The following is a 144,179-nucleotide window of genomic DNA, read 5'->3' on the forward strand; positions in this document are numbered from 1 at the left end:
ATATTCAGTACCACATTCAAATGGACAGTCCACTCTCTGAGTTAGGGAGGGATAAAGAGGGGCCATTGTGAAAAGAGTTTTGGGACAGTTAACAGTAGGGATGCACAATATATTGGTACCATATCAATTATTGGCCAGTATTAGAGCTTGTTTTTATTTTTGAGTGACCAATACATTTAGGATACTTAATTGTGCATGCTCATTTCAGCTATTTATGCTTTTAGATTACATTTGCTGTCATCTAACACTCAAAGTTAAACTTTTAAAAAAGTGTATTAAATGTAATCTTTAGCAAATCTCAAAGTGAATATCCATATTTCATACTGTACAATACAATTCTATATTATTTTGGTTAAATAAGTTAAGTGGTGCCTAAATGTACTTTTAGCATTCAAGTCATTGTAATGGAAAATATAAATATATTTCAGCCCTATACAAGATTTATGTCATGGGGTAAGGTATGTAAAAATCTGAATAACTGACCTAACTAGCATAAAAATCCTTACTGTTGATCCCTACGAGTATAACTAGCTGTCTGAGATTAACTAATGAGTAATTTCCTCTAGAATGCCAGTATGTTTGTGAAATGGAAGCACTGAAACTGAAGTTCTGTTGGTGAATCAGCATACGTACAGTACAATATCAATTCATTTATTCACCTGGCACACAGGCTCGCTGTTCTCCCTGCCAAAGCGGGTCTCACCACTAATGAACGCTCTGATGCCAATAAAGCGCTCTAATTCACTCATCTTTCCACCAGCATTGCTCGGGTGACTCAGTAACATAAAGCATGGACAGAGATGCCCTGGAACTGCTGCATTATCCTGCCATTTGCTTAGTCCTAAATTAGATTTGCTTTGTCTGACTTTATTTGCATGTTTTCAAAAGAACACAAGAATAATGCTGAGATACGAGTTACATTTTTGTAAGTGTGCTTTTATATGATTGACACAATACTAAAAAAATGAAGTCGTCTTTATACGTCAGTATTTTTGAATAATATAACGTTCCTTCTTGAGGAAAAAAAAAAAACATTCCACGCCTCCTCCTGTTTCTATCCTTTCGTGGTTTATTAAATGAGGAATACAATCAAATACTAATAGGATTGAGGTGCTATCTGAGAATTTCCTCTCCCACCCCTCAGGCCTGAGCTTCCTGGAGTTGAGGTTTGTACAGGAAAGCAGTTACCATATTCACGTGTCTTAGTAATTGAGAACACTGCTTGGCAGCCCATAGTGGCCTTTTAGACAAATGTGTCCAATACTCCCTAATTAGTTGGTGAGACACTGGGCAATCTATACTTAGAATGTGAACCGAATGAAACCCCCAAGAAACAGTAGGCCTCTCTGCCGCAAATTTTGTCTTATTTTACGCTCAACAATGAATGAACAGAGGTTTTGTTCCACTGGATATGCTGTCGCTTCCTTCCTGCAATAATTATCAGGACCTTTTGACAAATAAACTTGACCACAGTGTCCTTCACATTCAGTGCGTACTGTACAGCACTTTCTTTCAGACATTCCTTTGCAATATGAAATGGAGATGAGCTCGCTAGAATCGGCCTGTGGTAAATTCACAGAGGAGTTTCATTGAATCGACTTTTGCTTCCTTGTATTAAATTTGACAATCATCTTCATTCTGAGTGTTTTTACAACCTCGTCTTCCATGGTATTCTAATAATTCACAAAGCAGATAGGATGGATGGGCAAGTAAATACGGTTGTCGGTTTCATTTATAGAAGAGTAGACTTTCCATTAGCTGCAATTTTTATCAATCAGTACCTCGGGTGTGGAGTGGATCAATGGTCTGTTGCTATGGCAACCGGCACAAAGTGATGGGTAATTCCACAAGGTGAGGGGAAGGATCCTGTGAGGTGGCAAAGACAGACAGGATCGATAAGGCCCAAGATAATGAGTGTGAATGCTCAATCCTGCCAGCCTTGAATCCTGTCTCTTTCAGGATAGCTGCTTCAAATTGTGACGGTAGACAAATAAACGCAAATTACCTAACATTTTAGTATATTCTGATATTGATGATCCTTCAGAAATCATTCTAATATGCTGATTTGATCAAGAAACATTATTATTATTATTAGCAATGTTGAAAACAGATGTGAATGTACCGTTCTGTTCACAATTCTTTGATGAATAGAAAGTTCAAAAGAGCAGACTTAGTTTGTACCTCAGTTCTACTGTATTTCAAATGTGTTGAATCCCAATCGCTAGAATTACAAAGATGCATGTTCATGTTTTTGGTTGAAAACATTTTTTTTTGTTGTACTCTTTTACTTTTGGCAAAGAAAATGAGCCACAGATCTCCTGACCTCTCCAGATTAATACTGTTTTCAGTCTAATTACAAGCAACTATGAAAGAAGATTACAACTGGAGGAGGAATGCTAGAAATTCTCCCGTTTGAGGTTAAACCAATGCATTAAGCTTTTGCGGTGTGATACTTTTGGTTTTTTAGCCCAATGGTGAATTCAGTAGAGGTTTGCTACCAAAGATGTCATGCTAGTTTCTATAGCCCTGTGCAGTTTCATTGAAAATTACTGTTACTGTATATCAGACTTAGTTTAAGTTATTACCAAGTTAATGCTGTAAATAAATCAACAGTCACAGAAACTTCCATTTAAAGATTTTAAAGCTTTCACATATAGTCATCCACCACAACTTGGAGCCATGTTGAGTCTTGCCTTTGTCTATCTGGGTCAGACGCCAGAATTGTAACCTTTTTAAATTACAATCAAACTATCTTAAGAAAGTAAGAGGGAGAGTTAAAAAGTCAAGGGACGTGGTTTTCTCCTCCATGACTGAATTCACTAGCTGATGTGTTTGATTTAATTATGATCATTTTATTGTTAAAAATTATTATATACACGCTCTTAGTGTATTTTAAAATAAGCTTAATTGGTGTAAGATTCTCCACTTGCAACATTGGTTCTCAACCTGAAATTTCTGTCATTAATTGCTCACCCTCATGTCGTTCCAAACCCGTAAGACATTCGTTCATCTTTGGAACACAAATTAAGATATTTTTGATGAGCTTTCTGACTTCCCTAATGACAGCAAAGTCATAACCAATTTCAAGGCAAGGCTGAATGTTTGTCTTCCTCATTTTGTGTGTTAAAAGATATCAAAACATCAATAAAAAAATAATTATAAAAAAATATATAAATATTTCAAGGCCCAGAAAGGTAGTAAAGACAGTTAAAATAGTCCATGTGACTACAGTGGTTCAACCTTAATGTTATGAAGCGACAAGAATACTTTTTGAGCACAAAAACAAAACAGTATTGGCCGGCGCTGTACACGTGAGCAGCACAATGCATGCACGTGAAATTGGTTATGACGTTGCTGTGTATTGGGAGGTCAGAAAGCTCTAGGATTTCATCAAAAATATCTTAATTTGTGTTCCGAAGATGAACAAAGGTCTTAGGGGTTTGGAACGACATGAAGGTGAGTAATTAATGACAGAAATTTCATTTTTGGGTATTAAGAGTATTAAAATTAATACATTATTATCAAAATATTAAAATAACATTTATTTTTTTCCCCCACCTTCCTAACTTTTTTGTTATAATGTTCTTATTGAGGAACATTTGTTTGCAACAGCCTTGTCATGATTACAGCAAAAATATCTAATATATCCTATAATTTGGGTTGGTTGTGTTGGGCAACGGGTGATCTTCAGGTCAAGAAGGTTGATAATCTGACTTATGAGGTTATGTAAGGTAGTAATATTTGCATAGTTGAGATGTCTGCCCAGAGATCACTTTTCCTTGGAATAATTTCATGCGGTAGTGAGCTACTTACTGTTTTCCAGTGAGAAGCCAACAAAAACAACAGAAATGCAAAATTTGCAAAATAAATGTAATTATTTTGTGGGTTCAGGAGGAAAACGTAAGGGACTGGGCATGTTTAATGATTTGTCAGTGATGTTTCATTCCAAAAAGCTCCCGATAAACACCTTTACAGTGTGAAATATTTCCTTGATATATTGGATTGTGGTCTAAGTGAGGTGCTGCCGCAGCGGATGCAATCCATGCTAATAATATGGAACGATTGTGAAAAATCATTTAGGATCAAACAATGTAGTTCCTAAAGGGTGTGTCTAATGTTTAGACTGCTGAACAAAATGTGTTACAGAAAGGATGTTTTCACTGTTTGAGAGGGAATCTCAGGTCATCGATGGTTGCGGTTTTCAGAGACGTGACCTCAGGGCAACAAAACATGAATGTAGCAAACGATAAAGAATGCAGTTAAAAGCTTCTGTCTTCTAAGCTACATAAATAAGCCTGCCTCCAAAATGATTGCTGAATTAGTCAGAATCACGATCATGTCCCCTATTTATTGTTTGAAAGTCTTTAAAAGGATGCCAAAGAGAAGTGATAAAGCAATCTGAGCAACATGATTTACAACTGCACATTGTACTAAGTCAACATGAGTTGGATAGAACCTCATTGATGTTTTGTAATATTTGCATGATTTGTCTCAGCCTGTTAGAAAAGGGACTATGCATGACATTAAAACATGTTACAATGGCGAATTGTTAAAGGGAAATGCTTAGTTGGGATCACATTTTGCACAAAGCTACTTAAAACGTGATTAGACAAGAAGGCCTCATTCACAGACGCAGTTATAATTGCAACATTCTCACAATAGCTTGGCTAAAGTAGTGAGCCGTTCTTTAAATACATTGCATTTTGAGCAAACTAGGGCTAATTAGCTCTGCTTGACTTTAAAATGACATTTTCAGCTGATCTTGATGTGACTTTTTGATCTTATCGAAAATATTATGCGATTATATGTCTACTCATTTAGATTTTTGTGGTTTTGACCGTGTGAAAACAGCTCAGGGAGGCTCAACGTTAAAATACGTGCTCTGACATCAGCAGGAATTTGAAGTCATTAAAATGACTTGTGAAAAGGAATGGTGCGAAGCCCATGAACTGAACAACTGACAAAAGAGGATTTTAAGGGAAATGTGTACAAGAATTAGTCCTAATTCTTGCTTACTGATCACTAATAAGATTTATTTCTATTTCATAATCTTTTTGCCAGCCATATTTGCATGGATCAGAGTGCAGGACAAAATACTCTAAACTGGATGACCTCTCACCTCCACAGAGGAATGGATGTTAAGCGCTAACAGCTGAAGACCATCAGGTACACTACTAGTCTCTTATGCTCACCAAGCCTGCATTTATTTATTTATTAAAAAATCAGTATATTTTAAAATTAAATTTATTACTGTGATGGCAAATCTGAATTTTCAACATCCATTACTCCAATCTTCAGTGTCACATGATCCTTCAGAAATCAGTCTAATATGCTGATTTGCTGCTCAAGTAGAGCTTTTCACACTTGAAATAGTTAACCCTGGGTCAAACCCTGGGTAAATGGAATCTTGGGTTATCTTTATTCACATTTTACACTGCTTATACTCTATGGGGTTAAAGGATTAGTTCACTTTCAAAATAAAATGTTCCACCCCCATGTCATCCAAGATGTTCATGTCTTTCTTTCTTTCTTCAGTCGAAAAGAAATTAAGGTTTTTGATGAAAACATTCCAGGATTATTCTCCTTATAGTGGACTTCAATGGCCTCCAGACGGTTGAAGTCAAAATTACAGTTTCAGTGCAGCTTCAAAGCGCTTTAAATGATACCAGACGAGGAATAAGGGTCTTATCTATCGAAACGATCGTTCATTTTGGAAAAAATACAACTGTATATGCTTTATAAACACAAAATATTGCCTTGCACATGCTTCGGCTTTCCGTATTCTTCAAAACGCTTACACCGTATGTCCTACACCTTCCCTATTCAACTTACGGAACAAACATGGCGGCAGTTTCGTTTTTTTCCGTAAGTAGAATAGGGAAGGCGTAGGACAGACAGCGTAAGCTTTTTGAAGAATACGGAAAGCGGAAACACGTGCAAGAGAGATAATATGTGTTTATAAAGCATATACAGTTGTATTTTTTTTTCGAAAATGACCGATCATTTCGCTAGATAAGACCCTTATTCCTCGTCTGGTATCATTTAAAGCCCTTTGAAGCTGCACTGAAACTGTAATTTTGACCTTCAACCGTCTGAAGGCCATTGAAATCCACTATAAGGAGAATAATCCTGGAATGTTTTCATCAAAAACCTTAATTTCTTTTCGACTGAAGAAAGAAAGACATGAACATCTTGGATGACATGAGGGTGAGTAAATTGTAAGAAAAATTTATTTGAAAGAGGACTAATCCTTTAACAGTTAATCCTGGGTATTCATAAAATTCCGTTTCACACTGCACATTCCTAAACCCCGGGTTAAAGACCTTATTTGCATATTTGTTGTGTCCGTGTTACTGACTGGACAAACGCAGCACGTGATCTGTTTAAAGGCTCTAGCGTTGCACGTCCTCATTGCTGACGGTAATATCAAGTTTTTTTTTCTGAATGAACTTCGAACTATAAAGGTGAGAATGACGGTCTCTTCTTCACAATTGTCGCATTTTCCATCGCCTTTTTACATTTTCCTATCATACGCAAAAATTGTGCGGTGTTTCCATGAGTGCCCAAAGCGCGTGAATAAAAGGCACGCGATTTGTTGTTGGTTGCTTAGCATCTAGTAACATTTTAACACCGCATCGTTTCACACTGTACAAGTTTGGCGCCGCAAAAGTTGTGCTAACCCTGCTCCGGAGCAGTGTTTCATAACCCTGGGTAAAAAGCGGTGCTAACCCCGCGTGTGAAACATTCCTTTACCCGGGGTTGAAAGCGGTGTTTAGAACTTTGAAAACCCAGGTTAAGCACAATGTGAAAAGCCCTATTTATTACTATCAATTTTGTAAACAGTTGTGGTGCTTAAAATATCTGTGGAAACTGTGATACATTTTTTTCAGGATTGTTTGACAGAAAAGTTTTTATTGCCACTTTTGATCAATTTAATGAATCTGTTGAATAAAATTATCTTACTGACCCCAAACTTTTGAACGGTTGTGTATATTTAAAAATACAACTGTTTTCATTTTTCATAATTATTTGCTATACTTTTGAAGTACACTTACTATGCTAAGACAACATCCGCTTCTTTCTTCAGATCTGTGTTTACTCTTTTAGGGAGTAAAAAATCTAGTCAAAATCAATAATTCTCTGTTGATAAGTAACTAAAAGTGTATTATATGCTACTTGTGACGTCAAAAGTACTGTCCTATAAAAAAGTTGTCATCTTGAGTGAGTTTAAGAGAGGGGTGTATAATATAGTCTCATGCAGTCTCAAAAGCTGTGGCCCATCGGTGCTAAATGACTGGCAACCTTGCCCAATCCTCACCACTGTCTCTGGGCACCAAAGCTACAGAAGGCCGTAAAATATTAATCAAAACTGTCCGATCAATAACTTCTCAAAGGCTAATAAGTGCTGTCATATTTTTGTGATATGTGGAGCCCTCCATCATTTAGAGCGTGCCGAGATTTATCGAAAATCCATTGTGAGGACGAGAGCATGAGGTAATGCAGCACTTAGTAAATGAAGTAAAAACCAAAGTCTACTATTAAAATTTATGATTTGTATTTAATTCACAGAAGTCGCATCACGTCTGTTCATTTGAACTCTTTCAACCTGGTCTGCTTACCTCCGTACGGTCGCCAGCATCCATCTGATTTGAATTGCGTATGTTTTATTCACTTGCGGTGTATTTCACTCTCGGCCCTGTCATCATGAAACAAACTGTGAATGCAGTTATGTCATTTTCTGTCCATTAGTGTCATATGCCATATCATATGGAACAGAAATGGAGGCTTAACTTTGGCTCAGAGCCTGGCCTCGCTGTCCATTATGAATATCACAAAAGCACTGATGCTAACTTCTTAATATCTTATCAATATTAAATACAGTATAAAATGACATCTTTTTCAAAATCTTAGAATTTGGACCAGTTTTAAGCATTCTAGTTTAATCTGTTGTTTTATTAGTCTTACCAGTTATTGTAGTATTTCACAAGAGATTGATACATCAGTATTGATTTTATTTTACTCTATTCTGAAGAGTCATAGTGAACCTGATTAATATCTCCAGACAGATGTAATATTTAACTTTTTATGGATCTTGATAATTACCCACAATACCCTGCTCCAGTCTCTCAGTCACTCAACTTGATCCATCAGTCATTTGAAGTGCCTCATAACACTCACTCATAGTTCATCTGCACCCGTATCACAGGGGCATTCAGGTGTCAGGCTTTTTTTTGGGTCACCTTGTGGATGGGAACCAATTCGGATCAGTAAAAGTAATTAAAAAAATAACAGCCTATAAAGGATAGCAGTTTTATAGCAAGGGTGGTGTTACCTTCAATAGCAGTGTAAGCTGTGATACTGTTCAAAAGTTTGGGGTCAGTATGATGTTCTGATTGTTTGTGTTTTGAAAGAAAGAGAGAAAATAATACTTTCATTCAGCAAGAACACATCAAATTGATCAAAATTGACAGTAAAGACTTTCCACATCTGTAAGACCTTCGGAACACAAATTAAGATATTTTTGATGAAATCCGAGAGGGTTTATTTATCCCCATAGAAAGCAATGTAATTATCACAATCAAGGTCCAGAAAGGCAGTAAACAAATCATTAAAATACTCAACGTGACTACAGTGGTTCAACCTTAAGGTTATTCTCGTCGCTTCATAACATTACGATTAAACCACTGTAGTCACGTTGACTATTTTAACGATTTCTTTACTGCCTTTCTGGACCTTGAAATTTATGATGTTAAAGGATTAGTCCACTTTTAAATAAACTTTTCCTGATTATTTACTTACCCCCATGTCATCCAAGATGTCCATGTCTGTCTTTCTTCAGTGGAAAAGAAATTAAAGTTTTTGATGAAAACATTCCAGGATTATTCTCCATATAGTGGACTTCAATGGGCACCAAACAGTTGAAGGTCAAAAGTTTCACTGCAGCTTCAAATTGTTCTACACAATCCCAGGTGAGAAATAAGGGTCTTATCTAGAGAAACCATAGCTCATTTTCTGAAAAAAATTGAAAATTATATAAGTTTTAACCATAAATGCTCATCTTGAACTAGCGCTCTTCTTCTATTCCTCTATTAGAATTCTGGCAGTGTAGACATTTCTAAGTGTATTACTGCCCTCCACAGGTCAAAGTTTGAACTAATTGTTATATACTATTGAACTAGCATATTGCATATAAAAATTAGTTCAAAACTTTGACCTGTGGAGGGCAGTAATACACTTAGCAGTGTCTACACTGCCAGAATTCTAAAAGAGAAAAAGAAGAAGAGCGCTAGTTCAAGCATTTATGGCTAAAACTTATATAATTTTTAATTTTTTTCAGAAAATGAGCAATGGTTTCACTAGATAAGACCCTTATTACTCATCTGGGATCATGTAGAACAATTTGAAGCTGCAGTGAAACTAATTATGACCTTCAACTGTTTGGTGCCCATTGAAGTCCACTATAAGGAGAATAATCCTAGAATGTTTTCATCAAAAACCTTAATTTCTTTTCCACTGAAGAAAGACAGACATGGACATCTTGGATGACATGGGGGTGAGTAAATTATCTGGAAAAGTTTATTTAAAAGTGGACTAATCCTTTAAGCAAGTTGTGATCATAATGATTAGAATATGTAGCAGTTGTGTGAAGAAACAGAAAAGCAAATGAAAAATAATTAGCATAGCTGCATGTTGTACATAATTTTCAAGCAAAAAATATATTCATGTGCATTTGATCTGATATAAGATTGTTTAATAAACATTTAAACAATCTTACCAACCCCAGACTTTTGAACGGCAGCGTAAACCTATCAATTTAGTCAGTATAAACCTTTAAATGATTTTATTGAGATATTAATTGCATGTGTTCTTCTAGATTTTGATCTGCATAGTGTTTCTTTACTTTGTGATTTTTATTAGTCTGGCAATGGTAATAAGAACAGACAGAAAAAAAGAATGTAAGGATTAGGTGTCTCTCTCTTAGATCTGCTATCTGTCATCACCAGGTTAACGTCTTTATGAATCAGTCTCCCCAGGCTGTTTTCAGAGCAGAGAGGAGAGCATGTATATTTAAGCTTGTACCGCTCTTTAAAGGAAACTTTTGCCGTGTTAACAAGGTCATTTTCATTACTTTGCATTTTTGGAATATCTGGCCAACAGAAACAACTTTGCAAATAGCAGGTGGCACAATGCGGCAGCCGTTAGGACATCTAAATGCCGTGTGGGTTTTCAATGCATCTGAATTCCCACCACTGGGAATGCTAGCATAGCATTGAGCATGACAGATTAATAAATATCTGACAATATGTTATTTTTTTCTCTGTCATGCCAATAACTATTTGTCATCAATGAAGCAGAAGAAACCAGGTCACAAGAAGTACTAAAGATGATTTATGACTAAGTAACAGTCAGTCCTGTTTTAATGGTTCCTTGGCCTCATGCAAGACAAGAAAGCATTGATCTGGCTTTTACGACAAGTTAACCTCTCAGGAATGAGTGTTAATAGATTTTGAAACAACTATTAATAGCAAATAAAACATTTATGGCCACAGTATTTTACGCAGAGAGCAAAAATCAATAGATCTTTAATGAAATAAGCTTGTGCAACTATTAACGGCAGTTTCAGAGATGGATTATTGTGGATTTGCCTGAGTGATTACTGACTCAAATGTGAAAAAGGTTGCAATGCAGTTTAGAAAAATTAAAGACTTAAAAAAGTTAACAGCATAAGGAACTAAAATTACCCTGGTATACGAGAGTAAGAGGGAGCAAGAGAACTGAGAATAGTCAGTAGCAGATTCTTGTATCTTGTGTTTGCCTCTCTTGTGTCTCTGTCACTAAAATGCCAGTCCTCACGGTTGCTATGCCGCTGTATCAAAGTGGAGGATGGCGCATGGGAAGGATTGTGGGAATGTAAAGCTGCACAGCAAACAGAGGGTCACCCAGCCGGATTCAAACAAACTCGTCTAGCACTGCTATTCAGTCAAAAGTTCAATCAGTCACTATGGAAACCTTCTCTTCTAATGAGTTACAAATGTTTCAGTTGATGTTGATTGAATTGTTTTACCAGCCAAAGATGTTTATTGGAGTCACTGGGGGATTTGAACTGACTGTGATGGATCAGCTTTTTCCATTGTGGTTCGGCTTTTAGCGTATGTAGAATTTGCAGTGTAATTCGTTAAAGTTTTCTTTTCTTTCTTTCTTTCTTTCTTTCTTTCTTTCTTTCTTTCTTTCTTTCTTTCTATACAGAAAGATCCTAGTTTAACAGTCTAACAATGCATTTTGTTAATCAAAATAAGAACAGAATCAAAAGAATAAACATGTTAAATAAATTGATCATATCTGCTGTACTTTTTCAAGTGGTGCATTAAAGTACGCTGTAATTTTTTTAAAGTTGGAATGGGTTTTACAAGAAAATGCTATTTCAGTGCCACAAATGCCACACTGTAACCGATTTCTGTAATTTCAACAGTATTTTACTGTAATATACAGTAAGATACTGTAAAATGTGTATACAGTATGTTATTGTAAACAGCAAAGGATTGTGGGAAAACATATGGTCACTACTGTAATTTTTATCTACTGTAAATCAATTTACAGTAGTGAACTTGTCTCTGAAAAACTGACCAATGGTAAGAGAGATTTTCTTTTCAAGTTTTTTTTTTTTTTTTTTTTTTTTACTGTATGGTGGAAGTGGCGGTAAATGGACAAAAGATGTACCAGTAACTCTCCAAAAAGGTTCGTATATTATTTATATTTTATGTAAAACAAACATTTCCAAATGTTTTAACAGCAAACTAACATGATTCATCATGTCATTTTTCACATCGAAAGGGTTTTGGTGCCTTTTTTTTGACTCTCAGCCTGATCGCCGTCATAATGGTGATAACATTAACTGGTGAGTAAGTTATTAGCCGAAATTGTTTAGTTTTAGTTGGAGTATATTTTACAAGAAAATACTATTTCAGTCTTTCTAAATGCCATGTTTCATTTAGTGTACTACTTGCTTCTTCGTAATAATTTGTGAAATTTAAGTAATTTCTGAGTAAAAAATTTTGTTGTTGTCTTTTTTCCAAGTAAATCCTGTTTTTAGTGTGCTTGAAATATGTATGTTGTTTAAGCTCATATCTTGACAAATAAGGCATGTGAAACCCCATTTAAGGACTTCCAGTTTGTGTTGACTACATCTACATTTTGGGTCCATCTTGGTTCACCTTCAAACCTTTCTGTTATCGAACATTTTGTCAGATTTAGCCCTGTCAAAAACTGTTAAAAAATCACTCTGCTCATTAAAAGCTAGAATTCCTTCTTTGGTGGCTTGTCTGTCACCAATTATATCTCTCTGTTTATCCTTTGACAAGTTAATTCACATGCATGTGGACCAACGGTGAAGGCTTGTGGATCTTTCCCATCACACTTAAAACGCAGCCGACCACCCTCTCCTCTCTCAAGTAGGCTTTTCACAGAGGCTTTAGGAAACTGTTTAAGGTATTTGCCCTTTTTTCATCTATTCAACTGCAGCAGGCAAATCCTGGGAGGCAGAACCTGTTGATATCCCATAAGGGGCTTATATGACTCATCGTAGCCTAGATGCAACATGCTTGTTATTTGAACAGCTGCATCTCCACTCCACACTTTTATCATGCCCATTGTGGTCCTGCCATCCTGTGCTTTTCCTCCTTGTTCGGAAAGCTCTTGACAAATCAACCAAAAATTGGTCATAGAACAGACATCTAGTTTTTTTGGGTGGAGGCACAGAGTTGAATGCGGTTCTCCAGCTTTCAGAGATGGTCCGTATGAGCTGGTGTAGGTGGTCTTCCTTCAGCATTATTCCACTGAAAATCACTTGCCCTGAGCTATTATTAAAGAAAATGGTGTAGTGTTTTTACATAAACATTGCAGATGTGTACATTTGAAAGTTATAATGTTGAAAGACATCAATTTCCCACAAAGAACAGCCTTTTTCCTTCTTTTTCTTTTCTCAGGGGCAGCTTGATGGATGGAGCGCACACATATGCGCACACACGTACCTCCTCACACCTCATCTGGCCGAATGCATTCCTCATGCAATTAGTCCTTCTGAAGTTGCTTATTAGTTGGATCTCTTCTTTGTGGATAAGTCCTTTCACTGAACTGTCACAGCTCCTGGACAAGCCTCTCCAATCCACAGCCATTTACAAATGAATGGGGCACCATGCAAACCAAACAGAGCACATCCTTTTCCTGCTCTTTCACATCTTTGGTGAAAAGGAGGGGGGAAAACTCAATTTGTATTTGCGCAGACCATAAACAAACATCGGTCAGATCAAATGAGGCATTCAGAGCCTGAAGAAAGGTCAGAGAGAAAGGGGAGGGAGAGATAGAGGAGGGATTGAAGGAGGTACAGAATGGAGCACTAGCAGTGCCAATTCACAAGCTCAGGGCTTTTATGAGGGTGTCAGTTCTGTTGTCAGACTGACGATGTGGAGAAACAAGTCAATGTGAGGGAGGAGGACAGCACACCTTCCACAGGTACATGCAATGTGACTATAAACTAACCAACACCTTTAGTGACAGCCGAGGCCACAGCGAAATCACCTTTCCCATGATACCATGAGTGGCGGTGATACTGGAAAGCTTTTTATGACAGAGAGTTTCTTCAAAGAGAAGCCAATAAAAGCCCTTCAGATTACCTGAAGTTCTTGAAACGATCATTAAATGTTCAGAAGATTTGCTATTTCTGTATAAAATTAAGTACACTTTAAAATCCAAGTTTGGGGGAAAAAATTATAAAAAAAATCATGCTTTGGGAAATCATCATTATGAGATAAAAGTCTTAAAGGTGCAGTAGGTGAAATGGGAAATGCTAACATTAGCTTGCTAGCACTGAAAGCATACAATCCCACCCTCCCTGCAAATCGCCGTCCAAAGCCACGCCTCCTCCAAAACCACGAACGCACACAAACACACAGCTGCTCTCGGCAAAGTGTCACAAAAGACGGCGTTAAACTACTTCATGTCTCAAAGCACGTAACATTACAATAATAATTAACGTAAACAATTTGAGAGCTTGTACCTGACTGCTGCAGATTCATTTAGGTGTTGATACTGTTGACATGGAAACGCATAATTCCAAGTCTGACTGAACAGCTCCAGTTAGAACATCACGAGTTGCCATCTCTTAATTACGTTTATGGCATGAACGCAACATAAGCTGTAAAAGGTGGTGGCTGCTGTTTGTTTGCGGTGCTCCGTGACTGACGTCTGTCTACTCATAAACTGCATAGCATGAAATGCGCTGATGGTGTATGATGACTGCACTGCAACAGGTTGCGCGAGGGTATGTAAAAACATAGGTTTACAGGCAGGTAGGACATCGTATTATTTCCGATTATAATAATTGGATGAACATTTTATGGTCCTATGCCTTCCATAGACAATATATAAAAATATATTTAGACCGTTTAACATAGTGATTGCTATCAGGAAATGAGGAGACTTTCAACCAGTATAACAAAAATTGTTTATGTAGAGAATCACCTATTGCACCTTTAATTATGACAAGTTGAAATTGACGTAAAAAGTTTAAATTGAGATAATTATGAGATCTAGTCTAGTCTAAATTATGATTTAAAAAGTCAATTATTACAAAACAAGATTTTTTATCTATCTAGTCTGTCTCGCTGTCATCAAATATTTATATTTTCATATCTATATATTCATATACAACATTGTTCACAATATAGAACATATTAAATTATTAATATATCTAATTTTAAAGATATATTAATCTCTTTATCTATCTCTAGCTTTTTTTTGGTTTGATTTTCATTTTAAATGCAGGATCATTTTATTTTTGGCTTCAAATCAATAGTAATTTCATGGCCGACTAAAAACTACTTTTCCCAAAACTCTCAGCAGTGCGTTGCTTGGATGACATCACTCTGCGTGTTTGTCTAAGTGCTTCGGTTGAAGCAGTCAGTCCAGCAGCCGATGGCTGTCACAGTCTCCTGCCAAACACACTCCATATTCACAATGCAGTTTAATTAATGACATCACTAAAAGGTTTGGTGCAATGAAGTTTGCATAGTTCAATTTCCTAAGTGCCTCTGTATCCCCCTCTAAGCAACTGCAACACAGAGTGAGACAGAGCCATCAATAATGCACCTCCAAAATAGGAGGCCTGCTACAGTGAGCGGCACCAAAGTCCAGAGAGAAGGTTGTCAAAGTTTGGAGATCCCTCCAGGTAACTGTTTGCGCTCTTTGCTGATTTTACAGGCAACGTATATTTTAAGTGTCCCTCTGCTTACAGGTTTACACACAAATAAAACCTTTTTACAGATTCACATTGAAATCACTCCATTGATCACTTGATTTTTGACTCCAAATGACTAATGGAGAACTGTGAGCTGAGTCTTGTAAGCTCTCTGCAAGGAACATGCTTGTAGTGACTTGTCAAGTGAAGATAAAAGGGGATTCCTGTGGAACACCACAAGATCTTGTGTATAGTTGATTAATCCATTTCATTCAGTCACAGCTGCAGCCTTTTCATGAATTCCATCTTATTCTGTGCTCAAAGTTCATACGTTAGTATGTTGACGTATGGCCGCAGTGTAATTAACCGATAAAATACACATAAAGATATGGTTTGTGCACATAAACTGTATTATCCTTGTCCTACCTGGTAAAATGTTGTGTTGAGGCACAAAACAGGAATTTGTCCTCAGCTATTTGTTTGTGTGAACTTGAAAAGATATGTTTTGATGAACATGACTAAATTAACAAAACTGAATCCAAATCCTTCCATTTCCTCTCTGGAATAAAGTCCTCATTAGTCCTTCGCAGAGCAGAGCTTGATTGGGACTCTCAGAGATGTGAGTCCCATAAATGTGAATGTGACTACAGTTAATTTAATGCATGTATCTGAGGCTGTCTATTAACAGCAGGACTTACAGTCTTCTCTTATCATTTCCTCCTTCGGCTCGACTGCTTCAGACTGAGTGAATGAGCACAAAATCATGAATAAGGACATCATTGATAAAGCAAGTTCATGTTAATACAGGCTTAGCATACAATTTGGATTGTCAACACCTTGAATTAAAAGAAAACATTTTTGAACTCTCGTTCAGCAAATACTTTTTTATTCAGCAAGGATGCATTAAATTGATCAAAAGTGACGGTAAAACATTTATAATGTTACAAAATGTTTCTACTTTAAATAAATGCAGTTATTTAAACGTTCTATTCATCAAAGAATTCTGATGTTTGCACATTAATATTAAGCATTACAACTGTTTTAAACATTGATAATTATAAATGTGTCTTAAGCACTAAATTAGCATATTCAAATGATTTCTGAAGGATCATGTGACACTGAAGACTGAAATAATGGCTGCTGAAAATTCAGCTTTGCCATCACGGGAATAAATTACATCTTAAAATATATCTGAATAGAAAACAGTTCTTTTAAATTGTAATAATATTTCACAATATTAATGTTTTTACTGTATTTCTGATCAAATAAATGCTTGGTACTTGGTAAGATACCTCTTTAAACACATTTAACTTATTAACCCCAAACTTTGCATCTGAAACTAAGATTAGAGATTACTGAAAAGTGAAGACAAAGATAGCACTTTATTTTAGTCTTGTTCCCCATGTATGCTATTTGCTTATTATAGTTATTACAATAACTGGGTAATATCTAGGTACAAACCCTGAACCTACCACTAACCATAACCCGTAGTTACCTTATATTAACCAGTACTTTCTTAATACACACATTTACAATAAATGGCAAATAGAATGGAACGAATGTGTAAATAACGAATTATATGAGGTGAATCCAGTTTTAAATCAAGGAGTTATAAGTTATTATTTTGAAAACAGATATGACCAGGTTGTATATACGAGATGCCGAATTGGACATTCAAGACTCACTTATAAATAACAATAAATTCATATTTATTGAAGGGGGAAGAGAAACTGGTCTGTGATTTGTGTAAGAATTTCACGAGTGTAAAACACATTTTAATAGAATGTCCTTTTTCAAATAATATTAGACAACGGTTTTATACAGAGAACACATTAATGGACATTTTTAAAAAAAGTTTCTCCTGGAGTAATTTTAGAATTTCTGTTGAATATTCAATTGAAAGACTCTATGTAATTGGTGTTATTATTAATGTTGTTGTTATTGATATATATGCCTGATTTTGTATAGTGATTGTTTTTAAGACAAAATTGTTAAATTATTGTAAACAATGTATTGAAGTGATACTGCTGATTGCCATGAATATAGCCATTGCTGCTGATATGGCATTAAATCATAAATAAATAAATAAATACTTTCTTAGTACACTGTAAGTTCACCTACTGTAAAATAAAGTGCAAACAAGACGCCATTTAATTTGTTCAGATTGCCACTTGATTTTCATGGGCATTTTTACTTTTATATGGGCTTTTTTTTTTTTTTACTAACAGTATAAAAAAAAAAAAAACATGATCTTTTTGTGTCAACATTTATCATCTTGTAACAATTATGAATCCACAGATGCATAATCCTCTCCAGTGATATTGTACATCAGAATGTGCTGGAAAAGGAGACCAGCCAAGCTTGGGTGTGCAGTGATTTATAACCGTGATTGTCTGCCAAACTGATGTCTGAGGTGTTGTGAAGCCCTCAAGTGGTGAGGTGAGGTAGTGTAGGTGTTAGGTTGCAAATGACTTTAAAGCCAGTGAACCTCACCACTCACCTCTGCCATGCAATAAACACTTGAGATCAAATAGACTTCGCTCCTTTAGAGCCAGTGAATCTACGTCTGATGATATTCTTTCAAATAATCTTTAATGTCAATATTTCACTCATCAATCAACAAATTTGACTTATGACCCTTATCTCTGGAAGGCACTGAGCCTTGTTCACAGCGAAGTCTTTTTTTCACAGGCCTCTGCATCCCTCTGATGAGGCACTTAGCCCACTTCTATTTATAGCAGCAAGAGTGGCACGATCGATTATTCAACCTGACTCTGATTCTGCCTTCTCATGAACTGTTATTCAATAACCATGGATAAAATTAGACATCACCATCCTGAAGGGACAAATGGGACAGAGAGAAAAGGGAGAGAGAGAGAGAGAGAGAGAGAGAGATGGAAGAATGTATGGCTGTGATTTAGCAAGTCAAGGTTTCTTCCTAGGGTTGTCTCAACAGGCTAAACTTCACAAACTTAAAACTTCTTCATCCTGCACAGCAGGGCACCATCATTTACCTCAGTGCCCGAATGTGTAGCTAACATGAAGCATGCACTTCCTTTATTTCACCCCCTCATTGCAGAAACAGCTACAAGAAGGAAAAAACTCAGCAGAGGCAGACATAAAAAAAGGAGTTACGCTTTCCCTGATGCACCCATGTATAATCCAAAACATCAGCATGAAGTAACCTATAAAGTAAATTCTCATTGTCAAAATGACAACTTGTCGCCTAGCCAGTTTGTTTTCCTTTAAGCCATCAATGCAAAATGGCAATAAATTATATTCAAACACTGAATGGGATGATGAACTACCGAAGTATTTTAGGATAGTATTCAAATAGTAGGCCTATCTCTCTGGCACCGGATTAATGCCAAGAGGAACTTCATCATCTGTATTTGAAGTGGCATAGCCACTGACATGCTATCTGCATCTGGACTCTAATTGATGGGTCTGGTCAAGGCACTTGCTGTTGAACTACAACCAGGCTTAACTTAATGAGAAACAGATGAATGTCAGTGACAAGGCTTAAGACCAGCACCTGCTTCTATCAAAGTCATCCCCTGCTACAGACTTCAAATCTATTTTTTTTTTAATCTAGCACAAATAATCTTCAATTTATGTTTTATGTATACATATATGTTTATCTTATTTTTATTATCATCATTATGACTTTGTTGTTATTATTGACACTGTGAAGCAGCCTATAGCCTATCGTTAGCCTATATCTCATCAAAATCTGAAACTATGGACATTTTGCAATAAAATATTTGCATTTTATATTTTAAAATAATTTTGTTTTAGGACATTTTTTATCTTATTGTCTCTTGATGTATATTGTCTCTTAAAGGCACAATATGTAAATTTTGCTGCTAGAGGTCGCTTATTCAAAACAAAGGCGTAGCTTGATGGCGCCTTGATTTTGCGGAATCATGGGAGGTGTTGTCTTCACACCTACAGCCGGTGGAGAAGAATCCGACAAGACTTGGGCAGAAATCATATTCATGGATGAGTTAATGTATTAAAGATTTAATAACATTACTGTAGTAAGAAGCAGGGTGTGGCCAAAAGCCGCTGGAGCGGGACTAAGCCACTGGAGCAATTGCTAACCAGCACGACACACAGCTCGAGAGCAGTGGAGCTTATGCCGCAGACAAGCGTTTCCGCTTCTTCCGGTCATGCATATGTGGAGTAACACCAGTGTTGGGTGTAACGCGTTACTAAGTAATGTGTTACTGTAATTAAATTACTTATCCACTGAAAAGTGTTACTAAGTAATGTGTTACTGTAATTAAATTACTTATCCACCGAAAAGCGTTACTAAGTAATGTGTTACTGTAATTAAATTACTTATCCACCGAAAAGCATTACTAAGTAATGTGTTACTGTAATTAAATTACTTATTCACTGAAAAGCGTTACTAAGTAATGTGTTACTGTAATTAAATTACTTGTCCACCGAAAAGCATTGCTAAGTAATGTGTTACTGTAATTAAATTACTTATTCACTGAAAAGCGTTACTAAGTAATGTGTTACTGTAATTAAATTACTTATCCACCGAAAAGCGTTACTAAGTAATGTGTTACTGTAATTAAATTACTTATTCACTGAAAAGCGTTACTAAGTAATGTGTTACTGTAATTAAATTACTTATCCACCGAAAAGCGTTACTAAGTAATGTGTTACTGTAATTAAATTACTTATCCACTGAAAAGCGTTACTAAGTAATGTGTTACTGTAATTAAATTACTTATCCACTGAAAAGCGTTACTAAGTAATGTGTTACTGTAATTAAATTACTTATTCACTGAAAAGCGTTACTAAGTAATGTGTTACTGTAATTAAATTACTTATCCACTGAAAAGCGTTACTAAGTAATGTGTTACTGTAATTAAATTACTTATCCACTGAAAAGCATTACTAAGTAATGTGTTACTGTAATTAAATTACTTATTCACTGAAAAGCGTTACTAAGTAATGTGTTACTGTAATTAAATTACTTATCCACTGAAAAAGTATAGTAATTAAGGGATTACTGTTCATTTTTAGGTAATTTATATGTATATAACTATATGTCCTAGGGAGAAAAAACTGTGCGCACTCTCAACCAAAGCGCACACACACAGCTGCCTCTCGCGGGTGTGAGATTTTCGCGGTTTATTACACATAAACGTTCAAATACACACACAGTTATGTCAAAATGCCCGTCTTGGCGTATATTCGTGTTGGTAATGTGAATGTGAACAGCATTTTGTCTCCATCCATTAGGTCTTAGGTCTGCTAGCTGTCTGTATTATAAATGATAATCAAACAACAAAATAAAAGCTTTAATAATAAGGATTAATCTATATTTAATTTATACACTATGAAGAGTTGTTTTATATTTGATTATTCAATTTCTGTGGTATTTTTACTTACTACTATTAGAGCTGAAAAAAATAGGCCTATAGCATTGTTTAATTTTTATCTTTAAATATTTTTACAGTGGTATCGACTTTGGTATCGAGTATTGTGCACTTTTGGTGGTATCGGTACCAACTACTAGATCTTTGGTATTTGTCACTAAAAAAAAATTAAAGTATAGTATGTTTTAAAAAACTATAAAAGGCTAAACTATGCCATGTTTGACACGTATTTAAATTTTTTAAAAGAGTTTCCTTTCTATTGTCTATCCGGTCAAGGTTTATAGTAGTCTGGCTATCACCAGACCAAGCTCAATTTAAAATTGAACATTGGTCTGGGGAGTTTGCTATGTATTTCCTACTGCACAAGAGGCGTGATCAACGAGCATTAGTCACGCAATTGGATAGTCCTTCAACCAATCAGATCAACGATCCGGGTGACGTACTTTGCAGAACAATGCGAAAACTCCAGACAGGTTTACCGTGTCTCAATCAGCATCGAGCGATTTTTGCAGGTTGTGCAAAAAACATGAAAGTGATCGGTATTTACACCCACTCGAGCAATTTGTTTGCTAACTAAAGAAGTCATTCAGCATCGTCGAGAGGTTAAAAGGCAACTCTGATACTGTTCTGGTTCAGTGTAAATGAACGCGGAATATAGCCGCCCTAAACTACGTCATTGTCATGACAACCAAAAAGAACTCCAGTCAGCTCAGGCGGCGCGAGATTCAAGAAGCAGGGAGACGAAACATATAGAGCAAATTTAATAAAAATATTGTCTACCATCAAGGGGCATTGAAGTAAAAGAGTCCTGTACTCACATCGTGAAGCAAAGCACCAACATAACAGCAGAGAATCGTCGTGTGTCATCAATCGCCATTTGTAATCTTCCTATGAAGAGACTGTCGGATCAACGCTCTGCTACATTTCCCTCAGATAAGTTAAATGCTTAACACAATCGGCGTCACTGTGATTGTGCATTGTTATTTTGGAGTGACGATCGTGCGAGAGATGGGTTGATCAGAGTTTGAAAGCTGCTTGCCGTCGCTTCTCTATCGTCATCGTGTTATACCCGCCAATAGCGAGCAAGGTGGATAAGCCCGTCTGTGATTGGTTTCCCGCAAAAGTGTAACAGCGCAGCAGAAGTGAATGCACGGGTTTCCAGACTGAGTTGCCGAGCGAAATCAAATCGCCGGCAGATCAGGCTGGGTTTACCCAGACTAGGTTTATAGTGATTTTAAGAAGTAATTAGTAATGAGTTGAATTACATATTGAGTAATTAAATTACTTTTCAGAAAGAGTAATTAGAAAAGTATTTTAAATACAACATTAATGATGTAATTAGTAATTAATTAGTTTTTTTGAAGTAACTTACTCAACACTGAGTAACACAGTGCTGTTTTATCATTATATTAGATACATCTGTGTGTTGAAAGTTGTTAAAATGCAACTCTGTGCATTCGCTCAGCGGCTACTATGAGACACTTGTTACACACTGCAGTAAGCTAAATTGATATTGGTAAAATATGGTACTCATGGAAAACCAAGAAATCGAGATTTGAACATTAAGACTTGCTGTGTTGAGCTATATAACATTACAATGATTAGTTTTCTGTCCATGAATGTAGCCTAAACAGTTGCTCACTTGTCTAATAAAACACATAATATATTAAAAGCGTCTTTGGTGTTTTCATGGTTTCTACAAATTAAAACCAGAAATCGAGGGTAACGTGGGTATGATGTCGTTGAGTGACGCATGGACACGGTCTGTGTCCTGGTTAAAATTTCTTATTTCTCTGGATTTAAACATTCTTGGAAAAATTTGGGAAGTACACACGTCAAGAAAATATATATCACTGTTCTGGTGGTTTTTGGATATTTTAATCCAAAAATCTTACATATTGCGCCTTTAATTGAACTGCAAAGCTCAAAGCAATAAGCCAGTTGAAGGACCCATAACCCGCCAAGGAATCGCTGTATTTATTTTTATTATTATTTTTTTTAAATTAAAGAATTATGTAATCGACTTTTGTCATCAAAAGCATTTTATATCAGCTCTCCATGAGTGCAAGTAGGCTAATTTATGGTTTATGGGTGTGTAGCCACTCTTAGAAAATAAACTCTTTGGTTTGTCGTTTGTGGAAATTGTTTGTTAAATCCACTTTTTTATGTTATAGTAGTTTCAGACATTCAGTAATTTGTAGTGTATTTTCATTATGTGTATTTGTGTGTGTGTTTATTACAGAATGTTGCGGAACAACTCTGATAGAATATGAAATACAGCAACAATAATCACCAGTATTTTTCAGTACAGCGGACGAAAAAGAAAAGGCCATCTTCCGCTATATGATTTACCTATTTGTGTTTCGTTTTCGTCCGAAAAGCGCGAATGCTTTGAATACCTCAAACAGGACGTGACGTCAAATCCTTGCAAAAAAACCCAGAAGATTCGTGTTGTTTCCGGACGCTTCGTTGCTTGTCACATCAGCTCGGTACAGCGTCCCACAGGCTGAGGTTAGTCGACCAAAAACAGAGCAGCTGCCTCTGGCAGTTAAAACACAAGGTAGGTTAAGTGTTCAGTGTGTTTTCCAGGCTTACGTGAGAGCCTTTCTTTATGAGATGAATATGAATATTTACTGCTCGCGAGCTCATAGCATTGTTGCTAGCTGGCTAGCATCTAAAAGATGACAAGGTTGCCAAGTCGAAATATGAATAACAGCAAGGTATATCGTTGTTTAGACGTTTTGTTCTGCTGAAAGTGTGGGTAAAAAAACACAGTAACTTTTTAATTATTCATAAAGAGAGCATTAATAGGATGTGTTAATAGTATTGTCCGTTGTTGGCTAGCTTGTTGACATAGCGTAGCTTTAGAGATAGTTCACTCAAACATAAACAGTCTTTTTATTATTATTTACTCACTTTCATTTTGTTCCGAACCTGGATGATGTTCTTTCTTATGTGAAACATAAAAGAAGATATTTTTCAGAATGACAGCCTCAGTCATTGTTCACTTGCATTGCATCTTTTGTCCATGAAATGAAATTGAATCATTTTTTGTGTTCCACTTAAGAAAGCTAGTCGTACAGTGTTGAAACAATATGAAGGCGAGTAAATTTTTATTTATTTATATACTCAAGGTGAACTATCCCTCTACTACATTTGTTCAATGCATTTTAGTGGCTGTCAATTTGCACCACACCAAAATACATTGCTTATTTTCATAAATGTATATTTTATAATTTTGTTAGCAGCTCTCTGTCTCTTACTTTGCACATGCATCCTTACCAACACCCAAAACAGTTTCCATGTTGCCTCAAGGTGTTTTTCATACACGAATGAGTCCTGAGTTTGATTCTGGGTCATTGAGGGACAAAATAGAGGCATCACATGCTGCTGTCTGGGATTTGAAATGAAAACAGCCTGGTAGTATCAGGCACTGCTGCTGTTGTGAGGAAATGTGACCGGCCTACAGGGTGATTTCAATTAGGCGTACATCAAAATCAGATTGAGTACTACATTGTTATTTGCATAGACTCATGCAGACACCAGATTTTTTCATCAAGTGTATATATTCAGTTATTTATTAATGTTTTTCATATATTACTAAGAGATTAAAAAAAAACAAAATGAATTCAGCATGATAGAGATCTATTGTATTACTGTAACAGGCAGGTTGTCAAATTGCAGTTAACATGCAAAACTTATAATACAACACAATGCAATACAATACTTTAATTGTAGTAAGTGTGTATAACAGTTATTTTTAGGTTTACTTTATACAAATCATTAAAGATTTCACTGCTAAATGTAACATATACCATGCCTTGAAGGTGGACATTCTTATAATTATAGTAAATTGCTAAAAAAGTAAAATTGATAATTCATACAAGGGCTTGACATTAACTTTTTTGCTCACCAGCCACTGTGGCTAGTGGTTTTCCAAAGTGTCTAGCCACTCAGCATTTTCACTGGCCACAGTTTTGACATCAATACCATGGGGGAAAAACTGCCATATAGATATTTTATAATATTATCTCATAATTTGGCAGCAGGTATATTAGGCTGCTGTCACTTTAAGACCTGACGCACGGATCCATTATACTGTTACACATGCATTTTCTTTCTCAACTGTTTGTTTACTTAAAACATAACTGACTGTGTTTACATGAATACTCTCCATGACCAGACATTATTTTGTGTATATTTGACTCTTACGCGCAATAAGCAGTGAAAAAGAACTAATTTAGTACTGAGAGGTGGTTTTATGTGCGCGCACTTTGGGTGTGAGCACAAAATCTGCGGAAATTAGTAAAATTATGTGCAGTACATGCAATCCCATGCCAAAATGCAAGCCCTGTAACCAACAATATTCATCCAGAGCAAATGAAACAAGTGAGTGAGGGGAGGCAGGTGTGTCGACTCGCTGTCAGAAAGATAGAAGAGCGAGAAAATGCAACTGGTATTGTGTATCTATTCTACAGAAAAAGTATTGGATGTGTTTCAGATATTTCAGTATCGATATGTGTACACTTAGTTTATTATTTCAGATGTTTTTTTTTAAAAGAATACAATTGAAAAATGTATATATTATAAATAAATGGGTGTTGTTGTCAAGCTTTGGTTCATACTAAAACTGAGCTGTCAGTCAGATGGCTAAAGGCATGTTGAAGATCATGTTTTTCAGCAAAGTTTTAATCTAGTGCCGTAGAAATGCATCAAATATGATCCAATGGTTAAAGTGCCTGCAGATATGTGCTAATTATTCTTATTTTGTTGTTGTTTGTCCCCCATTTGTTTGCCAGCCATTGTAGTTTGTGGCCATGGATGATGACTATTACCTGGTTCTAGGAGTGCAGAAAAATGCATCTCCAGATGACATCAAAAAAGCGTAAGCTTCATCTTTGGTTTCATTTAGTCCTCTTTACATCCTTAACAATGCATGTTATTCAAAATTAAAGAGTAATTCAGCTGTAGAAAATAGTAGCACTAATTTCTTTTTTCAGTGGAGTTGAATATGATCATTTGCCTGCCTAGGCTCATTTGTCATGCTGTGTTTCCCTTGCAGTTACAGGAAACTAGCTCTGAGGTGGCACCCAGATAAGAACCCAGATAATAAGGAGGAGGCAGAGAAGAAGTTTAAGGAGCTTTCAGAGGCGTATGAAGTCCTGTCTGATGGTAAGTCTTAACGTTCACCAGACTAAAATAGGGTTCAACAGGGCACATGTGAGAGAGGTCCAGGCCAGTCGACGACCATAACTGATGCATCTACTCATAATGTTGACAAACAGTGACATGCAATACAGTGGCCAAAGACAGTTTACAATGTCCACCGTTGATCAAAAGTTAAAAATAACTTAAAAAGCATCCTGTGTGTACACCCCCTTCAAACTTTGCTGGTTTTATGAAACTCAGCATCTTGTTTTTTATATAAATTACATGTTTTTATGAAATGATCCTTTAGGGTGTTATGTTAAAACTGTATAACATTACAGACAGGTGGGCTAAATTGGGATTGCTACCAAAGGGTGCAGAAAACTGGCCTTCCAAGACGGGTTGAAGAGTCCTGGAGTCCATTGATTACTCAAATTAGCTGGATTACATTGTCAATGATTTGACATGATCCGGGATTGTTAGGTTCTTCGAAGCTCATCACGGAAGCTCATTAGATTCGATTTAATAATAATGATTTAAAAATAAATTTGTAAATATTATTATAATGTTGTGTAGTCTATCATAATATAGACACAGACAGTTTTACTCATTGAGAGATTTATTTGTGATGGAATAATTACCTATTATCACCCCTGCTCTTTGTGCTAGCAGTAACAGTATGCTAGGATTTTTTGTTTGTTTTTTAAGCCAAATGTGACAGCTGATTACACAAATTGTCGGAAATCACATGCTAAACATATGTCAAACATTCCCTGTGCCATTATGGACCTCTCAGCCTTATCAGCCTTTCACAGACTCTGCACTTTTAAGACACTCCTTCAAAGGAGAGGTTGTGTTCAGAGGTTAGTGCTGCCACTCTTTATGGCAGACTTATCTCAAATTCTGAAGAATGAATCATGATTCATAATACAGCACCAACTGTGCTGTGTGATTCAGGTCTGGTGCATGAGTAATGTAATTATGAAATTATGGACAACTGCTGTGCAATAAATATGTTTGGTCTCTCACATTTTATGTTGGTATTTTCTTCTTTACTATGAATCAGTGAACAAAACTCAGTTGCTTAACTCCTGGTTTATTCTCCTTCAGCAAACAAGAGGAACTTATACGATCGGTATGGAAAAGAAGGCTTAACACCAGGTGGAGGTAAATTTATTTTACCTTTTAATTTTTTTTACATTTTTTTTTGATGTTGTTTGGTCAAATTCTTAATTTGGATTAAAGAAATGTACATAAATAATATGCCAATATGATGTCAGTGAACTATGTTTAAACCTTTAACATTTTTATCATTTGGACAGGAGGAGGAAGAGGGCACTATAATGGCGACCACTTTGGATTCACATTCCGCAATCCAGAGGATGTCTTCAGGGAATTCTTTGGTGGACAAGATCCATTTGCAGACTTCTTTGGTGAGTTTGTATTTACCTCGCTTTTTTGTGATCATTCAATGGCAGAGCAGTTTTTTAGGCATTTCTTTAAATGCTTTTTTGTTTTACTTTTTTTAGGTGGAGATCCATTTGGCAATGACTTCTTTGGTGCCAGTCGGCGGCACCACCACCACCACCACCAGCACCAGCGGGGCATGAGCAGGAGCCGGACAGGAGGGTCCTTCTTTGGGGGCTTTGGAGGATTCCCACCTTTTGGGGCAGGGTTTTCATCTTTTGATGCAGGTCAGATGATGCAAATATGTCTTCTTCATTTCAAAGTGGAAGTGGAAACACAAACAAAACTGCTGTAAATTAAAACCAAAGCCAGGCTAAAAATTCTGAAGCTTGTATAAAGTCAAACATCAGGGTGTATGATATCTTTCATAGGCTTCATTACTTATATATTTATATCCATGTCCATCAGGACAGCTTTGTATTTTTGGTGCCATTAAACATGTTTCCAAAGTATTTTGTGCAGATGTTTTGCCGACTAACATGAACAGTATGAAAATATATATATATATATATAATTTTTTTTATATGAAAACTGTAGGTTTCACGCCTTTTGGGCATATGGCAGTCGGAGGTGGTTTTACTTCCTTCTCTTCAACTTCATTTGGTGGAGGCGGGGGCGGAGGTGGAGGTGGAGGCGGAGGCGGAGGCATGGGCAGCTTCCGCTCTGTGTCAACCTCCACTAAATTCATCAATGGGAGGAAAATCACTACAAAAAGGTAGGCACCTTTCTAAAGCTGTATTTTATACATTTGAGATATAAAAACAACAACAAACTAATTACATAAGCAACATAGCCTGAAACAACATTTCAAATTATTCGGCAATATACTGCTGCCGTCTGTGTTATTAAAGGTGCTCTTAGCGATCCTGGTTGGAGTAACTTCCTGTTGACATTCGAAGTGTTGTCAAACAAAACAGAGGCTAGCTAGACCCTCCCTCCTCCTCCTCCCCCTCCCCTCTGTGCTTCCTGAAACAGTCATGAACGCACATTTAAAATCATTCTTGTCGGTTATTGGCTGGAGCATGTTTATTATGTTTCGTGGTCCAGGCTGCACCTGGTAGTTTTTGTTGCCGTTTTCGGAGCTTGTGGCGACTACAGAGACCGCGTTTTTTTACAGTGTGTTCAGGGGACAGACAGCTAGTGGATAGTGAGGAGATGTTTGCTGTATGTGACAAAAAATTTTTTGGTCTAAAAACGCGTGACATCACTTAGAGCACCTTTAACCCCTGTGCGACCTTATGGACATTATTGTATTTTTCAGTTTTGTTTTTTTGGATCATTTTGCCTGTGTTAATGCCAACTGCATAAATTTTGGCACAGGTGTGTATTTTTATTGGAATTTTACTATTTCACCCCCATTTCCTTGAAAAAAAAAAACTATTTTGCACTAGGTACACAAAATAGTTCCTCTGAGGATCTGTTGGACAAAAATGTCCTCATTGAAACCCATTAATTTTTAATCCGAGGGCCATTTAACTATAAAATGAAGCAATCTCTGTAGGTTTCTTTTTTTATTGGCTTTCAATCTGTTGGCAAGGCTTCAAAATTTTTATTTCTATTATGTTTTACCAGATGGTGCCATTTTCTCATGTTTGACCTATAAAGCAAATATTCTCTTTATCCTTGTTTTCTGCTTATGCATATTATAGAGCCACTTGGATAAATTATGCAGCTATAATTGTGTGGGTGTGTTGGTATGGATGTCAGAGTGTAGTGAAAATCTCTACTGCAAATCACAAATCCAACCACTGCGTATACCAATTGAGTTTTGCTGGCATTTAATGGGGAAAATTTGGTACTGCGCCCAAACAGAATCTTACTGAACATCAACATCAGACGTCAACCTCAAATTTGGAAAACAACTTGTTTAGATTTATGGCTTTGATAGGAGTTTTAGAGTTCAACATGTTTCATAAAATATATATTTTATATGAAATAATGTTTTTGACATGGACATTTTTGTCCTCTATGGACCTATGTGTAACTTTTTTAATTGACGCACAAGGGTTAATGTTAAAGAACATAAGGAAAAGAGAAAAAAAGCACTCACTGATCTTGACTAAATAACTTTTGTAACTTTATTAAGGATTAATCTATATATTATTTCTAAAGTGAAGACTGTGAAGTGTTATTTCACACATTTGATTTCATTTGATTTCTATTTCTGTATCGTAAGGTACCAAAAGATTCCCGCCCCTAATAGATGTGCTATTTATTTGTTTCTGTAGAATTGTCGAGAATGGACAGGAACGGGTAGAAGTGGAAGAAGATGGACAGTTAAAATCTCTAACCATAAATGGTAAGGAACAGCTCCTGCGATTGGAACACAAGTAAGATAATGGAGCCCTTTCAGCACAAACTTGAGCTCAAACAATGTTAGTACTGTCGTTCAGATGTCTGTACATTGCGTTTTTTTGCTTGTTGTTTTTTTCCTCCTTTTATCATTTTTAGACTGTTATTTCTGAACAATTTTTTTGGTTTATATATTTATAAATGGGTTATATTTCAGTATTTTGAGCAGGATGCGTGTCATTTTAATTTTACTTGGGACCATAATGTGAGATTAGTTTTTGTTTCCGCTAGCACTTTGTGTTGCAGTGTCCTCATGATTGCACATTGCCTTTTGAATAGTGCTTTGGGCTAAAAGGAAAAGAGAATTGTGCTTTGTGCATGACTTGACCAACTGAGTGTGGATTTGGAGTATGTAACTTACTGTTCAAACCTTATGGCAACTTGTCTAATTCGTTTGTTAAACATTTGTAAATGCTGGTAGAGTGCTAGATCCATTGTACTGATATGCAATTTTTATTATTTTTAATTAATGAAAATGTTTTTTTTTCCCTCATTGTTGCATGTAAGAACAAATGTTGTTTATAGTTGTAATGTTATTACTTAATAACCTGATGAGTACCGGAGTTAATAATACAACTGATTTATGACCATTCAAGGAACTTTGTGTACTTTGTAAAATAATTTGAACCTAAATAAATGAGTTTCATCCTTTTTGGGGATGTGGCAGCTCTGCAGTCTATGTAGTTTTGCTTTACCTGAGAGTGATCTTTGATTTTTCTTCCAAATCCAATCATTAAGGGAGCGTGTTGCAGCTTGTTTGCTTAAACTAACAGTTTTCTACTCTTTTCTAATAAAAAAATGTTTAGATTCTTCAGCATTTTCCAGAGTTTAGAGTAAGTAATGTTGTTTACCTCAACTTAGCTATGAGACTTAAATTTAGGATTATTGGTATTTTAAGCAGATCATCATCAAACAAGTATATTCTTACATAAACAATGCAGAGTTGCAGACAGGGTGCAATTTATCAGAACATAGTTCCTTAAGCCATTAATAAATGTTATGTGATAGTACAGAGTAATGTAATGTACATTCCGAGATGAAAACGTATGAAAGAAATGAACTTTCTAACTATTTGAATGTACATTAATATACTGCGCTATAATGCAGCGCTCTTAAAGAATTAGTTCACTTCAGAATTCAGATTTCCTGATAATTTACTCACCCCCATGTCATCCAAGATGTTTATGTCTGTCTTTCTTCAGTCGAAAAGAAATTATGGTTTTTGAGGAAAACATTCCAGTATTTTTCTCCATATAGAGAACTTCAACATCTACCAACAGGTTGGAGGTCCAAATTGCAGTTTCAATGCAGCTTCAAAGGGCTCTACACGATCCCATCCCAGGAATAAGGTCTTATCTAGTGAAACGATTGGTCATTTTCTAAAAAAAAAAAAATAAATAAATAAATAAATTTACTTTGATGTGTCATGCATTACGTAATCATGTTGGAAAGGTCACGCATGATGTAGGCGGAAGTACCGACCCAGTGTTTACAAATCGAATGTGCAAAGACTAAGTCAAACGCCCTTTACAAAAAAAAAAAAACAACGTAAAACAACGATGTCGGACAATTTTGAAGTTGGAGGAGAAAATGAGATGGGAGAAAATGAGATTTTGAAGATTTTTAGAAAATTACCAATTGTTTTGCTAGATAAGACCCTTATTCCTCAGATGGGATTGTGTAAAACCATTTGAAGCTGCATTGAAACTGCAATTTGGACCTTCAAACCATTTGTAACTGTTGAAGTCCACTATATGGAGAAAAATCCTGGAATGTTTTCCTCACAAACCATAATTTCTTTTCGACTGAAGACAGACAGACATAAACATCTTGCAGTAAATTATCAGAATTTTAATTCTGAAGTGAATTTATCCTTTAATGTTATTAATCAAAGATATTAAAAGTGATCAGTGGAAGTGTAATTTCTTTAAAAGAAAAAAAGAAAAAATTATTGTAAAGAGAAGGGTTTGATAACTATTTTGAGAATGTCTCAAACAGTTTTGTTAAATCAGGGATAGTGATCAATTGAGGCTATCTTGAATTCTCTATTATGTAGAAAAACATTTCTTAACTGTTTACTGCCTTTCGCCTGCCAAATAAAGCTGGCTGCAGTGCTACCAGAATGCATGGCTAACAAAACTAACAAGCTTTGTGATTTTGTTTTATGCTCTCTAAATGCATCTCTACCTCGGGATGTCAAAGGTATTATAGGCATAATGTAGAATTATCATCATCAAAACAGTTTGGGGAAAAACTGCCTGGTAATAGAAAGTGTAACTGGTCTGCAAAACATCTTTTTATATTAGAGGCAGATATTATTACACTTATTAAATTAGTTTCTAAACTAAACCGCACCCCTCTCTCTAGGAAGAGCCCAGGAGATAGGCATGCTGGAGGTTCACAGACAGAGGAAGGAGCTCCCTGACTCCTCTTCCTCCTCCTCCTCACAATCTGCAAGGCAGTCAGCTCAGAGAGAGGAGCAAAATAAAACTGCAGGCAAAGGTCAGAAGCCCCTTTCATGTTACGTGTTAGATTCCTGGAGCTCGAGCATGATGCTTGTGATACTTAAAATTATGTATCCCAACAGAGCAAACTGGAGTCAAGAGGAAGAGAATGACGGTGAAGGGAGAGACCAAAAAGGCCAAAGAGTCCTAAATTTGTCGCTGCATCTGAACTCGTATTACTGATAGTCTGACATACTGTAGCTGTGGATATTCTGTGTTGAGGTTGGAAAAACACTCTAGCGTTTTCTTGTTTGTTTTTTATTTTTGTTTTTGTTTTTTTGGATGCAAAGTTACAATTTATAATTTTTTTTAAATTTTCTTTTCTGCCACTAATAATCAAGTTATTACAAACAGTAAGTGATCACTGCTCTGAAGAACTGTGACTGACACCTAAATAAAAGAAAGGATGAATAGTTTTAATGCAAATATGTGCAAGCGAGCGTTTTTATTCGCATGATCCACACAATTTATTAATGAATGAACAACCAATTTACATTGCTTTTTCAGTAATTAAAACAGGTTTTACCTTTGGTTGGATTTATAGTAATAATGACCAAATGTAGACACAATACTAGATTCTTGGTATTTGGTTTTAGCCTTGATTGTTGTACAGAAGCAAGGTCATACTGAGAAATATTAGCCATGTCATCACAGTTTATGAGTAAATACAACAATTCTGTTGAAACATGACGTTCATGACGTTTTTGCAAAACTGCAGAGTCCCTTCTTTCGGGCGGTAACTGCCCTGAGCAGCGGACCCCATTTGCTCCTGGTGAGGAGTTTCTCCTTCAGCTCCTGAAAGACTGGGGGTCCGTCATGTTCTTCAGCCTCTGAGCTGATCTCCATCTTCTGCACTATGAGCTTTAGCAGGCTGTGTTGCTTTTCCATAGTGTCCGATATCTCCTTCAGCCTGTGAAATTACACAGCACATGGAATGACATGAAGGGCTATTGATTTACTCAATGATTTACTCACTCTCAAGCCATCCTAGGTGTATATGACTATCTTCTTTCAGACGAACACAATCGGAGATATATTTAAAAATATCCTGGCTCTTCCAAGCTTTAAAAAGTGCATCCATCCATCATAAAAGTAATTAAGGCCTTCTGAAGTGAAGCGATGGGTTTTTGTACAAAAAATATCCATATTTAAAACTTTATTCACTATAATAGCTTCCAGCAGACGGCCGTACACATTGATTTGTGGCAGAAGAGTAACCTCTGACACAACGCATTATGCAATGACGTACGCGGAAGCACAGAGGATAGAGCAAAACAAAACACCGGTCACGAATTAGAAATCTAAAATGATAATTTTTAAAGAGAAATGTAGGAGAATTTCAATATAAGAGAAGAGGAGCTTGAGTTTGTTGCCCAGCCCTATGTGTTTAAACCGCGAGAGGCGTCAAAGCTTACGTTACTCCTACATCCTCTGTCACAAATCGCGTCAAGGGGTTACTCATTTGGCGCAAATCGACTTGCGTAGTATGGTCGTCCGCCGGAAGCAAGTTCTTTGAATTTCTAAAGTTTTAAATTTTAAAAAATGCATCGCTTCGCTTTAAAAGGCCTTTATTAACCCCCTGGAGCCATATGGATGATTTTTTATAATGGATGGATGAATTTTTTTGGGCTTCAAAATCTGCCCCCCTTTCACAACCATTATAAAGCTTGAAAGAGCAAGGATATTTTTAAATAGATCTCCGATTATGTCTGAAAGAACACCACCTAGGATGGTTTGAGGGTGAGTAAATCATGTGATAATTTTCATTTTTGGGTGAACTAACCCTTTAAGTTTGGGATATCCCTCACTGTTTATTATTTCTCAGATTGGCGTTACCTGTATTTCTGTTTGGTTAGCTCCCGTTCCAGTGGAGTTAACTGCTGGATGGTAGGACTAAGACGGGTCCTGGACTTCCTCACCTCATTGCCTCCGAAAAACCATCTTTTCTGTTCACAAGCACATTAAATTAGCTTTAATAACTGTGGAAAATTGCATTTCCCAAGGTTGAACTATAATATTTTTTTTGTTTGTTTTTTTAACCAAAAAATAATAAGCATTTTACATAGAATGCCTTATGGAGCTGTTCACAAAGCTCTAATTTGTATTAATAATTACTCAATTGCATTGTGTTTGTAAACTAGAGAAACATGTTGGAGTTTGCTGCCATTCCAAGGCATTTATTGGTTTACGATCTAGTGCACAATTATCAGAGTTGCTTTGCCCTTTGAAACATCAATATAATCTTATCAATATCATGTTGGGCTGTCAGACCTTTCCACTGAAACATCTGTTTGGGAATTCTCTGATGGAGACCTGGTCCACCCGCTTCATAAACCAATAGGGAAGCCTCTCCTCCAGATGAGTGTGAAGTTCAATCTGTGGAGCAGATTGACAGTAAGCCATTGTTTGTATGGAGAAATGTTTTATTCTTTTTATTAGGACACAATATTAAGAGTTGTGTGGAATCACCTGCATTGCAATCCTCTTTAAACATGCGTTTGTCTGAACCTCTGCTATGTCACCAACAGCCAAACCGATCTAAACTCAAAATACATTGAGTTTGATTGCAATCTGACATACTGGACTGTTGTTATATATTTAATTCAGACCATGTGTTTTCTTTTGGACTTACCAAGAGGTTCATGAGAAGAATAGGCACGAGTAAGACAAACCAAATAAAGATGGCCAAAGTCAAGTTTGGAAAAGGAAGGTCTCCTTGCAGGTAGGGTTTCAAGAAATTGTCCTGGTAGTTGATTTCTCCAACCATCATGACAAAGGTTTGCAGCAGTGACAGGAACATCCTTCCAAAATGTTGCTGTAAAATAAATTCATATTTTAAATTGAGCTTTAAAGCATTAAAGCTAGTTTTCCTAAATCTGTGTTAGTCATATTAATCATTTTACGTCATATACTCACCTGTTCGATCATCAAGGCGTAGAAGGATAAGGCAAATCCCAATATCAAGTAGAAGAACAACACGATAATGCTCAGCAGTGTCTGTGAGATCTCCCGAAACATTACCACGTATATACCAATCCGTTCAAACCTACAACCATGAGAGATTACAGATGATAAGTCCTTAAAATGTTATGAAATGCTTCTGTTACATAATTCTGTTCTGTGGATGTATTGTCATTCAGTTCAATACCGCTGAAGATAGAGGAGGAGATTCATCCAGGAGGCCAGAGCTGCCAGTGCTCCAGCCTGCCAGTGCCAGGAACTCTTCGAGTTCATCAGCAACGGCACCACGAACACCAGAGAACAGATCGCAGCGGACCAGTCCATGTAGTTAGAAAAATCTCGCAAATAATTCATCCGCTTCCAAAGGCAAGCCACAGTTCAAATGATTAGGCATACTTAAACTTTCAAGATACAAATCTTTTGAAATGGATAGAATGGAGAGATTTAAGTCCAGTTCATTATTCATTTTTATAACTGTCAATAGTATGTATGCACAGTATGACGCTGTGAGATTTTTTGTACAGTATTGTGTTGGTGGTCTTAGAGATTATAATGCATATAATCGAGATCATCTGTGCATGGGAAAATATATAAAAAATTAAGTTGGTTGCAAGCATTTATTGGTTTGATCAGTATTTATCTACATATGAGCCTTCCTGACAGAATCCCTCACAGGCTGCAACTGTTTAGGACCATTTATTTCTGAGTTTATTTGGCTTAATACAGGTAAGGTTGGCAATATTAAGTGCAGCGTAAACAAACCTGTTGAAACATTTGCAGGATCTCTTTCCCAACTGCATACATGTTCATGGCAAGAACCAGGAGCATGCATGTTGTTGTTATATAGGACTGCTGTGTAAAGCAAAGAGAATTTGCTTCAGTTTTTTTTCTTGAAGCATACAGTACTACATATTACACCTACATTTTTTGATGAATTCCCTTAATATACCTTGTACAAGGACGTGCAGACCATGTTGACTGATGTGACATTTCTTGCAGTGACCAATGTGGGCTTCAGGTTCACAATGAGATAAGTTAAAGGAAACACCCCCAGCGCATACACAGTCATATTGAGCAGATGTGCTTTGATCCCATAGGCACTCCTGTAGAAAAAAGGGTTACAAAAGCTCAGGATGTTTGTTGAGACATCAAACATGCCAAATTCAGGTTTTAGCAATAGGTAACTCACCATTTCATCTCCAAATATTTCTTGCAGACTGGATGTTTCAGCAAGCTGACATGATTAAATTTCACCATAGCCTGTAGGGGAGACGGTTTCTGAACATGCCCATTCACAATGAACTAATATATATATATATATATATATATATATATATATATATATATATATATAGTACTGTGCAAAAGTCTTAGGCCACCACCAGCTTTGTTGTTTTAGCAATGCTTTAATTATCATCCACATTTATTTTTCAGTCTCTTTATTATGATACAAACAGAAAATGTAAAAAAAAAAAAATCTGAACAAAATTATTTCTTCAATCAAAAATCAGTATTTAGTGTGACCTCTTGTCACATGTCTCCTGGACTTCCATTTTCTCAAATAAGAAACTCTGAGAAAAAAGTTTTCTTGGCCTTCCAGTCCTTTTCAGTTCCTTTTGCTATTGCTCAAGTGTAAGGGGAGTTTACTATATAATTCCCACTTTAGCCTATAAAAGCTGTTTTTTGTATAAAAAAAAAAAAATCAGTTTTTTAAATATTGCATACACATCTGGTTATGTTCTAATAAAGAGACTGATAACTAATTATATATGGTCATTTTATCATTGCTAAAACAACATCTAATGGTGGCAAAGACCATTATACACAGTACTGTATATATGTATACCTACATTTAGTGCACTGAGAGGTTTGTACGTGTTGTCTTTTTCCATGCCATCTTTTTTAAGATTTTGCAATGGATGCTGAAGCCACCTGAAGTTGTACTCAATCTGGTGAACATACAAGGTGTTAGTTGAAGAGGACTGATGTTACTTTAAACATTCGATACGAACGGAAACTTACATAGTAATTGGTGCTGTTCACATCTTCCTCTGATTCCCTTATGCAAGTGTCTAGAAGATGCTGGGGAAATTGCATTATTTTGCTGGTTAGCATGTTAACCCTTCAATTGAAATGTCAGGCTTAAGCAACAGTAAAAACTCTTACTTTAAAGGACTCTGGAAGAAACTCAATCATGTCCATGACAATGCAGCGTTTTATTGAGTTTGGTTTATACGATGTCATCACTTCTTCACATCTGTATTCAACAAAGATGAGATACTGTAAATGAAGAAACTGGAAAAGACATTTCTAACATTTATAAAAATGGTCAAGCTGACCTGTCACTCTCAATCACGGTGTTGGTGACCTCCTTCCTCCCATTATGTACAGCCTCGTGCAAGAAAGTGGCATCATTCTTATTGAGGATGATCTTGGCCCCTTTGTATAACAGAAGTCTTACAGCTGCCACATGACCTGCTCTGGCAGCCAGATGCAATGCTGTGTTCTAAAGAGATTCAGAGCAACATGATCAATAATATATTCAATGTAAGTGTTCCCAAAATCATGTTTAAAATGTTTTTGAAAGAAGTCAATTATGCACTCCATTCTGATTCATTCTGAAAAACAGTAATATTTTGAAATATTATTACAGTTTAAAGTAATTGTTTTCTATTTGAATATATTTTAAAATGTAATTTATTCCTGTGATGGAAAGCTGAATTTTCAGCAGCCATTACTCTAGTCTTCAGTTTCACATGATCCTTCAGAAATCACAAAAGGATAAACCAAATACTTCAATATTATGAAATATTACAATTTTTGATTCAGCCTCATTCACTGCTACTAAAATAGTTAAAGAAACAAAATATTTTAAAAATGCTAAATTAAGGGATTAGTTCACTTCAGAATTAAAATTGTGCAGATAATCTGATAATTTACTCACCCCCATGTCATCCAAGACATTTATGTCTTTCTTTCTTCAGCTGAAAAGAAATTAAGGTTTTTGAGGAAAACATTCCAGGATTTTTCCCCATATAGTGGACTTCAATGGCCTCCAAAAGGTTTGAAGGTCCAAATGACAGTTTCACTGTAGCTTCAAAGGGCTCTACATGATCCCAGACAAGGAATAAGGGTCTTATCTAGTGAAACAAACAGTTATTTTTTATTTTATACAATATTTTTTTTCAGGATTATTTGATGAATAGAAAGTTCAAAAGAACAGTGTTTATCTGAAATCTAATCTTTTGTAACATTATAAATGTCTTTACTGCCACTTTTGATTGATTTAATGCATCCTTGCTGAATAAAAGTATTCATTTCTTTAATTTCTTTTCAAAAAAATAAAAATAAAAATTCTTACTGACCCTAAACTTTTGAACGGTAGTGTATAATGCTACAGAAGCTTTGTATTTCAGATAAATGCTGTTCTTTTGAACTTTCTATTCATCAAGGAATCCTGAAAAAAAAGTACACAACTGTTTTCAACATTGAAAATAATCATAAATGTTTATTGAGCAGCAAATCAGCATATTAGAATGATTTCTGAAGGATCATGTGACACTGAAGACTGGAGTAACGATGCTGAAAATTCAGCTTTCCATCACAGGAATAAATTACTTTGTCAAATATATTTAAATAGTGCACAGTTATTTTAAATTGTAATAATATTTCACAATATTACTGTTTTTTTACTGTATTTTTAATTAAATAAATGTAGCCTTGGTGAGCAGACGAAACTTCTTTTAAAAACATTAAAAATCTTAGTGGTCCCAAACTTTTGGACTGTACTGTGTATATATATATATATATATATATATATATATATATATATATATATATATATATACTTTTTAACCATAAATGCTTGTCTTGCTCTAGCTCTGCGATGTGCCACGCATTATAAAGACTAAGTCAAACGGCCTTTACAAAAAAATAAGGTAAAACAATGATGTCGGGCAATTTTAAAGTTGGAAGAAAAAAAGTGTGATGGAGTTTTTCGCCCTAACGCGGTATTTCCGCCTACGTCACACGTGACCTTTCTAATGTGATTATGTAATGCGTGGCGCATCGCAGAGCTAGTGCAAGACAAGCATTTGTGGTTAAAAAGTATATAATTTTTAATTTTTTAAAGAAAATGAACAATTGTTTTGCTAGATAAGACCCTTATTCCTCGTCTGGGATCGTGTAAAGCCCTTTGAAGCTGCACTGAAACTGCAATTTGGACCTTCAAACCATTGGTAGCCATTGAAGTCCATTATATGGAGAAAAATCCTGGAATGTTTTCCTCAAAAACCTTAATTTCTTTTCGACTGAAGAAAGAAAGACATAAAAATCTTAGATGACATGGGGGTGAGTAAATTATCAGAAAATTTTAATTCTAAAGTGAACTAATCCTTTAAAGATAATGGTCTCTGACTTTTGGACACCAGTGAACTTTATAAAAAATGAGTAGCTATGACCAAATTGTGTCATAAGTGTTTGAGCAAATTAGACAGACTACCCCATCTCCATCGGTTTTGTTTAGAAGTTTGATGTTAGATGTCAGCAAAGTGTCCATGGTCTGAGTGTATCCTTCAGATGCAGCATGATGCAGACAAGACCATCCTCTATAGTCACTAAACAAAAATATACATGACAATAGTATAGTTTTATGTTGTTCATTAGGATCATGTTGAAACAGTGTAAAGCAGGGCTGTTGTTGAATTCGATTTTACTCTGGACAAAAAGTGAACTGTGCAATCACTTGTACCTGTGAAACAGCGCCCCCTTGCGCAGAAGAAGCTCAACTACTTTAACGTGACCTCCACGAGAGGCCATATGCAGAGGTGTCAGTCCTTTTTCATCCCCCTCATTCAGCAGTCTGGTGTCTGTCACCATCTCCAGAAGCCTGTGGCACGTGTTGATCCTCCCAAATCTCAACAGATACAGAAAACGACGCACATAACTACAAGTATTATACTGTATGTAAATGCAGCTTTCCTTAAATTTGCTCAGAAGATTGGCAAATACTGTTGTCTTATTGCCATTTCTGAATCTCACAATGACAACAGACTTACTCGGCCGCAAAATGAAGCGCAGATTTCTTCTGTTTGGACTTTTGGTCCAGCGAGACCTCTAATCCCAGCATGTTCTTCACAGACTCTGGTATTCCCAGTCTACAGGCGTAATGGAGGGGAGTACAGCCCTCAGTATCCTCATCATTGAGGAGCTCTCTCACACTCTCGTGCTGTGGATAAACCAAAAGAGCCTTTCGGTGAACTTCACACAGTCTTCAAGCTCTTTTTAGTGACACTAACAGTAGAGGGCAGCAGTGACTTTTTGTTTAGGATCCCTATAAGGAAGCTGTGGGAATGAGAACTACAGTGACAGATGGGTACAGTCTCGTAAAGCCCTGTACGTTTTACCTGCAGTACCTCTGTAGGCAGGTTTTTCAGACCCCTGGGCTGCAGGATGGCCAGATGCAGGAAGTTGCATCCAGATGTGTCTTTTTTCTTCAGATCAGCCCCTAAAAAACAAACAGATTCCTCAGTTTGTAAGCATTATTCTTATTTAGACTATTATACTAAATAATATTGTTAGACAGTAGTTCTAAACCAGGGGCCGGGCCCCACTAGGGGACCTCCGATTAAATATTAAACAAAGGAAAGGGCCGTCGAATATTGTTGTCTACTTGGAGTCTAAAGGGGAAGGGTGAGAACCACTGGAATAATATATAGTAATAATAATTTTTAGGGCTGGGTTAAAAATAGCCGACAGATTTCTCTATTTTAATCGATTCTCATTTTGATGAACCGATACTGATTCTTAAATTCTGAGAAACAATATTTTGGTCTATGCTGTTTTCAGCTTATGAATGAAAACTCCCATCCAATTAATCACAATAAGCTTTGTGCTTTGTTACTTTTGATATGAAATAAAGTCTCAGATTTAAAATTCTGTCAAGTTTGTTACAAAATTCAAACAATAAACACTGTTTTGGTGCTCTTTAATATGGTGAATCAGATCACTGTAGTGCCTCAGTTCAAGCAAAGACGAAAACGAAATCATCACTTCCACTGTACTACTAGATACAGCACGAAATAAACATGAATAAACATCAGAAAATATGTTGAAAGATACAGTACAACTTACCGAAATCCGTATCATGTTTCATGTAGTCGCTCAATCAGTGTTTCAACTCAGAATAAAACAGTTTGTAATCTGTTTTATTTTATTTCATTGTAGTTTTACTTAACCTTTTCTTCAATATTTAATGTATGTTTGAATAAAACCCAAATGTTTTTATGACAGCCACTATTTAAATGTTTATATTTCAAAGTAGAAACATAAATATGTCATTTAAAAAGTTATTACTATAATGTTGGTAATATAAAAAACTAAGTAGCCTATATAAATTAGTTAATTTTAAGCTTTAATTTTATGTAATGTACCAACTGGGGTTCCCTGTATAGTTTACAGCATTAGTTGAGAGATACTCTATTGATACATACCCCAGTTAATGAATATTGAATCAAAATCTGAACTAATTCGAACCACATGCTTGTGAGTCGAAATACCGAGCCATTATTGTTGTTATTATTATTATAAATGATAATGAAATACTGTATTATTAATATTCATTTATTAAGGTTACCATGGGAGAGGAGCAGATTGACAGTTCGCCATGCTCCGCAACTTGTTGCCAGAAGGAGTGGAGAATGGCCTTTGCAGTCAACAAAGTCTATGTCAGCACCCTGAAACAATAATGTCTGGGTTTACAGTAACTGTCAGGATATCAAGTATAAGTATAGTTTATTCATTTAACAACTGCACTTGCCATACCTGTGATATAAGGTACTCGGAGAGTTCAAAGTGATCAAAAATCGCTGCTCTGCAAATGAAAAATAAACAAGAGGAGGTCAGTTATGTTAGTTTGTTTAGTCTTGTTTAGACTTGTTTAGTCTGTAAAGATGAAATACTTATGTAGAGGTGTCTGGTTGGCCCCATCAGTGATGTTGATAAGATCACACACTTTATGGTAAGCAGAGAGCATGACTTTAACAACCTCAGTGGCACCTTGACTACATGCAAAGTGGAGAGCAGTGGATTTATCACACTGTAACGAGAAAAAGATATGTTACAAATGGAAATATGCAATTAGAACTGATTCATGACAAGATTATCTTTTACCTGCTGCTGATCAATTTTTGCTCCATATGCAATGCAGAGTTTAATGATGTCGAGATTCCCTCCACGTACAGCCAGGTGGAGTGGACTGCTGCAAGATTTATCCACATAGTTTATATGGCTGTCAATGGACAGACCAACTTCTTCTCCTGTGAAAAATGAGAAATACAAGACACTCGATTTTTAGGCTCAAAGTACTAATATAATGTTTCACGTTCAGTGATACAACATCTCACCTTTCAGAAGAATGACCTCCATGGATTTCTTAGCTCCAGCAAAAGCAGCAGCATGAATTGCAAAATGTCCAAGTTTGTTCTGACGACAGAACTTTGCACCATGTTTGTACTGGAGGAGGGAGGTTACAATGATTATTATTATTAAATTACATTAAAAAACAATGGTGGGTGGGATTTCAAATATAAATCAACTTACCAATATGACCAGAGCCTCATGGTTATCCAAAGAGGCAGCTAAAATAACAGGGGTGTTTCCCATGTCTCCTTCCAGGTTCACATCAGTTTGTTTATGTGAGACAAGTTGCTATGTAAACCCAAAAGAATAATCATGTTATCTACATGGAGAGAATAAGTAATAGGCTATGTTTCTTCCAATGATTAGGAGCATTTGTGTTTGAAGATCCTATGTGCACAATGACCCACTTCTATCACAAAATTTTTGCCCAGGCTGACTGCCATATGTAGCGGTGCCAGCTGGCTGTTATTTAGGATGTTAGGATCTGCTCCCAGAGTCAGCAGCACAGAGCAGCTCCCTGGCTGGTCCTTCTGCACGGCCCAGTGAAGAGGTGTATTCCCTTCCTCATCCCTGGCATTGAGCTCTGCAGTGTCAACATTTTTTTATTTTGTTTTATTTACAGCAACAGATATTTTATTTTTTTATTTTCATTAATTCAAGCTAAATGTCTGAAGGTGGTTCTGTTACCTTGCTGTCCAATGACCTGCACAATAAGTCTGATGATGCGAAAGTATCCCTTGGATGAGGCGTAGTGCAGTGGGCTGGCACCGATCTGGTCGCGTATGTCCAAGTACTTGGAGTGCTTCTCCAGAGCAACAGCGTTTCCTTGCTTAGCCCACTGAAACCAACAGATTTTAAAATTCAGCCATGAGGAACATTAGTCCACCTGCACAAGCTGTCATCTCACAATATCAGACAGGGGAAACTAAACCCAACTCAAATGCATGGCACAGAATTTTCTCTTTCTGAAAAGTTATAAAATATTTTGTTACATTTTATGTACGCGCTATCCAGAAGCTTGTTTCCACCACAAAATAAAAAATAAAAAACGTAATTGCGACTTTTTATCTCACAATTCTGACTTCTTTTCTCAGAATTACGAGATAGCATGTAAACTCGCAATTCCCAGTTATAATTTAAGAATTGCGAGATATAAACTCACACTTGCGAGAAATAAAGTCAGAATTGCAAGTTATGAACTCACAATTGCGAGATATAAACTTTTTTCAGAATTGTGAGATAATGGCAAGTTATAAAGTACAATTATTAGGGGAAAAAGTCAGATTTTTTTCTCACAATTCTGACTTCATAACTCGCAATTATGAATTTATATCACGCAATTCTGACTTTATAACACGCAATTGTGACATTATATCACGCAATTCGGACTTTATAACACGCAATTGTGACATTATATCACGCAATTCGGACTTTATAACACGCAATTGTGACATTATATCACGCAATTCGGACTTTATAACTCGCAATTGTGAATTTATATCACGCAATTCGGACTTTATAACTCGCAATTGTGACATTATATCACGCAATTCGGACTTTATAACACGCAATTGTGACATTATATCACGCAATTCGGACTTTATAACTCGCAATTGTGACATTATATCACGCAATTCGGACTTTATAACACGCAATTGTGACATTATATCACGCAATTCGGACTTTATAACTCGCAATTGTGAATTTATATCACGCAATTCTGACTTTATAACTCGCAATTGTGACATTATATCACGCAATTCTGACTTTATAACATGCAATTGTGACTATATCACGCAACTGCGACTTTATTTTTCAACGCGGAAGTTGTTTTCTGTGAATGTGCGAGTGAAACTGTAAAACAGTTTGCGCTACAAATCAGCGAGTTTATAATTAAAACAATACATTAAAATAATATGGTAAGAAATACCAGTTTGCAATATCGAGCAGCATAAAACGCCATTTTGTACAGCTAAAAATAACTGGAAACGAAGGAGACAGGAAGCCGAAATTACAAGAAATTACAAAAAAAAAAAAAGAAAAAGAAAAAATACAAATGGCCACGCCCACTCTAACCTGAAAAAAAAGGTGGATACCATTTAAAAGTTTGAGGTCAGTAGTTTTTTGTTTGTTTGTTTGTTTGTTTAAAGAAATTAACACTTTTGTTCATTAAGCTGCAAAATAATAATAATAATAAATAAATCCTAAAAAAAAATGCATCACGTTTTCCACAAAAATGTTATGCAGCACAGAACTGTTTTCAACACTTGTAATAATAAGAAATGTTTCTTGAGCTGCATGACTTATTTCTGAGGGATCATGTGACACTGAAGTCTGAAGTAATGGCTGCTGAAAATTCTGGTTTTCCAATACAGAAATAAATTACATTTTAAATTTACATTTTATATTAAAATGGATTACAGACCGTTTAAATTGTAATAATATTTCACAATTTTACTGTATTTTTCATCAAATAATTGCAATAATTTCATAAACATTGTAAACATTTAGTGACCCCAAACATTCTGAATAAATGAGTGAATTTAGATAAGCGGAGTACCTCAAACACATTTGCAGATATCTGGTTGCTCTCGTCCCCATCCATGACACTGTCGAATGACTGCTGTCTAGATTTTGACTCCATTTCGGAGATGTGTGTCATTTCTACACCTTTTTTAATCATCCTCCAAGTGGACCATGAAAAACAAGAGGAAAATTTGTCCTTTATTCTTATGATATTAGCCTTTAAAAAAAAAAAAAGAAAAAAAGAATATTGTCTGATTGCCTGAAGCTTCAAACAAAAGAGTAATTTTATGAAACATATAAGAACATCAGATATAAACAACACAAAAAGAAGATGACACTGAAGAGGCTTTTGATGAGGCCCATTCTTACCCATTTGGATTCTCCTCTATATTGGCTTGTATGTGGATTCTTTGCTATTAGTGAGAGGGTTTTTATAGTGTGGTTATATGTGTCCTGATTATCAGATTACACTATTTCACAGAGAGAGAGAGAGGGATAGAGCCTTTACTATTTTTCTGATGCAACCAGCCGGTTCCTAATGAGACTTACTGGGCACTTAGAAAAGGGCAAATATGTATGTTTATGGATGCTGAGAATCAAGTTCCACTAGATACATTACATTATGATGTTTTATGTATGAGATGATATAATTGTGATTCTGTATAATACATATAATAATTATATTTTATTTACATCAACCTTCTTTTTTTCAGCTAATTCAATAAATGAAGCATTACTTGTGACATTTGTAATATCAATCAAGGATTTAGGAGTTAAAAGGTTACATATTAGCATCAGAGTGGTCCGTTTCAGGTCTAAGATCATTTCCTGTGGGGACTACAGAGGCATAAACCCCCAGATTGTGTTCATGGGCCATTACTGCTCATGTCCTCATGAAAAGCATTATTTATAAGCAGTGGGACTTATTGAAGCATCACACAATATTGTAGTGTCTCCATATAAAATATGCCAAAAACTTGTTTTATTCAAACATTTAATTTGGAGCAGAATTATTTTAGTTATTACCATGTCTAATCTAATTACGAGCCTGTGACATTTAGTAACATGTAGATGTTTGCTTTAAAGGGTTAGTTCACCTAAATATGAAAAGTTTGTCATTAATTACTCACCGTCATGTCGTTCCAAACCCGTTCATCTTCGAAACACAAATGAAAATTTTTGAGCTTTCTGTCCCTCCATAGACAACTACACAATTGCAACTTTGACGCTTCATGTTTTTTCATTTTAAAGCCATATTGTAGGTTTCTGATATCTGTAATGAGTGGAAGATATATTTTAAACATTTAAGCAACAGACAGATTGTAATTTCCTTTTCATGACTGCACATTTCTATGTATCATACATTTTAATTACTTTAGTTGATCAAAAGCAGTCCAAGGAAGGAACAGTGGAGAACCGGCGACAGGGTCATGGGGGGCCAAGGCTCATTGATGCACGTGGGGAGCGAAGGCTGGCCCGTGTGGTCCGATCCAACAGACGAGCTACTGTAGCTCAAATTGCTCAAGAAGTTAATGCTGGTTCTGATAGAAAGGTGTCAGAATACACTGTGTATCGCAGTTTGTTGCGTATGGGGCTGCATAAGACCAGTCAGGGTGCCCATGCTGACCCCTGTCCACCGCCGAAAGTGCACAACAGTGAGCATCAGAACTGGACCACGAAGCAATGGAAGAAGGTGGCCTGATCTGATGAATCATGTTTTCTTTTACATCACATGGCCAGGTGTGTGTGCATCTCTTACCTGGGGAACACATTGGCACCAAGATGCACTATGGGAAGAAGGCAAGCCGGCGGAGACAGTGTGATGCTTTGGGCAATGTTCTGCTGGGAAACGTTGGGTCCTGCCATCCATGTGGATGTTACTTTGACACGTACCACCTACCTAAGCATTGTTGCAGACCGTGTACACCCTTCATGGAAATGGTATTCTCTGGTGGCTGCGGCCTCTTTCAGCAGGATAATGCGTCCTGCCACAAAGCAAAAATGGTTCAGGAATGGTTTGAGGAGCACAACAACGAGTTTGAGGTGTTGACTTGGCCTCCAAATTCCCCAGATCTCAATCCAATCGAGCATCTGTGGGATGTGCAGAACAAACCTTTCCTTCAAAAATATATTAAATTTCCAAGATTGAATGGCATATTTATGTTATATTTCTTGAAACAGAAAACACATGGCCCCGAGTGTTGAAGGTACTATCTCACACACCAGCAGATTTTCAGAATGGTTTAGGAAGTGCCATCGGAAGACAAACCTCTCAATGGGATGTACCACTGCCAGATACTGTAGCTGGTATGGCTGACTTTGGGAAATTGGTTTAAAATAGCAGGACCGGTGGAAAGCACAGAGGCTCTAATCATGGCAGGACAAGAACAAGCACTCAGCTCTAAATCAATAGGGACGATCCTCCTGAGACATTCCAGCACCTAATAGCAGGATGCATGATGCAGACAGGAACAGTGTGCGCTTCTGGCATACTAGGATTTTACATGGAAGCCCCAAGCCATAACCTGAAGCTACAATATCCTGACATAATAATTTATGATGTCTTATAATTTAATGATATTTAAATTTGATTATTAATATTGCTGTCAAGTATATATAACACTGTATATTTATTTATATTCATGCCGACTCATCTTGCTCTAACTAATTAAAGGCTCTTTCTCTCTCTTCAGAGACTAGTTGGTATTGAGTTACTCTGTATAATCTGTGATTGAGTCTCTGCGTTGTGAGAGCTTTGTTTGAATCGTCACCACCTCAGTTGATTCTATTGTTACAAGTACAATAGGTTTATCTCTCCATTTTGTCAGAATCAACACTCAAGACATCATGGTGTCCTTGCATCTATTTTATTCCATTGGTGCATCACTGATGTACAGTGACTGAGACCTCTCAGACCAGACAGACGGTGACCATCTGCCTGAAGGTTTTGTTCCAATGGCATCAGTGGCACTGTGTAGAAAGCATAAACTGTTACCAGTGAGACACAAGACTGACCAAGATAACCTTTTTAGTGACAGTGGCCTGTTCTTTTAGAAAGAAGAAGGAACAAAAAGACATGGTCAACAATCTCATATCACTGTAAAAAAATATATATAATCTATTAAATCTAACCACAAAATGTATCACCCTAATGTCCATGCAATGGAATCACTCAGAGGCTTCTGGAAATGTCCTTTTGCTGTATTTCACTGTAAATTATAAGGTGGCATTTACAGTATTTTTAACGAATAAAGACTTCATTTTAACAATAATTTACTGTAAGAGTACTTGCTTTTTCTTTATAGATTTGAACTGTACATTATATGATAATTCATTATTTTTACTTCCAAAATCATGTATGCATTTTAAAATGGCATGTGATGTTAAACCATTAATAAGTTTTCACTATAGTATGAAAAGTAGGTCTTTACTGTAGCATCTTTTTGTGTGAAATTTACAGAACTGCAAGAAAGTTGTTAACTTGAGAAAAACATTTCACACTTTGAATTATATTATTTAAACAAAAGACTCTCTGCTTCTTTCTGTGCATGACTTCTCAACTTTGTAAGTAACCTTCATTCAGCTGGGAGTGTTTGGTTTGCAGGTCTAAAATCATATCCTCTGTATTTTTAATAAATTTGTCTCTATTAGAAGCTTTAATAGGTTCAGGATCAGAGAGCACAAGAAGGAGGGAGGAGAAAGAGACAGTTTCTCTGTTGACATGGACATCCCAAAGGAACTACTGTGCTACTCAGGTTAAGTTGTCTAGAAGAATGCTGACAGGAAGTCTTGAGTATATTGTAGTGGAGGGAGGGTGAAGGGGTGTGAGAAAGTGCAGAGAAAAAGAAGGATCATATCTCCATCCAGTGGCCAATTAAAATACAGCACTGTCTTATTATTACAAATAATGGCCGTATTATAAGTCTTGTGTTTAACACCTTAAAAAAAATCTGCTGCAAAGCTCTAAAGTTTGTCATGTCATTAGTTTGTCATTAAGTTCTCAAAAGTTTTCAAGTCTGCGTGAAAGTGCCTGGATATCTGAATACTAAAATCTATCTATCTATCTATCTATCTATCTATCTATCTATCTATCTATCTATCTATCTATCTATCTATCTATCTCTTAAAAAAGGGTTAGTTCACCCAAAAATGACATTTTTGTCATTAATTACTCACCCTCATGTCATTCCAAACCCATAAGACCTTCGTTCATCTTCGGAACACAAATTAAAGGTGCCATCAAACGTTTTTTTACAAGATGTAATATAAGTCTAAGGTGTCCCCTGAATGTGTCTGTGAAGTTTCAGCTCAAAATACCCCATAGATCTTTTTAAATTAATTTTTTTGACTGCCTATTTTGGGGCATCATTAAATATGAGCCGATTTATGCTGCGCGGCCCCTTTAATTCTTGTGCTCTCCGCCCACGGAGCTCACGCTTGCCTTAAACAGCATAAACAAAGTTTACACAGCTAATATAACCCTCAAATGGATCTTTACAAAGTGTTCGTCATGCATATTGCATGCATGCTTCGGATCATGTGAGTATAGTATTTATTTGGATGTCTACATTTGATTCTGAATGAATTTGAGGCTGTGCTCCGTGGCTAACGGCTAATGCTACACTGTTAGAGAGATTTATAAAGAATGAAGTTGTGTTTATGAATTATACAGACTGCAAGTGTTTAAAAATGAAAATAATGACGGCTCTTGTCTCTGTGAATACAGTAATAAACGATGGTAACTTTAACCACATTTAACAGTACATTAGCAACATGCTAACGAAACATTTAGAAAGACAATTTACAAATATCACTAAAAATATCATGTAATCATGGATCATGTCAGTTATTATCGCTCCATCTGCCATTTTACGCTATTGTTCTTGCTTGCTTACCTAGTCTGATGATTCAGCTGTGCTGCTCCAGACGTTACTGACTGCCCTTGTCTAATGCTTGAACATGGGCTGGCATATGCAAATATCGGGGGCGTACATATTAATGATCCCGACTGTTACGTAACAGTCGGTGTTATGTTGAGATTCGCCTATTTTTCTGAGGTCTTTTAAACAAATGAGATTTATACAAGAAGGAGGAAACAATGGACTTTGAAATTCACTGTATGTCATTTCCATGTACTGAACTCTTGTTATTTAACTATGCCAAGATAAATTAAATTTTTTATTCTAGGGCACCTTTAATATATTTTTGATGAAATCCAATAGGTTTTTTATCCTCAATAGAAACGCAACGAAATGATCACATTCAAGGTACAGCAAAGTAGTAAAAACAACGTTAAAATATTCAACGTGACTACAGTGGTTTAAATGTAATGTTATGAAGTGACGAGAATACTTTTTGTGTGCAAAAACAAAACAAAATAACAACTTTATTTAACAAATAAGTCTCTCCCCTGTATGCAGTTGACGCAGTGAACACAGTGAACACAGTGAACGCTTCCTTGTTTACATCTGAACGGCGACTCATTGGCTCCAGCATCGCACACATATGCGTCGTGCTGCTCACGTGAAAAGGCGTCAGCCAATACAGCGTCAGCGTTTTGACGTAGAACCTGGAAGTGCTGCAACGAAAATAGCGTAAGAGAATGACAGGGGAGAGACGGATTTGTTGAATAAAGTCGTTATTTTCAAATAAATTCGCACAAAAAAGTATCCTCGTCGCTTCATAACATTACAGCTGAACGACTGTAGCCACGTTGACTATTTTAATGATGTTTATATTACTTTTCTGGACCTTGAATGTGGTTGCTTTCTATTGAGGATAAACAAACTCTTGGATTTCATCAAAAAATATCTTAATTTGTGTTCCGAAAAAGAAGAACGAAGGTCTTACGGGTTTAGAACGTCATGAGGGTGAGTAAATAATGACAGAAATGTAATTTTTAGGTTAACTAACCCAAGCCAAGTATTTAAAGCCTATACGTATATTCAATAGGCTACACAAAGAATGCATGTTATATCCGAGACAATAAGCCCCTCACGATCTAAATCTTTTAATCTTTCAGTTATGTTATCCCTGATTAAGTTCTATAAGAGAATCTTGAACATCATCACGCAAATTATCACGTTCCTTATTATGCTCTATATTAAGCCTTTCGATCATTGTGTTCCATTGTGTCATGTCCCCACCTCATTTGAACTTGCTACGACAGAGAGCTAGAGATCAGTGACACTGACTCCTGTACGGGACGGAGGGATCTGATGCTGCTGCTATCCTTGGTGATGTACAGCTCAATCCAATTAGGCTTCACCTCCGGGCTGTGATGCAGCGCGCGGGGCGAACACTCCTGCTCAGTCGAAGCTCCACTGAGCGCTAAGTGTGACAGTCCTTACACGCGCTGCTTTTCAGTTTAAAACATACTATCATGGCTTCGTGGCGAGAATAATCAACAGTTTCGGGGTTTTCTTCCCCAAACTTCGTATTTCTGCTGAATTCGCGCGAGTTATTTGTGAGGTTGAGTCCACACAGAATGAAGAGGAACGACTGCCCTTTCAGCAGGGGTACCACTGATGCCTCTATCCCTTGAGCAGATGGAGCGGGAAATAAGAGGCTAATTGACTTCTTTTTGGTTGTAGAGGTGAAGGAAGAAGAGGTGAACGGCGGGAAGGTAAGATTTCATTGCTTTTATTCGCTTTAAAAGAACCGGAGCTCGTTTGGATAGTTGTGCGTAAGATTGTTTTCATTGGGCACAGTAAACTCCTCGGACAGGCATACCAGAACACTACAGTTCTGCTGCTCTCAGCGTGTCCCGGCTATTTAGTCTTCACTCTTAGAAATAAAGATTCCTGACAAGGGCTTTGCAGCTTGGTGCAGTTGGTTTTTACATGAATATACAGTCTCAATAGCTTTTTATACAGCAAATGTGGTTCTTGATCAGAAGAACCATTGAAGAACCTTTGTGTTAAATAGTGTTTAATCAGCTGTCCTGAAACAGGTGCACTGGAAAGTACAGACTCTACCTTCCCTGATTAAGGATTAGTCTGATTGTACTTGAACAGCTTGAAATGCGAAGTTTATATGGAGAAAACGCAAGTGCTATATACATGTTTATTTAATTTGTGAGAATTATCTTTATTTTTTAGCTACAGATGTGCCTCACGTTAGTATTTTTGTTTCTTTCTTGACCATGGATCTTGTGAACCGTAGTTGAGTTGATTTTTCCCCTGTAATTTAAGTTTATGGAATGAGCTGGTAATATTAGGGCACACAAACTTAACCTTGTCGGGATAAAACATAAAGCTGCGGATATAGGCTATGTGGGAGGGTGTTAACGCAATGCAAACTACACAGCGGGACATTATAGTTTTGATACATCGCAGTGCTGCAGCATTATGAAATGCTGGCCTATATAGTTTCCTCTCTGGTTGGGAGTTTTAAATAGCCGGCTGTTACGAAGTCTTTTAAGAGCAGGAAATAGAAGCCCGCTAAATAGTCCTACCGGGATTTATCATCAAGACATTCTTAAATACTCAATCGCATTACCGTCTGTCCTCAGAGCCAAAAGTATAGCCTGCTTGACATCCAAATGTTACAATTGTCATTGTCATTATGTTGAATTTAGCCTACATGTTCGAGAGTATTAAAAAATAATTATTGAGTCCATTTTTTGAAATATATTTTTTAAAAAGTCATTTAGTAACTCTGTAAATGTCAATAGGTGTAATAGTAATGTTAAGTGGCATAAAAATAATAGTTATAGGCATATTTTCAAGATAATAAATATCATCAGCACAAATTTTTGAGTATCGAGAAGCTTTCTTAATGTACTCCGAAACATAAAAATGTCAGAATATGCCATTAAAAAAACACCTAATGACCTTGACACACACACACACACACACACACACACACACACACACACACACACACACACACACACACACACACACACACACACACACAGGTTTTCTTGTCACATGACAACAAAATTGACTCCTTGAACATTGATTTAGTGGATAAAACTTTTTCAAACATTTATAATATTTGAAAATAAAATAGTTTCAGTACTTATTATATTACTCTTTTTATGGTCTTAGGAAAGTCACACCACTTAGACATTTTTTTATGTAAACCCCACAAATATTGTAAAACTTTTTATTCAGAAGTTGATAACATGTTCATCATATCAGAGCAGTCATAATAACTTAAAAAATCATGTTGTTGACCATATTGCAACTAATCAAGAGCAGGGCCCTTGTTAAGATTCCTCCTTTCATAATCCTCTCCTTTCTAAAAACAGTGTGCTTTTGGAGACTAGTTTTAGCCTGCAAAGTTTATTGGTTCATTAGTTTTTTGGAGCATAAAATAAGGTCATTATAGTGTTGGAGTTCTGAAAGCACTAAATTCCATAAAATGATTTTTTTGTGTGTGTTTTAATGGTTGTATTATTTAATTAAATATTTATTTTTTATGTATTAATGGTTTTATTTGTATATTTAATCCACTTTTATTTTGCCTATTCATATTCCTGTAAATTATTGAAAATATTATTAGAGTCAATTTTTTTGTTCCATGATAAGACTTCCTGAAATGTCTTTTATTTTCAGGTGCAATCATGGAGGGCCTTGTCTGAAGTGGATTCATCATAATACTTCTAACTGACATCTGAATTAACATAACATTTACACAGCAGCAGTCATGGCTGAGAGGGCAAACTTTGGGGCTCAGAGGGTCTCACGGCCACAGGGCTCACTCCCGCCAGAACCCATCGACATTATCCGGACAAAGGCTAGATCCAGAAGAGTCCGGATCAATGTGGGTGGGCTGGTCCATGAGGTGCTATGGAGAACCCTAGACCGACTGCCGCGAACCCGTCTGGGGAAACTCAGAGACTGCAACACCCATGAAACCTTAATGGAGATCTGCGACGACTACAGTCTAAATGACAATGAGTATTTCTTTGACAGGCACCCCGGTGCCTTTTCCTCCATTTTAAACTTTTACCGGACTGGCAAGCTACACATGATGGAAGAGATGTGCGCTCTGTCTTTTGGCCAGGAGCTTGACTACTGGGGCATTGATGAGATCTATCTGGAGTCTTGCTGCCAGGCAAGGTACCATCAGAAGAAGGAGCAGATGAACGAAGAGCTAAGAAGAGAGGCTGAAACTCTCAGGGAGAAGGAAGGAGATCAGGTGGACACGGGCTGCTGTCCAGACAAAAGGCAGAAGCTCTGGGATTTGCTGGAGAAACCGAGCTCTTCTGTGGCGGCCAAGGTAGGGCAAGCACATGGTCCACACGTGCACACTACCAAATATCAGAGTATAGCCACACGAAATGATCACATTATGATATTTCCACTTAGGATGTTTTTTTCTGGGCATCTGAGAGAACATTAGATCAACAAACTAGCACTTAAAAAACACCAAAGAATGATAATCCAAATATTCAATTTGAAATGAATTATTAATTTGTTTTAGAATGACTAGGGGCCAATTCAAGGGTAAAGTTTGGGCTGAAAAATTCTGAGACTGATGCCAGCGGTGATATGATGAAATATGAAACCCAAAGATGAATTTATAAATATACACACCCCATATGCATTTTCTCGGCTGTCATGATTGACATATTAGCCCAGGCTTTTATGCCACAAAAGAAGAGGCATATTTTTGTGGTATATAGAGGGAAGATTTATGGTACTGAATGTCAGTGTGTGAAACTATTTTGGCTGCATTTTCCATCTGAGATTGTTGCTGTTGCTGATGTGGGGAAGTGCTGCATGGATGACTAATATGTGCACATCTTAAATAAGAATGATTGAGAATGATTCATTAAAACAATAAGCCTGTACAATAAAAAAAAATAGTGCTTTAAATATCTCTCATTGCGGGTTTAAGTACGTTTTGACTAATTATATTTTATTACACATTAGTATATTGTCCCGGTAGAAGGTTGTTGAGAGTATTGAAATGCTTTTTCACAGCTGTTCAGGAGCTTTGTCTCCACTCACTGCCCAGTCCCAATACACAGATCGCCTACTTCCCAGAATACAGACAGGGAAAGCAGTCAGAAGAGCCATTAGTGAAATGCTTTAATGTACAGCATTTTTTTTCTTGCCCTTTGGCTCTTGAGAAAAGATACTTTCCAAGGGGTAAATAAAATGCATTTTAAAGAAATGAAAAAAGGTAATGCATTTAATAAAACTTACTAGAATCCTAAAAACCTGCATTTTGCATCGTAATCAGTGTTGGGGAAAAAGTAATGTGTTACAATATTGTGTTACTCCCTTAAAAGTAACTAATTGCATTACTTAGTTACTTTTTATGGAAAGTAATGGATTACGTTACTTTTGCATTACTTTTTTTCGCTTGAGCTGGCCTTGCTTGTTTAATAACAAAAAAAAGTTCTATTTTTGGCAAAAATAATGGCCCTTTCACACCAAAAGCCTCAGGCTATTCACACCTATACAGTAGAGGGTGCAGCTCAAACAAACCTCTTAGCTGTGCTGCCATTCTGGATTGCAGAAGAATAGGACGCAGGTGAAGAAACTTTCACACACAGCAATAATAAGAAGAAAGAAACACAAATGTGATGTTTAACTAAAGCAAATTTTGCTTATTAGTATGGTTGAATTGTACTATCAAATGTCAGCAGCAAAGACATTGGTTAATAAAGTGAGATTAAATACACAAAGTATATTTGTTATTTAACATATTTAATTTTTGCAGGTTTGCGAATATTCTGAGTTTGCGTTTCATTGTTTTTATTCATTTTGAGGAATACTGAGATGAGTAAATGCATGCTCACATTTAGTCCATCATGTTCACACAGCGCACACAACGCCTCTGCACTTTCACCCGATTTCTCTCAACATGGGCACAGAAGAGGTGTCAGTCAATAAATAGCAAAACAAAGTAAATTGTATTACTTTTTTGAAAAAGTAACTCAGATATTTTGTTGTAAACTTAAAAATAAAGCGTTACTTTACTAGTTACTTGAAAAAAGTAATCTGATTACGTAACTCATGGTACTTGTAATGCGTTACATTCTCAATACATTGATCATACATAAATTGATTATAGATTATATTTTAACTACCTTTTGTGTTTTTTAATGCCACACAAAACCATATGTTACACCTTTATTCCAAACATTTAATGTTAAACATTTGGTGCAGAACTGCTACTGAACTCAGTGTAACTGAAAGTAAAGGCAGATGGAAAGAAACAAAGGGAACATTGGAAAAAGTGAGGAGATAATGGACAGATGGTAATCCTCATAAACATTCCCACTATAGCTGACTCAGTAAACTCTTAAGTATCAATTTACACTGCATTCATGTGTTTGCTAGGGCATATTTGTCAACAACTGTTACCTGACCAGAAAGGACAAGCTACATCATCTTGCTCTGATTCATTGTGTCTGACAGATTTACTTTAGCATAATATGCGGGAGTGAGACTGGACAGGTGGAGTTTCACGTTCTGCTCTTAGAGAGGAAGATGAAGGTTGAGTCACTGCCACTATGATTTGTTGCCAGTCAATCGTTTGAGTGAGTCAGCACAAACACACAACATCCATTCAGCCTATACCTATCGGCTATAATGTCTGCTCTGACAGGCAAGAAGCAGCTTTGTATTGACCGAAATCACCTTCAACTTAGTTCAGTTTATCATATCACCGCTGTGTTCACTGGAGGGAGGTTGAGATGTGAAAAAACTGGCAGGATTGCAACAAGCCTATTTAGATAGTATGGCAGACTTGTCATCACAATGTATAGCAGTATATTAAATACAAAGCAGTTCCCTTCAATAAACCCCAATTTACTGTCTGGTTATAAATGCAACTCTGAATTTTAACATGTTTGGATCTGGGTTTTGGGGAAAACATGAGCTCCGAGATTAATGGCAAATGGTTCAAAACCTTGACCTCCACCTTCACTTCTGTGGGTTCAGTGGTTTGGTTATTGGACACTGCCTTTTGAGCAGGAAATGACTAGTGGGTTACTGAGGAGGTATTTCCCAATGCGTGTTGATAGCATATTGCGGGCAGAATATTGCCAATAATACGATACTTTGATGCATGATCAGTTTCAGTACATTTCCGTTATACAGTGTATATATATATATACAGTCAATACAGACATTTTTTATATATTTTTACTAGTGGGTGCAGGACACTATAGTTCATTTATGTAAGTAAGGATATCAAAATAAAGTAAACTGTGACATATTGTAGCCAAAAATTCTTCATATAGTGGACTACCACTAAAATTGATAAAAATTTGGATCCAAAAATTATTCAGACACTTTGACCTGACCATGTTTTGCTTAAGTGTTATCCGACATAATTAAGATTCATTTTTCGGACACAGTTTAACTCTGAGATCTTGTCATATTTTATTACCATTTTTTTAAACTATAGTGAATAAACTGTATTAATGAATGAAATGTTCAATGTGTCTGAATAAATTTTGGTTTGTCTGTATATATAATTTTTATATTGTATATATAATTTATTTATAAAATAGTTATATATAATTGGGATGGTCTTCCTAGCAGTAGCATGCTTTGCAGAGCCTATTATATTATGGCAAATAAGCTGTTATAAAATCTGTTATAAGTAAGCTGTTACATTTTTATTGTTATTTTTATCATATCATACAAAAGATAATATATTTGCAACTGGACAGTTGCTAGGTGGTTGAAAAGATAAAGCTAACAGTACCTAGTTTAGTGGTCAGCACACTGCTCTCTGTGAGGCAGTGGAGACTTAATCTCCTTTGGTGATTTACCTAGTCTGCTCCTACAAATAGACTGCTGGCATTCTGTCTGGCTTATGGCTACAGTGTGTAATGTGGTCACGTGTTTAGCCAGAGCAGTTAATCAATTAGTGAAGGCAGTTTTCCACCCTACGGAAGTTATTAGGAGCATTAGGGGACGCTGACTTTTCCACATTGTTTCCGCTGCTTCAGAATGCCATTTGAACATTGTTAAAATTCCCTAGGAAGATGAACTTTATCCACTTAAACCAGCTATTTTCTTGTCTTAGAACAAAAACTTTGTGACATCTCTATGGTTTAATGTGCTGGATGAGGAGTGAGGTATCTGGTGTATCTGGGGTTTTCCATTTTGTTTCAGTTTGATATTCTTCTTATTTCAGAGGACTTGAATGGTGTGTGTCCTCTCAAAAGGTCAGAGGACTCTAACCCTTTTCATCATATGATCAGGCTGAGATAATTTAAAGAGCTCTGTCACATCACCTTGGTTTGTGTTGCATGCATAAACATCCTGACCCTTTAGTAAGCAATGCAAAGAAACATAAAAATATAGTATAACTACAATGGATGAAGGTGATTAATACTTCAGGAGATGATTTTGGTTGTATTTGTCTTCCTCTCATGTTCATTTCAGCTGTTAGGATGTCTTCATTTGGTAGTCTAACCATTCTATTTATTCTCAGAATATTAAACAAGATTTCTGCTAATGAAAATACAAAATGAAGTGCCTTATACTTTTGCGAGGGAAATATATATTTAAATGTCTGTTCCTCTACACGTGTCCCACAGAGAAAGTGAATCATCCCGTAGAGCATCTCTCTTCTAAGGGATACTTTTACATAACTATAACTAAAATGCTTAAATAAAAATTCATTCTTTATATCTTAATTATTTCAAATTATTTAAGATATATATAGTATATCTAATTATATATATATATATACAGTCAAACCAAATTTTATTCAGACACCTTGAACATTTCATTCATTAATACAGTTTATTCACTATAGTTTAAAAAAATGGTAATAAAATATGACAAGAGTTATACAGTTATACTGTGTCAAAAAACACTTAAGGTCAAAGTGTCTAAATAATTTTGGGGTTCCAAAGTTTTATCAATTATATTGGTAGTCCATTAGTATGAAGAATTTTTGGGTATAATATGTCACAGTTGACTTAATTTTGCTATCCTCACTTCCAAAAATATAGTAGCGTCCTGCACCCACTAGTAAATATATATCAAAAATATCAAAAATGTCTGAATAATTTTTGTTTGACTGTATATATATATATATATACATATATATATATATATATATATATATATATATATATATATATATATATATATATATATATATATATATATATATATATATATATGAATGTTGGATAGCTCCAAGATTATATAGTGCTGTCAAATGATTAATCGCATCCAAAATAAAAGTTTGTGTTTACATAATAATGTTTAATAAATTATACACGGTTTATGTGTGTGTACATGTGTGTGTACTGTGTATATTTATTATTTATATGTAAATACACACACTTGCATGTATATATTTACATGTATACATGTATAAATATATATATTTACATTTAATATATCATTTGTATTATATATAAATACAATATCTTTTTGTTAAATATATGCATGCATGTGTGTGTATTTATATATAAATAATAAATATACACAGTACACACACATATATTATGTAAACACAGACTTTTATTTTGGATGCCATTAATGGCAATTAATCATTTGACAGCACTAATATATAATACATTCTTTGAGCTATCCAACATTCATCAATATATATATATATATATATATATATATATATATATATATATATATATATATATATATATATATTGATGAATGTTGGATAGCTCAAAGAATGTATTATATATTATACATATTATATGTATTATATATTATACACACATATATATATATATATATATATATATATATATATATATATATATATATATATAATAAATGTGATCTCTATGTAAAATGCAATAAATGTTATTTTTAACATTTTTATCGCATTATTATGAATGTCACATAGCTAGGATTCATACTTGATAATGAGAGACTTCTAATCAGATACCATAATGTGTAAAGAGGTGTTCACTGCAGATTGTTTGGATGAGATCACTGTTCCTCTGAAATGTCAGTGGTGTTAATAATTTATGTTTATTTACAGTAATTGATCATGACATGATACTCTATGCTCTCAGCTATAGAGCGGAAAATCTCTGCACAAAGCACAGGGATGGGAAAGGGGGAGAAGGGGAAAAAGAAAGGAAAAGCTCTTTGTCTGTGGAGGTTCTGTTACTAAATAAAGAGGCTTGGGTTCTGGCTGAGACTCTGGGTGCAAGAAGATACCCGGTGAATTCCCCTCTTAGCCATCATGGAGGTCAACAGACAAAGTAAATGTGAAGATGAGTAAAGGTTACGTCCAGTGGCAGTGCTCTTTTAAGATTCTGTTAGATCCTGTTAACTACAGTGAGATTGCATTAATCATTTTAAAACAATTCACCCTTTATCCACTTCAGTAAAGATGTTATTTCTCAATGTACTTTTAGAGTGCGGTTGGTAAATTGATCTCGTCTTACAATTATTATGGACTGAGCAGAGCTATGTTCATGTGAATAATGTGCTGTGAGTTGACAGAATGTTTAATGTGGTATTTCTACTTTCATCTTAATTTAATTACATTTCAAACATGAAATAATGGTGTTGAAAACAATTATTTTCAAAACAATGGAGACTATTGAAGATACAGGGTTTTCAGAACTTACTGTCTATATATTTATCACTGTGCACAGATTTTGCCAGAAAAAAATCTAGAAAAAAAAAAGCAAAACGTTTTTCCAGTTCAGTTATCAAATCCATGTGAGAGTTCAGACGTAGGTTAAAACTATGAACTTCAAAGATGATATATCCTCAGATGAGAATAGACTTTTCTGAATTGAAAGTAATTGTCATGTTATGTAATTCAGTGCTTTCAAAAAAGGAAGGGCTGAGCTTGTGACCCAGAGGGAGCAAACTACTGTACATCAGCCCAACGTGGGTGTTGAACAGTGGAACAAGTCCTTTAGCCTCTCTGCGACTCAGAGGAGTTTCCATCCCCCACAATGTCACACAATTATGTAGTTAAGCCTGGGAAACCTAAAGGGATTTATCTTTAATCTGAGTAATGAACAAACAAAATAGCTACAGTTCCACCTTTCATTCCACTCCGATGGATAAAATCCCACATAGTGGATGTCTGCTACAAGTTATAGACAAGAACTGATCCTATAATTGAAGGTTCATTGAGGGTTAAAGCCAATTACTAATGTAGCATGACCTAGAGTAACCATTGAGTCCATCAGTAGTGCGTCTAATATTCTTTTAGCATGTATGACCTTGTCACATTTTCATATTCAGGATATTTCATAATCTTGAGGTTAAACGTGAATTTTATTACAATAGTAACATTTTTAACGCTTTTCCTTAATACCTTTTAATCTTAAAAGACTGCATACCAAGGGATGTTCAAATGCAGATACAATTATGAACAAGGCGAGAAGCGTAGTTTTGTGCTGCACACTGATAAGCGCTCGGAAAAGACGATTTAAGACGATTATCTGCTGTGGTGAAACAAAACTCCCTTTGTGGAATTTGGCGATGTGCAAAGTCAAAGGTGCTCAAGGGAAATCTGCCAGTCAGTCTCAGTTTTGAGCTGTGAAAGTATCACTAGCAAAATGTTTTTACATGACATAGCTAAAAATTTACTTTTCTGTGGTGGATCAATATTGAGAATATTCATTAATATCAAAACAGTCAATGGGAATATAAAGACTACAGGCCAGATGTGCTAAACAAGGCAAATTAGCATGAGACCGCAATCCCATAAAAACGCAAATGGTAGTGGAAAGTTATGTGGGTGATCTACTGATTAAAGAACACAGACAAAACCCAAGAGCAAAATGGGTTAAGACATACTTTTTTGTTCTGGCATTAAATAATGGCGCAAATACTAGTAAATTGACTAGTGCAAACCTTAGTAAATCATGTTGCATGATTTATTTAAATTCTCTACTCACTTAAATTTTGCATCTGAAAATGAAACTCCTACAAATTCATAAACAACAAGGTCAGCTGCAAAAATAACTGTCCATACCTTTTCATCGCTGATTTTTCACTGTCTCCTGACAGTAGTTTGCGCTGGCGCAAGCTGTTGATAAATCTGCCCTATAAGTAAAAAGTGGAGTTATTAAAATACTGAACATTATAACAACTATCTGATAGAAATACAGTGATAAATACAGTAATTTTTAAAATTTTCTTTCATTGAAATATTGGTAATGAAGACTTGATGCATTTTAGGGCATGGCAGATTTCCTCCTGTCTCTTCGTGTTATAGTCTATATTGACCTTTGGGTCACTGAACAAGTAATTGGATTCCTTTTCATTGTTATGTGACTCTTGTGTTAGTTTACACACACATACACACACACACACAATGGTTTTTATACTGTACAAACTGTACATTCTATCCCCCTACACTACCCCTGCCCCTAAACCTACCCATCACAGAAAACATTCTGCATTTTTACATTTTTAATAAAACATTGTTTACTATGTTTTTAAAGCTATTTTAAACTTGAGGACTCATGAAATGTCCTCATATTTCATGTTTATGTCGTAATACCAGTGTAATACTACCCATGTCATTATACAAATTTGTGTCTTCATAAATCTCAAAAATACACACACACACACACACACACACACACACACACACACAGATATCTATATACAATTTAGGGTGTAGTACTGAAAGCAGAAAGCCAGTTTTTTGTTTTGTTTTGTTTTTTTATTATTATTATTATTATTTTTTGTAAAAGCAAATCCGATCCTATGCTGTTGTACTAATGATGCTCTTTCTTAGGCAATCTATTGTGCTATTCATATATTGTGACAACAAAATACATGCTATTAGCTTCACCTTCCCAACCCACAAGGGCTAAAACCCTGCCACGGGCAGGAGCACTGCCAGTCTTGTAGGATAAGACTTAGAGTTTTATCCTCTGTGCTCAACCTCACCTTGAACCCAGTTGTGATTTCCATTCCGTGAGATGCTTTTTTGGGGGACAAATGTCGGGCAAACTCTCGTGGATCTGGTATGAGGGCAGATTTGTTAGATTGTGTTAAAAATAGACAGTGGCAGTTGGACAGACTGAATAGCAGGCTGTACACTGTGTTTAAGTAGAGGTTGCCTGCCTACCCCACTTGTGAGGCTGAATATTTCGCATGCGAGTAAGTGGTAGGCTGAGGGCTAGCCTGTAAATCACAAGCAGTCATCAGGGTCACATTATTGACTAATCACTATAATCACGACCCCCTGCTTCCTCCCACCCCCGCGCACGCAAAGACACTGTCAAACACAGAGTAGTCATCTTACTATCTTGTAGCTCAGCTCAGCTGCTTTCATGCGTGTTGGAACCTCCATTAGTTTCGCAAGCACATGGACGCCACATTGCGCATTATAGAGGAACTGGATATAGTGTGTCTCTTACTCAGCAAAAGCTACTTGACAAATGTGGGAGTTAAGCTCCAAATTAACCTGTCCTATAAAAAAACACACAATCAAACAGATCCCATGACATTCCTTTATAAATAACCCTTCAGTATCGATCAAGACATTCTTGGGTTTCCAGACAGAGTTTCTTCTTCCTCTCATGGCTGTAATGATAACAGTGTTCTCCAGAAATAATTTAACCTTCAGTTCCTCTCAGGAAGAGAGGTGTCTTCTGAAGAGCTGGGACTGGCTGAATGGGACGCTTTGTTTAGTTTTATAGTTTGAACAGCATTACATAACAAAATGCACTTCTCAATACTCAATTTGTTTGACAAGAGTAAGCATTTTTATTTAAATGCTTATATCAGAAAAGTTTTTCTCAACCAGTCCAGCAGAGAGAAAACAGGAACAAGGGTCTGTCAAGCAATAGATGCCAGTATTGTTTATGCAGGGATGTTTCTGAAAGAAGAGCTGAGAGCTTGGCCTGTTGTAATTGTTAGTGAGAGAACACATTACTGAGACATTTGAGCATCCAACCAAGGTTTGCAGATAAAAGAAGATGGATTTAACACTCTAATTCCTGAAGCGCAGGGCGTTTGCTGGATAAGTGGTTTGTAGAGTGAAGGAGCTGTCCATGGTGCTGGCCTGAAACATGAGTCAGCTTTACCAAATATTCATTAGAAAAATAGAAAAATTCATATTTTTTTTCCTGGTCTTTGATTCGCATGTGAATCCTCCACTTTTTGTAATACAGGTAAATCCACCTCACCATGGAGATTAAAAGGCAAATCCTCATGTTCGGCCAGATTGCCTTCAGTTTTTCCACATTATTTATTATTTGTGATTATTTTCAGATCCTCAGTTCAGTGCCAAGACAGTAATTCTGAATGAGAAAAATCAACCAGATATTTTTGTACAAGCTCACCATAAAAGCCAGATGTTCCAAGGACCAAAGCAGCACAACCTCACACGAAGAGACCTAAACCAGCCTTACAATGCATTTCACTTGACCCATTTCTCCCTCCCTTTATTAGATTTATTGTTTAAAAACCATACGCTCTGCTCATGTACACTGTGTTTCTGATTTTTAGCGGTCTAAAATTGTAAAGTAAAATTTCAATGGCTCCATAAAATGACATTAAAATATGATGTAAAATTACTCACTAAAGACAAATATACGGAGCCCCGGACATGACATCCAGGAAAAAAATAGTAGGCTAAAACGTGAGCACGATTTACTAATTCGTTCCCTCGATTTACTAAATGTGTGCACGATTTACTATTTCGTTCCATCAATTTATAAATCACATGATCGCTCAAATTAGTAAATCGTGCGCACAATATAAATTTTTTTCTTGCATGTCATGTGCGGGGCTCTGTACAAATATGTATTGTTTTATGTATTTATTTTCATTTATTACACTGCTTTCTGGAATTCTCGATTCTGCTCAGTAGCGCCATCTAGTGGTTAAATATTTCATAATATTTGCCGTTGTCCATAGCAAATCCTCGCAGATTTGCTCTCTTCTTTCATACAAATGCAACGCCATCTTCCATTACCGTTTGCGATTGCTTGAGCATTAATATTATCGTAATATTGTTACAGGTTTCTTCTTGTTGCCAATTATTTTGTACATTGTAATGGATTGATTTTTCTTTCTTAGCAGTAGCTGTATAATAATATACCGGTAAGTTTATGAAATGATAACATATAGCAATATTTCTTGTCCACATATTTATTTATTTGGCAAGTACAAGTAGCGTCGGTTATGCATCGGGTTTATTTAGCAAAAATATTGATTCCAACATCCAATTGTACAATTTTGGCAATCATTTCTGAGCAGTTTTGAGATATTGAACTTCAAAGTTTTTGCATTCCATACTCTTTCCATACTTTCTAAAATGTACTCAACTTACGACAAAAATGTCAGTTAGAACCTTATAATTCCAATGTGAGGATTAGTTGTCAGACAAAAAAAAGTTTCAAAAATGTCAGTGCTTTTAAAATATTACATGTTTTTAGTGCTTTTATTATTTTGCTTTTAGTTTGTTCCAAAAAGTTTATGAATTATTTTGAACTCTACATCTATTTGAAAAAATTGAACATGCTGAAAATCTGTCAAAACAGTGGACTGTATGTAAGTCCACTGTAAAAAATTGTTTAATAACATAACACGGAAATAATGTCATAAACATGGACTAAAAACATAAAATGGAAAAATAAAAAGTCAATGCATATTGTTAATAACAAAAATATGAACAAATAAACTTTTTAAATAAAATTCATACAGGTAATTATGAATATAAATTATTCGTGGTTCACACTTACATTTTAACAATATTTTACGTAGTTTTAATAATGTTTTACTGTAAAAATTCTTTACAGTAAAACGGCATTGTATTGTCTTTTAAATTATAATTTTTGTAAGTAACTTACAATTAACCAAATAAATATTAAAATTAACCAATATTGTATATTTTTTACATTCTTTTTCTGTTAAAATTACTTAATGTCTACATGCTACCGTCAAAAAGAGCTACTTTTAAATCATCAGCTAGTGTCAGAACAGTGTAATGACACTAAAATCCAAGCAACATTCTGACTTTATGGTGACTTTAAGTTTGAAGGACATGAATTCCCAGCCCAATATGTTGCTGTGGTCAGCTCATTAATCAGTTTCACTGAGGTTCTGGGGGGAAAAAACATTTACATCAAGGCACGTCATACAGGTCTCAGTTTAATGCCTCTGCTGACACATGTATTTGTTCTCAACACGAGATACAGGAGCGATAAGTACTGAAGGAGAAAGGCAGGAGGATTAGTTAACTGTCCTCATCTGTGGATCTGTATAAACGTGATTACATGGGCAGTGATCTCAACACAGGGAGATTTCTGGCTTTAGGCCAGGGCTTATGCGTATAGGGAAGCACAGGAAGCACCAAGAGATCCTTCAAGTCACCTAACCCTAATATAACTCTGTCTTAGAGAAAGGGTACTACCTTGCTGATGTCACAAAAACTTTTGTTTATGTTTGTTTCATGGCTTCCTTAATGGACGAAGTGGGTTCTTTGATTCTGTGGCATTTAGAAGTATTGCCATGTTCATTTTTATTTTCAGAATGACATTTTGGAATTGCATTATAACTAAAAAATCAACTGACCTGGATCTCATTTGGATGGAATATAACATTACCTCAATTACCCTCTCTCCAGGGATTAAAATCAGCTCTTTTTTACACTCATCTTCGTGGGTGCACCAACCTCTGACTGGACTTTAGGTCTCTTGGTCACAGCCAGACGCTACTCAACCCTACCTGGCAGGGACAATCCCTGCGTCAAGCGATGGCAATTACAGCCTCTCTAGGGTCTATTCAGAGTCTGCATTACACAATGTAAAACACCTCTACAAACAAGCATATGCTTTTATTTGTGCCTACCCATTGACCCCGACATTTGTTTAGCCTGCCTCACCAGTTGTTTAACATACTCTAGCAACATTCAATACTTGGGTAATCAATGACAACAAAGCACTCTCTTTTACTACACAAATGGCATTGGTGTAACAAGTGTAGAAATAGTTTCAGTGCCATTTTTTGGTTTTACTTGCAGAGTTGACAGATCCATTGATGGTTAACTATTCAGTGCATTATTTAAGCCCTCAACGAGACTTTTGAATTAACCTTCTCATACTGAAAGTGCGTTCATTGTAATGTAATGGTATGATTGCAATCAGAACATTGTGACATATTTCACTCTTGTTTGAGAACTGTATGAACCTTGTGAAAGGTGTTCACATTGTCATCTGTGTGGGAGGACATTTCAGGATAATTGTAATAGGATTGAGTTTCTATCTATAGTAAGGATATAGAAAGGTTAGGAGCTGTTACTCAGTCTTTCCCCTCCCCCCACAAGGGAAGAATCAACCTGTAATCTCTTTAGTCTTCCTTAAACATTGTAATATTAAGCACTCTAGTAAAGGATGATAGAGGGCTGGCAAATTGCGTCATGGTACTGATCGTGTGAAATTAGCTAAATCATCCATTCCTCTGTGGATCATGTATTTTTAAGAGATTTGAACAATTTTAATGACTTTTATATGCGTCAAACACAATTCTGGTGTAATATCGTGAAGAAGTGGATAAAATGTGCTGAATATGTAAAAGTGTGTTATTATATCTCTTTCATAAGGGTATGTGTGGCATCCACAATAGCAGGACACTGTCAAGGTCAGCCGTTTTATTCTCCACCCAGGATCATTATTAATCCCCTCTTAATGCAGTTCCAGTGAAGGAGTAACAGTTCCTCAATTTATTGCTCAGTGTCTTTTGTAGTGTATCATTGTTTGTTATATCTTTGTGGATGAGATTATAATTTATAAGGGCACAATGGCAGTACAATAATTTAAAGGTTCCCCTAATAACCTACAGTTTAATTTCAAAATAGCAAACTCAAAAAGTAAGTCAAAGTAAACGAGTATTGTAACCTGAAGCTGATGGCATCATAAAAAAATCCATTTCGTATCATTTAAGTCTTTTGAAGAGGCCTAAAATTCATACAACAATTTTAAGTCTGGTTTTTGTTTTGTTTTTTCACAATAGATAGAAATAATGAAGTTGCAACGCTATCTCACTACCAATTCGTATGTATTTTAGGAGGTGGCTATTTCGTACAAATTACTTTTCCACATAACTAGTAAAGTAATGGATTACTTTTAAATTTACAACAAAATATCTGAGTTACTTTTTCAAACAAGTAATGCAAGTTACTTTGTTTTCCAAATTTATTGAGTGACACCTCTTCTGTCATGTTGAGAGAAATCGTAAGTAAGGTGCAGAGGCGTTGTGTGCGCTGTGTAAACATGATGTTATTGTAGTTCTAGACTAAAAGTGAGAACGCATTTACTCATCTCACTCAGAATATTACGCAAACCTGCAATAATTAATGCCTACTTGAACAATGTTCACAGGCTGACATTGTCATACACGTGTGAAAAGTTTTGCATTCATTTTTTTTTTATTTAATTTTTTTTAAGAATGTGATGTTTTCTCTACCTTTAATGCAGCAAACAGGGAAATTGATCTGATGAAATGCAATATAATAGCCAGACAAGAAACTCTGATCAGGGTTATTTGATTACCTTGCAACATGATTTAGATAACCTCACGGGACAATCTCCATATTCTAACAAAGTAGCTGATCAATAAGTGCTTGTCAAAGCCATTTGTGAAATGTGCAGCAGGAGAATGAGAGAACAGGCAATGCAGATCACATTATCCTAATAAGGATGAGGGCATAGTTTCTTTCACTCTCTCATTTCTGTTTCCAATCAGTCCCATTAGCTTTTGCATTATTATGAAATTTAAAGGTGCCCTAGAATTAAAAATTGAATTTATCTTGGCATAGTTAAATAACAAGAGTTAAGTACATACAGTGAGTCTCAAACACCATTGTTTCCTCCTTCTTATATAAATCTCATTTGTTTAAAAGACCTCCGACGAACAGGCAAATCTCAACAAAACACCGACTGTTACGTAACATTAATATGTACGCCCCCAATATTTGCATATGCCAGCCCATGTTCAAGCATTAGACAAGGGCAGCCAGTATTAACGTCTGAATCTGTGCACAGCTGAATCAACAGACTAGGTAAGCAAGCAAGGACAATAGGGAAAAATGGCAGATGGAGCGATAATAACTGACATGATCCATGATATCATGATATTTTTAGTGATATTTGTAAACTGTCTTTCTAAATGTTTCGTTAGCATGTTGCTAATGTACTGTTAAATGTGGTTAAAGTTACCATCGTTTATTACTGTATTCACGGAGACAAGAGAGCCGTCGCTATTTTCATTTTTAAACACTTGCAGTCTGTATAATTCATAAACACAACTTCATTCTTTATAAATCTCTCCAACAGTGTGTAATGTTAGCTTTAGCCACGGAGCACCATCAAACTCATTCAGAATCAAATGTAAACATCCAAATAAATACCATACTTACGCGATTAGATATGTTGCATGACATTTTGAGGGTTATATTAGCTGTGTGAACTTTATTTATGCACTGTTTAAGGCAAGCACAAGCTCCGTGGGCGGGGAGCGTGAGCATTTAAAGGGGCCGCAGCCTAAATCGGCTCATATTTAATGATGTCCCAAAATAGGCAGTTAAAAAAATTAATTAAAAAAAAATCTATGGGGTATTTTGAGCTGAAACTTCACAGACACATTCAGGGGACACCTTAGACTTATATTACATCTTTTAAAAAGACGTTCTATGGCACCTTTAAGAAACGTCACTCATTCTTAGCTTTAATTAAATAAATAAAATGTCAAAATAAATAAATAAAATGTCTGAATATATCGTTGTATTATATTGAATTAGTATTTCTGTATATATGTGTTAATGTGAAAGTTTCATTTCACATCACTAAATGCTCTCTGTTTTTTTTTTGTTTGTTTGTTTTTTTTGCAGATTCTGGCCATAATATCAATTCTCTTCATCATCCTCTCAACCATTGCACTGTCACTGAACACCCTGCCTGAATTACAAGTCATTGATGAATTCGGACAGTCCAATGACAACCCAAACCTGGCCCACGTTGAAGCCATTTGCATCGCCTGGTTCACTATGGAGTACATTCTCCGGTTTTTGTCTTCTCCAAACAAGTGGAAGTTCTTCAAAGGGCCTCTGAATGTCATTGATCTGTTGGCAATCCTCCCTTATTATGTCACAATATTCCTCACAGAATCCAACAAGAGTGTCCTCCAGTTCCAGAATGTGCGCAGGGTAGTTCAGATCTTCCGGATCATGAGAATCCTGAGAATTCTGAAACTTGCGAGACACTCGACTGGTCTTCAGTCTCTTGGGTTCACTCTGAGAAGAAGCTATAATGAACTCGGACTGTTGATATTGTTTTTAGCCATGGGCATCATGATCTTCTCAAGTCTGGTGTTCTTTGCTGAAAAAGATGAAGATGCTACGAAATTCACCAGTATTCCCGCTTCATTCTGGTGGGCAACAATTACCATGACAACAGTGGGTTATGGGGATATCTATCCACAAACCCTCCTGGGCAAAATAGTGGGTGGCCTCTGTTGTATCGCCGGTGTCTTAGTAATTGCTCTGCCCATTCCTATTATTGTGAACAACTTCTCTGAGTTCTACAAAGAACAGAAGCGACAAGAGAAGGCTATCAAGCGAAGAGAAGCACTTGAGAGGGCCAAGAGGAACGGGAGCATCGTTTCCATGAACCTGAAAGATGCCTTCGCTCGCAATATGGAACTACTGGACGTTGTGATCGAAAAGAATGAGGAGAAGGGCTCAGACAATCATCTTTCACCCAGTCGATGGAACTATCAGAAGAACCCAAACTCTGACTTGGGTTACAAAGGCCATGATGCAAAATATCAAGAAATAGGCCAGTTGGCCTCTCCAGATCGGTTACTCAAACGTACTTCAAGCCCTCAGAGACTGAACGCAAAATCCCTTGAGCAAATGTACAACCAGATGACGGCCGCCTCATCCATGAGCAGCAGCGGACCTTCGGCTTTAAAAGTGAGCACTGTTGGTAGAGATGAAGAGATGGAGATGAAGGTAGTGCAGTGTGAACCACGGATCAAAGAGAGACCCATCACTGAGATCAGAAGCCTGTCCAGCGTGGACAGTTTCGCCAGCTGTGCCACAGACATCAGTGAAGTCGAAAGAAGCGCGCTCCTGCCCAATTATGCAGGTGCGCAGACAAGACATCCCCGCGCTCCTCCGCCACTCGACCTCAGCCAGATCACCTCCCTGGAGAAACGAGCACCTGAGAAAGCCAAGCAGGCCACAATCATTAAAGAAGGCCTCTACGAGTTTGTTCAGTGCAAGTCAGACAACAGCACCATGTCGCAGGGTGAGGAGAACCAAAGCTTCGATCCGAGCGGTGAAAACGTGAGGAGCCCTCCACGAGGAAACCAAGTCAAAGTCAAGGGACTCAAAGTGAACTTCACCGAATCTGCAGACGAGGGGGCTTCCAGTTTGCACTTAGTCGTGACGGATGACGCGGCCACACTGACACCAAAGCTACCGGTATCTGACCCATTACTGCTGGTGAGTTCTCCTCGACAGAGTCCCAGGTCCCCAGGGAAAGGCTTCGAAGGGGATGGAGCCACAAGCTCTCCAGGGTTCAGCTTGTCGTCTTCTGAAAGCCAAAGAGGGAGAAACCACGTCGACAGAGCTGCTGTTTCACCCACGTCCCCTAAAAGTGCACAAAACTGTGCTTCTGCAACGGTTGGTGCCGTTGGAGCAGAAGACAGCATTCAAAGTGGACAGAAGGTGGACAACCACCTCCTTTCCCCTGATATCCTGAAATCTTCAGGGGAGGGAGGTCGCTCACCACCGTGTGAAACTAGCATGTGATGTGCTGAGCTGCATTAACATGTTATCTGTGCAACGTGTTCACAGAACGAATGCATCCAAGAATGTGGACAGAAAGAGTAACTGATGTAGTGAAGGGGATTTTCTTTTGTCTTTCTTCGACACTATTGGACTGCATAGCCGCAGAGATTGACTTTATGATCCTGAGAGACAAGGTCTACACTCAACTTCAAGAGCTTAGTGATATTCATTCAGAGGGAGGACATTAAAGAACAAAACATAATCTTATTATTATAACATTATTATTTTCTAACAGTATGACCCTCCATGTGAAGGATTAGTTAGCTGAATTATATATCTTTTGAATCATAGACTGATTCAGGCAACTGTGATAAGATACCACAAATTCTTCATTGTAGATTTACAGCCCAGAGCAGATGTTGTAAGCATACCTATTTTTTAAAGACTAACCACTGTAACATTTGTGTTGGGTTTGTTTAATAGTTCTGACCAAAGTGCTACCAGTGTAAATTGGCAGTCAGCATTTGACTTGAACGAATATTTTTGACCAAAATATGCCTTCATTTGATGTTTTCTTGCTGAGTGATATTATTCCTCAATGGTCATATATGAAGCAACACAGTTTTCAGTTCTCTCTGCAAACGTGGATCAAATCAAATTCCATTTTTCTTTAACTGTCCCTTTGAGCAAGTAATACAAAGAAAAACTTACTCTTAACAAAAATAAAACGCGTCAGTACTAAATTTTCTGATATCTATATGAGCATGTCTGTTTCAGTAAAACGCAAGTTTCCATTTGCATCACTTTATAGTTGAGCCATAGCCTACCTAGAAATACATTAATTCTTTGAATAAATAGTTTAGCATGTTTACTGCTGTTGGGAAATCTCCACGTCAGTGAATCTGTATGGAAAGATCGTTGTTTTTAAAGTTGCCTTCAATTCAGAATCATTTGAGGGAAAACTATGATGGCCATAGTAAATCAACTATGCCCTCTGCTGGATGAAGGAAATGGCACTTTATTTGTATGAGATGTCAGCTTGACTGGATGGGAATATTGTATATTTGAACAATGTTATTTGAACATTCCTCTTCCTGACGTGCAATACAGTTGCCCAGGTAACAAAGAGGTGAATGGATGTCAACAGCTTAAAGTAGAACCTCGAGTGAGTGTATGATTTGTATATTAACTGTACATTCAAGGCATTATCAGCTACATCCATTTAGTGTAAAAACACAGGTACACAAGTTGTGTGATGTTAATTGTACTCAAGTGATTTTTAAAACAAAATAGGCAGGAACACAAATCCTGCTTTAAGTATTCAAATCGGTGCCTTTTCATAAACAGTAATTTATGAGAAGGCGTTAAGATCTATGGTTTGGTTCAGACAAGTCTGTACAGAAAGTCCTACTTTTTATAGAGTAAAATATGCAAATACAATTAAGTTCTCAGGTTTTTTTTATGTAATCTTTAAAGCCCTAATCTTTCTGTATGTGAAAATTCCTTTTTTTGCTGATGTCAATTCAAAAGGAACAATAAGGTGAAGGAACAAAACACTGGACAGAAGCGCTGCACGATCATGTACTTGCACAAGAATTGAGCAGATTTATCTTTAATACGTTGACTATTGTATGTACATTCCAAAACAGACTTTCTTTTCTGCATATATCAAACTTTTTTTTTTTTCTCCATTAAGTTTGGATCCTAGTTTGTGTATCAATGTGATGTTTATAGTTGTACATCTTTTCTTTGAAATAGTGACTGCATTGTTCCAGATACCTAGAACAACCATTAAACAAATAAATGTTTGTACAGGACACAATGAGCGTGTTCTTTAAAGTTAAAACATCGGTAGACCTTCAACCTCATCTTTTAAGTGGTTTAATAGTGGGAAGCTTCATTAGATGTGATGAAAGGACATGGCTGTAGCATATTTCTGATGCATTTGAGAACTCAGATACATGCTTTTACAGTATATAATGAGCAGACTAAAGCGTCACAATAAAGGGATGCCAAGAAATAAATCTCCAAACCAGTGTTTGTGTAAATGATTTTATTTTCACACAGACCAACAGCAGAAATGTTCCAAAACACCTGTAGAGACAAATCAAAAACAAGTTTTAGATTAAAAGTTCAACTTGAGGCAGTTAGTCGTCAAGCACAAGGCATTTCCCCCCTAACATTTACTTTAAAAGACCTGTTGGGAATGAAACCCGTTTAGAGGATATATCCAAGCCTATACCCTACTATGGGATAACCAGTACAATTATGCATAGCATCAGTATCAAGGAAGTAATACCTAAAGGCCATGCTTCTGAGATTTATAAATGCAATAAAAAGCCCACACAGTACACAGTATGCAAATTAACAATGAACAAAGTACTACAACACTACTATAATTATGTTGCTTGATGCATTAGCGAATGTAATAGTTATTCCAACACAAAAATCACTAATAACAACAAACAAATAACCTGAATCTCACAAATTGCAGGTATGCAAAGTTGAATGCAAATAAGTAATCGTCAAACTTATAAAGAACTAGCCATCTGTTGCCGTCAGGTGCTCACCTAATGTTCTTAGTTCATTCTTCTGACGAGTCTGTTGATCTGGTCCTCCCTATTTCCTGCATCACCTCCCTCAACAAAGTGGGTGGTCTTCTTGTTCATGCCACCACGAGGAGAGGACAGTTTGAATGGCCAGAGGAAGTTGTTTGCAGCCTTGAAGTTCTTTCCAACAGTGTAGATCTCATGGATGAGATCCTCAACGCAGATGATTCCACACTGACCTGGATATATGCAAATCATGTGACTGAATCCTAATAAACGCTACTACTGTAATACCTAGCGTTCAATCAGGGTGTGCACTGCCTGGTCTTACCAAGGGTCTTCTCAATCAGGGAGTTATCTGTGAGTGCAATGCGCTGCTTCTTGATCTTGCCGAATCCACGCTTGTAGATGAGCTCTCGCACAGATTTAAGGTTGGGGTAGCTAAAAACAAACAAAATTGGGCTTTAGCAAGCAGGTAAAGATAATTTTAACATGTTTGTCGAATTCAGCCATTATATCCTGGCACACATTACATTTCACATAAGATTTGCCACCACCTCATAGTAATTTAGTCAATTATTTAATCTCATGTCATTCTAAAACCATTCATTCATCTTCAAAACACAAATTAAGATTTTTAAATGAAATCAGAGATTTCTGACATTCCATTTTAAAGTCTATTCACCCACATGTTTATAAAGAAATCAAAACTATAAATTGAGTGGTTTAATCTTTGGAAGTGATGATTGTTTAAAGGACAAATCTGTTCAGCATAAAACAATCACTTCAGAAGACTTGATTCAAATTTTATTCAGATTTTATGGACAATCTCTTTTTAAATTAATTTTGGCTTTTATTCACAAACATTAAAAAATATGTGTTCCAAAAGGTGAACAAAAATAAAAAAAAATGTCCCATATGACTAATTTTCATATTATGCACTATATTTAAAATCTTCTGAAGCCACACAAAAGCTTTGTGCAAGAGACAGAAAATGCATTCAAATTATGACACCATTGATGGGTCTGTGTTAGATCTGATGTCAAAGCCAACTGGTCATGTAATGACAAAAAGCGCTCAAATATTTAGAGTCTGGAAGCCAGAGTCCCCATTCACTTTTATTATATAAAAGAAAAGGCCAATACATTAAAAAGGTTAGTTCACCCAAAACTGAAAATAATGTAATTTCTCACCCTTGTGCTGTTCCACATCTGTAAGACCTTCATTCATCTTCGGAACACAAATTAAGATATTTTTGTTGAAATCTGATGGCTCAGTGAGGCCTGCATAGCCAGCAATGACATTTCCTCTCTCAAGATCCATTAATGTACTAAAAACATATTTAAATCAGTTCATGTGAGTACAGTGGTTCAATATTATTATAAAGCAACAAGAATATTTTTTGTGCACCAAAAAAAATAAAAATAAACTAAATGAGTTATGAATATAGTGATGGCCAATTTCAAAACACTGCTTCAGGATGTTTTGGAGCGTTATGAATCTTGTGTCAAATCAGCAGTTCAAAGTGCCAAAGTCATGTGATTTCAGCACGTGATTTTTGCCGGTTTGACACGCGATTCAAATCATGATTAGACACAAAAGATTCATAACGCTCCAAAGCTTCCTGAAGCAGTGTTTTGAAATCGGCCATCACTATATAAGACGTTATTTAGTTTTTTTAGCACACCAAAAATATTCTCTAATATTGAACCACTGTACTCACATGAACTGATTTAAATATGTTTCTAGTACATTAAAGGATCCTGAGGAAGTGTCATTGCTGGCTATGCAGGCCTCACTGAGCCATCGAATTTCAACAAAAATATCTTAATTTGTGTTCTGATGATGAACGAAGGACTTACAGGTATAGAACGGCATGAGGGCGAGTAATTAATGACAGAATTTTCATTTTTGGGTGAACTAACCCTTTAAACTTTTCTCATATTGGTTTGGAGCAACATGAGGGTGATTACAAACATTCATTTTTGAGCCAAGTATACATTAACGTTCAAAATTGTGGGGTCAGTAAAATTGTTTTTAAAAGAAGTCTCTTATGCTCACCAAGGCATCAAACAAAAAAAACAAAAAAAAACTACTGACCCTAACTTTTCAAACAGTAGTTTACCTTGAAGCGTAAGACTGCTATGAATACACCATGGACATTCACAGTTTTTACATGCTCAACCCAAAACACAGCTTTACGTACCCCCAGGCAATGTAGGGCTCTGCAATTCGGAGCATGTTGATGGTGGCCTTGTTCAGTTTGACAAAGACACCGTTGAAGATCTGGCGGAGACGGAGCAGTTGAAGCACCTTGCGGACTTTGGGGCTGACACCATTGATACTGAGGAAAGACAAGGTATCCAATCAACAACTTTCAAAAGACAGCTTCCCTAATATTAATACTATGAAGTAGTGGTTTCAGAATATTTGGCTTATTTTTCAAGAGGAATCACCATGGTCGATAAGACGGGGAAAAAAGAGCAACATCATTAACCACCCTATGTGAGACAGCATGGCAGATGATCATTTGAAAGTGGAAAATTTACCCTCTGATCCTGATGACAAATGCCAGTTTGGGCTCAGCTGGGACGTAGTAGTTGCCTGCCTTGCGAGCCATCCTGTTCATGCGGACTTCACGCCTGTACATCTCCCTGTATTCCTTATGGTAAGCTTCAGCTCTCTTGAAGATGAGCTTCCTGGTGACTTTGCGTGCCTATAGGTGAGAGAAGACATGCATTATCAATTCAGGCTCTATGTTGATGCTTTTTTAATCAACATTATGTTGACATCTGTTTATAAACAACAAAGCTTGCAAGGAAATTCTAAAACACCAACCTTCTTGTCAGCCATCGCCTTCTTCAGACGCACGGCCTTGATGGCAGCATACCGCTGTCGCCTCTTCAAGAGGCTTTCGGGGACTGAGGGAACCTTCTTCTTTCTAATAAGAAAAAGTAGCATATTTGTCATTTCCCTGTTAACGGTATTAGGCCTGCATTTTTTTTTTTTTTTATTACAAAATTTGAACATACAGGATCAGGGAAATAAAGTGTGGTTGTGTGATACAATGAATAATCATACATTAAAAAACAGAAAACAAATCCTGAGTTTGCATGCATCAATATGAACTAAAGAAAAGCACATTAGGTTAAATCACATCTTTAAATAAATCATAATGCATCAAAACTTTTGCACTTTTTTGTTATTTATAAGTCGGAGGGATAAAGGAATTAAATTCAGCAAGAAAAAGAGTAAAGCTTAGGGGAGATTTTTTGTGAATTAAAATTTTTACATACAAGATAAAAAAAAAAATAACATATCCAAGGGATAGCAGCTTTGGGTTTTCATAGTAAAAAATAACTTCTTTAAGGATGAAAGTATGGGTAAAAATATAGGAACTTAAATTAGCCCAAAATGTATTGGTTAGCATTAGGCCTGCACACCAGGCTATTATAATGACAACTATGTCACGCTTAAAAAAAAGGCACCATGTATGAACTACACAACCCAGATATATATTATACACAACATATGACACTATAATCTTAGACTAAAACTTGCGTTTATAAAAATACTAGCAGAGTAGCATCATGCTTTCGCCTCAAGTTAGCAATCAGCTAATGACATTTAATAAATACTGTATTGGACGAGGTTATTTCATATCTACAGAACACATTTTGCTACAAAATGCTTATTCGGGAACGTTTTAATGTTACTACATAAAGAGGTTTTTCACACGTTGCTCATCCCGGTAGGACTCACGACATTCATATGAAATTTATTGATTCATCATTCCCCGATACTGCCAATTTTCCCATCATTGTACTTAAACATACACATATTGCTCATTAAGACCCCGAACAATATCGTATGAGTTATATTTAATCCGATGTAAGAAGATTCAAATAGCACGGTATCCAACTTACGTTTCACCCGCCATTATCCCCACAGTAAAAGAGGCTTCTACGCATGCGCGGTGAGGTCTTATAAGGTAGGTCCTTCATACTTCCGGTTCTCTATTGGGTCTCTAGATATATTGCCTGAATTTTAAAAATTAATACCGTAATTATTTTACTTTTAATAGACGTTCCGGTTGAATTGATATTTTATCTTTAAAATGCATTGAGAAGTACATAAACTGGTAACAGCGCATATAGAAATGACGCACAAGCTATGACTACTTTGCATAGCAGGCGAACACGCGCGTGGAAAGTTATGAAGTCAAGGGATTTCGATCATATTTAAAGAGCTGGAGAGCCACAAAAACACACTGTTATGGGCAGTTTTCATCCCGTCTTGGAAGCTGAGGGGTCCGGATTTTATTTGCTGCTCGACAGGGTTTTTCTTTGAGCACATCTGCGGTTTGATTTCTTTCTTTGCTGTTGGAACTGAATGTTGCTGTAGTTTGTTTAGTTTGGCGATTGGAAACACAGCGGCACGCGCACATCATGAATATCGTTACTGAATTATTCGTGGTCACTTTTAAAATAATTTGGTCGTTTGTGCTGGCCGGTGGTAAATGGTTTATTCGTCCTCGGGAGAAGAGTGTGGAGGGGCAGGTGTGTGTTATTACCGGGGCTGGAAGCGGTCTCGGGCGGCTCTTTGCCCTGGAGTTTGCCCGGAGGCGAGCGATCCTTGTTCTGTGGGACATCAACCGACAGGCTAACGAAGAGACCGCAGAGATGGTGCGTGAAATTTACAGAGAAATGAACCCCTCCGCTGGTGAGTTTAGTTTAGAAACTACCCTTTCTTCCACTTTTTTTTTTTATTCTTCCACAATAAAGTCCTATTAATTAACATTAGTTAAAGCAATACATTTGTTACCGTGTTTATTACAACTGTTAGTTCGTGTTGGCTCAGTTTCATTAAATATTGACCGATACAACTTTTGATTTTTATTAATGTATTAGTAAATGTTGAAATTTGAAGTGCTTTTCAATTAACCAATTTAATCCCAGGGAATATATAACTCAATAAAACTTTAAAAAGTTTTAAACTTTGTTAAAGGATTAGTTCACTTTCAAATTAAAACTTCCTGATAACTTACTCACCCCCATGTCATCCAAGATGTTCATGTTTTTCTTTCTTCAGTCGAAAAGAAATTAAGGTTTTTGATGAAAACATTCCAGGATTTTTCTCCATACGGTGGACTTCAATGGAGCCCAAATGGTTGAAGGTCAAAATTACAGTTTACAGCGATCCCAGATGAGAAATAAGGGTCTTATCTAGAGAAACCATCGCTCATTTTCTAAAATCTTTTTAATTTTGTACATTTTAACCATAAATGCTCATCTTGAACTAGTTCTCTTCTTCTCTATTTGAATTCCAGCAGTGTAGACACTGCTAAAGTTTGAACTAAACTGTCATATACAATATGGTTGTGCAAGTATATAACAATTAGTTCACACTTTAACCTGTGGAGGGCAGTAATACACTTGGCAGTGTCTACACTGCTGGAATTCAAATAGAGAAGAAGAGCTAGTTCAAGATAAGTATTTATTGTTAACTTAAAACTTACATAATTTTTTAGAAAATGAGCAATGGTTTCTCTAGTTTAGACCCTTATTTCTCGCCTGGGATCGTGTAGAACGTTTTGAAGCTGCACTAAAACTGCAATTTGGACCTTCAACCGTTTGTGCTCCATTGAAGTCCACTATATAGAGAGAAATCCTGGAATGTTTTTATCAAAAAGAAAGACATGAACATCTTGGATGACATGGGGGTGAATAAATTATCAAGAAATTAATTTGAAAGTGAACTAATCCTTTAAAGTATGTGTTTTATTACTGGTAGCTGATGAGAATTTAGTGTTTGGCTCAGTTGGTCAGTAATACCCAATATTAAGTTTTAAAATTGGTCTTATATTAAATGGGTTGAATGTTTGCAATACTGTTCTGTTAACACATTTATTCCTTTCTTTTCTTACAGGGTTTTCAGATAGTGTTCAAGAGTTGCCTCTGTTCCAGCTGAAAGTTTACACATATGTTTGTGACGTTGGTAAACGCGAGAGTGTGTATTCGACCGCACAGAAGGTGCGCAAAGAGGTGGGCAACATCGACCTGTTGATCAATAATGCTGGAGTTGTCTCAGGACGTCATCTTCTTGAGTGCCCAGATGAGCTTATTGAAAGGACTATGATGGTCAACTGCCATGCTCACTTCTGGGTCAGTATGTGGCTTTGATCAGCACCATTATGTCAAGTCTTTATTCACACTTTTTGTGTGTGTGTGTTCATTTTTTTGATTCTGTATACATTTATATTCGCAGACTACAAAGGCTTTCCTTCCCAAGATGCTGGAGCTGAATCACGGACACATTGTAACTGTTGCCAGTTCACTGGGCTTGTTCACTACTGCTGGTGTGGAGGTAAAAAAAAAAAAAGTATCACTTTTTTTTCTTCTTGTATATAAGTATAATGTACTACAACATGTTGCAAAGATGCTTTGCAAAGATGCAGTTCAGTTAACAACTTGTTTCTCCTTTTATTGTAGGATTATTGTGCGAGCAAGTTTGGAGCCATAGGCTTCCATGAGTCTTTGAGCCATGAACTGAAAGCAGCTGATAAGGATGGAATAAAGATGACGCTTGTCTGTCCTTTTTTAGTTGACACTGGCATGTTCAAAGGCTGCAAAATTAGGTTTGTGTTTTGTTGTTTTTATTAAATATCTTTAATTTACTTCTGATGGCAAGACATGTTCTAATTATAATTGTTCCCTTACAATCTTTTTAAACAGGAAAGAAATGGCTCCACTTTTTCCACCGCTAAAGCCAGAGTACTGTGTAAAACAGGCCATGAGAGCTATACTAACAGACCAAGCAATGATCTGCACGCCACGCGTCATGTACATGGTCACCTTCATGAAAACGTAAGTATAATATTTGATGATATTCTTGTTTTATTTAATGGGTATATGTATAATGGTCTTTAATTTCTCATATCTTGCAGCATTTTGCCATTTGACGCCATTGTGTGCATGTACAGATTTATCGGTGCTGATAAGTGCATGTACCCCTTTCTGGCACAACGGAAGGAGTCCACGAACAACAATGAATCAAAGACTGGAATCTAACTGGTTCTGACTGAGCAGTGCTGCTAAATTCTGTGTAGTTCCTCTGGAACGATGAAAGCTATACATTGAGTTTTTTCTGATGACATTTTGCTGTCAAATTTGAGATTTCAAAAAATATAAATGTAGAACACATTTAGCAATTAACTTTAATTATTAAATGTTGTGTTACTGTAAGATTGCATAAGAAGGCCTGTCACATATTTATATGTATTCACATTTTATTTGTCATGTATTGTTGCTTTCCTCTCAGCATTCCATGACTTTGTCACTTTAGAGGGTTTTATCCTCCTAATAACACTACAACATGCACTACATGTATTGAAAGTATTTCTTCTTGTTGCCTTTTTTGGTCTTGATGTGTTGATGATTTGGATTACACCAATGATTAAGACAAAAGATTAGCAGAAAATGCCATAAGTGCTTATTAAATAAAGTCTTCATATATCATGTACAGTGTCTTTTTTTTTTTTTTTTTTTTTTTTTTTTTTTCTTCCCCATTTAAAGTAGTGCAAAGTGATGAAGGCATTCCCCCTTTTTTGTGCACAAACAAGGTGGAGGTTCAATCTGTGCCTAAAATGTGGTCATGAAAGTTTAAGATAAGGAAATTAGGAAAGATGCAAGGGCTACCCTTGTGGGAGAAAAAAACCATTCTATAGCTGTACTTCCCAGTTCTTTATGCATTTAACTGAAATATTCCAAAGCATTTAATCACTGATAAACAGCTATAATCTCAGTAATAATGTTCCTTGTTAATAATCTTTGAGGCCAGTTTAAAGCATAAAGCAGGCCTATTAAAAATATATTAAGTATGATTTTCATATATATAAATTCAGGTGAAAATATGGGATGAAAATATTATGTAACTGAAAATGCATACAAATTCTGTGAACATTATCACTGAAAAAAAAAAGCATTTAATGCAGAGAAAACATTGCTGAAATAAGACAATTATAATTTTTATTACATAACTTGATTTAAATGTAAAAAGCTGTAAATTGTTCAATTGCAATGAACAAGACCATACATACTGTATGTATTAAAGGTGCTAAAGAGGATGTTTTGTTTTATACATTTTTGCAATATTACTTGAAACTGTCTTTACTAACTGATAAAAGACTATTTATTAGGTGCACTGAAAGGAATAATATTAATATACATCATCTGTGCATGAGGTAGGGCCTTAAAAACATCAGCCAATCGTTTACGCGATCATCGCGTAAACGATTGGCCCTCTGGCTTGTCAATCACTGCCATGACGTTCCTTGTGAGAGACGAGCGCGGCTGCGCGCTCCAGTAACTTTCCACACTCCACAGGCGCCGCATGCAATGTTTTTGTCTGGAGACAGGAGTAACAACTGCAGATTATGAGTTACCTGCGTTGAGTCTGACATAATGAATCCACTAACACGACACAGTGAATGCCGGTGGTAAACACTCGTGTTCCAATACGAGTGTTTACGAGTTTTGGGAGGCGTTCCTTCGAAGGAGGGGGGTTGTTCTTATGCATGCACTCATTTCAAAAACTCAGTAACAGTCTTTGGTTTCTCAGTCGACGAAAAGATCCTCTTTAGCACCTTTAATATTTGTTAACATTTATAAAAATACAGCTGTCCATTACTGTACAGATGAAACTGTTAGCCTTGGCTTTTGATACAGTCGATCATAAAATTCTCCTATCCTGACTAGAATGTTTTGTGGGCATTCAGGGAACTGTTCTCAGTTGGTTTAAATCTTATTTAACAAATAGTAGTTTCTCTGTCAGATTGGGTAATTTTTCTTCATCGCCTGCTCAACTCTCTTGTGGAGTACAGCAGGGTTCAATTCTTGCACCCATTCTTTTTTCTCTGTATTTACTTCCTCTGGGCACCATTTTCAGAAATCATGGTGTATTTCACTGCAGATGATACCCAAATTTATTTACCTCTGAAACGCAACATAAATGCTGCTCTGGAAACTCTTTTTGCACGCCTAGATGAAGTGAGAATGTGGTTCTCTAAAATGTTTTTGTTTTTGAATGAATAGGTTATACTCTTTGGCCCCCATGATAGCTCTGGGAGCAGAAGCATTGACCTAGACTACCCTGCTCCTTTTACCTCATCCTGCATTAAAAAACATAGTCGTGTTGTTTAGGATCAGAACATTAAATTTAAAAAAAAAATAAATTCTTCGATTACTTCTTGCTTTTTTCAGCTACATCTTCTCTCTAAGATTGAATCCTCTCTCTCTCTGAGAAAACCTTAGAGATTGCGATCCATGCGCTTATTACATCTGGCTTGGATTACTGCAACTCTCTTTACTATGGCATATCCAAATCCTCTATCGCTCTGTCTGAACTACTCTATCCCTACAGTCCCACGCAAAATCTGAGGTCCAGTGATAAGAGACATCTCTCTGTCCCCAGATCATGATTAAAGCATAGAGGAGATCCTTTGCTATTGCTGGCCCTAGGCTGTGGAACAGCCTCCCGGCCTATGTCAGATCAGCAAAGTCTTTAACTGTTTTTAAATCTTCTCTTAAAACATATTTTTTTCTTAACTTTTAATTCATTGAGAGTGTCTGGTATGAATGTATGGTTTGCTTTGTGTTTTTGTTATTTTTTTGGTTCAGACTTAGGTCAGCCGTTTGCTGTTTTAAATGTGAATTTACATCAACATTTCAGGTTTTGCAGATTTAACTTAAATTTACAGTTAAAAAAAAAAATAATTAATTAACTGATATAATGTTAAAGTCACATGATGAATCAAAGCTCATCACAAACAGCGTTTACACAAGCTGAGAAGGTAAATATTATAGTATATAGAAGGTGCAGTGTCATTCAAATACTAAACACCATCATGGTAACACTAACACACATGACACTAAGTAATGCAATAAACATTCATTTAACAACATAAGAGGTACATAAAACCCTACATTATTGATAAGAAAAAAATGAAAATACATCACATGTGAAGTGTCACGCAGAGAATTCTGGGATGTCAATTTACAGTTTTCACTGTAAATTATGACTTGTTCTTTTTCACTTCCAAAACTGTAAATTTAACAGTATTTTACCGTAAAATTACAATAAATGTGAGATTAGATCTATTACAGTTATTTTATATTATAGTAAGGATATTTCCCTTATCAGTTTTAGTCTTTTACTGTTAAAATCACAACAATCATTTTAGCTCAGTTTTGTTTATTAATTGTATGCAAAAGTAATTTATCCTCTGCCACCCTACATCCAGTCCTATCACTAACAGCCCTGTATGGATGTGACTACATAATGAATAGCCGACGAATGAGTCTTTCCCTGCCCACTCACTTGCGGAAATACCAGTGACCATCGGAGAGAATTATCAGACGTCCTTATCAATGGAATGAGAGAAGCAGGGAATCACATTCAAATGCCATCAGACTGATTCTAAATACATATACTTGTTCCCGGCCAGAGGGAAAATGGGATTCCTCTCAATTGTCAGTGATAGTCAAATCAGAAATGAGCTCACAGTAGAGTTTGGTCTTTAGTTCACACTGCCTAAATATATTTACAGTAGGAAGTGTTTTTGACAATCTGTTTAAATATAGCAAATAATGCTGTTTGTTATCAGAATATCCTGACTACAAAATGGATTTTTTTTTCTCTTTAATGTTGTGAAAGTGTTGAAATGATCCAAATGACATTACGTAATCTTGCTTCATACGGATTGTTAAGATGCCAGTGTTACTAAACATTGTTTCATGTCACAGCCTAACAAAAAAACAGGAACATGCACTGACAATTCAGTGAATAAAAGCCAACAAGCGACGCCTGTCTGTTGGTTAGATAACTCCACTTTCAGCCTAAATACCACAAAACAATAATGGACCCCTTGTACAAACTCAAAAAGTATGCAGCATATCCCTAATTAGAGATGACAGCATAAAAGATTGATTGGTCGATGTGTAGCAGCTCATTGTAAGGTGTTTGTGATGTGCTTTCACTGGAGTCTGTTGAATCAGGTATTAATTATGCACTGACGATTATTTTGATTCACTATTAATTGCTTTGAGATTACATTTGACAAGTTACACATTCATCTTCACCTCCACGAAATTTAGCCGTGGGTGTTTGCAGCAAAAATCTTAAGAAACAACTAAGTTTTGTTATCATTAAAAATAGTTTAACATTTTTTGATTTGCAATACTCCTGTTTTATCAAATGAAAAAAATAAAAGAGTTGCATCACTGCCAGTAATGTTGGTTTGGCAGACAGCTCCCCTGTTGGGCTCCCCCACTTGTAGACCCTCTGACTAATAGGCTCAGACCTGCTCTGTTAACTCCCCTGAAAATGAACAAGCATGAGAGATCACTGATCCACAGTTAATCCCGTTCCCTTTACCAGGAAATGACACCCACTCCCACCATGCTCATTTGGATGATACCATTACATTGCCAATGCAATGATGTCACAGACATGTTTCAAGATATATCAGATATCCTACGAGGAAAATCCTAAGCATTGGAATTCCGTCTGACGGAAGAGAAAAACAGATGACTGTACTGTTCATCAGACAGAGGACTTTAGAATCACATCTGTATAAACAGCTCAGAAACATTCCAGACTATTTTTTTTATTTAGATAGATCATTATTTAGTTTCAACAGATGATTCACCAAAATAAGACGCACATCAAGAACAGAAAACATACCTCCAGCTGAGTAAAAATACTATAAGAATAATTTTTGATGACTAGCATATGGAGGACCAAATTACTCAAAATGAAATAATTAAATAAATAATGAATTCAATAAAACAACAATTAAATGTACAAGTTTATTCTGAAATAATTAAATAATTGTTATAAAACGGATAGTTCCGGCCCTTGATTCTGATTGGTTGAGTCGCGTTCGAAGCCGTTGTAAAATTCCCGAAAACATACAGCTGACCGCATTACATAAGTATCGCTGAGCGCTAGAACTACGCTTTCTCTTCAGTGCCATAGTTGACTCTATAAAACCAACAGCAGAATAAGCAATGAGAAGACTGAGAAAACTGAGGATGTTTTCGCACTATTGGCGGTGTTTAGATTATATTAGCGCACACAACGTTCTATTTCATTATGAGGTCATGTCATCAGCGACGCTTTCGAATGCGCGGGAGACTGAACACAAGGCTGGTTTCCAATTCTTGTTTGTTATAGCCTATAGGTAGGCCTAAAATATTTCTATCCCAAGGGTCTCTCACTTTAACCATTTAAATGAATTCCTGTCAAATAGGGCCTATAAAAACGTAAAAAATTCAACATAAATTCACATACCATACCACTATTACCCATTGACAAATACGAGACCGTTTGAGTTCAAAATCATTTTTGTTCAATTAAAAAAAAAAAAAAATCATATCATGAAATGCATGATTTTCAGGTCCACGTTTTTTCTTTACACCAAACATTATTTGTGTCACGCATAGCCATTCAATAATTGTACATTTTATCATAAAATTCAAACAATAAAGGGGGTTTTGACGCACTTAAATATGACGTGCTGTAGCGAGTCTTTTCTTCCATTTTAATACAATTTAATAGCATGAAAAAACATAGCATAAACATACAGTAAAAGGCTGAAAGATCCGTATCATGTCTCATGTAATCGCTCAATCAGTGTTTCAGCGACGGAAAGACGTCAATAAAACAACTTATGTCACTTAACCTTGCATTTACCTGAGGAAAGTTATCCAGTGTTCACAGTTTGTTAGTCAGCTATAAAAAACACTAGAGAGGAGCTTACTGTAAATGATATGTATGCTTGAATGTGTCATTAGAGTTTAAGAACCATACAGTGTATGAGAGGGTTCCCTGTAGAGTTTACAACATGGTTTTGATATATATCGATATAAAGTCGATATATAATATGTATAATTTATATTTATTTTAATTCATATGTAATAAATTAGAAATATGAAAATTTAAACTAAATGAATGAATTAAAATTTAAATAAAAAAACTAAATAGGCCTAAATCCTTAAAATAAACATGCTTATATCTTAGACATAGACGTTGGAACAGGGGGGGCGGGGGGGGGCGGCCGCCCCCCCCTCCCAGCCCGACCCCCTCCACCCCCCCAACCCTTTTCTCCACCCCTCTAGGGGTCAGCCAGCTGTTTTTTTCGTTCAGTGGCTTGATATTACCGGTATGAATTTTCATGTTCCAAAATGTTGTGAAAATAAAACAGCTCGCCCTCGTTCATTTCAGGGGTTCTATTTAATTACCATTTGTGCATTTCATTCATTGTGCCTTGACACCAGTTCAAAACTGAGTCCCAAAAGTCCGCGTAAGAAGCATAAAGCCTCGTTTACACTGCACGCGTGTGCGTTGCATTACGGCTCCGGCAAGGTTTTGTTCCGTCTTCTGAGCGGTGTCAACTCACACCAGAAGCATTTCAGAAGCGAAGCGGCTGGATTCCCCATACCACGAGATTTGCATGTCTTTTTCATTGATTTTTTTCGTGTTTTTAATGGCTAAATTGTTAAATTTTGTCCGGTTTTATTGTGTTTATTGCTATGCCATACTTTATTTTGCTGTAGCCATACAGATGAAGTTAATACACTTAAAATTCCAGTTATGGACAACAAAAACAAAGAAATTTTAAGTTTTTCAACTTCGAATCTCTTGTCGTCAGTTTCTGGCATCGTAGTGATGCGAAATATGACCAGGAGTTTACTCAGGGTGATTATTTTGACTTTATTTTGTATTTGAGCTGCGCGTCTTTGACGCGGCGTCCGTCAAAAATAGGCGAGGCGCCTATCTGTAGCGAATTGGGCGGCGAGCTTCTGGGACGCTTCTCAAACGCACCGCGGCGCGGCTGGTGTAAACACGAGCATTGACTAGAGTGGCCGCGAATCAGCTCCGGTATCCGCGTCGCAGCCGTAACGCGCCGCACACGCGTGCAGTGTAAACGAGGCTTAACACGTACAGACTCCATGTAGGCCTATGATTCGCTCTTTTGTTGTTCTGTTTTCTTTCAGGATCAAAAATATAACAAATGAAAGCGTTTATCTGTATTTCCGACGGATGAGAACTATGCATACATTCATAAATCAGTCAATTTTGTATTTTATTATGAGATATTTTATTCTAATGTGATCAGTGACTCAAGCACTGATGGACCAAAGAGCGCGCATTTCGACATTTGCAGTAAAAACTTGAAATATAAATTCTCAGAAAATGCATTTAATACCAATATATTGAAACGTCTGTTTATATGCTCCATTAATAAAGGAGTCCAGACATTGGAAACATATCAGTCCACATGCGTTTTATATTTAATATGAGGGAAATAGACATGCATGCATGCGTGACACAAAAAAAATCTTTAACTTTTAGCTAGCAAAATATTTTTTAGTAATTCTGTCAATTACACTAAGGTTATTACATTGTCTGCCATATATTTGCTTCTTATTTATTAAATACGGGCAATTGATTGATAAAACATTGATCAAAATTAAGATACAATTTATACAAAACGAATATCTTTTAAAAAGAGTTTTATATAAAACAAAACTTAATGAAGTCGTCAAAATCATGTTTTACCAAAACAGCGCCGTTGCTAGGAGGGCGCCAGCGCCTCTGCCTTTCAGCGCCTATGCCTCGCGAGTGGATGATAGCCCTGAAGACGCCTAGCAATGATATACCTTTAGTGGTAGTATACCTTTAGTTAAGTTATACCTTAAGAGTCTTCGTAGCGCGCTAAGAGACAATGTTATCGGGAAACGCAGCCCAGGTATGATGCGTTTCATGCGTAATGGAGATTCCAAAACGCTCTTCTTTGGTCAGAACCATGGAGAGCGATTGCGGGTAGGTCTGTCCTATGCACCGAAAGAGCATCAAGCTATTAAAATCTATATTATGTATACGCACAGATAATATAACAGTCTTTGCGTTATTCAGCCTGAGGGTGGCGCTCTAATGACAATTGACAGACTTCAGTAGCCTAAACACACATGACAAACGCTTAGAATGCCATCTTTGAATTGCTTAATGTGTATTTAATCTTGTATTTACATTTTGTTGGTAAGGATTCACAAATATGCAGAACTCAGTCAGTGAGCTTGCGTTAAAAACAAAACAAAACAAAACTCCAGCATTTTGAGCAAGACAGGACATTCTGTCAGATTGAATGCGATGATTGGAGGAACATTTTTTAGTCCTGAGACTTCCACATAAGGTATTACGTAATTAAAAAAAAAAAATACATATATAACATATATATATATAAATATATATATATTTATGCCACTTCGATTATTAATTGCTATCAGGATGTGAAGAGAGTGTCAACCAGAATAAAAAAAGGTTTTTAAGAAAAAAATCGCCTTCCTTACCTTTAAGTGTTTTGGGCCAGTGTTTTCCAGGACTGGAAAAGTATTCAATTTTCCAGGTTTTTCAGAACGCATGGGATCCAAAGTAGTAAGTTTTTTTTTGTTTGTTTTTTTGAAAGAAATTAATTCTTTTATTCAACAGGAATCCATTTATGTTAGTGAAGACTGACATTTCTACAAAATAAATAAAAATATGCTGCTCTTTTGAACTCTTTTATAGTCAGAAAATCATGAACATTAAGCAGTACAACTCTTGAGCACCAAATCAGCATATTAGAATGATTTCTGAAGGATCATGTGACACTGAAGACTGGAGTAATGATGCTGAAAATTCAGCTTTGACATTACAGGAATAAATTACTTTTTAAAAAGGTATTAAAATAGAAAACTTTTGTTTTAAACTTTAATCATTTTTCATCAAATAAATGTAGCTTTGAATTAAAAAAAAAAAAAAAAAAAAAAAAAAAAAAAAAACTTACTGAGCCCAAACTTTTGAACGGTAGTGTAAATGAGTAGTTCACCTCTTTGCTGAACAAATATGAACGTGAATGTAATGTATCTGCTCACATGACATTACTATACTTCCCTCTAGTGGACAGATCAGCATTCAATCACAAGCTACCGTAAATACTCAAGTGTGTTATTTACATACTTGTCTTATACCAAACAGTCTGTTGACAATTTTGAAAATAACTTCATTATTCAAACAATATACATTTATAAAGTAGTCTAATTAAAATACATGACAGGATTTCAAAATATATTACTTTAATAAGAACATTTGTTTTAAATAAAGTTAAATAAAGTTTTAACAAAACAATGAAGACAAACTTTACGTTTTCTAAAGCTAACTATTTAAAAGAATCTTACCCAGCACAGCAGGATACAACCAATAAATCAAACAGACCATTTTAATATAACTAGAGCTTTACATAAAAGATAAAGTGATTATGCCTAAAAAGTTATCTCTCATTTTAACTACACAAAATGTGGGTCTATCTATAAAGCCAGTGCTTAAACCTTAACCCATAAAGCATTTCTTTGTGTAATTCCAAATTACCCTTAAGATCATATAATATAATCAACACCCTGCATCTAATCTGTACATATCTGTAAATATGACATTTATCAGAATAGTACTATACAGCAAACTCAGCTACAAAATTCAACCTAAATGGCTTATTAGGGAAAAGGACCAAAGGTGCAGGACACCTATAGTTTTGTTTTAAAAGAAACTATGTTTTTTAAGTATATAGATAAAATATTCATGAACAAATGTGCCCTGTTTGAATTTCACAGTGCATAACCAAGCAAGGAAAAGATAAACATCTGTCTCTGCTTTTGATTATTGATCCATTACATTACAATAGTTTTCTTTTAAAGGGGTCATGACATAGATTTTTTATTTTTATTTTTATTTAATATGTTTCTTGAGGTTCACTTATAATGTTAATAAAGTGTTTCTGCACAATATATGGAAAAATTATTATTTTCAACTTTCAATCTGACCCTCCGTTTTTAAGAGGCAGCTCCATTTTTAGGGCGTGTCAGTAAACAGCCACTATTATGATTGGCTTACGTCATTGCATAAGAAACAGTATCAATGCCCATTGGCTATTGCATGCGAGTAAGTGTTGAAAACATTCATATAAAATCGACACTTAAAGACAAAGCATTGTGAAATAATTTACTTGCGTTTTGTGATGCAGCTACTTTCAGATCTAATAAAGTTGGCTGCTTCATCTTTCAACAAGTTTCTTTGCAAACTCTCCATTACACCGTGCTTTGCTGACAAAACAAAATGCTCTGAACAAACATAATCCTCAGACATGATCCAGGACGTTATTAAAATAAACCATTCACTTGTTTCCGACGCTGGGATCCTTGTGAAGTCTATACAGAGATCTTCCATTTGTCCTGTCAAGCACGTGGAGTATGTCAGAAACTGAACGCACATCTGTATACTGTATCCAGTATAGACAGCATCAGTCATTAAAATGGGATCTATTTGCTTTTGATGCAACAACGCTGCATCCAGTCAGTGTAAGCAAATGTCAGCCATTAAGCCAATGAATGCCAGTGGGCGGGGCCTATGGTGCAATGACGTATAACTATTAGTTGATGTCTTGTTCTGGAGGCAGTCATATGCAAATGTTTTGCCTGTGACATCACACGTCACCCAATATCAGAACAAGCCAATTTTGGAGCTTGATTGTGTCAATGCTTTGTTTATAATGAGGAGTACGTTTTAAGATATGAAACTTGCAGGATGTTTTAATGGTAGAAAGACCTCATATGTCAAAAGATCAAAGCAAATTTGATTTCTCATGTCATGATCCCTTTAATTCCAAACCCACATTGAAGATATTATTGCACAAACGGTGAAAACCCTTAGAAGTTTATGAAAGAAAACAATACACCGTAAATGAAATAACCGATTTAAAAAAGAAAAATGCCCACATCTTGCTTCCATCAAAATATACTTGCCGGGTGGGTTACATTCCTGCAGTTTTATGCACTTCTTGCAGTCAGCAGAAGTGTACGCCTAACCCATACATAAATCACCATCCCAGGGTCTGCTGGTTCAGTCTTAACTCAAAGACTGTATCATAAAGTACTTGATGCACTTGTAAAAGTCTGTTTATGTATCAAAATGGTGTTTATACTAGCATGTATCATCTGTAACACAAACAAAAGAAGGAGGCATGAAATAACTATACAGAGAGAGCAAAGAAAATTGATCTTATCTGCTTCAATACAAACTCACATGAAAAGAAGTTATAGAGGAGATAATTGGATACACTCACCATGATACCACCACTTAGTTTTCTTTGGATTCTTATTACATGTCTTTACATAAAATGAGTTATCTGGAGGACGTCTCTGAAACAACAGCAACAGCTCATTAGACAACCATAATGAATTTCATTTACCTTTTCCGATTTGGTAAACTAAAAGTTTAAGTTTACCTTTTCTTTGCAGCTTGACAGCATGCTGATAATGCTTAAACAAACAGACTGCACAGAGAGAGCTGGTGACCAGTCTTCCGTTAAAATAGATAAACAGATGTGACCGTTGCTATAGACGTGCGGATGGATGGGTATATTCTCTCCAGTGAACATTACCTATAGAAACAATATTTATTAGCAACAAGCATTCAGCTTTGATACCAAAAAAAACAAAACAAAACAACATATTTAAGAAGATTCATAATTTACCTGAGGTGAATCAAAAGGATATCGACCACTGAATTTGAACAGGAGTTGAAACTTCTCCCCTTCATAAAGAGTACCTGGAGCACCTTCCATATCTATTAACCACCTGGACAAACACAAAAATACAACCATTGATTCATTGCTTTGATTCAAATAAATATAAATGAACCCATTCAATACAGAAATGAACTGGTTTAAAGGCACATAGACATGAAAATTGGCATCATTTACTCACCCTCATGTCCTCGTTTCAAACTCATAAAACACAAATGAAGATATTTTAATGAAACCTGAGCAATTTCTGTCCCTCCATTTAGAGTACTTTCCACAAAAACTTTGATGATTCAAAAAGTTCATATAAAACAAACAAACAAAAAAAAAAAAAACACATGCAACAATAAATAAGGTTTGCTCACGCAAGCATGTTTAAAAGTCTGTTTATCGTGTTTAAAGTGCTCTATTTTATGCATGTCGGTCAAAGTTTAAAATCAAAGAAAATGATCTCTTTATGAAAAATATTTGGTTACAAGGACTTTCAATGGAGGGACAGAAATCTCTCGGGTTTCATTAAAAATATTTTCATTTGTTTTTCAAAAGTGGGAGAAGATAAATGTGAGCTTGCAGAGGTATGGTTTAAGTGGACTAAATGATCGGAGAATCTGACATTAAGTCTTTTGTTTTCACCGGAAGATCCAGTTACGACAATTTTGTGAAACATTACAAGGTCAAACTTAAAAAAGGATAAAGAAACATGCACAGATGAATTGTTTACAATAAGATCTATAACATGTATTTATAAAATAGATGATTTTTCATGTCTACTTCAAGGAAAGGTTGCAAACTGTCAAACATATAATCCAACTGACTGCTTAGTCTTGCTTATTTGCACATCTTACAACTTACTCAGTGATTGTGTTCTGGACACTTCTCTCATTTAGTGTCATTCCAGGAGGTGGATCACTTTGCAATGCCATCAACTCCTTTTGTAATCGCTTCTAGGAAGTGAAAATAACTTGAGTTAAGGCACAACTGAAAGTAAATACAGGACAGCCCCTTTACATCATTTTAAATTTACTAATTCATCATTTTAACGCACAGTGTGTGATTTTAAACCATTCATCTTTATTAAATCCAAATGTCTGAAAAGTACTGGAAAATACAACTAGCAAGCAGACTGCTAACACCGAGCTAGTCAAACAAACGATTCGCAATGCTATAGAAACTAGCGATTAAGCATCATTACGATTGTTTACAGCTCCGGAAGAACTCTGCTACATAATAATTCTCGTTTCACATCCCGTTTATAACTATCGTCTCCTACCGCCACAACTGTGATGTGACGGCACAGAGTTTGTTGGGCTGTCAGACTGACTGAACGTTAGCTTACAAAGTAAACAAATGTGCGTACGAATGAAACAGCTGACTGTCCTGTGTTCAGATCACCACAGGCAGGGATACAGGACGAAACCCGGTACGTGTCACTGCTATGTGTGTAAAAAAAACGGTTTACATTGTTATTTGAAAATAGTTGGTTGTGTATGTAGGAAGATACTCACCTGCATAGACGCCATGATGGAAAACCCCTGTAGAGAGGCGATTGGCCGAATGACGTCTGATCAGATCTTTTTTGTTTTTTTCACGGAACCGCAATGCAACAATATTCACAGTTTGAAACAATGTGTAGGGGAAGGCACTACAGGTGAACATGTTAAAATCCTGTTTTATAAGATAAAATAGTGTAAAATACTATTTTTCATGAGAAACTACAAAACAATTGTATTGTAACATGATGTGCAAATTATGCGTCATTTCAACTGGGAGACAGGAAAAAAAAAGAAATTTTAATTTTGCAACTTATAAAGCGTTAAAATGTAGCCTATGATTAAATTATATGTTAAAAGCAGTGTAGGAAATAGCAAATGAAAATTATATTATTTCATTTGAATTATCATTTTGCGACAAAAGTTGCACATATGGTATGAAAAATGTAAATTTAAATACAGAAATGCATGGAGAGATACGCACATTACATTGATGAGCTATCGCGTTACTTGCATTGAACTCGACATGCGTCGTTAAAAAATGCCATATAGTGACTCCCTCAAGTGAACTATAAAAATAACGTCGCGTCTGAAAGCGGCAGTCGTTTTTTATTGGTTAAAATGAATGGAGAATATCTCATTTTTCCATGGCTGCTCAGCGCCTATATAGCCTAGTTCATGATAGGCCACATGAAAAAATACTATAGTAATTTGTAGTAAATACTATAGGCCTAGTGTTTTTGAACCATACTATAGTAAATTGTAGTATAGCTATATTGTAGTATTTACAACACTTTGTTAATGAATGCTACAGCATATTAACTATGAACTGATGAACTGTAGCCTAATAAATACTGAAGTAGGCCTATACATTAGTTTTTACTACAGTAAACTGTAGTGTATTATAATAATATACCCTATAGTTGTATAAAACTTAGTACAGTATTGGGTAAAGTAATTTGATTATATCACTATAGTTGTTATATTACCAGAACAATTATTGAATAACCACCACAAATGAATTTGAGTATGGTTCAAAAACATTTATTATAAATTGCTATAGCATTTTTTCAAGTTTGTGGATATTTTGAATAAAAAATGAAAAACAAAATAAAAGTGATAAATCTGTCATACAGCACTATTGTGTCTGTGTGATGCGTTGCCCCCCACATTAATAATAAATGTACATATTGTGAATTAATTTAATAAACTTAGTAACCTATAGCTTTCTTGGTAGCCTTCAGTAAAATTAACTTCTCTAAGAAAATGATTCATAAAACATCAGCCGACCTTATGTTGACCTTCATATTTCCATATTGAAAAAAAAAAAAAAAAAAAAAAAAAAAAAATTTAGACAAAAAATAAAATTCAGTCATCATTTACTCAACCTCATGGTCCAAAAGTTTGTGTAATAAATTCTATGTTGAATCAAATAAAATATTTCTTTCTGAATCTACTTTTCTATTTGATTCTTTACACAATAATGATTTCAAATGATCTTTTGGGGTAATTTCTCAGCCAAATTTGATGTATGATAAATGTGCAATTAATAAGTAATTAATTAGATTAAAAATTGTAATCACTTCCCAGCCCTAATTTAAATACAAAGACTTTCAGGATTAAAAAGAGGGCTTGTTCTCAGGTCAGGTATAAGAACTTGATTTGGCTTTCCTGAAGTAGTATTCTACTGTACTAGAGGCCACCCTGAAAATTGTTATTAAAGCAATTTATCTGTAAAGCACTTCATAACATTAAAGTAAACATAATAAACATAAAAATAAGAAGCAGCTCATTATTTTTGTTTTTTTCTAGAACCACACACATGGTTCTAGTTTATATCCAGATTGTTAGTGAGAACACTTAACATAACAGATAGAATTAATTTTATGGCTAGTTTTGTGACAGTTTATATGCTGGTTTAGCAATGTAACAGACTTGATGACTGAAAGGACAGAAGACTAATTGTACTGCAAACTGCTTAGGGACCTGTACCATGAAGGTAGTTGAACAAATGCAGGGTTACAGAATTAGTTTTGATTTGACAAAACCAAATCAATGCAACCAGGCTATGCTGATACCATGAAGCAGCTCATTAACTTTCTATGTCAACTTTGATCTTAAAGCTATGAAATCCACAAGTGCAAGCACATAAAAGAGTGACGTCTGCACCTAACAACCAAACCCTTGCAACAACTCAATGTTACTGGCAGCAGATCAAGAGAAAATATAATTCAAAGTTGTAAGCCTTTTTTTTTTTATTCTTTCACCTGCATGTTCTACGTTACACTACAGTGATCCTGCTAAGGCCAACACACACATACACAGTCTCCACACAAATGTATGCAGTAGAGAGACCACAGTGGTTGAACATAACCTGCCTTAAAGTAGTATCTTTATTTATTAGGTTGAAGCAAATAATGAAGAGACACTTACTGTTTGCTATGACAGAGTTGAAGATACATTTAAATCCCGCTTTAAATTCCAACCAGCCTTATGTTTGTATGAACTTATGCCACTTTCTCTGATTTAAATAACCAGAAAACAGATAATATTGGTCTGTTCAGGTGAAAAAAACTCTGTCAGGGCCTTTATTAAATAAGTATATTTTCTATATATGAATAAAAGTAATTGTTTAGTTTAGGCCCTATGTGTATAATTAATTGTTTAATATTGCACAGTCCACAGAAAGAAATCTTCAAGCTTAAAGCACAGAATCAAAAACCGAGCAAAAGAAGCACTTTTTTATTAGGCTTATACAGATTTTAGCATCTTGAATTGTAGTCCTAACACATCATTCTAGTATTATTCTACAAACCTGGTCGTGACACAACAATATTGCACCTACAAAAGCAACATTGATTTTAATGTAATGTGCAGCTTAATTGATATATGAACTTTGTTTGCATTTGCCAAAATGTTCTTGAATATTATGTATAATTATGAAAGATCTAGAATGAACAAACAGAAGAGAATAATCTTCTGACTTAAGATGAATCCTTGCTCTGATCAGGAGGTATGAATGCAGCACTTTGTGTGGCCTAAATGGAATCAACAACATCATCCAGATAGTCGTCTGCAGAACGAAGCATCTGCTTTATAGCGGAGAGAAGCAGAATATCACATTTAAGCTCCAGCTCCAGCTCCTGGCTGTAGTTCTTCACCGGTAACACACAAGACACCGGAACACCCAACCGAGAGCTCACCTCCTGCACCTGCAGAGACAAACAACATCTCAGTCACTCTGAGCCCTGTGGGAACAGTTCATGTGATCATGTGACCATGTCTCACCTTCATCTTGATATAGGAACTTGCATAAATATTTTCAAGGTCATTCTGTACATGAGGACATGTTTCATCTACTTTTGTCATCACGACCATCTGAGGAATCTCTGAAATAGTTTGAATACATTTTTAGTTGGTCATGGAACGGCCAGGGCATGAGTCAAGAGTTATGCAAAGAGGTCTAAAAATGTTGTTAGTTGACTTACCCATTGAGTTCAATTGACTACGTACAGAACTGAGTTTTTCCTCTAGTTTGTCGGACATGAGGGAGATTTTTGTGGCGTCTATTACGTACACCGCACAGTGGATCTTCTCTTGTAAAGATGCAGGTTTGGAGGCCTTATCCGGTTGAAATGGAGCTTTGGGGTTGAACTGAATCAAGATAATTTAACAGAAAGCACAACTTTAATCTGAATCTTCAAATCTTTCTTCAACGAGTTCAATCTGGAGATGAGCGAACTGTCTTTATGCACTTACTTTATAGCGGTCTGGTATGTGACCTTGAACAATGCTGCTGATGTCCTCAATATCCAGCCCTGCACCTGATTGCTCCTCAAGTCCCATGGTGTCACACAACACAAACGGCAATGGCTTTCTCTCACGACCATCTTTCACTGGGTATGTGCGAAACTATCAACCAAGAAGAGAAACACATCAAGATCTGACATCAAGAGACGTTCCTCTTGTTGAAAGAGAGAAGAGACCCTTATGGAACAAAAATATATGGGAATATACTGTAAAATATAATGCAATATATTATATAGTACTTTTCCATATATGGGCTTATATTATGGGCAATACATGCATTGACCATGTATGGCTATATATTGATGTATATAAAAATATTTAGAAATATAGACAAAAATAGCATTACATGTAATATTAATAAAGTTTTATCCTTTATTGCGTATATTAGTGATGTGTCGTTCTTGAACGATTCGTTCATTTTGAACGAATCTTTAATGTGACTCGGGAAGAACGAGTCGTCTCGGGGGGTGATTCGTTCAGTCGCACATGCGCAATATTCTATAGGTTCTGTACTGCGAGTAGTAGTTCACCTGTTTCAGTCAATGCAGTCTGAGCCGGAAAGAGAATTGATTAGTTCATCTCATGAGTCTTTCGGGTTTTTGAGTCGTTCCTTAATCACGTGACAGACCCATACGCTAAACCAATGTCATTTAATTTATGTCATTATGTCCTTTTTGAGCAATCTTCTTATACATATATTAGACCAACATGTCAAGTCTGCCTAGGAAAAGCAATTATTATACCAGCAAACTCAAAATCGGAGTAAAAATGAACAAACTAGGCTATAAATACTTTGTATTGTAGGCTTGGATTATTATATTATTATATAGCCTAGTGTTTATTTACAGATAGACAGTCAAATTAATCAATATTTTATTTATAACTGTTACAGATCCCTTGTTCCCCTGGACTCCATTTCCCAGTATCCTCCTGTTTCCACACCTGCACTCACTTCCCTCGTCAGCTCCTCATCAGCACTCATCACCTGCACCTGGACTCTATTGTCAGCACTCCCCATATATTGCACTCACTCCCTTCACTCCTCGTCCGTTCTCTGTTGTGTTAAGTGTTAGTTTGGTGTTCCTGCCCTGTGTTAATTAAAGTACTTATTATATTGTGGAAATCCGTATCTGCCTCGTCTCTGCACCATCTACACGTAACAATAACAGGGTTTTATTTATTTATAAAATAATAACACACCACAGATCCTCAAGAAACAGTAACAAAAACATAGTGACAGAAATGTCAGAAATAGCGTATGGGTCTGTCACGTGATTAAGGAACGACTCAAAAACCCGAAAGACTCATGAAATTAACTAATCAATTCTTTTTCCGGCTCATACTGCATTGGTTTAGCGTATGGGTCTGTCACGTGATTAAGGAACGACTCAAACTCGATCCGAAAGATGAACTAATCAATTCTCTTTCCAGCTCAGACTGCATTGGTTTAGCATATGGGGCTACCTGTCACGTGATTAAGGAATGACTTAAACCCTAAGACTTGTCAGACAAGAGGTGAGGTGAGCTTATCATAAACTGAAGACCCAGGTAAAGAATGAATTAATCTTTTCTGTATCTTATAGCATTGTAGTTTTGTATTGTTTGCAGTGTGATCAACGTTTGCGTAAGTAGTAGATGTGTCGGGGAAGTAACACGTAACATTTTAATTACATTTTGCTAAAATGAACGAAATGAACGAAATGACTCGAAAAAAGATTAGTTCATTTTGCTGAACGAGACTCAAAAGTCCGAGTCGGTAAAATGATCCGAACTTCCCATCACTAGTGTACATATATGTGAATGTATGTTCACAATTATATACACAATCATGGAATGAGTTTTCCGTGACAGCAGATTTCTAGTTCCCAGCATGCTATGCTTCTGACTGTTAAAGGAGAGTAAACGTAAAAATGAAGTGTTATTTCATGTGTTTTGCTCAATATTAATATAGGAGGAGATCTGTTAGTGTTCAATGTTCTATTATTATGAAGTTTAAAAGGTTTTGCTAATTAGCTTAAAAAAATATGAAACATTTATAATGTAAATAATTATAAATATATTACATTATATATTTATTTATGTGTGTTTATACTGCATGAGTAAATATATCTGCAATATATTATGCATACAGGACCATATCTAAACACGTCTATATATTATAAAGTGTATTATATAAAATTACATACATTATGATATATTAGTAAATATATTAACAAATATTATTTGAAAAACGTCAATTACTTATGTATTGTTCAATATAATGTAATATATTAACACACTATATTATTCTGTGTATTTTCAAATATACCATTAAATAATTGAATATACTGATCATTCATATATAGGGAAATATATATATATATATATATATATATATATATATATATATATATATATATATATATGTGTAAGGGGAGACTTCTGTAGGAAACACTATGAATCCTGTTGAATCTGTACCTTTGTGGTGACACTACTGCCTGCAGATCCTGACATTGCTTTGTTGGTCACATGACCCATGAAGATGGAGTTGATGGAGTTGAAGAAACTGGATTTTCCAGCACCTATAGGGCCAATCATTAGGATTCTGACCCGACTCACAGACGCCATAATGGGTTTATGATTCCTGATCAATTCCATGAGCTCTTCTCTTTGTCTACAACATAGATCACAACTTTATTATTGAATATTGCTGTATGAAATCAGCAACAATGAAATAACACTGGAAACATGGAGTGGAAACATACTTGGCTGTCCAAAGAATATTCCTCCATGGCTTCTCTAAGAAACTGACCTGAAGGCCTGGAAAATTTTTAACAAAGATTATTATAGAACTTATGTTGGAGTAAAGTTAACAAACAGAATAAGTTGAATAAGTGAAATTTCAGAGACTGGACTCAATATGATACATATGATTGACTTACTCTGGTTGACTTTGTACACTTCACATTCAGTCAGCTCAGTGTTATTCCCATACAACTGTTCGGTATTGATTGGCACAGCCCATTTCAGTGACATGTAATGTACAACTGGTTGGTTGTTGTAGCAAAAGTACAATCGGTCAAAGTTAGGTCCTCCAGTGTCATCAAGACGTGCATTATTGCTGTTAACCTGAATGCGAACAGGGGTTCCATCTCGAAAACTAAACAGAAAAGCTTCATTATCTGTAATTTGCTGGCCACTTTGAGCATAATCTACACTAGTGTATCCACCAAAGATGGAGCCTAAACTGTTGTAGGCTACAAGTAAAGTGGGGCCCTGATTATCACATCGCTGGTGGAAGGCAGAAGCATTATATCCATGGACTGAAGCTTTGTAGAGAAGAGTCAGTTCCACATTCCCCAGCAAGGCAAAGAGTTGCTTTCTCTTCTCCTCTGGTAAATCAGAAGCGATAGGAGCCATGTCTTCCCCAATTCTTTTTTTACATCTTTAAGGCATAACACATGATATCTGAAGGATTATGTGGCACTGAAGACTGGAGTAATGATGCTGAAAATTCAGTTTTGCCATTACAGGAATAAATATTACAAAACAGTTATTTCAAAGGGTAATAATTTTTCACAATATAAATATTCGTTTTTACAGCCTTGGTGAGCAAAACAGACTTCTTTCAAAAACGTCAAAAACATTATATTTCCAAGTTTCAGGAACATACCTGATATTAACTTGATGAATTTGGTCCTCTCTCTGAACCTTTTGCCTTCTCCTTTTTTTAAAAAAGTCATGGAATCGCCACTAAAGTTCATAAATGAACATGAAACATTATTAATAACGCTGTAAAGGAATATTCATTGTTAGTTTATAATGGGTTAACTAATGTCAGAGTATCTGCCCGTGTAGTGTTCCCTTTTTTTTTTTTTAAATTTATGCAGCTTTTTTATTATGAAACAGACCTAGGCTAATTCCACTGGGATGTTATTTACGCCTAGACTAGAGGTCTGCTGCTCGCCACATTATCTCCTCCCTCAGTGCCCAGTGGAAAGGTTTAGGATTAGCTATAGGGGCTATATTAGCCAATCATCAATCAGGTAGCAAACTCAAGAGGGTGTAATAGTAATCTGTCGGGGAATCGAAACTCGGCAGCAGAATCGAAACTGAAACTACTGTAATAATGATAATAAAGATTTATTCCGTTTTATCACAGTGATTCAATTATACTTAGTTAAAAGTTAAATACTAGTTTCAGATCAGAGAAACGCTGTTTACGATTACGATAAAATAGTGTACATTTTCAAAATGTACTTTCAAAATGTAGAATAATTACATAGCCTATATTAATAATAATATAATTATAATAATATCTGCCATGATGCTTACCTTTTCCAAGGTTTCGTTGAGCAATTATCATTTAAATGTAGGCTACTTCCTGAAGCCCTGTCTAAATCACACTTGTGGTCTTGGCCACTTGAGAGCGCGTGCACGCGACAGTAAGTAAGTGCGCAAGACTGTCCAGTGTCTTAAAAATGCCCATGTGCAGTGCCCTTAATGCACACTAAACCCACACAATGGGTGCTTCTCAATTCGTATTTGTTCTTATCCTCGTTTCCTTTCCTTGCTTCCTTTCCTCGCGTCTTAGCTCCACCCCTTCAGCATGCGAGGGAAGGACGCAAGGAAAAGATGCGAGGACGGAGGAATTGAATCAAGTGAAATGATATATCCTCGCTCCCTTTAGCGTCACTTCAAAGCGTCAACAGCTGCACTCCAGGGATCCATCCATATGTTATTAAAGTTTGGTTATTTAAAAAAATTATAATAAATATTAATAAAGCAAGATGCCCCGTTGAAATATATGAGGTATAAAGTTTATTTAAATTTAAATTATTGTGAGAGATATAAAGGGGGAGGGGAATTTATGCGTGCGTCACGTTTCTCGATGAGAAAGACTTCTGCAAAGGATGCACCTGTGTATCCTCGCTCATAACTCCTCAGGAAGCCTCCTCACTCCTCGTTCCTCGCCTCCTCGCGGTGCAATTAGAGAATTGAGATGTCCTTCAGGATGGCTGAGCTCGATCGTTTTCCTAATAACTTATTAATAACTTATTAAATATCTTATTAATAACTTATTAAACTTATTAATAGCTTAATAACATTTTGATTTTTAAATAATTTTACTCAAACATTGGTGAAACAACCACTTATGTCTATGGTGTTACCAATATTTGAAGTAAAACTTTGGTTTGTTCTAAAATGAGCAGGGATATACTTTAGATAATAATTAATAAATAAATAAATTACTTTAAGGACTGCTTCATTGATCATTTAAATGTAATTTTTTAAAAGAAATGTTTAATTGTTCATCTTGGCTCCTATTTTTGCCAAAGTAGAATAGTTTCTTTTTTTCTTTTTTTTTGGATATACATAAAAAAGGCAGGAAAAAATGGTCTGTGCTACCTTTATAGTCTTTATTTTAAAAGATTAAAACCACTTTACAGTCTAAAACATTAATTTATAAAATTATAAGATTAAATGGCTTTGAAGGAAAGAAATTTCATATAAATTTTGAAGTAACACCACAGAAGTAATATAACACCACAGACTTCATATTGCATAAAGGTTTAACAATTAAAAGTTTATTGAGCAAAATAATGAAATTCATCATGAGTTAGCCTAAATCCAGACTTTTCTAAAATGCAAGCTGCCATCATGATGACTTCAAGATCAGGGGACATTTTTTAAATATTAATAAGTATGTATAAAAATTTTGATTAAAATATATAAACTCTGCAAGTTACCAATGTAACACCACAGACACTAATAAAGTGCGACACATGAAATTGTCAGAAATTTAGCTAGAGAAATTAATTTTTACAAATCCATCAGTCTGAGTTCGTTGCCATAATGAGTTGCTATGGTTTGCGTGTGTGCCTATGGCTCGACGGAAGAAAAAAAATAAACCAAACAATTTTTTTTTTAACTTTCAATTCGCTTCCAGTCGGTTTCGTCTGATGCCTTTTAGTCTGAGGCTGTTTTATCTGAGTCCGTTTCATCTGATGCCTTTTTATCTGAGTCCGTTTCGCCTGATGTCTTTTAGTCTGAGGCTGTTTTGTCCGAGTCTGTTTCATCTGATGCCTTTTTATCCGTGTCCGTTTCGAATGATGCCTTTTTATCCGAGTCCGTTTCGTCTGATGCCTTTTAGTCTGAGGCCGTTTTGTCTGAGTCCGTTTCGACTGATGCCTTTTTATCCAAGTCCGTTTTGTCTGATGCCTTTTAGTCTGAGGCCGTTTTGTCTGAGTCCGTTTCGTCTGATGCCTTTTTATCCGAGTCCGTTTCATCTGATGCCTTTTTATCTGTGTCCGTTTCGACAGATGCCTTTTTATCCAAGTCCGTTTCGTCTGATGCCTTTTAGTCTGAGGCCGTTTTGTCCAAGTCCATCTCGTCTGATGCCTTTTTATCCGAGTCTGTTTCGCCTGATGCCTTTTAGTCTGAGGCCTTTTGTTCAAGTCCGTTTCGTCTGATGCCTTTTTATCCGAGTCCGTTTCGCCTGATGCCTTTTTATCCGAGTCCGTTTCGTCTGATGCCTTTTTATCCGAGTCCATTTTGTCTGATGCCTTTTAGTCTGAGGCTTTTTGTCCAAGTCTGTTTCGAATGATGCCTTTTTATCCGAGTCCGTTTCGTCTGATGCCTTTTAGTCTGAGGCTGTTTTGTCCAAGTCCATCTCGTCTGATGCCTTTTTATCCGAGTCCGTTTCGCCTGATGCCTTTTTATCCGAGTCCGTTTCATCTGATGCCTTTTTATCTGTGTCCGTTTCGACAGATGCCTTTTTATCCAAGTCCGTTTCGTCTGATGCCTTTTAGTCTGAGGCCGTTTTGTCCAAGTCCATCTCGTCTGATGCCTTTTTATCCGAGTCTGTTTCGCCTGATGCCTTTTAGTCTGAGGCCTTTTGTTCAAGTCCGTTTCGTCTGATGCCTTTTTATCCGAGTCCGTTTCGCCTGATGCCTTTTTATCCGAGTCCGTTTCGTCTGATGCCTTTTTATCCGAGTCCATTTTGTCTGATGCCTTTTAGTCTGAGGCTTTTTGTCCAAGTCTGTTTCGAATGATGCCTTTTTATCCGAGTCCGTTTCGTCTGATGCCTTTCAGTCTGAGGCCGTTTTTGTCCGAGTCCGTTTCGTCTGATGCCTTTTTATCCAAGTCCATTTCGCCTGATGCCTTTTAGTCTGAGGCCTTTTGTTCAAGTCCGTTTCGTCTGATGCCTTTTTATCCGAGTCCGTTTCGCCTGATGCCTTTTTATCCGAGTCCGTTTCGTCTGATGCCTTTTTATCCGAGTCCGTTTCGCCTGATGCCTTTTAGTCTGAAGCCATTTTGTCCGAGTCTGTTTCGTTTGATGCCTTTTTATCCGAGTCCGTTTCGCCTGATGCCTTTTTATCCGAGTCCATTTCGCCTGATGCCTTTTAGTCTGAGGCCTTTTGTCCAAGTCTGTTTCGAATGATGCCTTGTTATCCGAGTCCGTTTCGTCTGATGCCTTTTTTATCCAAGTCCATTTCGCCTGATGCCTTTTAGTCTGAGGCCGTTTTTGTCCGAGTCCGTTTCGTCTGATGCCTTTTTTATCCAAGTCCATTTCGCCTGATGCCGTTTTTATCCAAGTCTATTTCGCCTGATGCCTTTTAGTCTGAGGCCGTTTTTGTCCGAGTCCGTTTCGTCTGATGCCTTTTTATCTGAGTCCGTTTCGCCTGATGCCTTTTTTATCCAAGTCCATTTCGCCTGATGCCTTTTAGTCTGAGGCCGTTTTTGTCCGAGTCCGTTTCGTCTGATGCCTTTTTATCCGAGTCCGTTTCGCCTGATGCCTTTTTATCCGAGTCCGTTTCGTCTGATGCCTTTTTATCCGAGTCCGTTTCGCCTGATGCCTTTTAGTCTGAAGCCATTTTGTCCGAGTCTGTTTCGTTTGATGCCTTTTTATCCGAGTCCGTTTCGCCTGATGCCTTTTTATCCGAGTCCATTTCGCCTGATGCCTTTTAGTCTGAGGCCTTTTGTCCAAGTCTGTTTCGAATGATGCCTTGTTATCCGAGTCCGTTTCGTCTGATGCCTTTTTTATCCAAGTCCATTTCGCCTGATGCCTTTTAGTCTGAGGCCGTTTTTGTCCGAGTCCGTTTCGTCTGATGCCTTTTTTATCCAAGTCCATTTCGCCTGATGCCGTTTTTATCCAAGTCTATTTCGCCTGATGCCTTTTAGTCTGAGGCCGTTTTTGTCCGAGTCCGTTTCGTCTGATGCCTTTTTATCTGAGTCCGTTTCGCCTGATGCCTTTTTTATCCAAGTCCATTTCGCCTGATGCCTTTTAGTCTGAGGCCGTTTTTGTCCGAGTCCGTTTCGTCTGATGCCTTTTTTTATCCAAGTCCATTTCGCCTGATGCCATTTAGTCTGAGGCCGTTTTGTCCGAGTCCGTTTCGTCTGATGCCTTGTTATCCGAGTCCGTTTCGTCTGATGCCTTTTTTATCCAAGTCCATTTTGCCTGATGCCTTTTAGTCTGAGGCCGTTTTGTCTGATGTCTTTTTATCCGAGCCCGTTTCGTCTGATGCCTTTTAGCCTGAGGCTGTTTCGTCCGATGCCTAATTGTACGAGACCTGACATGTGACGTTGTTTTTCCTGAGACATGAAGTGTTTCGGTCTGAGGCATGATGCCTTTTCTTTGTATGACTGAGGTCTGACCGTAGTGGGGTTATTTTTGAATGTCAAGTACATACCTTGTATTAATTTAACATTCCATCCATTATAGCACAGGAAAAAGACTGTTTGGGTATACAGTCATGTGAAAAAGTTAGGACACCCAATTGAATTCCATGGTTTTCAGGGCAGATTAAAAAATCATCTGGTCCTTGGCAAGTCTTAAAATTTGTAAAATAAAAACTCAGATGAACAACACGACATATCACACCATGTCATTATTTATTTAGCAAAAATAAAGCCAAAATGGAAAAGCCATGGGTGACAAAGTTAGGACACCCTTACTGTTAAGAGGATAAGTAACATTCAGGTACTGATAATCAAATGTCTTTGATTAACTGATCAACAGCAAGTGTGATCACCTCTATAAAAGCAGAAGTTCTGGCCGTTTGAGTGTCTGGAGCATTTAGGTGTGTGTTAACACAATCCCAAGGAGACATCAGCAATGATCTTAGAGAAGCAATTGTTGCTGCCATCAGTCTGGGAATAGTTATAAGGCCATTTCAAAACAATTTGAAGTCCATCATTTGCAGTGAGGAAGATTATTCACAAGTAGATAACACTCAAAACAGACTCCAATCTTCCCATGAGTGGAGGTCCCAGCAAATTCACCTCAAGGTCAGACCGTGCAATGCTCAGAGAAACTGCAGACAGCACAAGAGCTACACCTCAGAATCTACAGGCCTCAGTTAACATGTTAAATGATAAAGTTCAAGACAGTACAATTAGAAAAAGATGGGTCAAGTATGGCATGTTTGGAAGGGTTTCCAGGAGAAAAAAAAACAAAACAAACAAACAAACAAAAAACATGGCAGCACAGCTAAGGTTTGCAAAGTTGCTTCTGAACAAACCACAAGACTTCTGAAACAAAGTCCTTTGGACAGATGACACCAAACTGGAGATGTTTGGCCATAATGCACAGTGCCAAGTTTGGTCAAAACCAAAAGAGCGTATCAGCACAAACACCTCGTAACAAAAGTCATTGTCATCAAGTCACTGGGCACTTCATAATCATTGCGTTGACCATGAACTCCTCTTTATACCAAAGTATTCTAGAGTCAAATGTGAGACCATCCGTCCGACAGCTAAAGCTTGGCCAAAACTGGGTTATGCAACTGGACAATGATCTGAGGATCACCACAAATCTACAACAGAATGGCTGAAAAAGAAAAGAATCAAGTTATTGCTTCTGAAAGAGGATCTACAGGCCATTGAATCGTAGGGTGTCCTAACTTTGTCACCCATAGTTTTTCCATCTTGGCTTTATTTTTGCTAAATAAATAATGACATGGTGTGATATGTCATGTGTTGCTCATCTGAGGTTTTGTTTTCCAAATTTTAAGACCTTCCAAGCACTAGATGATTTTTTATCATATCCTGATTCTGAAAACCATGGAATTCAATAGGGTGTCCTAACTTTTTCACATGACTGTATATGGGGTAGCGTGGTAGAACCTGCCATTAAACATTTTCAGCTAGCCATTTTAGCTCAATGTAAACAGTAAAAAAGCAAAATGTTAAAGGTAACAGAAAAATGTCATACCTTTATTGTGACAAATAATAAGTTGTATATTTTAAATACATATTTTATATAATGTTATATATTCAATTTAATATAGAAAAATAATTTTAGTGTAAAATTATAATTTAAACGTTTTAGATATTAATAGTGTATAATTGGATATTTTCTTAAAGTCTAATCACCTATATCTGCAGGGTCTCCCTTTAATATAGTAGTACACTTAGCTGGACTTATCCCTTGGTGTCATTAACTTTCAAAAATATTTGTCACCCATGGAGAACACATACAAAAAAAATACAAATAAAAAAATAAATCAATTTAAAACATTAATTTGGAAAATTCACTCTTTGAAAAGGTTTAAGTGTACATATCTCCACAAAGCAGAATGAAATGAATGAACAAATTATTTTCGAGAACAACTGGATTTATTCATTTCAAACAACTGATGAATGAATTATAAGACTTCTGTCTGATAAATCCACATGCAAAAAAGGTATGACAAATCTATTTAAACTGAATTTTGAACTTAACACAAAAAGACACATTGTAAAATTACATGTCTGTTTGAAACTAGTCTTGAAAACATTTAATAGGAGAATATCACTCCAGGCATCTTTAATTTGCAATACAGAAATTATAAGTTAATACTGGGTCAAAGCTTAAAACAAAGTAAAAGAAAGAAAAGAAAAAAAAAAAAAAAAAAAAACTATTTTTAAAGAAATTACAGGTTAAATAGAACAAGTGACCAAAAACTGTTATACCTCTCATTTAGCACAGTTTCAGCAATTGTTTGCAAACCTAAAAGTATTTAAAAGCAATAAAATAAACCAATAATAATTTGCTTTTCATATTTATTCTGCAGCCAGACGTGTGTATGAGTGTTTCTTTTTTATGTTTAACAATCTAAGAAGTTTGCAGCCATTAGAAGCTCCAGCGCTATCTCTGGCGCAATAGGAAATTCAGGGATTTCTGTTGAACTATTAGTATAGCGGACTTTGTATGTGAAGTACATGCACACTTTAGAAAGAACGTGAGATGGGATCTCTCGAAAGTTGACTTCATTCGTTTCATTCTCAGCAAACTGGCCTGAAAAAAACAGAGATAATGCAATGTTACTAATCACCTTAAAGCTTCAATTAGATAAAAACACAAATACAGAAACACTACAATACACACTTACAACATGTGAAACGTCATGTTTTAAGTATATGGAATAACTACTCATGGGAAAAAAAAAAAAAAAAAAAAAAAAAAAATCAGGAAGATCCTATTTATAGATGCAATTCAAAGTGTATTCATTTCATTGGTAACAAATACTCACCAGGACCACTAAGCATAGCTTTGATTGTTCCAGATGTCAGAGCATGTTCTCGCTTAACAATAAACTCATGGCCATCAGAGGAAATCAATTTCACATACATGGCATCTGGCCCTTCACAGCCACCATAGGTTTTTTCTTCTCCATCTAAAATGTATTAATTTGATCATACATATGAACCACCAATGTAACACAATACAAAGAGAAATACATCATACAGATATCCTATAATCTAAGTAATGTATTTTAAAATGTATGGTTTATTAACATGAAATGGCTGGGTCTAGAATAAGAATGCCTTACCCATTTTTACTGCCTTCCCTTGTCTCTCTCTGAAATATTAAGAGAGAAATTAACAATCGATGCGTATAATATAACGTTAGTAACGACAACACACATAATGTTCATGAAAAGAGCTGCGGAAAACAAACAAGAACCAAATATCTATGTGATCTGATTTATATTGAAAAAACGTAGTTTTTATTGACATTTGGCACAAGAATAAAACAAATCCATTAGTCATGTGGCAGTCTGAGTCTTGCATGTAGAACAGTAAATCATAGGCAGTGAGTTGCCTTCCCTGTTAGCACAAGCACTATGTACAAATCGTATTTCCCAAATATTTCAGTAGACAGCATTCGCACGAATCAAAATGAAATAGTAATAATTATAAAATACACGATATAATGTCTCACCTTACTAAGATCAAGCTGGTCAGGGCAGTTTTTTCTGTTTTCACTCCGAAGAGCTTCTGGCTACTGCTTCTGTTGTCAGTGCGGACAACAGGAAACAATTGTCGGGCAGAGAATGAATGCACTTCCGTTACAGATAATACAAACTAAAAGTCCTCCACAATATGTTTTAATAATTAATAACACATCAAAATTGTATGCTTTGGTTGAACTGACATTAAATATAATGTGTAAGATATATACTTCTTCACATATGTGAGGTCTTTGTGCCGTCCATCATCGATTAACTAATCTTTCACTCGCACATGCGTGCTCGCGCACCAAATTGCTTCCGGTGTTTAGTCGTTTTGCTATCAAAGGAAGTGGGAAAACTCCACATGATAAAATGTATCAGATTGGGATTTTACATGGGTTGCGGCGTCTGTCAAAAAACCAAGAACAGATCATCAGGAAAATCCAAGTTGGTGTTCGTCCGGCATCGCTCAGCAATGGGAATATTTGCCACACTCATGCTATAGTTTTAAAGGGGCAGGATAATTTGCTGCACGTGAACCGAAGGTCATTTTTAAAAGCCCATGCGAAAAAGGTACACAGTACAAGACCTTTAATATGATTGTACGATTTTTCTGTAGTTGTTTATACCTGTACAGAAAATATAATTTCTATCATGTTTTCATCATTTGGCTTAGAAGAACATGGATCCTGTGCATGAACATTAATTGCTCAATTTAAATTGTGGTTTATTTTATTTTGAGCATTTTTTTTAAAAAAAATTAAGAAAAACTGGAAAATGTCCTGCGTGTGACTGTACAGAAAAATATTAAAAGAAACGTGGAAATAAGTATATGTTAAATATATTAATGTAATTAGGGGCTATTTTCATAAATCATTTTATTATAATGATGTGTTCCTGAAAGGCTTAGTTACAGTTACGATATCTAAAATGAACTTTATATTTCAAGTTCAGGGGGTATTGTCTAAAAGGTGCAATATGTAAGATTTTTTTAGTAAAATATCCAAAAACCACTAGGCCAGTGTTATATATTATCTCAAATGTTTCCAACTATTTGTAAATCATGAGAAAATTGCAATTTTAAGCAAGGCTCCAGGACGTGTGAGGAGTCGCCTGTCAATTGCTTCATACCCGCGTTACCCTCGGTTTCCGGTTTTATTTTGTAGAAACCATAGAAACACCAAAGAAGACACTTTAATATATTACATGTTTTAATAGACAAGGGAACAACTGTTTGGTTACGTTTATAGACAGAAAACTAAGTGTTGTTATGTAGCTCAACACGTTTAGTCTTATTGTTTACATCTAATTTTCTTGATTTTTTGCGAGTACAATGCTTTACTATGCCTCAGAGAAAAACACTATTTTGCCAAGTAGCTAACATAGCATAATCAGATGCAGCTTTATTTTTAGTAACAGTAATACAGAATTTTCTCCATCATACAATACGTTTTAAAAGTAAATGCATGCCATTTATCAACACAAGCCATCCAGCATTTAATATGATATTCTAAAATTGATCTAGCTTACAGCAGCGTGTCTCAAACAAGTGTCTCACAGCAGCTGCCGAGTGAACGCACAGAGTAACGTTATAACATCATTTTCAACACTCTCAAATGTACCTAATATGATAAACAGAGCTGCGTTACCTCATACTCATGACCGGAGAAGCGGCGCCGGCGACTGTGTCATAATAAAAGTTCCGCTGCTCGTGAGGCGTGTGTTGCGCTTCATACTACAATAATCGCATCCATGAACATGATTTCTTCCCGAGTCCTATCCCGATTCTTTCGCACTGGCTGTGAAGTGAAGACCACATTTCCCGAGATTCGTGCTCAAACTTGCCATCATCAAGCTACGCCTTTGTTTTGAATAGGCCTCTAGCGACCTCTAGCGGACAGAAATATTACATATTGCACCTTTAATTGAGAAGCGGTTACTGTATCTCAATGTTCACTTAAGTGTTGCACTAAAAGAGTTAGTTCACCCAAAAATAAAAATTCTGTCATTAATTACTCACCCTTGTGTCGTTCCAAACCCGTAAGACTTTCCTTCATCTTCTAAACACAAATAATGATATTTTAAGAAATCTGAGAGACTTATGTCCCTCCACCTACAGTCCATGCAACTATCACTTTGACGCTTCAGAAAGTTATATGTGAATAAAAGCTTATATATAAAGCAATCGAACCACTCGATTCATATGGATTAGTTTTACAATCTCTTTATGAACTTTTTATGAGTCAACTAACCCTTTCTTTTGTTTGTTCGTACTTTAGGTTCAACCATATTGTGCTGTTAGATGGTATACATCCTTACCTGAAGATGGAGAATTAATCTACACAGGCAACCTGGGAAAAGCTGTCCTCGGTAAATTGCCTGTCATTTATAGCACATACAGTATTTCTACTTGCAAAACACAACATGAACTACCAAACTGATATAGCTATCAGTGGTTGCAGTGATTTTGATATGTTAGCTTCTAAAACCTAACCTAATGATCTAAATCTGCTTTTTTGTTGTAGGTGTGAAGTTTTTCTCCTACTCCAGCAGTATGTTTAGTCTCTGCGTGATGCCATATGTCCTCTTGAAAACAGGCATTGGTGTGAACAGCTTCGCCCTGCAAGTAGCTTTTTGTGGCTTTATAGGTTTCTTCACATTTCTGACTCCTGTTCTCCTCCACTTGATCACCAAAGGCTATGTAGTACGCCTGTACCACAACAAGGAGACAGACATGTACACAGCCATCACTTACAGCGCTCTTCTAGTGGAGAAACGAACTGTTTTCCATCAGAGTGATGTCATTATCCCTGCTGTGAGCAGGATGTTCACTAGTTTTTATGCCAAGAAACACTCGATGCTGGTCAACCCAATGCTTTTTGCTCTGCCCCACGACTACAACCACCTCATGGGTTACGACCGGCCCTTTTCCTTTGACACAGATGACTTGAACAAACCAGATAAAAGTTAACTTGTCCACCAACAATGGACAGATTTAGCTTGGGAAACCAAGATGTCTACATTTCAGTGGAAATATTGGCAGGCATGATATGTCATTCAGTATATTTGTGATGTTGAAACTTGTATAAAAGTGTAAATAAATGGATATTTACCATCTGCAAACATTATCTCCTGCCTACATCATGATATTATCTTGTGGCCCAACTTCAGTTTTCTTCCTTATTCTCATGACCAGTGCGATAGGGAGAACAAACAGTGGCCTATCTATCGAAAGGGGATGTTTTAGAGTTACACTCTATGATAATTGGTTAAGAAGCAAAAACTCTTGTTAGTTATTTAAGACAGAGAGGTATCTGCCCACTAGTTTTATTCAGGAAAACATAACAGTCATGATGTTTTTGTACACTTCAGTTTTTATTTTTTATATTATAGCTTTGCCTTCTATGTCCTCTGCCTTCTCAGAAAAAAGATTAATCTGCTCCTCTGAGCATGTTAGCATTTGGTACAGCTATGAAGGTGAGTTGAATATATTTTTCTTAAACAATGTGCTGTTATATGATGCTAAATGATTCTCTTTGGAACCACTAAGATTTTTAATGTTTTTAAAAGAAGTTTCGTCTGCTAACCAAGGCTACATTTATTTAATTAAAAATACAGTAAAAAACAGTAATATTGTGAAATATTATTACAATTTAAAATAACCGTTTTCTATTTGAATATATTTCACAAAGTAATTTATTCCTGTGATGCAAAGCTGAATTTTCAGCATCATTACTCCAGTCTTCAGTGTCACATGATCCTTCAGAAATCATTCTAATATGCTGATCTGCTGCTCAAGAAACATTTAATGTGTACAATTGTACAAAATATTTGTGTACAATATTTTTTTTCAGGATTATTTGATGAATAGAAAGTTCAAAAGAACAGTGTTTATCTGAAATCTAATCTTTTGTAACATTATAAATGTCTTTACTGCCACTTTTGATTGATTTAATGCATCCTTGCTGAATAAAAGTATTCATTTCTTTAATTTCTTTTAAAAAAAATAAAAATAAAAATTCTTACTGACCCCAAACTTTTGAACGGTAGTGTATAATGCTACAGAAGCTTTGTATTTCAGATAAATGCTGTTCTTTTGAACTTTCTATTCATCAAGGAATCCTGAAAAAAAAGTACACAACTGTTTTCAACATTGAAAATAATCATAAATGTTTATTGAGCAGCAAATCAGCATATTAAAATGATTTCTGAAGGATCATGTGACACTGAAGACTGGAGTAACGATGCTGAAAATTCAGCTTTGCATCACAGGAATAAATTACTTTGTCAAATATATTTAAATAGTACACAGTTATTTTAAATTGTAATAATATTTCACAATATTACTGTTTTTTACTGTATTTTTAATTAAATAAATGTAGCCTTGGTGAGCAGACGAAACTTCTTTTAAAAACATTAAAAAACTGAATGGTTCCAAACTTTTGGACTGTACTGTATATATATATATATATATATATATATATATATATATATATATATATATATATATAACATTGAAACATAATGACTCTGGTGATTCAAATCGTTATCAGCAAAAGAGCAGATAAACGTTTCCACAGCACAGGTGTTTACATCATGTTTACATAAAAGTTTCAAACAACTAATTTGGACATATAGATTATCACAGGCTGTCTCCCTCAAGGGAAATAATATAGGAAATATAAATTGTGTTCATGTTGTATTGGAAAACTTTTGCTGCTACTGAGGTGGGATATGGGTAAGGTTAGGGACAGGTTTGGTGGTATGGTTAGGTTTAAAGGGGACATATTATGCAAAATTCTATTTTACATGGTGTTTGAACATAAATGTGTTTCGCAGTGTGTACACAACCACTGTATGATGTAAAAAAAAATCCACCCACTCCATTTTTTAATACCCATAAATCATAAGCAGTGTCTCATACGCTTTTGTAGTTTCTATGCAATGTGACATCAGCAATGAGTGATTTTCTGTTTTTCTTTTGTTTGGATCATATTAATACCATATACAGCACAGCAGTAGGTAGCCTACTGTATAAATATGCTGCTTTCGCTTTAATACACAGATGTTGTACATGCGATTTCTTTCCTTGCTTACGTTCATGTTTACGTTCACAGACATAACTGTGTTTGCGAACTTTGCGTGTTTTTGACAACCTTGTGTGTATTTGACAGTTTAAGTGCAATAAGATGTAAAAGAGAAATCAGTTTAATACTCACAGGATGTGCTGTCTGACAGCCAGCCACAGTTTTGTAAACGCGTGCTTCACGTGTGCGCTCAGAAAACCATATATCAGAAGTTTATACTGATATGGCTTTAAAATGTTAATGATGGGCGATTTTGAAACACTGCTTCATGAAGCTTCAAAACCTTTACGAATCTTTTGTTTTGAATCAGCGGTTCAGAACATGTATCAAACTGCCAAAGTCACGTGATAATAGTTTCGAAATTTCAATGAACCCATGAATCATGCTAATTCACTGTGATCGCCCCCCGGTGGCGAACCATTGAACAAGTTTCTATGGGTTTTACCTGATCTCTGATCAGTTTTATACATTAGTAGACATTTTAAGTAGGCATTAGTATAATTAAAAGGAATAATAGTAATTAATACTCTCTTATTGTCCAGTTTAGCTGAGCCATCCATGGAACAAACAAAACAAGTCCTGAAAATTGAGAAAAGAGCACATATTATACAGACACTTGGTAGATGATTCTTATTAGATGATTAATTAATTGCATTTGATAATTTTACTTTCAATAAAACATTTGCAATGGGTTTGTAAAAGGTGTTTTATGCATGTTTGGCCTGAGCCGCGATAAAGATGATAATCACAAACAATATTTGATGTTTTCTTAAGTTTTTGGCAGAGTATCTGGACCGAGGCATGAGCTGTACAGGTTCTGCCCTCTTCTGGAAAACAGGGAGGTGAGCAGCAGCTCATTTGCATTTAAAGAAACATGCAAGAAAACAGTACGTTTTCCAAGCAAATGCAACGTCTCTTGGGGGAAGACATACGTTTTGTGAGAGAAATGCAAAATCATTGGAATATAATTTTTCCTCCCATCGCATTCCCCCAATCACCATGTCTCTTTGGGGGCTCTGTATTAGAGCAACCTATGTTGAAGTATCTTGTTCAAGGGCACAGTTGCTATATTTCATAGATACTCCTCTTGTGGAGTTTAAACCTGCAGCACTTTGGTTATACCTGCTCAGATATTAAACCAACACTATCCATGCATACAAAACCAATGTGTAATGTTGCAAAATGATTGTTAGAAGGTATTTTACTCTTTATGTTATTATTTTTTTAAGATTCTGTCATTACACTCAAAAAAAAAAAAAAAAAAAAATGCTGGGTTGTTTCAACCCATGTTTTAACCCAAACATGTGTTGAAAAAACCCAGCATTTTTTAGCCAGTGCTCTCTCTTTAACCAGGGCCATTGTATTACCTGTCAGTGACCATTTCCCCCTGCTCTACAAAAGTGGACTTGTTCAGTTTAACTTATACAATAATCCCAAGTAAGTTTATTAAAATTGAATGCTCCTGAATATTATGTATAAAAATCTATGCATCATGCATCTTGGAATAATGTTTGAGCTTGCTGTTAAAGCTATAATGCCATTTTTGCAAATTTGGCTTTCTAAATTTGAAATGATCTTTATTGTTATTCAGTGTTCACAGTTGCTCGTGCCGGGTATCACGTTCGAGTTTACTTCAAAGGTCAACTCGTGCTTGAGTACACGGAACCAGATGTTCCTTGTGAGGATGTTAAAATCTGTTACATCATCAAAGGAGGTACATGTTTAAATATGTTTACTGCACTGAGCTTTATCTTTCATAGTAGTGTTGAAGTTGTGGACATTGACTAGAGTGCTTCCTTGTTTCAGAATCACTGCATGAAACCTGTCCATTTTATTTAAAAAAAAACAGGTCTTTGGCTCTTCAGGTGAGATTTCATGACTAACGTTGTACACATTTTATTAAAAATAAGATTTAATAAGTTGTTCCTGTATAGCATGGCAACACCAAGGTCATGTGTAAGATTCTTGTAAATTAAAAAAAAGTACAGTAAATGCACTGCTGCCTTAGATGCAAGCAAATGCCAAATGAAAATATGATTCTTTGGAAGCTATGAAACAAGTTTTATTTGTTTTGTTTTCCTTCCCAGGGAGAATATCAGGTTTACTTGGATGTGAACATTATTGATGATGTTGAAAGAAGGCTAACATTACGTTTCAACATCACTTTACAAGTACAAAGTACTGGTAGTAAGAAGGCAATTTTTTGAGAAGGGTTGTAGAACAAGAAAATCCTATTATTAAACATGCAGTAAGACCATTGGGGTCAGTAAGACTTTTTGTTGTTGAAGAAGAAATTAATAAATAAATTTGAAATAGAAAAAGAAAATTTCTCTTCATCAAAGAAACTTTTATTACGGTTTCCACAAAGCACAACTGTTTTCAACATTGATAACAATAAGAAATGTTTTTTGAACACAAAATCGTCATAGTAGAATGATTTCTGAAGCATTACGTGACACTAAAGTCTGGAGTAATGATGCATCACAGGAATAAATTACATTTTAAAATATATTCAAATAGAAAACAGTTCTTTAAAATTGTAGTTTTTATTGTATTATTGATCAAATGCAGCTTTGGTGAGATTTCTTTCAAAAACATTTAAAAAACTTACTGACCCCAAACTTTTGAATGGTAGTACAACTGACAGCAGAATTAACATAATTTATTAAGACAGTTAATGTTTTAAACATAAACCTCATTAAATATTATATTATATTGTATTTCTAATTTTATAACTTTATTGTGTGACATTGGAGTGATGTTATATTTTCTATTTGATTTGTGTTTAATAATATCAAGTAACTGTCTTAGTCTGGACTTTTGAGGAGAGTCATAATATGGTTTTAGTATGTTTGTGAGGCTGAAACGTCTGTAAAAGTGTAAATAAATGCCATTTAAATGACATACCCTCTGAATTCACTTTGTAAGTCCTTTGTAATCCTGAAGGCATTGATTAGCTTGTTCAGGTGTGTTTGATTAGGGTTGGAGCTAAACTCTGCAGGACAGCATCACTCAATGGCTGCGTCCGAAAACCTAGGTAGCTGTTTTGCTGCCTCGCTGTCTTATAAGAGAATGACTTGTACGGCAGCGTTTGTGCATGAAGGCACCTCACGAAATTGATTTCGGACAGACTTCTGAGGCAGCGTAACAGTTTAATGATCTACACAGCAATATAGCGCGAGCTTTGGTGAGAACTAAACAAATATTTAATTATTACAGTAGTAATTTCTCGATAGAAATGATATCAAAATTGAAATATGTTGGTCAAAATCGTACATTTATACACAAAATGAGCAGCAAACGCAACTTTCGGACGCCATCTTTATTTTTCCCGCTCAACTGTCACAGAATGGAAAACACAGGATTGTGGGATATCAAAGGCAGCTAAGGATACATCCATGCTTCCTTCAAAAATCGATCAGATGAAGGTATCTCATGAGACAGGAAGTGAAGCTAACATTGGATTCGGACTTGCCTTGATGCCTAACTACCTTGAAATGTGTCCTCAGAAGGCAGCATTTTCCAGTTTTCGGACGCAGCCCAGGACCGTTGTTGCCTATCCTTGCGCTATAGCGTCAGAGGTCACAAAGTGTACCTTTAAGTGAAAGTATGCTACTTAAGAAAAAAAAAGTAGAAGTATACAATACAATATGACTCAAATAAGAGTAAATAAGTAGTTTGTCGAAAAACTGGGCTATTAGGTGATTATGAATGGCAAAATAATCTTATAAATTCATAGACTTTTGCAAGTTTTTTTTTTTTTTTTTTTTGTCATTCAGCATCAGAGTCTGATAGCCCTTCCCTCTCCACTACATAAAGCTGTGTCAGTTGAAAGAGTTAGTTCACCCAAAAATGAAAATTCTGTCATCATTTACTCACCCTCATGTCATTCCAAAATACTTTCGTGAAGATATTTTAATGGAATCTCAGAGATCTTCTATCCATTTCTATCCATGTAATTTGATTTTTGGTTGCACCTCCTCTCCTGTTGGTAGAGCACCTCTTTTTAACATCTGTTACTTTATGGAACTTCCCATAGGAATTAGACTTCACTATTCACTACTTATCCTACTATTAATATTTATAATAATAATAGTTGTTATTCTTATTATTAATTAGATGCAGCCAGATGTTACTAGTGAAAATCTGAAAATATGTGACATCATCAAAGGAGGTACTACATATTAGACTGTTTTACTGCATCCCTCACAGTCACAGTTCAGTGTTTCAGCTGTGCATGAATACATCTCACTAATGAGACCATTAGAAGCACTTCATGAAACAGTTCCATTTTGTTTCAGAAAATGTTATGCCCATGAGGTAAGCAATCAAACAGTAATGCTTTATCTTTTCCTATATAAATGACTTTTATGATCCTGGTATACAGTCGACGATCTGGCCCTCACCCCCAGGTAGTGTTGGACCCTGAGCAGCAGCAGCACAAGCAGTCCTCCTCACTGGTAATGGGTTAGTTCACCCAAAAATGAAAATTCTGTCATTTATTACTCACCCTCATGCCGTTCCACACCCGTAAGACCTTTGTTAATCTTTGGAATCCAAATTAAGACATATTTGTTGAAATCCGATGGCCTGCATAGGGAGCAATGACATTTCCTCTCTCAAGATCCATACTAAAAACTAAAACTAAAAGCATATATAAATCAGTTCATGTGAGTACAGTGGTTCAATATTAATATTATAATGCGACAAGAATATTTTTGGTGCGCCAAACAAACAAATATATATATATATATATATATATATATATATATATATATATATATATATATATATATATATAGTGATATATATATATATATATATATATATATATATATATATATATATATATACTTATAGTGATGGCCAATTTCAAAACACTGCTTCAGGAAGCTTCGGAGCATTATGAATCAGCGTGTTGAATCAGCAGTTGTAAAAAATTTCACTGTAAAACAATGTTACCAAAATGTTTTTCTTTATTTTTGATCAAATAAATGTAACTTTGGTGAGCATTAGAGATTTCTTTCAAAAACATTTAAAAAACTTACTGAGCCCAAACTTTTGAATGGTACCTAACAGCAAAATTAACAAAATTTATTAGGCAATGTTTTAAGCACAAACTTTAATAATATTTTCTGTGGTGTGTGACTTAGGAAAGATGTTATATTTTCTGTTCGATTTGTTTTTAATAATATCAAGTAATTGTCGAAGTCTCGACTATTGAGGAGAGCCGTGATATGGCATTTAAATACACAAACCCTTTGAATTCACTACTTCTGTTTACCAGTACTTCTTTTTTCACATAATTACAGGTACTTACAGAGAGAGAGAGAGAGAGAGAGAGAGAGAGAGAGAGAGAAAAAAGATTCACGGTTCAATCCAAAAGAGAAGTTTTACAATAATGCAGTGCATTGTTGTGTCCTTCTGTTATTAGATCAGGATTTGAAGACCGATACACATATGGTACGAAACCATTAAGGAGAGATTTTGCCTCTGATTTGTTTCATTAAAGGAGAACAGCAATGGTGCTTCTGTACCTTTCAGCTTTTCTTTGTCATATTGTGGCATTGTCTTGTATGTCTTCAGCAGAGAGACAATTGGTTTGCTCCTCAGAAAGTATTATAATTTGGTACAGCTACGATGGTAAGATCTTTTTTTTTTTTTTTTCAATGGTTAACTTATTTATTCACTTTGCTTTGTTACCTCATGACCTTAGCTACCAGAAAAAGATAAGTTATACTTATTAAAAACTCAATGGATGTTTTTTTGAAATAGAAATTTACGTACTGTTCATTTTACAAATGATGTTCATGAATCATGAGTTCATGTGGGCTTTGAATCTCTTTTCATAATTCTATTTAATTTCACTGTTATGTAATTAAAAACAGTCAATGTTCTCTTAAATCAGGGCCACTGTATTACCTGTCAGTGACTGCATCCCCCTGCTCTATAGGAATGACCACGTTCAATGTAACATATACAGTAATTCCAAGTAAGTTTATGAAAGATAAATGCTTTATATTGATTACATTATGCATATAATATAATGTTTACTTTATGGAACTGCCCATAGGAATTAAGCTTCACTATACTTGTTTTGTCATTGTTCAGTGTTCACGATCACACGTATGGGGTTTCGTGCTCTTGTTTACTACAAAGGTCAGCTGTGGTTGGATCACGTGCAGCCAGATGTTATTTGTGAAGATTTTAAAATATGTGACATCATAAAAGGAGGTACTACATATTAGACTGTTTTACTGCATCCCTCACAGTTCAGGGTTTCAGCTGTGCATGAATACATCTCACTAATGAGACCAATTCTTGTTTCAGAAACACTTCATGAAACAGCTCCATTTTATTTGAGAAAGTTTTATGCCCCTGAGGTGAGCAATCAACAGTAATATTTCATCAAATGACCTTTATGATCCCAGTATATGAAAATATATAGCAAAATAATAAAATAACATGTCACAACACCTTTTCACTATAGAATTTTTTTCTGGTCTAGAGCTTTCAATACTAACCATTTACCCATTCTAAACAATGTGTTATATTTTTATGATCAAGCGACTGATTTTATTTATTTTGTTTTACCTTCTAGGGCGATTATCAGGTTTATGTGAATGCGACATTTGTTGATGACCTTGAAAACTTGCAAACAGTCCGTGTCAATATGACTATCCAAGTGAAAAATCATAATGTTATGAGCAAAAGTTTGGGAGGGATATAGGACAAGCTACCTATGGTATGCTGTTTCTATTTCTTTTTTTGGAGCAGATATTCAATTCTGTGTTTGATAAGATCAGTTGATTGTCAGTGGTTAATTCATATTCATATCTGGAGTTCTCATATTAGATTTGGTCTCAATATAGCAAAGCCATCTCAAAGTATTGATACTATTTTAGTGGCATTTTAATGGCAGTGAAATTTATCTACCTGGGCACTGGCTTTGATCAGACTTGTAAATACACCTCATACACTGCTAGATTGTTCTAATTGACCTTTCGCCGGGAGTTTGACAAGCAATCTAACCAATCAGAACGCCGCATCCGCCATTTTGTCCGACAAAGCAGCCAGTAGTTAAAAGATTAACCTCGGTGGAGTTAAACTTGAAAAATGGTGTGTATTGACGTCTTTCCGCGTTTGAAACAACATCCATTCTCATGTTCATGGACTAATAGGAAGAGATGATCGGTTTTTACGAGCTGTTGAGCTGAGGATCTACAGCAATCTGTCACGACCATGGTCACGACACATTAAAGAGCAACAAAACGGTTTTTATTGCTTGAATTTTTTTAATAACTACACGGTTTGAAAGCTGGGACTTTGTTTAATATCATAAGTAACCTGCTCTGTCTTGTCTGTCGATGTGTGGTCAGTATCCTCTTTGTTCCGCGATGTATTTTTCACTGCGTGTGGAGTGACAGCGCCACGGCTTGTCAGACAAAGCAACAGTAACTAAGGGGGGCGGGGCTCGGCGAAAGGCTAATTGTTGATGGTTATTGATTTCTTTGTGCTTGATCTATAAAATAACCTATAGTGACATAAATTAACTTTTTATTTTCCTATAGGTGAGAAGTTTTGCCATACATTCTTATGAAAACAGACACTGATGTGAACAGTAGGGAGACAGGAAATTCCATTTCGTTGTTTCAGTGGACTCTTTTATACATTAAATATTTGCAGAAATTGTATGTCATCATGTTTGTGATGCTGAAACATGTATAAAACACTAAATAAAGTCATGCATATATGGTACTTACCGCATTCCTTGTTTCGTGATTTCATCTCATTGCTAAACTTCCTTTTTTCAACAGTTCCCTGTTCACATAACCACTGGCACTAAACAAAAAAACCTGCGGTGGGTTTCAGAACCAAATGTGTTTTACAACAATGCAATGCATTGTTAAAAGCAAGAACTGTTTTTAGAGAATGGACAGTCCCAACATACATAACTGTTCTGACAGAGAGCTTTTACCACTAGTGTTGTTCATGAAGGAAAACGGATATGGTGATTTTGTGCCCTACAACTTTTCTCTGTTTTATTGCATTATCTTGTGTATCTGTGATTGCAGAAAGAAGATTATTATGTTCCTCAGAACAACTTAGTATCTGGTACACCTTTGATGGTAAGTGGGATGTCAAATATTTTTTAAAAATCATACATATACAAAACTCTCTCTCTCTCTCTCTCTCTCTCTCTCTCTCACACACACACACACACACACACACACACACACACACACACACACACGCACGCAGTATATATGTTTTTTTTTAAGTTTTTAAAAAAAAAACATACACTGTACAATATGTATATACAGTATGTTTTTTTACAGTAAAAACAGCAATAATGTGACATATTATTACAATTTAAAATGTTTTCTATTTTATTGTACTTTAATTTTAATGTAATTTATTTCTGTGATGACAAAGCTGAATTTTTAGCATCTTTAGTGTCACGTGATCCTTCAGAAATCATTTTAATATGTTGATTTGCTGCTCACGAAAGCATTTCTTATGATTATCAGTGTTGAAAACAGTTGTGCTGCTTAATGTTTTTGTGGAAACCATGATATTCTTTGATGAATAGAAAGTTAAAAAGAAATCGAAATATTTTGTAACATTTTAAATGTCATTTATGATAACTTTGATGTGTCCTTTTTGAATAAATCAGATAAAGAAAAAAAATTTAATTGTATAGTGTATAAAAACATATAATTGGAAACTCACATATTATTAATCCACAAAAAAAATTATATTAAAACATTCAATATTTATTTCCAATGCTCTCTTTAATCAGGACCATTGTATTACCTGTCAACGACTGCTTCCCCGTGCTCTCTAGGAGTGAATTTGTTCTTGATAACTTATACACTAATACCAAGTAAGTTTATAAAAGATTTATGTTGATTATATTACATAATTTATCTAACTTATGGAACAGTCCCTGCTTAATTTATTCTTTAAAATTAACATAGATGAACTAATTTGATGTGAGCTGATGACATTTGACTTTTGTTTTTCAGTGTTTACAACCGATTGTATTGGTTATCATGTTAGTATTCATTACGAGGGTCAGCTGTGGTTGGAGCACATAGAGCCAGATGTTCCTTGCGAGGATTTAAAAATATGTTCCATCATCAAAGGAGGTACTACATGTTAGAATATGTTTAGTGCTTTATCTTGTACTGTTGTGATGCAATGAAACTGCTTCCTTGTTTCAGAAACACTTCATGCGATCTTTCCATTGTACATGAAAAAGTTTAATGGCCCTGAGGTGAGCAATCAACATAATGCCTTATCCATTCCAATTTAAATGTGATGTATTATTTTAATTTGATTCTTCAGAAATAAAATGTATTTAAATATAAACTGTATATTAATAATACAACCTAGAAATATGATTAATATAATCTTTAAACAGATTTTGCTATTTTACTTTCCAGGGAGTGTATCAGATTTACCTGACTTTAAACATTGTCGATGACCTTGGAAACAAAGTGACATTACAATTCAATGTCACTTTAGAAGCAAAAAATGATGCCAGTGAGAGGAAATTTTTTGTCCCACAGCTGGGAGGGCTATAGGACAAACTACATGGAGTATATAGCTTCTTTCTTTGTCTGTATTTCCGGTTCCGTTTTCTGAGCAGATCAAGTGATTGTCAGTGCATATGCAAAGGAGTTCTTAAACATGGTGTCATTTAATTTCAAATTCTTGACATGCACACTTTCTATAACATTTATAACATTTAGATTCCGCCAAATAGGAAAAACCACCCCTTCAGCTCGCCCAACAGCCTGACAATTAGGAACTTGATTCTTCTTCCAAGATGGTGCATTATCAGCTGCTGAGTATTGTCATTCATTCAGAACTGCCCTCCTATTTGAAGTATGGACAGACTAAAATAGTTAAAGAAGGTTAAAATAAGAGCCCTGGCTGTCCACAGTGTCTGCCATCAGCCAAGAGTAGCTCATACTCATTTCTTATGTCTTATTTGTGAGACATTACCTTATAACACTTGATCACAGAAACATGAGTCACCACATAATAAATTAAGTTAAAAGTTATAGTTATTTAATGAATGCAAATGGCAGTAATGGACAAACATGCCAAAACAGTACACTTTAATAGTTATTAAAGCATGTATGTATGTGTGTATATACAGTACAGTCCAAAAGTTTGGAACCACTAAGATTTTTAATGTTTTTAAAAGAAGTTTCGTCTGCTCACCAAGGCTACATTTATTTAATTAAAAATACAGTAAAAAACAGTAATATTGTGAAATATTATTACAATTTAAAATAACTGTTTTCTATTTGAATATATTTCACAAAGTAATTTATTCCTGTGATGGCAAAGCTGAATTTTCAGCATCATTACTCCAGTCTTCAGTGTCACATGATCCTTCAGAAATCATTCTAATATGCTGATCTGCTGCTCAAGAAACATTTAATGTGTACAATTGTACAAAATATTTGTGTACAATATTTTTTTTCAGGATTATTTGATGAATAGAAAGTTCAAAAGAACAGTGTTTATCTGAAATCTAATCTTTTGTAACATTATAAATGTCTTTACTGCCACTTTTGATTGATTTAATGCATCCTTGCTGAATAAAAGTATTCATTTCTTTCATTTCTTTTCAAAAAAATAAAAATAAAAATTCTTGCTGACCCCAAACTTTTGAACGGTAGTGTATAATGCTACAGAAGCTTTGTATTTCAGATAAATGCTGTTCTTTTGAACTTTCTATTCATCAAGGAATCCTGAAAAAAAAGTACACAACTGTTTTCAACATTGAAAATAATCATAAATGTTTATTGAGCAGCAGATCAGCATATTAGAATGATTTCTGAAGGATCATGTGACACTGAAGACTGGAGTAACGATGCTGAAAATTCAGCTTTGCATCACAGGAATAAATTACTTTGTCAAATATATTTAAATAGTACACAGTTAATTAAATTGTAATAATATTTCACAATATTACTGTTTTTTACTGTATTTTTAATTAAATAAATGTAGCCTTGGTGAGCAGACGAAACTTCTTTTAAAAACATTAAAAATCTTAGTGGTTCCAAACTTTTGGACTGTACTGTATATACATATATATATATATATATATATATATATATATATATATATATATATATATATATATGTTAATATCATTTATTCCTGATGGCAAAGCTGAATTTTCAGCATCATTAGTCCAGTCTTCATTGTCACATGATCCTTCGTAAATCATTCTAATATGCTGATTTATTGTTCAAGAATAATTTCTTATTATTGACCCTTTTCACATTTCCGGTTTTCTCAGAAGCAGAAGTCATCATAGTTGGGTGAACTTATATAGCGGTGAATGAGAGACTACATTAAATATATTTTTTGTGTTCCCATTTGCTCAAATAGCACAAGAAAATCTCTGCTATAGTGTTTTCACAACTTTCAAAAAGAGGGAAAAAAATAGAGAGAGGTTGATAACGGCAGTCAGAAAAGAGAAAGATGTAAATTTTTCTGTCACTTCCATAGCCGCTGCATTTGAAACACCCTCACAGCAGCGTTAACTAGTTTTTTGTAATTTGATGCAAAGGTAGTATAATACAAAGTATAGCGTTATAAATGTAGCCTACATTCCTTTTTTTTTGTTTTTATAATTTTTACGATGCTGATGACCGTTAGAAAGCAACGTAATTACTGTCATTCAAGGTCCAAAGAAGTAGTAAAGACATTGTTAAAATAATCCATGTGACTACAGTGGTTCAACCTTAACATACTTTTTGTGCACAAAAACAAAACAAAAATAATGACTTTATTCAACAATTTCTTCTCTACCCTGTCTGACTTGTTCGCAGTGAATGCAATTCGGCGCTTCCGTGTTTACGTCCGGACGCCGGTTCATTATTGTCTGGCTCCTGTGTCAGCATCACACACGTGTCGTGGTGCTCACGTGAACAGCCAATACTGAGCCGGCGTTCTGATGCAAACACGGAAGCGCTGAACTGCGTTCACTGCATCAACTGCGTACAAGGCTACACTGTAAAACCCGATAAGTTCAGAGTACTCAAAATTATTGTAGACACGATTACCTCAAAAAATGTAAGTAAAGCAACCCAAATCTTTTAAGTAAAGAATAATTATAAATAACAATTGTCAAACTGAAATTTTTTAATTTTAGTTTTATTTAATGTTTACGTCCACTGTACTTAAAACTATTGTTTACCATACGTAATGATTCTTATTTTTCAATTATTTTGATGCAGTGGATGTAAAACCCAATAAATTCAGATTACTTAAAACATTTAAGTAAACAAAAAATATGTATATTTTATATTTCACAAATTCAGTAATAACTGGATTCATTATGTCGGACTCACCGCAGGTAACTCATAATCTGCAGTTGTTACTCCTGTCTCCTGACATTGCATGCGGCGCCTGTGGAGTGTGGAAAGTTACTGGAGCGCGCAGCCGCGCTTGTCTCTCACAAGGAACGTCACGGCAGTGATTGACAAGCCAGAGGGCCAATCCGCGCACGTCTCTCACAAGGAACGTCACGGCAGTGATTGACAAGCCAGAGGGCCAATCGTTTACGCGATGATCGCGTAAACGATTGGCTGATGTTTTTAAGGCCCTACCTCGTGCACAGATGATGTATATTAATATTATTCCTTTCAGTGCACCTAATAAATAGTCTTTTATCAGTTAGTAAAGACAGTTTAAAGTAATATTGCAAAAATGTATAAAACAAAACATCCTCTTTAGCACCTTTAACAGACTTTAATTGCAGCGTACAGTGTAGAGAAGAAATTGTTGAATAAAGTCGTAATTTTTGTTTTGTTTTTGCGCACAAAAAAGTATTATTGTCGCTTTACAACATTTAAGGGATAGTTCACCCAAAAATGAAAATTCTGCCATCATTTACTCACCCTCAAGGTGTTCCAAACCTATAAAAATTTCTTTGTTCTGTTGAACACAAAGGAAGATATTTTGAAGAAAGTTTATAACCAGGCCGCTTTGGGACACCATTGACTTACATAGTAGTAAAAAAAAAAATACTATGGAAGTCAATGGTGCCCCAGAACTGTTCAGTTTCCCACATTCTTTAAAATATCTTCCTTTGTGTTCAACATAACAAAAAAATGTATATAGGTTTGGAACAACCTGAGTGTATGTAAATGATGACAGAATTTTAATTTTTGGGTGAACTATCCCTTTAAGGTCGAACCACTCTAGTCACATTGACTATTTTAACAATGTCTTTACTACTTCTCTGGACCTTGAATGATGGTAATTATGTTTCTTTTTGATTTTTGATTTTATCAAAAAGATCTTAATTTGTGTTCCAAAGATGAACGAAGGTCTTACATGTTTGGAACAACATGAGGGTGAGTACTTAATGACAGAAATTTCATTTTTGGGTGAACTAACCCTTTATACACATCAAAGGATCCATTATCAAAGTTGAAAATAGTAACCTGTACAATAATACATTTTTCAGGATTACATTTGTCATGTTGTAAATGTCTTTAACCCTTAAATGCATACCTCGGGTCTTAAGTGACCCGGGACATCACTACCCTCCTCCTTTTTTAAAGTTAGACATCAACCTTCTTGGTATTCCTCAATCAATTTATTATAAAGAATATAACATATAAAAAAATCAATATAAAAAAATCATACAATTTTAAAAGAATGCCTGTTTTTGGATTATTTTTTTTGTAAAAATTGTAGAGGGTCGCTAACGACCCGAGGTGTGTATGAGTGTACGTATATTTTTTCTGCGCAACAATAATTGAATCTTAGATGACGGAATAAGTGCAATTCACCTTTATTCCACAAGGTGGCAATGTCTGATACACAATGCTGAAGTGACGACTCATTCAGACAGAAAACGAAATAATAAGAAAAACATGAAATGGCTCACGCAATCAGATATGACTGTAACTGTCACTGGATGGATCTGGTGAAGCTGTTAGCGATCAAAATATTGATTTTGAAGATGTTGAAAATTATATAGTTTTGAGAATACGTTTGAGATCGCGAATGGGCTCATATTCGTGACCTCAAAAATAAAAATAGCCTATTATTTGCTGAATTTACTGGGAAATGAGCTCTGACGAGGGCAGTGATGATGGCATAAAATATCTGCTCAAACCGAGCCTTTTCAAGCTCCAAAAGGTAACAAAATATGATTTATTTTATTCTTCTGTAATTGTTACTCTAATATCAGAGAAGTTTTATATTATCGCGACAGGTAGAGATCCTTCCGTGTTAGATATTGATCCGGGTCGATAAAGACCCGAATATGTAAGAATGATTGGCGAAACAGTCATGCATTTAAGGGTTACTGTAACTTTTGTTTAATTTAATTTGTCCTTGCTGAATCAAAGTATTTCTGTCAAAAAGTTGTAGTAGTATAGATAGATAGACATACAGAGAGAGAGAGAGAGAGAGAGATTATTTGCAGCCCTGTATTCCTCATTTGACAAAAGACAAGTGAAATCTCTGGTGAGCACCACATAGCAGACGCATGCTGTATTTGTCAGTATAATATATACAGTATGTGTGCTGGAAAGTCAGCGTTGGTACAACTCTTGTCAAGAGGGTTGGGTGTGAGGTGGCATATTCACAGTGCGGGAGTGTGGGTGTTACAGGCCTGACAAGAGAGAGCAGGTGTCTCAGGACGGGCTGACCTCGCAGCTTTGACCCTGGGGGCCTATCAATCTAGATCTAATGCCAGGGAGGGGGCAAAGAGGGTTCAGAGTACAGGGTTAATTAGGGAGCCTCCATATACACCCCCAAAAAACTCCACTTTGCCCACTGTATGTTTCAAAAGGGAAGCTGAGGTGCAAACATGTTTTCATTTGTCATACATCAATGTACTACATGTCATTTTGAACTAAGGAATGTGTCCTCAATAAAGTTTTTGATAAGGTTGCTTTAATAATTTAGTTACTTTTTTTGGTGCGGGGGAACATGTTGGGGCATGTATAAATCTAAAACAATTTGCTTCTTGTTATAAAACTACTGTATTTGATAGTTAATGTTTTTTTTTTTTCTGAAAAAAAGTAAAAAAGAAAAAAAGAAATCTGCTCCGTTCATAATGGCTCTTTACCTCAAGCCTTTTCTTTAAAAGAAGTGATGACCTGTGAAATATGAGCCGGTGTATGTAGCTTGAGATGGTTGAGGTTTCTCACTGTCTCCCATTCACATGCCACGAATGTTTGACCTTGGCAATTCCCACCAAAATATTTCTCAAACTACACAGGTTCTAAGTTTGTCACAGCCATTTGTGTGAGAAAACTTTTTCAAAAATGATGCAAACAATGACACATCATACTGAAGGTGGAGTAAATACCAACACGGCTGACTCTACGATGTCATGTGACTACGTGACATACAGTACCTCTGTGTGGTCCTCTTCCTGTTCGTGCATCAGCAGGAGGTTATTGAGGTAAAACGTCACGTGAGATCGCATGCTAATGGCTGCGGCTGATTAGAAACAGAAATTTGTGTGTTACGTATGTTGGTCGAGCCAATATTTCAGGCTCTTTCTATATTAGCTGTAGTCCACTATGGGGTCCATGTTCACATACTAAAAGAGAACAACAAAGCAGCTGGTGGGTGACCTTCCACTCGCTCCAGTTAGCTCAGAGGAGGAGAGAGACGACATAGGCTGGCGCAACTCTCATGGTGCTCAAATACGATCCTCTCCCAGCCAACAGCAGCTGCTTCGCACTATTTTGGTCTTAGGATCACCACAGCAATCCTCTAGACAAGGAACAATTTTCACACTCAAGGGGGAAGGACTGCTCTAAAATAAAGCATACCTGTAAGCCTAGAGAGATGGTAATGGGAGCCCCCTGTCTGAGCTCGTCTGTGTCTAATAATTTTCTGAATTAATCTGTGTAATCGTTTAAAACTCTTCTTTGACGTATAATAGGTGATTAGACATGACTTAGACTGGGTGCTTGTGGTGAAATGGAATAAAACAATGTCAGTACATGCGTCAAGATTTTGCAAAGTCACCTTTTTAATTATAATTTATATCAATAATTTCAAAAAAAAAAAAATAATAATAATATATATCTTTATATATACCTTTCAGTGTCATTAAGGTGGGACAGTTCATATCAAAACTTTCATCAACCTTTAAAATGAAAACAGTACATTCAAATGAGTTTGAAAATGTGAAGATATTACATTGACAGATTAAAGCCATTTCAAATGTTGTTTTTAACCCTTCCGTGCTGTTGCAGGTCATTTTTTACCCGTTTTATGCTTTAACAGAGATTTACTGCAACTTTTTAGCTTAAAACTTCATGACAGCCTTAGGAAATTTGCAATTTGTGATTCTTCCGCTGTGAAGTTTTTTACGGTCAATTTGACCCAGTAAGAGCTATGCTGGAACAGCACGAAAGAGTCAAATGCTGATTTACATTAAACATCTTAAATACTTGCAGTTTTTTTTGTTTGCTTTTTTTTTAGAAAAATACAGAAATTGTAACTTTGCTTGGTAAAGAGATGCTTAGAAACAAAATGACACAAATCTTTATTGGTTTAACAAATGCCAAATTTCATGGGGAACTTTTAATTACATCTAATATGTATCAGGTCAGGATGGTATATAAACAGAAATAGAAAACAAAACAAATTAAAAATAGCCATGTACATAGCCAATGAGTGTAAATCAAAGGTGTTTCGCCCTGCCACAAAAAGGAAAAAAAGAAATAATTCTTTAAAAATAAGTCTGTTCTAGATTTGAAGATTAATCTCTCTTGTCAAATGACAAGCCATCATCCATTCTGATGCTCTTCTCTTCCCTCCTCCTTCCCTCTCACATACTCTCGCAGTCTGACAAAACCTCTGTAAAAACAGTCACCCTGTTACTGGTGAAATTCATGCTTCACACATCCGTGGCCACCAAATACAACATGCACGCAGGATGTTCGAATCAATCAGCAAAAGATGCTGTGCTGTAATTTTAGTCAAGGCCATTTAGTGTCCAACTGTTGACTAAATATATTCTGACTTTGTATATAAAATAGATCTATTTATATGTATACATTTGTCATTTAAATACTGGTGCAAACGCACCATGTGCACATTAATTGCAACCACATCCTCATGCACCATCAGACCAAAATAATGGAGAATAACAGCAGATTTCCACAAAATTCCTAATTAAGACAGCATTTCAAAAACCACATATTGTCTGAGGTAAACTATAACACTGTTACAAATTCTTTAAAAGGCAACCATCTCTACATTCGCATTTATAACCAGTGGGTCGACCTGAATGTATTCAACACAATTTTGCAGGCATAATATTGAGGCAGGTACCGCTCTGCACATGTCAAGTTAAGGGGTAGTGCGAGGGGTTTGGGGGGGGGGTTAAAGGGCACAGTATCAGGCCGTGAAGATTAAAGGTGCAAAATGTAACATTTAGTCATTTCTCAAAAAATAAAAGCCATGCATTATACCCTACAGTAAGTACAATGTCAAACATACTCTCTCTCTATTTTTTAAAGAAAAATACACACACACACACACACACCATTTTACAATAATACTTCAAATAAATATATTTTTTTAAATCAAACCACGCACTGTACTTGTATTTTTCAAGAGCCGATATTTAAATAAATAATATTTTGTTTTCTCCATAGGACATGTTAAATCTTACAGTTACAACTGTAACATGCTGTTATTATTTTTTTTAAGGTTTGTATTTCCGAGAATGAGAATACAGCAGACTAGATACAACAGAATCTTTAGCTACAGGTGCAGAAAAAAAGAACACAACAGAAAGAAAAACAAACACAAAAAATAGTCAAGACAAAGTCGTTAAACCAGTACCATGCACAGGCATGTCATGGATGAATCTCCTAATACAGGAGTAGATGTTAGACAAGGCTGTAGAGATGGGTAATGGAATAAGACTGGCAAGTGACCCTTTCAAAATGTGCATGGTGTTTTGAACCAAGTGGAAAGCGGACACTGGTACACACTCCTGCTGCTCAAACACACTGGCAACCCACTGCACATCTCCCCTTTAAAACGTCAGTTGGTAAAATAGTAAGGCAGCTGTTTGCTTCCGTCAACTAAAAGTGCATCTCCGAACATATCCAGTTAAGTCCCCCCATTCCACCCCTCCCCATAGCAGCGGGGTGGACATGCACTTGACTGGGTACGGCTTGGATCAGCAGATTCTTTTTCTTTCCCAACGACTGCTTGCTTCAGCTTTCAGAGCCCAAGCGAGTCACAAATCATCGCCAGAGGAACTGGGTTGGCTCAGGCCGAATGGTCCGGGTTTCGTCTTTCTCCCATGATTTGCTCTAATTCCAGTCGTCCAGTCCTTTGCCTGTGTCTGAGTCTGACTGGCGCCATTTTGTTTTAAAGGCCATTGACGCAACTGCGGAGAATTAGGGGCCTATGCCGCTAGTTTTCATGAGCTCACTGAAGGGTCGAAACAGTTAGAGGGTAAGTAATTATGTTGAATAACATTCAGGCACAGCTGCAATTACATGGCAAGAGTAAGGTAGACTACATTAGTTGGTGACTGACATGGGGCAAAGATCAGGTTCTATGGCAACCTGCAAAATCCTCCATTTGAGTGCGAGAGTCTTACCTGAGTGAAATGTTCCGTCAAGTGAGGAAATGGACAAAAATAATTGCCAGTCCAATATTTATCAGCATCACTAGAATGACCAATATTGAGTTGGGACCCTGAAGAGCCAACAAGAGACAAAGCTGTAGATTAGCAATTGAATATAGAGAAAATCAAAACAGCACCTGCGCTCAAATAGCAACTGAAAATATTCTGGCCAATACCGAATGGTCGATAAATGGCCACTATTCAAATTCTATATTATTGTGTTAAAGTAAATGTAAAATAAATACTAAAAACTAAAACCATTTTATATAAAATCTCAGAAAAAAAAGCTGTCACTGTGGAGTTACCCTTTCAAAAGGTACACCTTTGTACTTGTATTAGTGCCAAAGTCCCTTTCAAGGAAAGTCTGTTCACTCGGCGGCCATATTTGTAACGCCTTCAGGCAGCTATTTCGGGCATCCAAGTCCTATCTATCTGAATGGGGGAATCCTGCAATCTCAAAACTGCTTGGTGAACTCCCAATTAAATTACATATTTCAATAAAATCTGACATGAACCGTCCCATAAATGTTGTTTCTTATGTTAGAATAGCATTAAAAAAGCATATTTTTCAGGTTAGACGAGCCAATGCGCATGTGCAGTCCTAAGCGCGAGTCTCAGTTTCACTGGGAACAAGAGCCTCTAACGGCAACTGCAGTGACGCAATGACTTTATCAATCAGTGATTGGCTCTTTTACTTAGAAGGCGGGACGTATTCCGCCATATTGCGCGCTGCAGTTTCTCCCATTCATAACTAATAGGAGTGAACTGTCTTTCTAGATCTATAGTCTTTGTTAGTACTTTAAATGAGTGTAGGGATGAATGATATATCAGTACCATATTGATTTATTGGCTGAGATTTTCAAATGTATTAGTATTAGCCAATACTGTATATGAAATTGTGCATGGTCATTTTAACCTATTTTACATTTTTAATTACCTTAGTTAATTAAGTTAATCTTAATTAATTAATAAAACTAATGCTAAATTAAATATTTAGGAAATCTCAAAATAAATATCCATTTTCATACTCTATATTATAACGTTGTGATGCTTAAATTCACTTGTAGCATTTAAAATGATTGATTTTAGATTTTTTTTGTTTTATTTTAAATAAATAATATAGAATTTTAATATTGAAAGAATATTGGCAATACAGATCTCATGCATCTGAGAAAAATACAAATTTTAACACTGCACAAAGAGCACAGTTATGTTATATAAGAATAGTCATTTTAGTAATAAATGTCATGCATGTTGCAGCTACTTACTGATTCCTCCTCAACAATGTCAGTAGTAATTTCCATGCTGGCTTTCTTAGTTTCTGCTAGGCTCTTTGGCTTCAATGATTCTTGTTTCTTCAGTTTGGGCTCGGGTTTGCTCTCTTTGGCCATTACTGGTTTGGGTGTCGGTGCACGGTACTGCTTTGCTGGCGGGGGCATCCTGGTAAGAGCAGTCGACGTTACATGGTGTTCTTCATCCTCATGATCATCAGGTGGCATCATCACCTCAGCCTTCACAAAGTATCCGTGATACTGGGAGTGCAGCTCACCGTTCCCAGGGCTGGAGGCATTGGCGACCGGCGCCGACGGCTTGGAGGGTTTGGCTACGGGTACTATCTCCTGTTGTACTTCCTGCTTGTCTGATATCCTGGAAGTAGCCTTGGTGACACCCACTGCCAGGCTTTCGGCAGCAGGGGGCTTGTTTTCTTTGATGGCTTTTGGGGCACTTCTGTTAAAGAAGGGCTTTTTCTTGATGAGGGGGGGTGAGGGAGGTGGTGTAGGACCGGGACTTTGGGTAGGGGACTGGTTTGGGGTTGTGCCTTTGCGATAAAAGTGCGGACTTCCTGAAGGCGATTTCTCTTTCTTTTCTTCTGGTACTTCTTTAATCTCAATGGGCTCACTGGAGAACCTCTGCTTGATATAGTCAGGGCCTTAAAAAGGTATAAAGAAAGTCAGAATTAGCTTTATATTTTATTATATTTTATATTCAAAACGAATTTTTATTTAATATGTGTAATATTTTATATAAATGTTTTGTTATATTTTTATTACAATTTATACAAACTCAACATATGATTCTTAAAAAAACTGAAATGTAACAAGATCAAATTATTACTGTCTGACAAAAAGACCTTCATAGATCTAAATGCGGCTCAAACGCTCAATACTCAGAAACAAAACATCTCAAGGGTGCTGCTTGTGAATATCAAGCTCAGAATAAACTGCCGGCACAGATGCAATTTCACATTTTCAAAGTCTGAGTCTGTTAGTGTTTATGCAGGGATGGACATTAAGAACTTTGCCACTTGCTTTATGATTCAAGTCTGAGCTTCCAGTCATTCTCCAGATTCTCTAGACCACGGATATGGCCAGAGTGGCCTCACAGCTGACACAGATGGGCTTTCTAGAACTTGCACTGGATTGTGTCCAGGCCCAAGCTAGGACTGCAAATAAATCACACTGTTTATCAGCCTTTTTACAAAGCTGAAGTGTGGAACAGCTCATCTGCAGAAAGCCTTGACAACAAGCACTCTCAAAAAACAAAACTGTAAGTACATTTCAGGACCCTTTCAGTCCCTGTTGTTCTCCTGAAAAAAATTATGTTGATGCTATGATGAGGCGAGACAAAAAAAAAAGCATTTTAATATTTCTGGGAGAGCCAGCAGGTCAAACGACTTATTACGAATTAAGGTGTTTTGTAAGATTGGGGATCTTTGACCTTATATCATACTTTGATGCATATATCATAATTGACTTTCAAATTTATATACTTGTAGCAGCTTATTTTTGTGAAATAATACATGCATTGTAAACTAAAATGAGTGTGTCTCACTAATATAAATAATTGTCATTTGTATCCCAATTATTTAAAGATGTGATTTCTGCAGCAAGATTCTTAAAGGTTATTTTGAAGAAAACTGAACAAACCTGACTAGACCTGGACAGTATTTACCTAAAACATGTGCAGGCAACGCAAGATGTGCAAAATTTGCAACTGAAAAAAAAATAAAAAAATGACTCAAGGTAAGAATTCAAGGTAGGTTTACACGACAATGATGTATTAAAAATAGAAAAGTTTTAGCGTACAGACAACCACGTTATCAAAACTATCCATGCAAAAACGACTTAAAATACTGTGTCACTTTGTAAAGAAACACTACGTGCCTATCAAAGCCACTTCAAGGCAAGTCTGCAACCTTAGCCGAAAAAAAGCATAACGCTGCTGTACACAGGGAAGGAGACTTCTCATTAATTTCTATAGTATTCACAAACAGTGATTGACTGTCGCACAACTCTGAACGAAATTCAATGACATCAAGGCTGTAATGTGATTGGAATGATGTCCAAGTTAGCCGTTACACTTTCTCCAACGGTAGAGCCACGGACCCTCTTATCTCCCAATAATCCTGTCCCAAATGGCACCCTAAACACTCACGGCCTTCCTACGTGTCCACACTTTCGTGACGTAACGCTTTGACTGTCGGGTAGAAGTCTGCTGCGGAGCTCAATTCATTGCGGACTTGGCAAAAGTGCACACCGAGGGAGCATATTGACCGCAAAGGGGGGCGCTCGCTAGCACCCTTCTGAAACCAAAAATGACAGAAGTCCACAAGACCGAAAGTGCATATGAAGAGTGCCATTTGGGACAAGGCCTAAGACCATCTCTGGTGCCTATAGACTGAACAGGTTATACACATGCGCATGACATCACCGTTTTCACAAATTCATGTTTTTGAAGTTTACACTGAGGCAATAACAGTATCGTCTTCAATAACTAGCACTTTGAAGCTTTTTTTCTAAAGCTTGCGTTTTCAGCCCCCCAAAATGAACGACGAAAATGCATTAAAAGTGTTCTGTTTTGGCCCCTTAGACTAATGGCCCCTTAGACTAAAGAGTACAGAGCCTCTCAAGGGACAAGGTGATTGGGGGAAAAAAAAAAAAAGAGATTTGTGTGCAAAACTGTTGTGATGAAAATAATGCTGGGAGGAAAATGTGTATTTCAATGCTTTTGCGAGCGAACCCAAGTTTCTCAGGCGAAAGCAATACTTTTTAAATTCTGGGAAAGTGTTCTTCCACCTTGGTCCACAAAAATTAATTCATTAAATCTATGTATCTTCAAAGATTATAATTCTGAATAGTGCACAACCCTGCAGGCAAAAGACTTATCCTAAACAACAATTTAAATATGCTACTCAGGTAGGCCTGTTATTAGGAACATTTGATCTTGTTCATTAAAGTGCATGTATTACAAAAGGAAACATGCATGCATTAGAATTGCTCTGAGTGTTGTTATTCAGACAGTAACCGCAGTTGTGTGGATTCAGCAATATGGTTCTTTGGATGAAAAATCACCAACCCTGCATAGAAGACTTATTTTTCCCCCCCTAAACAGCAGGTTTAATCCCACTGTGATTGTACCATCATAACTGGCTGTTGTGCAATTAACTGACTGCTGCTGCTAATGTAACGAGCATTTATGTCTGACTGCAACGGATGTCTAATTTGTTTTTTAAACTCAATTTTTGCATAGCATTCCATGTTTGACAGCTGCTATTTTGAATCCTGGAAGTAAAGATGCAAAGTATTTCAGGAAGCAAGAATGTTCTTGAACAAGCCGTAGAGATCCACAATGTATAAAATAAATTTAACTTCATAAGAAAGATGTCACTGGCCAACCATGCAGACCTGCTATTGAGTTGGGGGTGGGGATTTAAGGAGTCCACATGGAGTGTTTAGGAATTATCCCGAAACCATTTGGTAATATATGGACAAATGCCAAAGGCTTTTTGGCTTTAACAAGGCTTTAAATGAGCATAAAGTGGTTTAAGAAACTCTGGCCTCAATGAACTGAGATTAATGTGATATTATTGTGGTATTATTGGTAATGCTAATTCGAGTGAACTTAGAGATGAGGGAGAACTGGATTCGAATGCAAATAAGGTTTAATGATGAAATAACAAAAATGCAAACAGCAGAACACGAGGAACAGAACTGAGGAAATACATCAACATACAGCCATTGAACGACAGGACCTGACAATGAACACAGGAAACACTGTGGTTGATATACACAGAGGGTAACAGACTACCAAGACACACCTGGGGAGAATCAGGGAACTTATCAAACAAGAAAACTACAAAGGACTACAAAATGTGGAAGACATGACAGGAAACAGGAAATAAAACAAAAGTCAAGCACAGAGAACATATAACAATATGTAGTCATTTTAAAATGAGGAAAAACTAAATTTGTATAACTAAATATGTGGCTACAAATACAATACAACGTACAGATGACACACAGGGCAAACTACATTAACATTTTAAGACAAATGCTATTCAAACTTTTAGTTTATATCATCTAAAACTGCTACAGCAAAAGGGAAGATGCATTGACATTAATTTTCGTTATTTGACCTAAAATTGGCGTACAGACTGTGACACACAAATGCAGACAATGTCCACATTCAAACATTTTAATATAGGCTTCAGTAGATTTAGTACAAAATAATAGACAGTCATGACCTAAATATGATTTCATTTAATGTCAGTCGTGTACACATTCAAGCTCTGAAGATATCCCGGTGCTTGGCTCATTTTGACCGGATCATTGAATCAGTGAGTTGTTGATTCAAAAACAGCTGAAATCAGATCAGTTCACAAAGGAATTGTTCAATGTGATTTTTAAACCATTTCATCGGGTTCATTGGAAAGAAACAGCTTGGTCATGAATCATTATCATGTCTGGTTGGATATGTTTTTATATATATATATAACGAGGAAAATGTTTTAATGAATGCATGATAATATGCTTTGGTACACTGTAAAAAATTATTTTTATGATTTGTTATCACAATATTTTTTTTTTTTTGATTTTTGTCAAATCAACTTAGCTAATTAATGTGGTTCAGATAACATAATATTTTGAGTTTCTGTTGATTAAACTAATTGCCTTCATTGTATTAACTCAAATTTTTTAATTTCAATGAACTCAAAATTTTAAGGCAACCAGGCACCTTTTACTTTTTTAAGTTAAATCAACAATTCTTTTTTAGAGTGTATGTAGTGAAGTAAAAGTAAAAGTTTACCAAAATAATAGTCCTTTGATAAAGTAGAGACACTTGAAAAATGTAACCCAGTTATTTTAGTATATTGAAGTTTAATGCTTTTCTAGTGTATATATGGTTTGGGCAAAATAATAAAACATTTGTTCATTTGCAAATCAATACATTATATATTATACAATACAATACAATACAATACATTATAGAGTCTGCGCTAATCCTTCTTATTATTGTTGTTGAATAGTCTGACTAGTGCTGGCTAGAATAAATAACAAATATGGTTCGTCGATCAGTGCTTTTTACTTCTAATACTTTTGTACTTTTACCCAAATGAAATTGAAAATGAGTACTTATACTTTTAGTGGAGTAATATTTTATTAGGATATCTGTACTTTTACTCAGGTATTTGATGTGTACTTTGTCCACCACTGTGTACAAATTGGTTAGGATAAAATGAAATGTTATATAATAACACTGTCACACATACTCCTCTTGACCCTGATGTTTTCTTAAATAATTTGCAGGCATTAAAAGCAGTTCGAGCTGGGCACAGAGAGGCAGTAGATAATTTATGCAAATGGTATTCCTCCCCTTCACAACTCATTTGCAACTGCATCTGCTCTCTTTTTCTTTGCTTGACAGGGAGGCAAAAAAGAGACACTTGACCCAGACACAAAGACAAGGACACAAAGGAAGTAATTAGGGAGGGGTGAAAGGGCGTAGACAACGTGTGCGCATGCATGAGAGAAAGCGAATGTCTGCGTGGATGGTGGGATACCTGGTTGATGGAAGTTGGGGGACAGATCTCTGGCCACTGCTCTGGCGATATCAGAGTCCTGGCTGGCGGACAGGCCGGCCTGGTCAGCTGCCTCTGCTTTGGCCCTGGCGTGTGCGGTTCTAGGTAAAGCAAAGACACAGAGCTGGAGTCAGACAGCTTGGAAGATAATATATGGGAGAAGGGTACATCATTTTAACACCGCCCCTGGCACTGTCAGTCACCACCACTGCGGTGGCTGCATGGCCAGAGTCCACAGCACCACTCGCAACAAGCACACAAAGATGCATTCATTAACAAGCTAAGAAACAAGTTACTATACTGTGTACTGCTTTCATTTTACTATTCATAAAAAGTAAATGGTGCTAAAAATACAGCTAATTGTTGGCATTAAACTGTGGAAAGAGTACAGGACTGTCCTCTGTCAATAAACAAATATCTAGGGTTGAGCGATATATCAATATAAATGGATGCATTCAAATGATCAAAAGTGTCAGTAAAGACATAATGTGGTGATGATACAAAAGATTTCTATTCTAAATAAATGCTAACTATTGAACTTTCTATTCCGCAAAGAATCCTGAAAAAAAAAAGTATCACGGTTTTCACAAAAAGCAGCACAAACTGTTTTCAACATTGATAATAATGTTACTTGAGCACCAGATCAGCATATTAGAATGATTTCTGAAGGATCATGTGACACTGAAGACTGGAGTAATGATGCTGAAAATTCAGCTTTTGCAGTAAATTGCATTTGAAAATATGTTCTTTTAAATTGTAATAATATTTGATGAAATTACTGTTTTTACTGCATTTTAAAAGAAGTCAAAAACATTAAAAAAAAAAAAATCGTACTGACCCCAAACTTTTGAACCGTAGTGTATCTTAATATTTTTTTTCAGTCTTTTGATAATGTTTATATATTAAAAAAAGATAGGCATTTGCTTCGAAATTTTTCATGCAAGGAGCATTTCTGAGCAATAACGCAAACAAATCTTCGAAACAGAGTCTTGAATTTAATTATTTAAACTGATAGTTTGAACTGATTGACTTTAACTCTCCAAACACTCCCAAACAACTGTAAACACTGGTTTTGCAACTAAAGCTCAAATCAAATAGATAATCAAACCATCTCTGCCTTAATGCTCTAGTACGTAAAAATTGTCAAAAACATTAAGAGCATTAAAATAATTGAAATATTCACAGTTTTATGTTGCCTCCAAAACCACTGTAAATATATTGTGAATATAAACTACTCCATATTTAATCCACAAAACGTTTAAATATAACTTAGTATTTTGTATCAGCACAACAATGCCTTAAATAACCCAATGGATTAACACTTGTGAAGAGGATGTATGCATGAGTGAGTCAGTGAAGAGAGAGTTTTGTATACAGATGTATGTAACAGTATAAGGCCTATACACAGTATACAGATTAGACTGTTCTTATTTTAGGCAGTGGCCTACTTAAAAATTCCCCTCACATGCAGAGTAAAGTCAAATTAATGGCATCTTCTCTCTCATTGTTTGTTAAAGATTAACCATTATTATTTTTTTATTCTTTGCACCAATGTTTTACCAGGCACCATGTAGTCTTAATTTGAATGAAGTCATAAAGTGTTAGCCGACTATTAAGGACTTGAGTTGTCATGAAACATTCCAGACAAGTATCTTTCGAAGTCCATCCACACTACAAATGTTATGCTAAGCTTGCTTTTAAGGGATCATAGTCTTTAACTGTGGTGAGGAGCTTTGTATTCATCACATTCTAAGAAGAGCTGTGTGAATAAATTAAATTGAATCTAAAGCTCTGGCTGAATGAATTAGACTATCCAGCCTTCTCTTCTCCTTCCTAAAAAACAAAGATGGAGTCATAAGATCTGCACTGTATATACATAGTATGGTATAATTGAGATATAGAACACTGGTCCTCTGCTAAGAATTACAATGGTGATAAATGAAACGTTAAATAGGAGGTAGATATATTGTAAGCTTTATTTAGAGAGTCATGTCACGGTGTGGTAGCGATAAAACAAATATACTGAGCGTCTGGCGCTCATATAGAGCAAAAGCAGCTCTAATGCCTTGTGTGAGCGAGATTGATGCTTTATTATGGTTCAGCCCAAACCAGCCCAGCACAGATCAGCTCCTAAGGAGGTCCATCCAGGTCACTGGCCCTCTCGATTTCTGTAACTACCTCAGGTCTAAATTAAAACTTGTTACAGCTGTGTTTCGAGAGCTAGACTAAGCTTGAATAGCATTGCTGTTACAGTTACATTAACATTCAAAAGTATGGGGTCAGTTTTTTTTTTTTAATAAATGTATAATTTCATTCAGCAGGGATGCATTAAATTGATCAAAAGTGAAAGTAAAGACATTAAAAAATCTATTTCAAATAAATGCTGTTCTATTGAACTTTCTATTCATCAAAGAATACTGAAGAAAACGTATTACGGTTTTCACAAAAAATGTAATCAGCAAAACCGTTTTCAACATTGATAATAATAAGAAATGTTTCTTGAGCACCAAATCAGCATATTAGACTGGAGTAATGATGCTCAAAGTTCAGCTTTGCCATCACAGGAATATATTACATTTTAAAATATATTCAAATAGAAAACAAATATTTGTAATATTTCACAATATTACTGTTTTTTTGATCGAATAATCGCAGCTTTGGTGAGCATAAGACATTTCTTTCAGTAGTGCACATTGTGAAATTAAACATATAAAAGGAATAGTTTACCCAAATATGAAATCTTTAAAATTCATTATTTACATTTATGCATTTGGAAGGACATCAATAACATTTAGTAGTAAAGATTATCCGTGAAAATATACTTAATTTTTGGTCTGTTCAGAAACGCATTCCCCAAACGTTTCTGTGAGCGAACGCAAAGTTTCTTGAGGGAACGCAAAACATTTGCGAGAGAACGCAAACGCATTAAAATCATTTTTTCCCTCCTATTTCATATTTTTTCCACCTCCATGTTTCTTTAAGGGCTCCATACCTAACCTGATAATACTTGTAATACAGCACACAATTAGATTTTTTTGTTCCACCAAAAAGAATGACAGCTTATGGGTTTGAAATGATATAAGGTTGAGTGAAAAATTACAGAATTTTAATTTTTGAGTGAACTGTCCCTTTAAATACATTACTA

General features: G+C 35.9%; 10 protein-coding genes, 1 long non-coding RNA gene and 1 other non-coding gene across 20 annotated transcripts in view; 5 read left to right on the forward strand and 7 right to left on the reverse strand.

Moving 5' to 3' along the window:
• The first annotated feature begins 4,960 nt into the window (after positions 1–4,960).
• LOC125251816 lies at positions 4,961–13,669 on the forward strand. 2 transcript variants are annotated; one of them, XR_007181081.1, is made up of 5 exons: positions 4,961–5,166; positions 11,693–11,736; positions 11,833–11,896; positions 12,360–12,486; positions 12,984–13,669. It is a non-coding gene; the product is annotated as an uncharacterized LOC125251816 (long non-coding RNA). The 2 variants fall into 2 exon arrangements; XR_007181080.1 differs by lacking the exon at positions 4,961–5,166 and adding an exon at positions 6,234–6,464.
• Positions 13,670–23,002: 9,333 nt separating this feature from the next.
• Positions 23,003–32,528, forward strand: dnajb6a (DnaJ heat shock protein family (Hsp40) member B6a). Of its 3 annotated transcripts, none has more exons than XM_048163277.1 (10): positions 23,003–23,142; positions 25,431–25,516; positions 25,694–25,803; positions 26,890–26,946; positions 27,102–27,212; positions 27,309–27,473; positions 27,784–27,961; positions 29,475–29,545; positions 31,966–32,100; positions 32,186–32,528. In XM_048163277.1, the coding sequence occupies exons 2-10, from the start codon at positions 25,449–25,451 to the stop codon at positions 32,251–32,253; spliced, it is 963 nt and encodes a 320-aa protein (XP_048019234.1). In that variant the 5' UTR covers positions 23,003–23,142; positions 25,431–25,448; the 3' UTR covers positions 32,254–32,528. The 3 variants fall into 3 exon arrangements, with proteins under 3 accessions (XP_048019234.1, XP_048019233.1, XP_048019235.1); XM_048163276.1 differs by having other exon boundaries at positions 23,037–23,191; XM_048163278.1 differs by lacking the exons at positions 31,966–32,100; positions 32,186–32,528 and having other exon boundaries at positions 23,037–23,191; positions 29,475–30,264.
• Positions 32,529–32,687: 159 nt separating this feature from the next.
• trpa1a (transient receptor potential cation channel, subfamily A, member 1a) lies at positions 32,688–46,096 on the reverse strand. Its single transcript, XM_048163275.1, has 27 exons — positions 45,043–46,096; positions 43,170–43,320; positions 42,890–43,065; positions 42,663–42,770; positions 42,467–42,575; positions 42,234–42,379; positions 42,023–42,159; positions 41,886–41,934; positions 41,698–41,797; positions 40,469–40,569; positions 40,121–40,290; positions 39,814–39,978; positions 39,565–39,679; positions 37,403–37,569; positions 37,230–37,320; positions 37,086–37,145; positions 36,914–37,012; positions 36,253–36,323; positions 36,013–36,166; positions 35,826–35,915; positions 35,251–35,420; positions 35,019–35,148; positions 34,735–34,917; positions 34,572–34,640; positions 34,374–34,478; positions 33,939–34,048; positions 32,688–33,012 (listed from the first exon to the last, which is right to left on the reverse strand). Exons 1-27 carry the CDS (start codon positions 45,379–45,381, stop codon positions 32,796–32,798), a joined length of 3,582 nt encoding a protein of 1,193 aa, XP_048019232.1. The 5' UTR covers positions 45,382–46,096; the 3' UTR covers positions 32,688–32,795.
• Positions 46,097–51,022: 4,926 nt separating this feature from the next.
• Positions 51,023–73,739, forward strand: kcnb2a (potassium voltage-gated channel subfamily B member 2a). Its single transcript, XM_048162996.1, has 3 exons — positions 51,023–51,633; positions 53,573–54,239; positions 69,798–73,739. The coding sequence occupies exons 2-3, from the start codon at positions 53,664–53,666 to the stop codon at positions 71,721–71,723; spliced, it is 2,502 nt and encodes an 833-aa protein (XP_048018953.1). The 5' UTR covers positions 51,023–51,633; positions 53,573–53,663; the 3' UTR covers positions 71,724–73,739.
• Position 73,740: 1 nt separating this feature from the next.
• Positions 73,741–78,318, reverse strand: rpl7 (ribosomal protein L7). Its single transcript, XM_048162998.1, has 7 exons — positions 78,178–78,318; positions 77,090–77,192; positions 76,801–76,967; positions 76,458–76,595; positions 74,583–74,692; positions 74,273–74,490; positions 73,741–73,796 (listed from the first exon to the last, which is right to left on the reverse strand). Exons 1-6 carry the CDS (start codon positions 78,189–78,191, stop codon positions 74,282–74,284), a joined length of 741 nt encoding a protein of 246 aa, XP_048018955.1. The 5' UTR covers positions 78,192–78,318; the 3' UTR covers positions 73,741–73,796; positions 74,273–74,281.
• On the reverse strand, positions 76,664–76,754 carry LOC125252060. The gene has a single exon (XR_007181143.1). It is a non-coding gene; the product is annotated as a small nucleolar SNORD12/SNORD106 (small nucleolar RNA).
• A 30-nt stretch (positions 78,319–78,348) lies between the features above and the next one.
• On the forward strand, positions 78,349–81,768 carry rdh10b (retinol dehydrogenase 10b). Its single transcript, XM_048162997.1, has 6 exons — positions 78,349–78,973; positions 80,180–80,415; positions 80,519–80,617; positions 80,743–80,888; positions 80,986–81,117; positions 81,198–81,768. Exons 1-6 carry the CDS (start codon positions 78,700–78,702, stop codon positions 81,319–81,321), a joined length of 1,011 nt encoding a protein of 336 aa, XP_048018954.1. The 5' UTR covers positions 78,349–78,699; the 3' UTR covers positions 81,322–81,768.
• Positions 81,769–90,373: 8,605 nt separating this feature from the next.
• ube2wa (ubiquitin conjugating enzyme E2 Wa) lies at positions 90,374–94,582 on the reverse strand. Its single transcript, XM_048163986.1, has 6 exons — positions 94,433–94,582; positions 93,780–93,871; positions 92,880–92,982; positions 92,631–92,786; positions 92,469–92,544; positions 90,374–92,340 (listed from the first exon to the last, which is right to left on the reverse strand). The coding sequence occupies exons 1-6, from the start codon at positions 94,445–94,447 to the stop codon at positions 92,327–92,329; spliced, it is 456 nt and encodes a 151-aa protein (XP_048019943.1). The 5' UTR covers positions 94,448–94,582; the 3' UTR covers positions 90,374–92,326.
• A 2,562-nt stretch (positions 94,583–97,144) lies between these two features.
• Positions 97,145–102,813, reverse strand: LOC125251295 (interferon-induced protein 44-like). Of its 2 annotated transcripts, none has more exons than XM_048164276.1 (9): positions 102,542–102,813; positions 101,880–101,959; positions 101,149–101,651; positions 100,972–101,026; positions 100,685–100,880; positions 98,177–98,329; positions 97,906–98,071; positions 97,706–97,806; positions 97,145–97,629 (listed from the first exon to the last, which is right to left on the reverse strand). In XM_048164276.1, exons 3-9 carry the CDS (start codon positions 101,624–101,626, stop codon positions 97,456–97,458), a joined length of 1,323 nt encoding a protein of 440 aa, XP_048020233.1. In that variant the 5' UTR covers positions 101,627–101,651; positions 101,880–101,959; positions 102,542–102,813; the 3' UTR covers positions 97,145–97,455. The 2 variants fall into 2 exon arrangements, with proteins under 2 accessions (XP_048020233.1, XP_048020235.1); XM_048164278.1 differs by having other exon boundaries at positions 101,149–101,713.
• A 6,297-nt stretch (positions 102,814–109,110) lies between these two features.
• Positions 109,111–110,837, reverse strand: elocb (elongin C paralog b). 3 transcript variants are annotated; one of them, XM_048163815.1, is made up of 5 exons: positions 110,819–110,837; positions 110,415–110,483; positions 110,023–110,051; positions 109,723–109,866; positions 109,111–109,487 (listed from the first exon to the last, which is right to left on the reverse strand). In XM_048163815.1, the coding sequence occupies exons 3-5, from the start codon at positions 110,024–110,026 to the stop codon at positions 109,297–109,299; spliced, it is 339 nt and encodes a 112-aa protein (XP_048019772.1). In that variant the 5' UTR covers positions 110,027–110,051; positions 110,415–110,483; positions 110,819–110,837; the 3' UTR covers positions 109,111–109,296. The 3 variants fall into 3 exon arrangements, with proteins under 3 accessions (XP_048019772.1, XP_048019770.1, XP_048019771.1); XM_048163813.1 differs by lacking the exon at positions 110,819–110,837 and adding an exon at positions 110,655–110,788; XM_048163814.1 differs by lacking the exon at positions 110,819–110,837 and adding an exon at positions 110,628–110,756.
• On the forward strand, positions 110,789–113,552 carry tmem70 (transmembrane protein 70). Its single transcript, XM_048163812.1, has 3 exons — positions 110,789–110,997; positions 112,704–112,794; positions 112,950–113,552. The coding sequence occupies exons 1-3, from the start codon at positions 110,797–110,799 to the stop codon at positions 113,393–113,395; spliced, it is 738 nt and encodes a 245-aa protein (XP_048019769.1). The 5' UTR covers positions 110,789–110,796; the 3' UTR covers positions 113,396–113,552.
• Positions 113,553–132,052: 18,500 nt separating this feature from the next.
• jph1b (junctophilin 1b) overlaps positions 132,053–144,179 on the reverse strand; it is a 22,496-nt gene continuing 10,369 nt past the window's right edge. The window contains exons 3-6 of one of the 3 annotated variants that reach the window (XM_048162719.1): positions 141,017–141,135; positions 135,444–136,105; positions 134,149–134,246; positions 132,053–132,383 (exon numbers count right to left, since the gene is read on the reverse strand). In XM_048162719.1, coding sequence (XP_048018676.1) covers positions 134,166–134,246; positions 135,444–136,105; positions 141,017–141,135 — 862 coding nt within the window. In that variant the 3' untranslated portion in view covers positions 132,053–132,383; positions 134,149–134,165. Of the gene's footprint in view, positions 133,977–134,148; positions 134,247–135,443; positions 136,106–140,483; positions 140,899–141,016; positions 141,136–144,179 lie in introns of those variants that run through there. The other 2 variants (XM_048162720.1, XM_048162721.1) reach the window with 2 other exon arrangements.

This window comes from Megalobrama amblycephala, linkage group LG17 (genome assembly GCF_018812025.1).
Source record: "Megalobrama amblycephala isolate DHTTF-2021 linkage group LG17, ASM1881202v1, whole genome shotgun sequence".
Classification (NCBI taxonomy): Eukaryota; Metazoa; Chordata; class Actinopteri; order Cypriniformes; family Xenocyprididae; genus Megalobrama; species Megalobrama amblycephala.

Bases quoted from the DNA above. Each gene is read 5' to 3' on its own strand.
- trpa1a (XM_048163275.1), bottom strand. From the start codon at position 45,381: ATGGGTAAGAATGGGCCTCATCAAAAGCCTCTTCAGTGTCATCTTCTT. The intron at 41,798-41,885 runs GTATGGCAAGTG...TTATTGTTTCAG, and splicing joins CCGAGTACCTTATATCACAG to GGTGCTGACATAGACTTTGT. The intron at 40,570-41,697 runs GTAACCTTAATA...TTTGTTTTTTAG, and splicing joins CAATCTGCTCCTCTCCCATG to GGGCTGATCTGAAGAAAAAA.
- tmem70 (XM_048163812.1), top strand. From the start codon at position 110,797: ATGTATCAGATTGGGATTTTACATGGGTTGCGGCGTCTGTCAAAAAAC. The intron at 110,998-112,703 runs GTACACAGTACA...TTCGTACTTTAG, and splicing joins TAAAAGCCCATGCGAAAAAG to GTTCAACCATATTGTGCTGT. The intron at 112,795-112,949 runs GTAAATTGCCTG...TTTTTGTTGTAG, and splicing joins CCTGGGAAAAGCTGTCCTCG to GTGTGAAGTTTTTCTCCTAC.
- LOC125251295 (XM_048164276.1), bottom strand. From the start codon at position 101,626: ATGGCTCCTATCGCTTCTGATTTACCAGAGGAGAAGAGAAAGCAACTC. The intron at 101,027-101,148 runs GTAAGTCAATCA...AAAATTTTCCAG, and splicing joins AGTGTACAAAGTCAACCAGA to GCCTTCAGGTCAGTTTCTTA. The intron at 100,881-100,971 runs GTATGTTTCCAC...TCTATGTTGTAG, and splicing joins AATATTCTTTGGACAGCCAA to ACAAAGAGAAGAGCTCATGG.
- kcnb2a (XM_048162996.1), top strand. From the start codon at position 53,664: ATGGCTGAGAGGGCAAACTTTGGGGCTCAGAGGGTCTCACGGCCACAG. The intron at 54,240-69,797 runs GTAGGGCAAGCA...TTTTTTTTGCAG, and splicing joins GCTCTTCTGTGGCGGCCAAG to ATTCTGGCCATAATATCAAT.
- rpl7 (XM_048162998.1), bottom strand. The intron at 74,693-76,457 runs GTACGTAAAGCT...GTTTGTTTTTAG, and splicing joins GAGCCCTACATTGCCTGGGG to CTACCCCAACCTTAAATCTG. The intron at 74,491-74,582 runs GTAAGACCAGGC...GCATATATCCAG, and splicing joins CCTGATTGAGAAGACCCTTG to GTCAGTGTGGAATCATCTGC.
- rdh10b (XM_048162997.1), top strand. From the start codon at position 78,700: ATGAATATCGTTACTGAATTATTCGTGGTCACTTTTAAAATAATTTGG. The intron at 80,416-80,518 runs GTCAGTATGTGG...TTATATTCGCAG, and splicing joins ACTGCCATGCTCACTTCTGG to ACTACAAAGGCTTTCCTTCC. The intron at 80,889-80,985 runs GTTTGTGTTTTG...CTTTTTAAACAG, and splicing joins TTCAAAGGCTGCAAAATTAG to GAAAGAAATGGCTCCACTTT.
- ube2wa (XM_048163986.1), bottom strand. The intron at 92,983-93,779 runs GTAAGTTGTAAG...GTGTTTGTCCAG, and splicing joins GTCCAGAACACAATCACTGA to GTGGTTAATAGATATGGAAG. The intron at 92,545-92,630 runs GTAAACTTAAAC...CTGTTGTTTCAG, and splicing joins TGTCAAGCTGCAAAGAAAAG to AGACGTCCTCCAGATAACTC.
- dnajb6a (XM_048163277.1), top strand. From the start codon at position 25,449: ATGGATGATGACTATTACCTGGTTCTAGGAGTGCAGAAAAATGCATCT. The intron at 26,947-27,101 runs GTAAATTTATTT...TCATTTGGACAG, and splicing joins AGGCTTAACACCAGGTGGAG to GAGGAGGAAGAGGGCACTAT. The intron at 27,213-27,308 runs GTGAGTTTGTAT...TACTTTTTTTAG, and splicing joins TCCATTTGCAGACTTCTTTG to GTGGAGATCCATTTGGCAAT.
- elocb (XM_048163815.1), bottom strand. The intron at 109,488-109,722 runs GTGAGTATTTGT...TGTTTTTTTCAG, and splicing joins AGCTATGCTTAGTGGTCCTG to GCCAGTTTGCTGAGAATGAA.